Below are 116,188 nucleotides of genomic sequence, written 5' to 3' on the forward strand. Positions count from 1 at the left end.
ATCCCTATGATTTAATTTGACATTCCCTGAAAAAAAACGGAGGAAAGAATGATATTCTCTAACCATTGATGCCCTTGCCATGCGCTTAACTACGACGCAACCGGCGCTGTGCGAGGCGGCACTGTGGTAAATATCAGAGAGAAGCCCTCAGCCAGGCACACAGCAGGGTGTGGAGAAATCCACAGAGTGAGGACGGAGAGAGACACGGCTTCACAAACACCATTTTCACCTGCGACTTGGCTTTGTGTGTGTTTATCCCTATCCCTCTGTCTTTGACTTTCTCACCTCATCTCCTACTACCATGCGTGCAAAAAAAGGTTTCCCTCAATTTCCCCCACCTATTCCCAGCGTGACTTCCCAGAATCTGTCTTTGATCTCAGCACAATGCTCGGAGGTGTTCTAAAGTGTACACACAGCGGTAGGTCGGTATGGGAAGTCCAGCACACTGTGACATATGTGGAGCATTTATCACAATAGAACGAGAGAATATTTTCAAAGTACCATAATTAAACATATTATCAAATTTGGGCTGTCATTATGTATGTAAATATTTTATTAGATTTATTAAGTCTGTGGTAATCCATTTACATTTTTACAAAAAACAAGATGAAAATAAGAATGAACATAGCAATAACTATGTTATAAGAGTCTCTAAGTTGCAAACACAATGCATTATTAATTGAGCCAATATCCTTCAGCAGTGTGTTCATGCCTCCACCAGGGTGCCATTTTTGGACTCTGGACTATGATTCTCTTTGTGCACAGTGCAGTCGGAGCAAGTGGAGGTGGCAGTCTAATCCTATTCATCCTGAATGTGGGTAACTGATAGCAACAGTGCAGTCAAACTCTCCATCAGATCCACCGGATTCATATGTCATCGATACTGTCAGGGCCAGTGGTGACACATTGAGGCCAGCACCATTCACTTGTTTAACTCTTCACTGCATGGCTACACCGGATGCCCTTAAGCACAGCAGGAACAGATTAGAGCGGCCGTGTCAGCCTCCGAGCAGGATGATCTGTTCAACAGGCCTGATGTGATGACCAGGAGACAGACAGTTCGGGCTCTGAGGTCAGCCAGAAAGGCACGCACATATGCACGCTTTGAGTATTGAATCAAACCTAAAAGCTTTGGACGCAGCCCAAAGCCTGGACCTGGGTGAATGCATAGCAATATCACACATCAAGAAAATCAATGGCCTTGATGGTGCAAAACACATAACATTAATCAACTAACTGAAAACTTTAAAGTCCTGATAATGCTGTTCTGGCTGTGATTGACATGCTCCACAGACTTCTGAATCTATAGCCAATGTGATTGCCTGCCCTGAAAGAACTTCCAGTAATCTAAAGCGCTCTCTTATGGCCGGGAAACAAACCGTTTTGTTGTGGGAAACTGGCCACAGCAACTAGGTATCAACACTGTCCTCGACAAGAACCAGCTCCATATGGCCATTTTCTTTATCCTGTACTCTACGGGACAATGTGGGTTTATCTATATTGATGACAGTCTTCAATGGCCAACTCTCTCAGAACCATTGTTCCGCAAAGAGTTTTGTTGAAGTCACCAGATGGTGCCACCACAACACATGTCTGAAGAACACGGCATAAAGCAAACAAGGGAAAAATAGTCTGGCAATAGGTGCTGTTGATATTTCCCTGTTGTAAGTGCCTTTGTAAATAATGTAACAAGTGTATTTGAACTGTATTCAAGGACACAAAAAAAGACATCTAATCTTGTAGTAGCACAACTAATTAGATGACAAACAGGTTTGGAGGAGGAAGAGTAGCAGTCAGAATGGATACAGAGAACATTTTAGTGTTGATACTGTAGTAGTTCATTATAATACAATTGAAATGCTGTGATCCTTAAAATATGCTTATTAAAGATTTGCAGATGTATGAAACGATAACCATGTGGGTCAATCATTGTTATGAATAATGTATTGTGTAAGTTGGATGAGGGGATCAAATGATATTTTTGTGTTTCATATGATAATAACTCAGACTGCACTATTTTGTTAATGCTCTTGGAGCGTGTTTTCTCTGTAATGCTTTGAACTTTCAATGTGTAATGTATAATATATGACCATTTAAAAGGCATTGTTCTTTGGGATTGTTGATTGATGGATCCACCACTTTGGTCCAGACTTTAATCTCTCAACTGTTTGAATGGGTTGCCAAAAATTTGGTACAGACGTGCATGCTCTCAGGATGAATTTTAATAATTCACTGACTTTTCATCATTTATCTTTTCAGGTAATTCATAAAGAAAACCACTCTAATGGACCATTCAACCGCTTACCTTTTTAGAAAAGGGCTGCAAAGTGTGGACCAAAATCAATTTATACTCATTGACATTTGGAATGCTTCAGATTTGATCGACAGTTGTGAAATCCTTTTTAATAACTTCACAACATTTATAATAGCAACTAAGTGAGATGACTCCTTTGTAACTGCAGGGAAGATTAGATTAGGATTATTAGAATATTACTATACCCTTTATAAAAGAAGCATGATTAGAAAGTGGTACCATAATTTAGATTGAAACTACAGTAGTTGGTAGTGTGCTGTGGTTGGATCATGTGTTTGTCTGCTAGCTAAAAAAAAATGTTGGAGGGAAAGTAATACAAACTGCATGAAATTTGGTGGAAAATGGGCCCCAAGCCAATAACTGTTTAAAGAGATTATGATATGATCTGATTTAGAATATCTGCTATTAAATTATTATAATTTCTTTAGCCACAATGAGGAAACTGATAGATATAGAGACTTAGAGTTCAGAGGTAAAGATGGTAATCCCATGGGTACATCTGCAGTGTCAAATAATTTAAATTTATAATGTAGATGGCAATGATAGGAATAGTCTCCTGAGTTGTTTTTAGCACTAGTGGAGGTTTGTGCTATCCAGTTGCCTTCAAAGTGTGTTTGTCACACAGTCTCATTTCATTATGATTGTTCTTACATTAGACTCATCAGATGGACTGCACAGATTACTACCATAGGTATTTCATGCTTGCACAGTCCAAGAGGACCCCAATACAAATCTTACAGCTGAGGCAACGTCAGCAAATCTAGATGCTTATTCTGTTGGCGAGTATAAAACCCCCCTGATGATCAAAGCACAATATAGAGCAGACCTCCTTCTTACCAAAATCAGATCTCAGCACTCTCAAGCATGACAGCGTACCAATTCCTCAGAGCTGAAGCAGATAACAAGCTGAGCTCTCAGGCCCATGATGCAGCCACATTTTTCTACAGCGATTTGATCCCTCATTCTGTTTCACCTCTGTTTAAGGCAGCGTTTCTTTAAAAGATCAGAAAAAGCAAACAAACTCGGGAGCATTGTGATTGAGTCCAACAGCATTACACTGAAGGCCTCTGTTAAATCAGCATAACAGAAGACAAGGTTTATAGAGGTTAACATAAACATATCCCAGATAATGGGATTCAGCTTTTTTTTCTTTTTTTTTGGTGTGCTCTTTGTGTAGTTTGCAGAAAGTGGCCATAAAAAAAAGAAATCTTTTTTATCCATCTTTTACACCCGAAGAAATGCCCCCAAAAGTTTGAGACAATTACTGGCTTTTTAATGCCACACAAAAGTGATAACGTTCAATAACAGTTTAGTCGGGGGATAATCCAATGACATTTGTGCACTTTAATCACATAAGAAAATCCAATAAAAGACGTGAAGAGCAGTTAACTTCCCTGTCTCACACATAACAGTTTTGCAGGCATATGCCAGAGGATTGCCTTAGTAATAATCTGTTAAAACAGCAGGGGGAGGGGGATGATAGTGTAAGGCTGGTACACAGCTACTCAGTCACACACAGCTGAGGGCATTTTTCTGATGTGAATTCACATTGTCATACGTGTGGACGTGACCCCTTCCTGTTCACCCCCCCCCCCCCCCCCCCCCTTCACTTTGTTTCAGCAGTGTAGGCATATTGTTTCTGATTATGCTCATAAGATTAAAGTATTTGTGAATAATGCATGTGATGAAATAGCTTGAGACACTGAATGCATCCGTAACCATTACAGTCATGTGAGTGTTTACGCATGTGCATGTGTGTTTATGTTTAAGTTGCGTGCATGTGTCCGTGTCATTGGAGGCAGATGTTAGGCACATACAGTAGATTAGGTCTGGCTGTGTGTGTAATCCTGGTGTTACTGAGAACAGCGTGGATTTATAATCACCCACACAGCTACCCCTCAATAAGCAGGAACAGGGGAATGGTAATCTCTCTTACTTTTCCCACTTCTCTACTCATCTCTCGCCTTTCTTACATGATCTATCCTTCATTCCCCTCCTCCTTTATGTAACACCCTTTCATCCTTCTGTCCATCCCTTCCCTTCCCTGCTGCGTCCAGCCAGATCTAGAGGAACGTCATTGTGAAAAATGGAGCGTAGAGGAACAAGAAGGGAAAAAAGGGGGGGTTTGTGGGGGAAGAGAGAGGTTTTAAGTGGCTTAGCTGATTCTATGGTGTAAATGCCAGATGGTCCAATGAAAAGCCAGCAGAGCTAAAGGGACTGGCAGGTCCTCATCAGTTTTCTCTGATGCATGATGAATAAACACAAGTCACTTTGTCTTTTGCTCTCTCTCTCTCTCTCTCTCTCTCTCTCTCTCTCTCTCTCTCTCTCTCTCTCTCTCTCTGTCTCGTTTCCCTCGCGCACCCTCCTATTTGCCTTTGGTTTGACCCTGTGCCTGTCACTACGACAGCCAGCATGCTTAGACTGTGTTAAATAAAATAGACAGTCATCAAAAAAGTGTGCCAGAAAGAGTATGTAAATTATTGGGATATGTTGCATAATCCCTGTCAGAATAATTGAATAAACTGTGCATCTGGATGAGTAAATTGCTTGTAGTTTTCTCCTTCTTTCAGGGATCAGACACCAGGACTTTTTCTACTGGTGCTGTGTTGTTTACATTTCTGCTGTTTATTCTGTGTGCCACACAGGCAGAGGTGGTGTTATGTAATGTTTTGCCCGTAAGCATGCATGTCCTGTAGGTAATGACTCCTCTTTGGAAGGATCACCACAGGAGAAAAAAAACAAAAAAAAGACAGAAATCGCAAAATTCAGACAAAGCTCACACGCCACCTTCACCTTTTTGAGGCTCCTGGCTGTTATCACTTAAAATATTATGCTAATTGATCAAAATCTCATAGTCTATGCTGCCTTAATGTGACAGGAAGGGGTAATAAAGAAAATATAAATGCAGGTGTCGTGATCACATTGAGAAGCAAAACCAAGCTGATTATTTTTAGGCTGCAAAGTTGGTAATCGAAGTTCTGGAATGTCTCCTGCAGTGACAAGTTTCATAGTTTTTTATGTGCATTATACACTGATGCATTTTTTGTTCTTTTCTTTTCCTGGGCTGAGGAAAATAGAGATTCATCTCCCTCGAGTTCTGCCTTGTACCTGTTTGAGCCTTTTGTGGCTCATGGTTCTTGCAGGGAGAAAGAATAGAACGGGAACAAGACAGCCAGCATTTGACTATGAGCTATTTCCATCTATTTCACTGACACAAACTGGCATGCACTAAAAGATATATGAAGCATTTCACTAGGAAAAAAATGATATCCAGTTAAAAAAAAATGGACCACTTACTCTGACAAAATTACTGCTGTCATGAAAATACAGCAGCTGTTGGCTATCGTAAAATGTGCACTTACCAAACAGTAATTTTGGAGGATTCAGTGACAGATTTTGGTAATGTTTATAAATAATTTTAAGGTACCTTTTTTTCCCCTCCCAAAACCTTGCAGACGCTCAGGCATGCATGCTACCACTGAATCCTGACTCATCACAGGGCATGCATGCACAGTGCTCACTATTACATGTTTAGGAGTGGGTGAGTCCTCATTCTTATATAAAACAACTCTGCTGTACACCCATGTAGTACTGCGTCAAAGATACATGCAGCATTTTGGGAACGAGTATGCAGATACAAACATCATGCATGCAACACAAACACATGGATACACGTGTGTACAGTACACATTCATTCTTCTTCAACCCCTAATTGGCCAAATGTGTTGTATGCAACGGGGAAAATGAGACGCAAACATGATCAGAGGAATGTCTAGTTGCCATGGGAATTTTTTTTGGCAGAAGGTCATCCTGGTAGTGTTTATACAAGGAGGGCTGGATTATAACAAGGACAAAGTTTGTGTGTCAACTCCCGGGGGGAGGAATGAGGAAATATCCAAAACTCACAAAGGTTCCTTAGTGCATTTCCTTGTTAGTTCGAGTGCAGCGGGTAGGCGTGGCGCACACCCAACCATCGCCTGCTCACAACCTTTTGTCACCAATCAAAAATTAATGATTGCTCACCTTTTGAGGATGTAGATACAACGATTAAGAAATGCCAGCTTTCTTGCCGGTAGCAGACCTTGTAACATTCAGTAATTAAAGTTGCTTTAATTTTGATTATGTGCAGAGGTGTATGTTGTATTAATGAAAATGTACCGAGGCTGTGGAATGTGGTGTTCATTTTTCATGTGTGACTGATGGCTGGCGTACAAGACTCGTGACAAATTTCTGCACACACAGCAAAAGTATTAGCTAATCACAGATAATTTTAGAGATGCACCGTCTGCATAATTTGATCATGACATTGGGTCAGTATGGAAATAAACTCAAACTCACAGGAACAAAGGGTACCACACAATAAGCCAGATACATATTAAATATTCAAGTCAGCAAAGAAACCACCTTGTGATGTAAATAAAAAGGCATTATGGGATTAGAAATCTGCAGAACTCTTGACAGTGTGTACAGCAAAAGAAATTGGAATCATGATCGTAACACCCCCTTTTCAAATAATCTCAAATGCCCTCAAAATAGTATTTATTCTATGACTGATCATACACTTTATGCACTTAACATTCCAGGATACGTTCTTACGCCTTCATGTCTTCCCAGGACATCAGTGACCTTAAGCTCTGCTAAATGAATCTTCCAGATTCCAGTCAGAGGGGAAAGACAAACATATAAGAGGCGTGACAAGACCGACTTGATGGGATTAAATATTCTGGGGGAGTATTTAGCTCATGTTGTCTGCAAGATATAGCTCACCTGCTACAGCACACCAGGTGCATTTTTTCCCCCTTAAGACAAATGCCTTTTTTTCTCAAATTAATAAGTATGAGCATGTTCCTCAAGTCCTTGTAATGTGCAGCCACTCCCACAGCTGGTACATAAACATTGTGCTTCAGCATGTCAGCGACCTGAAATAACTTTAAATTCAGCAGACATGAAAGATATTTTGCAAGATGATTCAGCTGTAATGGATGGCAATAAAGTATTTATACATGACAGCAAAGGTGTCTCGCTTGTTTGCAGTGTTTATTCATAGTGCTGACTGACATTCTGGGTTTTAAGTTTCAGCCTTTGGAAGCTGCTGTTCTGTGTTGTTTGCCCATCCTCACAGTATTCCTTTGGGTGCCTCTGTTTCCCTCCACAGTCCATAGACATGCAGGCCAGGTGAACTGGAAACTGTAAAGTGCCCACAGGTGTGAATGTGTTTGTCCATGTGTTAGTCTGACCTGTCCGGGATGTTTCTCTGTCTGCTGCCCGATGCAAGTTGGGACAAGCTTCAGAAACCCACTTACACTGTAGACCAGAATAGGACTGGCTATTGAGGATGAATGGATGGGTGGACACCATACTGTGAGACATAGATACATTAGCTGACACTAAGCCTGATCATGACCTGTCTGTTGGTATGTGGTTATGGGTGATGGGATATAGGATATAGTAATTTCTCCCAAAAAACAAAACAAAAAACCCCAAAAAGACAAAAAATTTTTTTTTTCGAAAAAACATTCTTGCTTTATCTCGTGTTGAAGAAAGCAGAACAACTTCTTTCATTCGAATAACAAAAGCCATTCAAAAAATAAACTAGCTTTTAATGGCATTTTTGTTTTGTTTTTTGCTTTCATTTCTTAGGAATCCATTTGAATTATATAACAGCACACACTTGAATTTTCTGTGTGTTGAGTGCCATCTTTCATAAAATGCCTTCACAGTGTTACATCTTCACTATGTACAGTAGATGCTGTATTATCTGAGAAGGGTGTTTGCACTCACTCTGTCCTTCAAGAGTTCAGTACACAGAGTGCTATGTAAATTGTTTTCTGTTTGCATCCTTTAGTGAGATATGGAAGTCACCCCCCAACACTGAATGGAGAGTGTTTTCTCAAATGCATTGTCTCCTTTTCATATCAAATGCAAAGTCACATTTTTCAGCAGGAATACATGTGATAAAGTAAAGTTAGTGCAGCTGTTGCTATTACTAAATCTAAATTTGTCCGACCCAACTGACAGCAAATATCTGGTCTTGCTTGTTCCCAAATGTCCTGGAATGCCATTTTGAATGTGTTAATCCTTAAATACTCCTAGTTACCTACCACCTGTGTTTCAGAGTTGTTAAACATGGAATTTAATTCCATTACCATTCCCTGTTTTATGTGTGAGGCGGGAACAAAACAACATTCATCACTATCAGTGAGGCAAATCCGACCATGTGTACATGTTTTGGGTGACTTATTCTGTACTTCACGGCTGTATTTCCACATAAATCTCTAAGCCTTTCAGTACATAGTGTTTGAAAATTCATATTGTATGTTAATACCAGGCGTAAAGTGGTCTTAATTTTATCTGAAGTACTGTGTAAACATTGGGCTTTGTAACAAAGTATATTGGGAGAAATATCATTATCTATATTGATAAGTGAATCTTCATATTTCTTCTTACTGGCCTTCATAATTGCAGGACGGGTATTGTGATTTGAAATGAGAGGCCATAAGCACAACAACAAAAAAAAGTGTAGCATCACCTAAAGCGATGTATTTAATTATAGTTATATGAGCTGGACACCCTTGATGCTTGTGTTTATGAACAGACAATAAGCAACCAAACAAGTGAATGGTGTAATTATTAAAAAAAAATAATTCAAGAATAATTAAGTCATTTAATCCCCTAGTATCAATTTACGGTAATCTTAACAGCATCTCTGAGGCTATGTCTGTTATGTGGGTGAACAGTTTTTACTCTCCAAAACAACCCCGAGCATACTTCAACAATAATAAGAAATGCACAAATTATTACACAGTTGAGCAAACAAATGATTGTGTGTGTTTTGGTCTGTATGTGTGTGATCAAACAGAGCGATGTATGAAATACATGATAGCATACTGCATGTGCATACATCTGTATGATCTGAACCGGAAACTCACTGGATTCTTTCTTAATTTGATGTTAATAAATGCTGTGCCACAGTGATGCTATAAATAATAAATGTAATAGCATTGATTCATAGCCAAACTCTCATGCAGCACAGGTAGCATCAAGACAGTGCATATATTTCCTCTTATTCCTCTAGCCTTTAAATGAGCAGGGGGGGGGGGGATTGGTGGTAGATTTGTGTTTGCTTACAGCAGGATAATAATAATGCGGAATAATCAAAGTATATATGGTAATATTATCCTTTAATTAATTTTAGGTGGTGGACCAGCGGTGTAGTATTATAAATGTCAAGTTTAATCAGGGGGAGTTGCTTGCCTTAGTAAGGGAAACAGTCTCTTGTGCTTATTTAAATCCATCCCAGCCTGCCGTGGGTTCAGATCCAGTGGAGGCTCTGTTTGTTCTTGTGGCTCTCCTGGCTCTGAGCGACACCAGATTCAGTAGTCTCTCTAACTCGTCCCCGGAACCTGCCAGATTGCTGGAGCTGAGCCTTCCGCGATCCTCCTGTGAACCCCTCCACTCCCCTGTCTGTAAGTCCCAAGCTCGCAGGGGAGGCAGAAGTTGAGCCGGGTGCAGATTGAGGCCTGGGGGACTTGACGGGTATCCCTCGTAGGCCCGTCGAGTCGGGGGTAGAGTGTCATACAGGCTGTCTGTGTCTTGATTTAGCTCTGGGTCGAGGTTGGACTCTCTGTATTCCTCATATACAGGCGAGGAGCTGTCTTCGCAGCCGTCGTGACCGTGTGACTGCTGGCGGTCTCTATGGTCTTGGCATACTCCCATGTCTCTGCTCCTGTTGCCTGTGTTCTTTCCCTCCCCGTCGTGCCGTCCCTTTTCTTCTCTGTCCAGGATGCGTTTTCTCTCCCACTCACCCGACTGATTTCGCTCCCACTGGAAGGTCCTCCTGCAGGTCTCCTGTCCGTGCTCTTGGCTCCTGTCACCACTGTGGCCCATCACCCTGTAGTCCAGCTGGAGAGAGCGTGTGCTGCCGCCTCGTCTGATGTTCTGCTGGGTGTCACTGAGGTCGTAATGGGATCCAACCTCTGGCAGACACAGACGTGACGGTGACACCCAGCTTGAAGTCTGACTGGAAGACTCCCAGTGGTATGCTGAGAAGAAAAAAAAAGTTTTATTTTAAGAGAGGGGTTCACATTAACACAGTGTTTTAGGAACCTGATGCTTTATTCCCTGGACAACCTAGTGCTGCCAAATCACTCCAAAGGTGTAGTTTTAAATTCAAAGTGTGTGTGGGCTTTCTGCGCCACGTAGTGTGAGCGAGGAATCAGATCATCTATCTAACAGGATCAGCCAGTGACAGGTGTCACATCAATAAATCACTTCTAAAACAATAGTGTCATCACAATCTTATTTACAGGAGGTAAGTGATGTGACACTATTGGATATGCTTCTGGGCATCAGTTAGCGGTGGAAATAATCTGAAGATGTTCACAATTACTCGGATGGAATCTCTGACCTCTTAAAGCCTGAACACTTGACACAAGGTGTCAGGATGTAGAATTGACTGCCTCCTAATAAACAACCTCTTTTGCTTAAAAGAACAAATGGCATCCATTTTTCGTTACATTAATAATTGGCCAGTGTACATACTTTGGCTTGTTGTGGTTGTTTCTATTTTTTCTCCTTTTTAGTTTTCCGTCTCATTATTATTTATTCCCTTGATCTCTTTTTATTTTCGTAGAAATGTCTTGCTTGTTACTTGTGTGCATTAGAACGTCTCTGTGCATGCAAGTGTGTTTGTTTGTGCCTCTGATGCAGCGGGAGGCTTGCGAATGGTCTTTGTTTCTTACTGTGTCACTATGGGGTTCACTGTGGCTTCTGTGGGACTTCTCCTGCATGTTTATGTGGGTAATTGCTCCAATTCCCATTTAGTATTTATTAATGTGTAAATAAAACCAGTCAACAAAATCCCATTTCTTTTTCCATGTCTGAGTTCACGCTGACAAACGGACTGACACAAAACTTCACACTAATCCACTACTTCCTACAAACTACAGCATGCAGGTTGCATAATTCATGGTTAGGTTAATGAGCTGTGAGTGAAAAAAATATCATATTGATGAAGAGAGAGAAGCCAGAGAGGTCACACTCTATGTGGGATGGAGAGTACACTTCATTACCAGTGCCAGCTCTTGGTATATAATGCATGACATGTGTGGACAGAGGATTCTAATAGACTGCCATGCCAACATGCCACAAAATATGTGGGAGGTCTAACTGCATGCTATGCTGCGGGAATTTCTCTATTTCTGGATGAATTATGCTCAAATGAAAGGGTAAGGGGGGTGGGGGGGATACATTAATGTTCTTACAATCCACAATGTACTCTTTGATGAACTCTACACAAATCTCATCTTTGCTCTGCAGGTGGCGACTTGCTGTCAGTGAAGTGGAAAACAAAACAAATGTCTCATGGGATAGGAAGCCTTTGATGATGAAATGCTCCACTCATAGACACAACTGAACGCAGAAGGACATGGTGAATTATGACATGGAAGAAAACACACAACATAACAGGAGAGGGAGGCTTGCAGAGAGCCATTTAGCTCATCGCTGATACATGTAAACCGACAAAAAAACACTGTAATTGGACACACAACACCATAATGCAATCTCATGCAAGCTGCATTAATGATATGTCAAATGCAACCTGAAAAACAATTTTAGTTTTAGTTTACGAATGCCAAACATGAAACATTTTCACCTCATTATGTATCAGTTATTCCGTTTTTTCTTATTATATTGATATATTTTTATATTGTTGTTTCTGTAGCACGGTAGTTTCTTTTACCTCCCTTGACTTGAGAGCAAAAATATGAGAATATATACAAAATAATATGTTTGGTCATGTTTTATATTAATTCATTGGGTTAATAAGGGTTAATGGGAACAATCTACTGAGCGCAAAATGTCATACACCATTTAATTATCTGTCTCTGAAATAAAGGAAGCTTCTTGTACCTCAGAAGGCATGCAGTGACAGAGGCATAAACACAGTCTCGCTCTGGGTACGTAATGAAATACTTTGTAGACCTAGTGAATTACATGCAACTGAGAACAAACAGACTTGGTAACTATGATCCAATTAATATCATTTTTTTAAGACTGCAGCAGATTTTGACGAGAACAAAGGGATATTATGGGATATGTGCACCTGGATCATGACTGCTATGGTCTTTATATAAGCAAAACCATGCATTCAATAAGAGTGGAAAGTGTTCAGGCTGTACATGATGCCCCAATTTGGTGTGAAAAAGAAAGTGTTTGAAGCTGCCTCCTCCTCTGCCATTCTGTGTGGATGTGAGGCTTGGCTCAAAGTGCCCCTATAATCCACTGAGACACTCTACATGGTCGAGGTGAAAGCTCTTCTTTGCTTAAAGTGAAGACCGTTATACCCAAGATGACTGAGCTTTTCAATCTTAACATAATTCAAATGATCTCAATTAACTATTTACACTGTAGGCACTTGTATATGTTGTATAGAGAAATGAGTTACACCTTTATACATACATGTATAAATACATTTAACACCTGACCTAATGTTATAGGGTTGGGGTTTGAGAGTATTTTATAAAACCTGAATTCAGTATTGAATCTGCTTATCAGATCCAAAACCTTCTGCATCCCTTAATGAATTGATTTTGGATTAGTTTTCAACATTTGTAAGTAATTACAACTAGAGATAATTAGAACTGTGAGATTCAGCTGAGATCTATACCAGCTGTTGTTGGTGAAGAAAGTACAGACACTACAGTTTTAGCTAATTAGTATTTAACAGTATTCATATTGAAACACAACCTGTTACTACAATCTGAAAATGAGATGAGCAGCATAAGGTGAAATGTTGAATCATATATCTGGCATAAATAACAGGTGTAGCTGACTTACTTTGGCACAGAATTGTTGCTAAGCTACTTCCTCCAAATACTTGAGGTCCTGATTTTGAACGATTATGTTAATTAGCTCAAACTATTAATATGATGTTCATGAATGTTAAATTGGAGGTATTGAATACTAAAACTGATGAATTACTAGAGGGGACTTGCCAATCTTTTGGTCTTGTTATATTGCAAAAACACAGTTATAGAGAGGTGTTTAAAAGTGGGGTTTTTTATATCTTTTGACACCAGACAGTTTAAATGTGGCCTTTGATCAAAATACTTATGGAACAGCCCAACTGAGATTTTCAAGATTTTTCAGACCAGTTTCTAATCTTCTCAGCCAATATTCATTTTCTAACATTACACACTACATAAACATATATTATTGATAAGGATATATTACATTTTGTTGTGTGTAATTGCATATTGCAGGATATTTACATGTTACTTATAAAATACTTAAAACATTACTTATTAGCTGACATATACACAAAGACAATGAATCTGTAATAAGCAAGTTATTGTAATAAGCCAGGATTGATCATTCATACTCTAGAATTCATGTTAATTAGCTTCCAACAATATAATCTGCAGCTAGGAAAGTTTTATTTTAACTAGTGAAAAACAGTGATTAGAAATCTAAAACTGAATGTTTTGTTCTTTGCTTTTTGCTAGATCCAAAATGGAACCACCTATGAGAAACCAACCATAGTTGCAAGACAGTGAGCATAAAAAACTGGGACCCTACATTTGCATTCAGTGTCTGGGTTGCAAAGATTTGGCATAAACATAAATGGTAATCTGTGCTGTTGTATGGGGTGTGATAAAAGTATTCAGAGGAAATAATACAAAATAATACAAAAGGTTGGGTTTTGGGGTCACAGCTTGAGTAATAAAGCCAAAGGGGTGGCAAGTTAATACAATGTTTTTCAGTTGCTTTGCATCTCACTCACCAAGGCTGTTCCGCCGCTGTTCTTTATCCATATTTGACACTACAAAGGGAGAGAGAAAGCAAAAGTCAGAGACAGACTGAGACAAACAACACAGAAACCAAAGGAGGAAAATTGAAACACAGAAGGATCCAGTGTCATAGAGTAACAGAAATATCATAAATCTAAGCAGCAGATGTTTTATTCTTAATAAAAGGGGATTGATCAAGGGATTAAACAGCAAAGGCTTAGCTGCATTCACTACATTATATCTTAGTGCTACACCAACGAACAAACAGGTTGGCAGACTCAAAAGAGATAGAGGAGTCAACAGAATATATTATTTCATACCTTCACTTTCAATATTATCAACAGCATCATTGACTAGGCGTATGACTGTCACTATGGAGGCTGGGAAGAATACAGACAGAAATGAAGAAGAAGAGCAGAAACAATGTCAGCACATTTCTGAATAGGGTAAGGTTTCATGTGCTGGGTGTGACTGAAATGAGATAAATGTGTGAGCATGTATGTGCACACGTGTTGAGAACAGAGGGGACGTGTACATCTTGCCAACACGTTTGCATGCATGTGGACTATGTGTGTGTCTGTTCTATAAGGGAGTGGAAAACCCTCCTTCTTTCTCTGTAGCTCCTGTAATTAGACAGGAAACAAAGCATTGACATCGACCCTATACTCAGAAAACACACACCCACACACACACACGCACATTATCATTAGGGTTGTTTGTCTTCTACCTTCTCATTGGCAGCAAAGGGAAGATCAATGGTATTGAGTTATCTGGGAAAATAGGATACCCTATGGTTTTCACGAAAAAGGATAAGAAAGAGTTTTTTTCTCTCACCAGTGACCTGCAATAACCTCTGATGCATTTTATGTATGCATTCGATTACATTAAAGTACTCTGCATGAAACATTTCCATTATCTGCTTACTTTTCAATATGTTAATAAAGTTAATGCACCATATTAAAAATGCTAAGTGGACGGTTCCTATATTCAGTGAATTTCATCTACAGCAGTTTTTCCCAGTCTTTTTTTGTCAATTACTAACTGTGTACTTAGACCCCTCTTCATACAGTCTGTCTGTGAAGAGTGATATTCCCTACTCTTTCTTTTGAATAACTTTTAGAGCAGTGAGGTGGTAAAAATTATATAGTATTTCACAAGAAAAAAAAGAAAGATTAGGGAGTGCAAAGTGGGTTGTGTGATTTCAGTGTTGGAGTCTTACCGTTATCATCGAAGGACTCAGAAGTGTAGGAACTGAGGGAGTGCTCCTCAGAGGTAGAGTCTGAGAAACATGCCACCTCATCTTCCAGCTCTGACAAGTCTACTGTGCAAAACACACACAACAATGGAGACATTGGAGTCATTTCCAAACCATTTTTGTAGCTTATTAACCTTATTAGCATATTTCACACAAATGTAAAGGAAAAAAGAAGACTGTTGAAACTGAAGATTGTACAGGACATTATCAGATGTTTTATTAAGTACAATATATCTAATACACAGTTATTGAATGCTGTAATCATTCCTTCTGTCCATCCTGGCTATGAAAAAATCTCATTGTGGAATTAATTTAAGCTAATACGAAGCTTACAAACTCTTGAATTACCCTCTTAATGAATATGTTCTTTATTTGCAACTCAACCTGCCAAAGTCCCAAACTGCATAAGCTTTGGCTGGACTTTGGAATGCATTTCTTGACAGAACAAGGATTGTTGATTTCCCCATATGCAACAAAGGGATCCTCAGGATGAACTGGGGGGATGATTGCACCTCTCTCATTGTACATATGGGAATGTGAGTATTGAACCAATCCTTTCTCATCCATCAATTATCTTTGTGGCTAACTATATTAGGTGCGTCACCCGTCCATTACACATACATAACAAAACATTCACTCCTAAAGATAGCTCAAGTTGTAGCATACTCAAAGGCTGTCTGCTTTGGAGCACAGCATTTTCAAGAAATCCAAGAACACCCACTGCAACTCCTTTTTTGCTAATTGAATGCCACCAGCGCCAGCTGAAAAAGTCATAGAGGCTAAGGACCACAGAGTTACTCATTTTAGTGTAATTCAGTGTAGCAGATGTGAAAAACAAATTCCTCAAAACTACAGGTTACAATCCAACATAAAACCAATCACATGACAAAGTTGATAATGTTTATCAGGTGCTGGCCAGCCAGCTCACACTATAGCAGTCAGTCCTCTTATTTCCTGGCAAAAACCTGACATTTTGTCTGCAAGAACAAGTGGAATTAAATTCCATTTGGATGATGCTACCAGCCTCAGGGTCTCCAGTTAGCCCTAACCTACATGCCTTTAGAGGCAAAAGTAAGAAATCAGTATTCTCCCTGACACTCTTTTCCATTTGCTGAGCTGTTACTTAATGGGTTGTATTATTTCAAATCACAAAATACTGCATCTGAGTAATTGTGTGTAATAATAATATCGGCTTGAGAGGCAGAGCAGGTACTTATGTGTCACAAAATGTCTGATGGAGGCATGTAGGCTATAAGACTGTCTGCTAAGCCAAGAGACAAGTACTTTAGCCCTGCTAGGTGCTGTAATCTAAAAGCAATAAAACGCCTGATGTCACATTAGTTTTCAAATTGAGAAAGAGATACGCAAGACTGAAAAAGTGGAGATCACTGGCATGGGCTTTGAAAAATATTCAACTTGGAAAATAAAGCTGGTTGAACTGGCAGCTTTGTTGATATGATTAAAAGTAACTTTTGGCAAAACCAAATAGGCTGTATGTTTGTATGTGGAACACATAAGAGACCAGAAAGAACAAAAACTGGGTAATGACATTCTATTATGTGTGAAAACATTGTTGAAAGTTTGCAGTGAAGGCTTAATCAGAATTGTAACTTTGCTACAGACAATATGCGAGGGGGAAAATAATATTTTTCTGTTCCTTAAAGTTCTACAATGAAAAAAGTGTCAACACCAAAACTCAGTCATCAGATCTAAATTTCCAAAGCTATTATTTCCAGATCTTTCAACTCTTCCTTTAAACATAACGATTAGTATTATTTTTCCCTGTTTTGCAAAGTAACAAACAATGTGTTTATATTGTGTATCTTGGTAACATGGATTATTTTAAGAGCTTTTATGATTGGTGGCCTATTCCTCATAACTGGACACAGGATGTCCTTTTCTCTCGGGCCTTATCATATCTTCAAAAAATGTGTTGAGTGTTTCAAAATTGTGCTTAAACCTGGGCATTCAGCAAGCAAGTAGCCTTGCCTTGGCCCATCTTATAACCAAAACTGTACTCTGTCCACGAGGGCCAGCTTGTCTGGACATCAACTTTAGATTTTGGAACCCAAGCTAGGTGGTCACGGTCCAATGCGTATGGAACAAGAGCAACGCTCCTGTGGGAATGTGAGCAGTAAGGCAGTGCCATCAATCAAACTAAGTAAGAAAGGCAGCACAACAGTCACCAGTCTAATTCTGCATGCAGGCGAGGAGACACTTCATCATAATCAAGGGTAAAAAAAGTCAACTTTTTAAAAAATTCCTTCTTTCTTTCCCATTTATTTTCTCTCCTTGCACACTCATTCATTGTTGTGCCAGTGACTTCCCTGCCATGTGCCAACGTTGGCAGACATACCTGAGGTTATGTTCCCAACCCCTGCTCTAATCCTGCCACTAACAGTCAGCCAAACCATATTCTCATCCTGGTCCCCAAGTTTTTAAATCCCCTTCACTTTTCCAGGTGTGAAAGCCATCAAAGAAATCCTTCTATTTTATTCTGGCATTCACCATGCAATTCTGACTAAACCTGCCTGTCCTTGAAAAAGTGAAACTTCACATTTCAGGTAATTTATTAATATTTAATTAAGTTGAATTAAGTTAACTATAAATTCATTAATTAGCACAAGGTCTGGTTTTGCTCTTTGCATATTGCTCTCTGTAATTTCCCCCTTAATTGGCACAGTATTAGTTGGAGCATCATACAACTACTATATTTTTGAGATCATAATTGCCAAAAACTGAGCAAGTTTTTTCCAAGTATTTAATTATTCATTTAATTTTATTTATTCATGAGGCAGCAGGTAGTGACAGAAAAACAACCGATATGTTCCCTTGTTAGTTAGTATCTCACTTATTGACTTGTGTCCATGTATTGAAATATTCATTATCATACTTGTTTTTGGTTACTGAGCTGTTATTACATAAATACAAATTTCTGATTGTTTAATTGAACCTGCAGTTAACTCTGGAGTCATACATATATAATCAGGATATGAGTTAACTCTTGTCTCAATCAGGTGTTAATTAATGGGCTGTGGTGACCCCTAGGGGCACATGCTTTATCTCTTTTGTGCACATTCTCAACAGGGGAGCGAAAAAATAAAATAGATAAAATTTCCCATTCCCGCAGGAAGGAATTAATAATTAACATGCAGGAAGATCCCACTGCAGGCTTTATAATTCAAAACAACAGGTTAGACAGAGAATCGATGTATGTGACAGTGTACCTTAGCACTGAGATTCAACATACTTATTTCACTGTCAGGGAGCAAACTATTAAGTGTGTTCTTGCTGTTAACAGTGTTGGAAGCTAAATATCAGACAGAGGTTGAATTATCTGACAGCTACATCTTATCACTGTCCCTCAGGTCGTTGTCCTCTCAGTTGCAAACTTGGATGAAAGGTGGTGGAAAAGTTGGCAGAACAGTTGACTTTAAGTGGAAGTGTTCCAACTACTTGGATTTTGACTTAACTTTTTTGAGCAAAAGTAGGACAAGAACAGAGGACATCGGTTCTGGCTGATTACCCTGGCCATTCGAACAGAAGTGCATGGAAGATGTACAGTAAGAGTGTTAACCTGATACAAAAGGACATAATTGCCAATTTTAGCAGTGTAACAGAAAGTATGTTATATTATCAGTTATTGCACCCATAAAGTAAAAACTAAAATGGAATTAGAGCAAAATAAAACATATTACTTCTTAACCACTCTTGCTTACTCTGGGACATTTTCTTTGATGTGTGTGTTCAAAAGGCATAGATCACTGTGAAATAAGCTCTCTCAGTGGAGATGATGGTATGGGTGTAACACAATGAGTTCACGGCCCGTGTGCTCTGTGGTCTGTGCCTTTTTGATCAGTGTGTGTGTGGATGTGCATGCACATGGTAGCAGTCTTACCCTGTGGACTGTTATCTCTCTGTGTTCTCTCCAACTCAAAAGCTCTCTGCCCCCATTCCTCCTCTCTCTCATCTCTCGCTCTCTCCAGCCCTTCCTCCCTCATTTCCTCGCCTTCCCAGGACACTTTGTGGGCTGGACTGTGCTCTGAGCGACAGGCCGATGCCGAAGGGAGATTGGGTGCCACGCTGCACACTGCGATGCCCCTCCTATTGGCCACGCCTCGGATATTAGACATGTCTGAGAGGAAGCTGCTCATCTGTAGAGATGGAAGAAAACAGCATAGGATTCATTATAATGAAATGTCCTATCAACCCTCAATTCGACCCCTCTGCTCTACAAATTCAAATCGCCTCCTCCTCCCCAAGACTAGACTCAGCACCATGGGGGATCGAGCATTTTGTTCAGCTGCCCCTCGTCTGTGGAACGCCCTACCTGAACAGCTGAGGGCGCCACAGTCTATTGAGACTTTTAAAAAGGGACTTAAAACATTTCATTTTAATAGATCTTTTGTATTTTAATTATTTTCTGATGTTTTATGTTTTGTTTTAGTTTTGTTTGTCTTGTAGAAATTTGAGTTTTCCTTTGGAATTGTAAAGTGCTTTATAAATAAAATGTATTATTATTATTATTAGTAATATATTCTGGCGACCAAACATACAACCTGCTGCTATAAAATGTCTGCAGCTGAAAATATTTTCCAACAAATGTGCAATTTGCTGCTGTTTTAATAAAGTAGCTAAAAACTACAGTGACCAGCTGTTTGTGTTAGTGTGAGTATTTTAAATTGATAGTACAGTACACTATTTGTGACACATTTAAAAAGATATAAATCTAACGTATGTTGGCTTTGGTCTTTTCATGGGATTTGTTTCCAATAACAAAAACATAGAATGCCACCCACCTTATCCTTTAAGCGTTTCTTTGAAAGCCACACTACATTTTACGTGACTAAATCATCAATAGCTCTGTTGGCATCTTTTTATGTGGAAAATCCATGAAGATTGGTAAAGTGTATGTGTTTTTCTTTCAGCCCATTCATCTCAGTGTCTCCAGGTCAGATCGTTAAGGTGGGGGGATTTTTCAACAATACAGCAGGGGTGTGATAATCAGGCATTAAAAATAAATACAAATATATAAATACAAATAATAATAATAATTAAAGCTGCGAGCAGCGTTGGACGGGATCTCGTCCCCTTGCGCACTTTGGGCCGCGGCGAAGCGGAAAGGTTTCCGTCAGGTGCATTTAGACGCATTCAGACCCGGGCATTTATTGGACACTGCAATAAGTAGATACACGTTACACACACGATCTCTCTCTCTGTCTGTGTAGACATTTAGACTGAGCAACTGAAATGAACTGCCACTTTGATGAGTCAAACAGGAGAGGAACTTATGTTTTCCAGTAAAACCTGTAGATATGTTTGTAGTTCATGCTCATGTAATTTGTGTTTGATCTAGACTTTGACAGCAATGTCAGTGAAATAGTTGACAGACTGCACAGATATCTAAAATCATAATAATACAGTCAATAAACTTGAACAAGAATCAGAAAACTTCCTTATCAGGTATCATGACAAGTTTTCTCCACTGGTTGGCACACTAAGACCACAAATGAACCTGGCTCAGCCAACTGCATACACATACACAGTCGTTGCCATGGTAGTTAACGACTGCAGAGCATGACAACAGAGCATGCACAGACAGAATGGAGATTCAGGATTGAATGGGAGAGGAACAGCGTGCACATCTGGGGCCGCAGATCAAAAAGTATAAAACATAGCCAGACCAAATTACACACATCTATAGATGAGACTTGTGGCTACATTTTGACCTTATAGCTGAAAGTATGCAGGAATAATATATATATTTTGAAAAAGCCTGAAAAATCGTCCAAAATCATACATTTAAAGGCAAACTGTGCACTTCCTGTTGGATTTAGGTCAGTGGTGTCAGCGTGTGATTTGAAGGTCTTGATAAGACAAACAACTGAGTTTTGGTTTGATCTTTCTACGACATTCCTATCAGGCGTAGTGGCCGTTTTACTGTTTCTAGGTGGCGCTAGAGAGTTCGACGTTGTTTGTTTTTCCATTTTATTGAACTTATGGCCAGACCTGATGTGCATTCCACATTTGGTGAGTTTTGGAGCAGGTTTAGGGGGTCAAATTAAGGCGCAAAGAGGCGGTTGAAGAAACATAATAATAAATGGCACACTAAGACCACAAATGAACCTGGCTGAGCCAGCTGCATACACACACACACAGTCGTTGCCATGGTAGTTAACGACTGGAGCGCATGAGAACAGAGCATGCACAGACAGCAGGCAGAGTACAGATTGAATGGGAGAGGAACAGTGTGCACATGTGGGGCCGCAGATCAAAAAGTATAAAACATAGCCAGCACCAAATTACACACATCTATAGATGAGACTTGTGGCTACATTTTGACATTTGAACGGAGTCTTTAACTGAAAGTATGCAGGAATAATTTATATATTTTGAAAAGCCTGAAAAATCGTCGAAGATCCCACATGTAACGGCAAACTGTGCACTTCCTGTTGGATTTAGGTCAGGGGTGTCAGTGAGTGATTTGTAGGTCTTGATAAGACAAACTATTGAGTTTTGGTTCGATCTTTCTACGACATTCCTATCAGGCGTAGTGGCCGTTTTACTGTTTCTAGGTGGTGCTAGAGCCGTTTTACTGTTTCTAGGTGGCGCTAGAGAGCCCATTTTGGCACTTTTGGGGTTAACTTTTCCATTTTATCAAATTTATGGCCAGGCCTGATGTGCGTGTTGAATTTGGTCTGTCCTGGAGCATGTTTAGGTGGTCAAATTTAGGGTCAAAGTGGCATGAGACTCTCCTCCCATTCATTGTCTATGGGTGCGTTTTGGTGAGGGTTTTTGGGCACTTGACCTTTGAGGGCTTCTAAAATCCAAACCAAACGAGTAATGAAAAATTTGTTCAGAAATTTTGTGCAGCAGGGTGTGCTCAGTCAGCTATTTAAGTTTGAAGCCGCCACAATGAACGCCCTCGGACAAGATAACGTTTGTAGCAGGCCAAGAATCGTCAAAAATTCCATATGTAACAGCAAATTGTGCACTTCCTGTTGGATTTAGGTCAGGGGTGTCAGCGCGTGATTTGTAGATCTTGATAAGACAAAAAATTGAGTTTTGGTTTGATCTTTCTACGACATTCCTATCAGGCGTAGTGGCCGTTTTAGTGTTTCTAGGTGGCGCTAGAGAGTTCGACGTTGTTTGTTTTTCCATTTTATCAAATTTTTCGCCAGACCTGATGTGCGTTCCGAATTTGGTGAGTTTTGGAGCAGGTTTAGGGTGTCAAATTAAGGCGCAAAGAGGCGGTAGAAAAAAAAAAAAACGATACAAATTCAATCCGGCTGTTAAGTCACGACGTCACGCATGACGAAAATTCTATTTCCGGGTCCAATCCCCAGAGCGGCTCCGTTTGTGCAGTATGCCACAGTGTTGTGTCCCGTGTTGTCTCAACAGATCTGAATCAAAAAACGACATCAAGTTGTCGTTTTTGCGACTGCCTGATTCTCAACGCGTATCTGCACTTTAAAAAATCCATCCTCAAACTGCTGTCAATCTATCTATCTGTTCTTACTTTAGCTGAGTGGCTATCCGCTTATACTATTACGGCTGTGAGCAACCATATAATTCGCGAGTGGTCTTGAATGAATCAGGGCAATCTAAGCTTTCTAAACAATGCATTAATATATATGTTTAAGGGTTGGTGTTTAAAACATTCAGAAGAACTTTCGCTACCTCACAACTTCCGACCTGTCCCGTTGGCAGAACAGCGTGTTTTAAACGGTTAAAGTTAAACCTGAAGAGTATGGTCCTTTTATATACAGTCTATGGTATGGTCTAGACCTACTCTATATGTTAAGTGCCTTGAGATGACTTTGTTGTGATTTGGCGCTATATAAATAAAGATGGATTGATTGATTGATTGAACGTGCAAACTAACCGCTAACTCACCTCAACTTTGTACACTTTCTTTTTCATTGATGCCTGGACAGTGCCCTTAATTAAACCATCAGGAAGAACAGTTACACCCTGTACTCTATTGGAATTATACGAATTCAGTCCCTTTTTCACTCTCACAGACATGTCACTACAATAAGAGGTGATCGTAAAAAGGTTCACGGGTTCCGCCATTGTTGTTGATTACTAATCGATGCCTTTGCACCCGGAAATAGAATTTTCGTCATGCGTGACGTCAGACTTAACAGCCGGAAAGGGTCCTTGCCTCCAGGCAAGGGCAGGACTCCTCTGGAGTCCTCGCCCTCTTGCCTTTCGGCTCGGTCCCTAATAATAATTATTATTTTTTTTAATCATAGACACACTCTGAAAACTCTGTTCCTCAAGCACACTATGAATGTTTTTCGTATGGCTGTGTGTAAGAATATGCATAATACAGGTGCTAATCTTTCTACTTTCAAATAATAAAAAGGAATACAACTGAATTACAGAAGCACAGCCTCATCAAAATGAGCAGCTGGAGGATATACTGGGAGAACATAAATATTGATATCATGATAAAAAATTAATATTGCCTGGGATTTTGAGTAGCGTTGTATCATAATAAAACATAAATGTTGTCCTGATATTAAAAGGTTGCAGCATAGTTAAATGATACAACAAATCAACTTGCTTGGCAATCATACTGTTGACATGTTTATCTCAGAGATCATATCAACCTCACGTATTTGATAATATGTAGTATGAAAATATGAATTTGTAGTACAGAACAACACAGTCAAAAATAACATTTTATATTTTCAATATTGCTAAGCTCTATCAACTTATTTTGTTGTTATTTTTGCTGACATTGTCATGACAATTCTGTAATTCTGGTGTGGGTCAAAGAAAATGAACTGTCACCATTACTACATGCCCAAGCACACATTTGCATACCTGGCTACCATCACTGGAGGTGGCCTTGTCACCATCCCTGCTCCTCATGCCCTGGTTGCTGAGTCCTCCAGGTAAAGGGGAGTGGGCAGTCGGACGTACCATGACTTGGGGAGGACCCACAGTGCTGGCTCCCACCTCACCATAGGTGCTTGTGGTCCCTGGGGAACCTGACACACGCACCGCTTTAAACTCAATCCCTTCTGCCCCCATGCCAGTCTTACGCAGCATATAGCTGGTTTCTGTGGAAATAGCTGAGACTCCCATCACAGCCTGAGTCCCTGGGCCTGGGATTGAGTCTTTTCTGAATTTGATCTTTTTCCTAAAGGCAACGAAGAGTATGAGGAGGAGAATAATGACAAAGGCAAGGACCCCAATTCCAATGATCTCTCCAGGTCCGACGTAAGACAGGGGCTCCGCCTGTGGCACATATAGAGAGAGGTCACAAAACACAGTTTTTTTTTCAATTCCACAAGAAAAGAAAGCATACACTGTCACTGCCTGGTGGCAGCATAGCAATTTTCATGTTTAGTATTTATTTCCATTCAGTCAAAAACACTTCATAACACTCTGCACATGTTGCTGGATGTTAAAAATGTAGATTATCCCTAAAAAGAACAGATGTCAAGTGACAAATCTGGCTTTTTCTTGTAAGTACAGATCCCTTTAGATTATCCTTGGAGCCATATGAGAACTGTATAATTATGTGTGATGGTACAAACACAGTGTAGCTGATTGTCCATCACACATTGCAAAGTCCACCAGCATCACAAATGTTTTATGACATAAATCATCTTTTCTTCAGCTTTCTTGCAGTGTTAAATTAAGATTTGTGAGACTTCATCCCATCACGCTCTAAGCACTGCAAAGGATTAGAACAATTACATTTCTGGTCTTGCAGGAGAAGAAAATGATACTGATAATTCTACAGATTTATGTTTTAATACAATATGAAGCAAATCAGCTCCAGCTGTAACATAAGGAGCTTTGTTGAGCTTTATTTCTAGCAAGCCACCTTCAAACGTCCTTTAAAACATCAACAAAGCCACTAGTTGTAAAAGCAGCATGATTATGCTTACTTTTTTGCTAATTACAGTCTTCTAGGGAATAATAAAAGCATCTTCATTGGGCTTGCACTACTTATATAAGGTATAAAGTGTGAAAACAAACGTCAAGAGTGTGACAACTTCAAATGGAGGCTGTGATTTACCCATTACCACACTTTTATTCATCTGCTGCACAGACGAAGATACCAAGCTAGTGTGTAAACATTTTGGGAGTACAAGTCCAATTAGGAGCAGGCTGAATGCACAAAAAGCAATCCAAAAAAGCTCATTTGATTATACTTAATCATTTTTGCAAGATTTACATAATCTACATAAATTCAGTTTTACATGTTGTTCATACTATACCTGTGTGTCATCCCCTGGATCATCAGGCATCTGATCATCACAAAACTGCCCCTCATACCCTTCCGAGCAGTTACAGTAGTATGACCCAAACGTGTTGACACACACTCCTCCATTCCCGCACTCCTCCTGGTCACACTCATCTACATCCTCATCACATCTGCAGAGAGGCAAAGACAAATAAATTGCTATGCATGAGAGCGGTGAAAATGATTTGTATCAAAGTGAAAGAGAAGAATAAAAAATGAAAGCGTGACAGTTAAAAGGAGAGAAAGAAAAAAACTTCAGAGACATCGTCTTTTCAGAGGGCCTTTCTTTCGCTAAATCAAGGGATTATCTTCATGGATGCCCCATTATCCTCATTTATAGTTCTGGTTTAAAGAAACAGACACGCATACATTCATACATACTCTTAGATAAGGATGTTAAATTCTGAAAGAAAATCACAAACGTTGTTTTACTCCACGCACATGCACACTCGTCTTAGCTTGTCATTTCAAACATGGTGCCCTGCTGTGATGGAAATAGAAAATACATGTATTTCTCTTTTCAATTACTTTTTCTTGATGGGATTTTTAAAATACTGTTCAAGAGTTGGCTTTGGATGCAAGAAGAAAAATCACTTTGACTATTGCAGAAAGCTTTCTTGAACAACTGCAAAGTTTAAATGATAAAAGTATAGGAAGTCATATGCAGTTCATTTAACAAGGCCTAGATATATTAGCTGTTGATATCTGCTCATTAATATTTAAAAAAAAATGAATACTGCGCATTTAATTAATGTACTTTGTGAATTCAGCATGTTGTGTTATACTTTAATTGTATTCCTAAGGTTTAGCTTTTAAAAAATGATTTTATATTGAACAGTTGCACTTACTTGACAGCTTGTGGCTGTGTGCGTGTGGCAGAATGTAATATTTGCTGTAGCCATGGTATCAATCTGTGTTTATCTTGAAATGATAATGATTTGAACAACCTGCTGCCTGATTAAAAAAAAAAAAAAAAAGTTTGATTTTCTTCTTATGTATTATTAAGACAAATCTAATTTAATCCAAGTACATCAAATATATTTTTACATTTTTGTCGAAAGCATGAAAAACTCATCTTCTCCTTTGAGGGAGAACTGCTATCTAGTGGTGGCTCCACTGAACAACCAAAGCACAACATGAGCAGAGAGGTTATTTCAAAGGCAATTACCGAGCTGTAATTAAGAACGGAGCTAGAGAATGATCATAGGGTTTTCAACCGAAATTATGCTGAATTAAATTAGAAACACTAATTATCTCACACAGTAACGACTAAAACAACACAGTGGGTGCCGGGATACTAATGCGAGCTAATGAGTGTGTGTGTTTTTGCCGACACATGCTCTGTGTATGAGTGCCTATGAGAAGGGACATGTAGATTTTTAATGTGTCGCAAACACCACCACCCTGACTGTCATTAAGTGCATACTATGCATACCATTTTTCAACGCTGTGTGTGTGTGTGGCTGTGTGTGTGTGTGTGTGTGTGTGTGTCTGTGACTGCAGGCTATTATATATTACATAAGTCCCCCGAGTCCTCTAGGACAGCCACAGAGGAATGCGCTGCCTACAGGCTTGCAGTCTCCACCGTTCTGACATGGGTTTGGCATGCAGGATGTCAATTCAATTTCACAGCGCCCCCCAGTGAAGCCAGCACTGCAACTGCACATGAAGCCTGTTGGAGAGAGATTCAAAAATGGTTAAATAATGATGTGCATAATCATGAATATTAATAAATGATATTAATAATAAATCCTGTTGGTAGCATAATGTTTTCATTCATGAGTATTTAAGTGCAATTTAGACTAAACAAGTGGATAGTCACTACAGCACCTACAAGCCATCAAACTAAAATGCTGGAAAATAATGAAAATGCTCAAATGGACACTCAGGTGATGAAGACAGACATAATTAGTTTATTCTGGCAACATTTTTTATGCATGCAATGTTATGTGTTTATACAACAACACAACACCCACACACATTTTCATCTACACACACCTCCAGAGGGCAGGCTGCTGCAGATGGCCCCGTTGAGGCACGGCTGGCTGACGCATGGATCTGGATAGAGCACGCAGCCCAGTTTGACCTCGCTCAGCCCAGCTATCTCAGCGTAACGGCTTCTCTTATTCTGGAGTGGCAGCTCGTTACCATTCAGCATCAGTGAGCCCAGGCAGCCCTGGAAGCCGTCCTGTGCTCTCGGTGGGTCCCTCGCTCCACGGTCTCCAAGTCCTGGTCCTCCCTGGCTTCTCCCTGGGCCTGGGCTTGGTCTCTCACCTTGCCCAGCAGGTGGCCTAACCTGGGCCCCAAAAAAGAAGGAGGAATCTGGGGCCAGAGGCCAGAGGCGAATGGGGGCTCTGGCCGCTCGGCGGCGCTCTACATAGCTGTCATCTAATGACAGGAGGGTGTAGTTCCTAGTCAGCTCCAAGGATACAGCATGCCAGAGGCCGTCGTTTATTGGTCTGCCAGAGATACCCATAATACCAAGGGTGTTGTCACAGTCCAACTGGAACCACAGTCTACCCCCTTCAATCTGTGAAAAAAGAGAAAATAATTATACCTGTTAAAATATTGCAACCAGTGATGTTTTCTGAGTAATTTGGCATTGAGAAGTTTTACAGTAAAGTGCAGCAATTACATGTAAATCTGTTTACCTTGAGCATGGTACAGGGGTTAACACGAGTAAACATAATGACTCCTCTTCTCTGAAGTGTTCTAATCCTCAGGCCAAGCTTCATCTCTCCACTTTGGCCACTGTCTGTCACTCTGTACTTGATGTAACTGTTTCCGGAGAAACTCAGTGAGGTTTGACCTACACATTCACAAAATATAGAAACACGTGATTAAAATAAGAGGCCTCCAACTTATAGAAGGCCAGGTACATAATTAAATCATATACAGAAGTGGTCCAAATGTCAAGCATAAAGAAGGATCAAATCATACCTGCACACTCATCCAGCCTGTCAGGCTGACACTGGCAGACAGATGGTGCTGTAGGACCAGAGCGAACACACTGCATGTCTGCTGGACAGGACTGACCTTCACAAAGCTCTACTGGGGTGGGGCATGTCCCTCCTGTTTGGAAAGGGGTACATACAGGAAAATGAGAAAATAATACATGAATGGGGTCTGAATATGACTGAAAATTAACCCTTTAAATATATTGTATTATTTAATGTATGCTTGCATCTTTGTATCTATCTATCTATCTATAGGGTCTGTCTTTCTCTCTGTATGTTTTATCTATGAGATTTATCAAGAAATATTATGCTATTTCTAAAAGTCAGGCTGACATAATAAAAAAAAAGTGCATGTAGAAAAATACTCACAAATGCATTTACTCTACACTTTTTATGTCAAAACTACTGATTCATACTAGTAGTAAATCTGACAAGCAGGTATGACAGATATCGAGCACCAATTTATTTGCTAAGAATGTGCATTACATTTCAAGTACAAGAGTAGTGAGTGAGTTCAGTGCTTACCAGGGCAGGTGCAGGTCTCTGCACGGCTGAAGCTTGGTGACACCAAGCTGACCCTCTCTGTGCTGTAGGTTACCAGTGAGCCACCATCCATCACCAGTGTCTGTTCACATACCCTGTCCCCACACTCCAGCTCCCCAGAGCAAGCAGTGCTCACCACCACTGCCCCAGCTAGGACACCCCGAATCTGACCCCGCGCTGCTGCTTCTTCCAGCTTCCCAGCCATCTCTTGCTGAGAGTAGAAGCCACCCATCCTTCCACTGCTTGACGTCTCTGGCCTCTCCATAGCCAAAACTAAGTCGACATCAGATGTCCCCATCACTGGCTGTACAGTGAGTGTGTGGAGGGGATCTTGTTGTCCCGGCGACCATTTCCAACCAGCTAGTCCCCGTAACATCAGTTTGATCTGGCTGAGGTAGCGACTCAGCAGGTCTTCTGGGGACATGGAGCGGAAACGTAGGGTCAGGGCACTACGCAGCAGCACATCTGTCACCTGCTCGACCTGGACTGACACATCAGCTATCACAGCAAAACGTCCATCACTCACTGTAGCATTCATCTGGTATCTGATGACAGAGAAGACAAGCAGGTGTGAACTCTGTAATGAACCAAAATGTAATTTGAAACAAAAATGTTCCATATGGTCCACATCATATTTACAATCAGTTTTTAGTCTGTGTATTGAGTACCTGCCAGGTTCCAGGCCCGGCAGAGCCAAAATGCTGCCATCCTGTCGGCTGATCTTAAACATACTCTTGGGCTGAGACCTCTGGGTATATGACAACACATCGCTAGGGTCACGGTCGGTTGCGTAGATCTGACCTATTGGGCCTCCCTGGAAGGTGTCTGTTCCCATGACAATGAAGATTTCCAGGGGAGAGACAGTAGGTTTGTACTGAGTGTTCCCAATGACCCTCAGGAACACCCAGGAAGAAGAGGTAAGACGTGGCTTACCAGAGTCACTAGCCTAAGAGACCGAAACAAAGTTAAGGTTACATTTTCAATAATGAAAATCAAAGAAATGACAGGTCTGCTGAAATATTAAGAACCATTTAAGGTTACATATTTTAATTTTTACTGCTGGTTGCATATGAACAACATTTCTTACTTGGGAAGATGATGACAGACGGTTATAGAACATTAAAGAAGGTCATATGATAAGATTGCTATATGGTCTTTTGATATTCAGACTCTCATTCTCCTGGAAAAAATACAGGAACAAAAAATATAGATGTCCCTGTGGTTAGAACTTGAAAAAAGATATATTTATATCAATATTACAAATTGACTTAAAGCAGCCAGTATTTTAGGATACTACTTTTATGCCATCATTTTAGTGGTGTTAATAGCTTCTCCATTACAGAAATATATTTGCATAAGGCTGCTCTTTAAGCCCAAGACTCTAATAGCCTGATTTAGCAGCTAACAGTGAGAGAGTTTATAAGTAATGGGCAGCTCCCAGTGGTGACTGTGTGTAACTTAGTGTAATTTTCAGCCAACCCCTTCCTGATTAAATAGTGGTTTGAAAAAACACACCCGTCTCTTACCTGGATTTCAAGGGTGAACTCTCTGGGGACTTCAGGACCAAACACACGGTTAGACCTGAGAGTTCCAGTCTGGTCCAGTGAGAAGAAATTTCCCTCGTTTCCAGAAACAATGCGAAACTCAAAGGGAGGGCCATTTCTAGAGGAGTCTTTATCGCTGACTGACAGTTTCAGCAAGGTGGTGCCAGCAGCTTGGTTTAGCTGGAAGTATGGAGAATGGAGTATGGAGGGAATTTGAGATTATGCTGGCAAAGGGAAAAAAACACGCACATCAGCAAGCACTCACAGACTGTTACCTGTATGACGGCTGTGGAGTTGGGCGGGGTGAAGACAGGAGGGTTGTCATTGACGTCAGATATGTCGATGTTAACGTTGGTGGTGGATGACATGGCAGGAGAGCCACTGTCGAACGCTTGCACTGACAAAGAGTACCTGGATATCTAGACGAAGCAGGGGGGGAATGTGAGTGTCACGGCATCTGAATGTATTAGACAATATGGCAAGCACTTATACTTGCATAATATGACTTTATTAGGTGTTGACCTTGAGGGGACCTAGAATTTTCTGTCTAGGCTGTGCTCATGAACCAGAAAATTACTATCGATTGTTTATGAGATATTGTACTTAAATATGCATCCTTACTAGTTCTCTGTCAAGCCGCTTATTGACTTTGAATAGTCCTGTCACAGGGTCAATCCAGAAGTGGTTACTACGGTCACCTTTCAGGATAGAGTAGGTGATTCGCCCATTCACTTGGCTGTCCAGGTCCTCTGCCAATACCTAAAATGAAAAGAGAAAATTAAACTTAACAAAAACAGTGTTGAGAGGGAAACAAAAAGGATGGACAACAAATTAAGACCAAATGTTACCCTTGTAATTGTCTGTCCAACAGTTGCATCTTCACTGATTAGAACATTGTAGATGTCTTGACTGAAGGCTGGAGAGTTGTCGTTAACATCCATGAGTTCAATGGTTACCATGGTAGCAGTGCTGAGAGGTGGGTTGCCACTGTCCCAGGCCTCAATGGTCAGGTAGTAGTCCTTACACACCTCAAAATCCAAATCATCAGCCACAGAAATTGAACCTAAAACATACACATAGTGCATGGACAAACACTTAGGGATGATACAAGTTATTTATAATACATTACTCACAAACACAAATTTTTCACACTAATCTTTTCATTTTGTAGTGAAAGAAAATAAAGATGAGTTTCTGTTCAATATCTATAGGCCTCTACTTACCCAAGGTTCTGTCTATGGTGAACTTTCTTAACTCGTTCCCTGACCGGATGCTATAGGTGATCTCAGCATTTGGTCCGATGTCAACACTAGTCGCCAGCACTCGCAGCACCTCAGTTCCCATGGCCACATCCTCAGGCACAGTAACAGCATAGTCCCTCCTCTGGAAGACTGGAGCATTGTCATTCACATCCAGGACCAAAATGGTCAAATCAACCTGATTGGGACACAGGACTCCCTATCAATTAATGTCTCTGAACTACTCCCTACCTGGAAGCTCACTTTCAGCACCATGGACAGCAGGCCTACAAACATCAATTCGAACAAAGATATTAAAGGAAGGGATCAATCGCAATGACCACAAAAACCTGGGAGAGGATTTTTTGGCTGCTAGATAAAGTTTAAACTTTGAGGCATTACTTACTGAGAAATATGTATTTTTGCTTGATGGATTCTGAGTAAACAGTTCAATTTTTCAAAGTGTTTCCTGCTTTTGGAGGAGGTTATAAGCACAGGCTTTAAAATAAAGCTGTGGTGTTTCTGTAACTACACAGCTTTATATTGCCAACCTTATTATTTTGTCAGAACAAGTGCTTATTCTAAAAGCTGCTGGGGTGGATTCCTTGAATATTAATACATTTAGAATGCTTCTTAATGTTATTTCAATTTGGAAAGATGTATTGCAAACAGGAATAGAAATACCAAAAAACACTCTGAAAGAATAAAGATGTTTGTTGTCACTCCAAGTATGCACTTTGTGAACCTTCTGTACTGTATGCATCATGAATATGATTGTTTACATTGAGTAGTTTGTACATAATAATGCTATTAATGTGAATATGATAATTAGGACTTTGTATTTTTTATTTCTTGTTTAGGCCTGGTAATACAGGTTATACGTTTGTTGATGGATTTTGTGTCTTTGCCTGCATATTTTTTTTAGTTTTTTGTTGAGGATATGTCTCAGTCATTCTGCTTATGTTCAGTTCTTTTGATTTTTGTTTATATTGTATTCTGTCTCTTAAAAAAACAATATACTAATTCTAGCAGCTCAGTCAGATCACATTTCCTCATTAAATGCATTTGCAAAAACTGTCACATATCAAAAATGCTTTTTGAAGAGTGGCTATGTTTAGGCATTATGTTAAAGCTGTTTATGATCGGTTTAGCTGATTGGTTTAGAGATTAGGATTAAGTATACGGTTAAAAATGGTTAAATCTTGGTATTAGAAATATAAATATACTAGTATTGAGGATTGGTGGATGAACAAGTGAATAAATTGTTACATTTGGGACAAGTGTGGATTTAATTGTGTTGAGGATCTTCAACCAGCTGCTCATCAGCTACCTTCATCAGTCTCTTGACTTTCAACATACATATCCCACTTTGCTGGCAGGCTGCATAATGGTACTGGGTCACTGGCCAGCCACACATAATCCAAGTTCCACTAAATGTAAGTGGGATGCCAATAGTGCTACTAATACTGCTAGCTGTACTGCTGTTATATTACTGTGTTTATTACAAACACTGCTACAACTCTTGGAACCACTACTGCTACTGCTATTGCTATTGTTTCTGTTATAGCTTCAGCTACTTCTGCTTGTATTAGCAGTGATAATGACAGTTACTGCAACAAATAATACTGTAATACCCAAAGCAGCATCAGCACCATGTACAGTGAACTTCTGAAAATAAAACAAAGAGCTGTTCGCCCAAGAGTCCAAAGCAGCCACACATCCTACACTTTTCCACAGGGTTTATTTTCAGGTTGTATCTACGGCTTCTTCTTGCAGCCTAAAAATGATTAAGAGTGAGTGTGAGATTGCCAACACTGTTTCAGCCAGTTTTATGGTCTATTCCTCTTCTTTTTTTGCACTACCTCTGAAACTGTCACCTTCCCTATCTTTCCTATTCCACCGAATGCACAATTTGCTGAGTATTTATCTTAATTAAAATCAACTAGGGTCTTTATCTGATCTCTTCGGTAAACATCATGTTTTTATTCATTGGCTTTTCTTTTTTTTTATCCAGGACAAAAATACAGAGCAGATTACCAGATAGATGACTCCATGACTAATCTGCAATTTAATATATAGTGTATGAATTCTAATAATGTCATTGTGTTAAAATGGTATAATAAAAAACATTTTATTTTGAAAATTTAGAAATAATTAGTCATTGATGTTACATTGCAAGAAGCAGACTAAATTACTCTGTATCTGATTTAATAACTCAGCTGATTATAATACCTACTAAATGTCTTCCTAAGCTTTGTTTTTTTTTAAGACTGTTGTGACTTTTAATAATATTCATAAGGGCACTTTATATTTTTGACACGTTTATTTCTTTCTGTGTCAGCTTTAAGGGACCAGTGCACACTGTAGATATATTTACTGGATAGCATGGAAAAAACAAAAATTACATTGAACGACTTCACTTGGACTTCCCACAAACCTGTGAGGACAGCGCCCCTTGTTGTCCAGCTTGGTCAGTGGCCTGGACCCGAACCCGATATGAGTCTCGGCTCTCTCTGTCCAAAGGTTTCTCTAGTATTACCATCCCAGATATTGGATCGATGGAAAAGAACCCATTGACTGAATCCACCAAAGAATAGACCACGGTACGGTTTAGACCTGAAGGGACACATTCATGCATACTTAATATCATTACTGAAATATTCTTCTTCATGTTCATGGCAATCATCTTTTTGAACAAAGAGCAATGATAGGTTATGCACAGACTGTGTGTGATTTATACATACTATAATAATACTGAAGGTCTTTCTCATGGCTTTGCTTGATGTGTTACATCATACCAGCTTACCTTCATCAGGATCACTGGCTTGTAGCCGGGTAAGCAAAGCATTGGGGGTGGCATTCTCATATACGCTAGCCAGGTAATGAGTAGAGGAGAAAGAGGGGGCGTTGTCATTCACATCCAACACCTTGAGAGAAATGTCAGAGCGGCAGAACAGCCCTCCTCCATCAGTTGCCTGGGCAATGAGTTTGTAGGTGGCTGTCATTTCTCGGTCCATGATAGTGGATGTACGCAGCTCACCTTAGGCACAAACAAAGATGTAGCACAAGAGTTACAAAATATATGATGTTGTGTGTGTGTGTGTGTGTGTGTGTGTGTGTGTGTGTGTCTGTGTGTGTGTGTGTGTCTGTGTGTGTGTGTGTGTGTGTGTGTAATTTATGGTGTGTTGTACTGTTTTGATCAAACAAAACCTAATGACAAATAATAATTGAATGTACCCGTGTTTGCATCCATGTAGAAATCTTCGACCCCAATGCCAAATAGTGAATATTGGATCTCAGCGCTGGAGCCTGAGTCAGCATCTGTTGCACCCACTGTCAGAATGCCCTTGTTAGTGGAAATGTCCTCGGGAAAAGAAGCACTATACACCGCCTGGCACAACAAAGCAACACACAAGCGCTCAGTGAAAAAACAAAAAAAACAACTCCCATCTGTACAGCCCATCAAAAAACACATTAAACTGTTCTGCGCTGCATCCATTATCTCTGCTGATAGAACGAGCGCAGCAGAGTTAAGTGCCCCTTTTCTGCCCCTAGCTGCCTCCACTGCTGGTAGTGACTGCCTCACCAATACACTATACCAGTGCACCCTGGGTAAACTACTGTATGTCCAAGCACAATGCAGCATTTACCACCCTGGTCTTTTAGCTTTAAATATTTCTAAAGCAAATGTGTTTTAGACTGCTTGCCCGACAAACAAAGCAATTTTAATGTCAAAAATGTCACTTTGAGCTTTAGGAAAAAGTCGTTTTGAAAAATTGTGAATTTGAATGTATTTCTAAAATTTTATAGACAAAATAATGAAATGATTGATTGACAATAGTAATTTATCGCCTCTCTAAAAGTATTCAAATATTGATCAAACCATTAACACTGCAGTTGCCGATAATAACACTTAAAACTAGCATACCTAATATAGTATGATTACAAGAAGTATTGGTACAACTACAGTTTCTGTCAATACTACTCCTACACATAAAAGTACTTCCACCACTAGTCTAATACCACAGGTTTTACTAGCACTACTACTAGTACTCCTATTACCATGATTTAGTAGCCTAAATACAATTTGTTTGTGTTTGACTTATTGGTCTGCAATGGTTTGAGTTCATATGTAGAGCAGCAGATTTGGAAGAAGTAAAGGGAATATTTGTGAATTAATGTATTTGTAGTTCATTCTTTGAAAACCTACATGTGGTAATGATCAATAATGCTTAATGTACAGCTTCTACCATGACTAATACTATGTCTAGTAGCATAAGTGGCACCAGTACATGAACTGTTACTGCCATTACTGCCACATCTACAACTGACTGACTAATTAGCACAATAAGCTGAAGTTTCTAGTTTCCATCAGAGATTCATGTCATTTGTAAGCAAGTTGTGTCATTTGTGTAAGAGCCCATCACCTTTTGACTGTGAATATATAGTATATAAAATGCAATTATTAAAGCTAGCATATAAGTTACTGTATATCTCCTGAAGTAGACTGTAGTACAAAGACAATGTTCGAATTGATGAGAATCAATATTTGATCTGAATAAATCCTGTTTTACTACTGCAGCCCCAGATATTGATTTCCTTACAAAGTCATACATATGTTAATGTTAACATTATTCGATACAATAATTTTCTGAGCTAAGCCACCCTTAAAATTACCCAAGATTTAGTTCATCATTGTGGGAATCGGGACTTCCACTCATTCTTGAATCAATATTGTATGATACTGTATAATGTCTCCACAATGATAATCTTTGGAAGAACTTTAATGTATTAAAATAGATGTTTTGTGAAATGATATTAGATGTTTTCAATTTGTTTTAATAGTAAGTAATCACATATGGGACTAGTCATCATAATGGCAGACTATAGTTAATATTGTATTGACCAAATAATTAACAAATGAATGAATTATTGATTCATTCACGAAGCATGAGTTTAGTTTTGAAGAGTAATCTAAACAAAGATTGCAGTTTACTGGCTTTCACAATAAACACTGAAATGTTTTTTTAAACTTTCAATTCATTTGTCCTAAAATGTGATAAATGACTTCCTTTTTAAACATCTTGACAGTCTACTTTTTTCACTATCCCATTACTTATCCATCAATATATGATAAAAAAAAGAATGTATTATTGCTATACATATTTCTAGACAAAACACTAACTGGAATATAGTTAGCTTGGAGACAAAAAGCCATTTACTGATAAAGACAATTACTGTACAATTACTGAGACATAAAAAGGCAATCACAGTGCTTCCCTGTCCTTCTGTTAGCAATTTGAAAATGTGGTTATAAAAAAGTAAATTGACAGAGCAATTCATTTTGCTACATTCCCCAGTCTCCCCCATGTGTGTTTGCTTTGCAGGTTTTAATTTTGCCCATTTCCATTTGTCTTCATCCCTGACCTGGTTGCAGATGGGACTGTTGTCGTTGGCATCCATGATAGTAACTTCCACTGCAGTGCGAGCAACATACAGGCCATCGCTGGCTGTGATGTTGAGTAGATACCAGTCCTGCTGCTCACGATCCAGTAGACCACTTACATAAACTTTCCACTCCCCCTGCACGAGGGCCAAGCCAAACACGCCCCTCGGGTTTCCGCCTGGAGATTACAAAGGAGAGGTATTAGAATGCTGATGGAAAAGAGAGAAGCGAAGATGTATTGTAACAGACTTGTGAACAAACTGCAAGACCTGTTCATTCACAAGATGATTAAGCATAAGCTCTCCACCCATCCACAGCCACAGCCACACACACACACACACACACACACACACACACACACACACACACACACACACACACACACACTCACACACAATGCAGGTACACTTTGGCACAATAAATTAACATCTATCATCATAGTGTAAACCAGGGGAGTGCTGTATGGCCTTTCAAAGTTTGAACATCTGACCTTTTATTACAAGGCTTCCATTAGGCCAATCAGTATTTTTAAATGCCAGAACACAAGGCCAAGCTACATCATCCTTAGTCATTATCAGATAGAGTTATGTGAATAGCAAGCATCAAGCTCAGTGTCAAGGTGAGAGTTTTGCTGAAGAAGCCTCACAATGTTTTTTTATTACTCCCATAAAACAAAGGGCATGCAAAGTCATGCCTGGGTCTGTGAAAGACTATAACTACTACTACATTAATACTGTATACATGTTCCTGTTCAAAATTCTACATAGTTTTTTAAGAATCATTTGAAGTTCCTTGCAAGTGGAGTGTTCTGTTTATGGAGGCCTTCACTTTAGGTACAGCAGACTGTAAATATATATTCATGTGCTGCAAGTAGGATCGACCTCAGCCCTTAAAATTTAAAGCCCAAAACACCATGAATTAATGAAACCCTCATTGGTTGGTTGGTCAAACCAATATGAAAAAAACTTTAGTTTCTATCCATTTTTGTTTCATCTATTTTGTATGTTATTGGAGAAATAAAATGAAACGCTTTCTCGACCTTGCTTGAAATGTTTGGTTGTATAATGCATACAGTGTGATGTTAAAATTAAAAGGGAATATAAAAAAAATGAAAGGCTAGTCATGTCTGACATTTGAGTTAAAATTAATGTAAAACTTGACCTTTCATAATAGAAACCCTGTTAGGCCAATGAATAATTTTTATGCAATCCAACTTCAGCTCACTGCATGAGGATACACTGCAGCTGCACTATGTTGGTGTTCTCATCATTTTCTCACCAGTGATGTAAAAGCTGACAAGGCAGTTTTGGTCAGTGCCATCCCGATCTTTGGTTTTCAAAACCGCCACAACTTCACCAAGGGGATCGCTCTCCTTTACTGCACCCCGGTAGAGTTCTCTCTCGAACCGCGGTGGGTTGTCATTAACATCCGACACAGTGATGGTCACCACTGTGGTGGAGGAGAGAGACTGTAACTCCCCCAGATCAGAGGCCACTACTTCAAAGCTGTAGCTGGAACAGGCCTCGTGGTCCATCTGACTCACTGTGGTGATCCAGCCTGTTTTACTGTCAATGGCAAAGACAGAAGTTGTAGAAACGGGGGCACTGAAGGAGCGGGCGTTTTTCGTCAGGTCCAAATTATAGGCGAGCAGAGGCCCAAGGCTGTAGGTTACCTTCAATTAAAATAAGAAACAGAGATTTTAAAAGCTATTGCAACCCTTTTGTAGCAAAAACAACAAAGTGCTTTGGGTTCAGTGGAACATGACTGTTACCCACCTGTCCGTTAGAGCCCCAGTCTGGATCGAGTGCACGCACTTGGACCACTCTTGTCCCCACTGGCATCCCCTCCATAACTGTTGCTACGTAGGTATTAGTCTCAAATACAGGCATGTTGTCATTCACATCTAGGATCTGCAAAATGAATTTCTCAATGATTCAGCTCAACAAAGAATAAATTACACTGAAAAAATAATGTAACATGCAATTATAGCTCCCTTGTTAGCTACACTTCAAAAAACACAATTTAAACAATAATACACAAAAGGCTAAGAGGCTCTATGTTTAACTAAGTCACTAACCTTAACCTCCAGGTCCACAGTGGAAACAGACTCAATCAGGTCTCTTCTTGTTGTTGCTGCAACCTTGAAGCGGAAGATGCTGACCTGCTCATAGTCCAGAGGTTTTATCACACGAATCAGACCAGTTTCCCTCTCCACTAGGAAGGTCCCTCCTTGGTTGCTGTCAAGTGTCTCCCCCCCAACTGCAGAGAAGAACCCGCTCTGTCCAGGTCCCATGTACACAGACCCCAGGGCTGTTCCTACTGCTGTGTCCTCAGGAATGGTGAAGGAGTACTGAGGCTGGCTGAAGGAGGGAACAAAAGCATCTGGAGGGACAACATGGATGAAGGCTGACACCAGGGAGTGCTTGGCTGGCGAACCGCAGTCTGTGGCTTTGACAAAGAAGGACAGCACAGTCCCCTGGAGGTGGTCCACAGTGCTCTTAGTCATCATCCAACCACTGTCTGGCTCTACCTGGGTACCAGCAAAAATCACCATGTCATTTCAATTAACCTTAAACACAATCATTTTCTCTGTCCAAGCCAGATTTTATTTGCACCTTATTTCTACAAATTGAGCTTCAATTCGGTATCTATTTATATTTATATACCTTTGTTTTATTTAAAGCCATGGTTGTTCATTTGTTCTTCATTTAATCATGTTTCCCTTTTAAACAGTAAAAATTGACAGAGGCATCAATCTTAATGTAACATCATGTTGATTGGATAAGTAGAAATCTATAATCTACAATTAACAGATGGCTGTTAATCCACTGACACTGGGGGGAGACAGTTGATAATATATCTTAATTGCAAATCAGGGTTACAGCCTAATATTGAGTTATAATACTGTCTGCTCTCATTAAATAAATCTGTTGAAGGCCAGATTTAGTTAAAAGATAACTCATGCTGTTTCAGTAAAGTTATAGCAAAATGCACTGACCTCCAGCACATCAACCAGTGATAGGCGGGCCTCACTGTAAAGGGAATAGGTTATCCGTCCATTAGACCCAGCATCAGGGTCAGTGGCCTGGATTTGTGTGACCAGAGAACCTTTGGCAACATTTGCTTTGATGCTCATACGGTATTCCACTGCCCTAAATTGAGGGGCGTTGTCATTCTCATCTGCGAGAACCACACGTACTGTACAGAATGATGCACGTCCTGAAAAAATAAAAGAGTGTCAATGTATGAATTTATTAGATGTACTTTAATGGTGAAATTGTCAAAGATCCCATCCTGTCAAGCTGTATGGAGTCCTTACTGCACAGAATATACAGTTCATAGTATGAATACAGAGGAAATTAAGCGTATACTGCTGCTGCAGTCACTGTAAGAGATTCTACATAAATCCTTTAACTTAATGTAGTGCAAATGTGATGTGAATATTCTTAAATATTCATTCATTTCCAGGAGTGTGAGTTTTATTACATGGAAACTATCATCTTAAAGGCAGCACCTACAATAGAGTACAGTGCATTTACCTAAACAGAAATGTTAGCTGAATGTTTGGCTTGCCAGATTTTTTGTATTTTTAGTCTTACATTGGCTGAACTGCACATTGCGTTTGTCAGTAAATCAGTTTACAGTCAGCTTGGCTATTGTGGTCAGTGTTTAAAATAATACCTCCACCATCCAGAGCCATAACAGTCAGCACCATGTCTTTGTTAAGAGGATTCTCTCTGTCTAACTTCAGGGCGGTAGATATGACTCCATCTGCATCAATGGTGAACTGAGTTTTTCCCAGGTCATTGATGAAGGAGTAGGTGATCTGGCCAAACAACCCAGAGTCCTCATCTGTGGCTCGAACCTGAAGGTACATACAGAGATTCGGGAAATAATATCAGACTGGATTGGCCACTGCAAGATTCTACAAAATGAAATACATTTCTTGAGGTAAAAATAATGTAGTAAGTTTCCTGTGAGCAGTAAGAAGGTGAAATTACCTGAATGACCTTTGATCCCGGGGGGGCATTTTCTTGGACCTCAGCCAGATAAAACCTCTGGCTGAACACGGGGCTGTACAGGTTTGCTCCAAGGACTCGTACAATCACCTGTAAATCACCATCATTATCATTATAATCATCCAATCATCTTCATCTCCATTGTCTTCTGACATTTTGTTTATTCCATCACAATAACTGGCTGATTTGTGGAACATAGTCACATAATAACATCAATTCGGCATGCAAACCAGCAGTAAAAAATCAGGCTTGTTACCAAAAGGTGCGTGATATAAAACTAAAGCTGCTGTGGAGAGAGAGTGTGTTCACCTCCTGTCAGATAAAGTGACATGTTATTGCTACAAGATGCGAGCATTAAGGTTTAATGTGAAGTGATGTCTTATTTCAGAGCCAAAAACATTCCACTTATTATTACCTCGAAGAGACAGATGTGAACATTTTTTTCCAGTTGGCAGCTCATCTCATAGTAATTCCAATATGACATGAACACACATTAACCTCTAACTTCTCCGGCTGAGCTGCTTGGCAAAAAACTGCAGCCGTACTGGACATCTGTGAATATCTGTGATATATCTGGAGCGAGGGGTGCTACAGGAGATCACTCAGCTTGCTGAGTGTAAACACTGCAAAGGTTAAGAAAAGAGCAAATCAGTTGACAGAACTAAATTGGAAGTGCCGAGAAGTTGTTTTACCTGAGCAGTGCTGGTGAAGACTCCATCTGACACGGAGACATTGAGTTGATATGAGAGTTTCATGCCTTGTCTCCTCTTGTTAGACAGACTGAGCACCCCTGTATCTGGGTCCATCATAAAAGTCATTCTCTCATTTCCAGAGAGAATACTGTACCTTTAGACAAATAAAAGAAAGAATATAAGTGTATAACATGTTATTCTTCTCTACTGAAGCTGCTGGAAACACTAGTTTCCACATTTAAGTGTGCTGAATCAAAATTGCCAGTCCATCCATCCATCCATCTTCTTTCCGCTTATCCGGGGTCGGGTCGCGGGGGCAAAATTGCCAGTGAAAAAGACAAATAAAAGTTGGAATGAAAATTTTTCTCTGACCCTAACACAAAAGCAAAAGTGCCTTGTGAGCACTGTAGTCTTCTAAACTTCTAATCGTCACCTGTACAAAACATAACAAACACCTACTCAAGAACTTTTAAAACTTACCTCAGCCTCTGTGCATCACAGATGTCAGCATCTGATGCCTGAACACAAGTCACAAAGTGTCCTCGGGGAGCCAGCTCGCTGACAAAGGCCTCGTACAGCGCTTGGCTGAAATTAGGTGGGTTGTCGTTTGTGTCGGTAACAGTCACAGTGACACTAACATCACTACTTTGGGCAGGGTCTCCACTGTCCGTCGCTCTGACAATGAAGTTGTAGCGCTGGATGAGCTCATAGTCCAGCAAGCGTGCAGTGAATACCAGTCCGCTGATACTGTCAATGTGGAAGTAGTCGGTGCTGTTGTAGATATCAGATAGTATTTGGTAACTCACCATGGCATTCTTTTCAGAGTCTTGGTCCTGAGCAAATACCTACAGGGAGAGTAACATTAAACTTTGTATTAAGTCATACATTATTCATGATAAGGTCTGGTTTGCTTCCCCTGGCTTTCTCCATAGCTACAGTACCCACACTGAGTCCTGATGAAAAAATTAAATAAAGTTCCAGTTTATACTGAGATACCGTCAGAGCACAACTGCATCTAAAACCACAATCAAAACCTTGTTGAGCATCTGGAAGGATCCTTTTTGTTGAGGCACAATACTTTAAATACAAAAGAAGAGGAATATACTGTAAATGTATCAATAAAAGAAATATGAAAAAAACAACATTTTAATAGTGTAATTTTCATGTTGAGGCAGAGGAAGCAAAACTGTTTGGAATTGCAATATCAAAAATAACTGTTACTACTTTAATGTTAAGATTATCAATGATTTAAGGCATAGATAAAGTATAGTCTATGCCTATAGTCAATTCCTGAATGATAATGACCCAGTGGCCAACAATGTGCTATTCATGTATCCTGTATTCTCATATAGCTTCCCTGTTCTTGTCAAATTCAATATCACAGTCAAATAAGGTCAGTGACTTATTTTGATGACTGGTTCACTTTCTAGAATATTTATTAGAAATCAATGAATTCAATAACGTAGTATTTTAGAATTGTCTTGTGCAAATATGTTCTTCAGTGCAACACTACTCGTCTATAATTCGTTAAAGGTCAAGAGCTTCCACTGGGAAATTTCTAGGAAAATATCACACTATCTACTTATAAATAAATAATTTGGCATTTAATATTCATCCAAAGTACTGCTGGAGTGGGCCTTAAGTCTGAACAATCATTCAGTAAGTGTACACACTGGACCAACTCGGTTAATAAAGCCATACACATAAAAACTGTTGTTGTTTTTCTATGATCATTTTAACATATGTAAAGCTTCTTTGAGTACACTGAACAGTGCACTATAAATAAAATGTATTATTATTATTACCTGTAACACAGTTGTTCCAATCATAGAGTTCTCAGCCAGAACAGCAGAGTATGACGTGTTCTGAAACAATGGTGGATTATCGTTCACATCCAGTACAACAATGTCCACATCGACCTCAGACTTGGCCCCCGTCAGCGTATCTGTGGCTTTCACTGTTAACCGGTAATACTGCATGTTCTCATAGTCTAATGGGTAAATCACATTGATGACTCCTGTGTCGAAGCCAATGTCAAACTGGAAGGAAGGGTCTCCTTCTGCGATGGTAAAGATGACACTCTGGCCTTCAGGACTGGTGGCATTAATACAAAGGACAGTGCTGGAGATGGCCACATCCTCTCTGACAGTGACACCGTAGAAGGGCTTGTCAAACACTGGCATGGCTTTATTGACGACTGTAATAGGCAGCTCTACCTCACTGGACAAAGTGGGGAAGCCACCGTCAGTCGCTACAACGACAACCTTGTATTCTGCATTAGATAAGTCGACCTCGAAGGACCTCTTTAGGGTCAGCTCTCCTGTCAAAGGATTCACCTACATGACATATATAAAAACAATTTTGGAACATGAGGAGCATAAAAATGAAGAATTCCTAACTTTACTCAAGAGAAAGAAAAATATAGCTCCCACCTGAAAGTTCCTATGTTGCTCCTTCAGGCTATAAGTCACCTCTCCATTCAGACCAGAGTCTTGGTCAGTGGATGAAACCCTGAAAATAGATGATCCTGGTTCTGCTTCCACCTGCACTGCAGCGTAGTAGGGAAGATTCACAAACTCTGGGGCATTGTCGTTCACATCCTCAATCTAGAGAAAGGACAGTTATTTTTGGAAAATTAAACTGGGCCATATAAAGAAAGTAAAGAAAAAGACTTATGGCAGAAGAGTTTCAATGGGTGAATATGCGGTTTCATAAAGTAAACATTGTGTGTGACACGAAACTAAATTGAAAGACTGAACAGAAAGTAAGACCTCAATAAGGTGTACATGCAACTTGAGAATAAGATGAAATATACTACAAAGTAGAAAAATATTGATGCATACTCTTATGTAGATTTCAACACTCACCTGCACTTGTATGGTGACTCTGGCCACTCTCAGTATCTCATCTTCTCTGCTGACCTCCACCACCAGCTCATAGCTCTCGTTCTCCTCTCTGTCAAAAGGCACACCAGTGGTGAGCACCACTCCACAGGTTGGGCGAATTACAAAGCGTCCACCAGGGTTCAGCAGAGTGTACTTCAGTGGCTCATTGAGGAGGTGGCCAATTGTGTTGACAACAGTCACTACAGTGACATTGGGTATATTCTCTGGGATGGAGGCGGAGTAAACCGGGACAGTGAAGAAAAAGCCACTGTCTATAGCTTCTCGGACAAGCACTGTGACCAATGTCATGCTGGAGAAACGTCCATCCCATACCTTACAACAAAGAAAAACAGAAGGATCCTCAGTGCAAAATGAGAATATGCCATTTGTATATGTTTGACAGTTGACCCATAATCAGTTGATGCAGAGAATGTATTTAAAAAGACTTAGCATGCATGGCCTTCTCTGTCCTGAAAAAAACAAAACAAAACAACTCTGAGGTATAGAGACCTGACCCTGTGCTCTGATCTCCCTGTGGAAATCATTAGTAAGCCAGTCTAAGCAAACTGCATTCTGTTTATCATAGCTAGTGACAACACATATGTACATCCCATTCATGTCATGTCCACCAAACAAGTACAGCCAATTAACTTACCTTCACATTGAAGCGGTAGCGGTCTTTACTGAGATTCTGATTGATGACAGTCACAACCCCAGTGTAGCGCCCCACAGAAAAGTGCTCCAGGTTGCTTTCTACAAGAGAGTAGACTAGCAGAGGGGTATTGGACTTCTCAGGGTTCAGGCTGACGTTAGAAGTGATATCTGGGTCAAAAGCTTCGACTCTCAGGACTTCGACTCCAATGTAGGTTGGCAGAAGGAGGACTGCCTCGTACATGTCCTGAGAGAACCTTGGAGGTGAGTCATTGATGTTGATCACCTAATAAAAGGGAAAATCCCACATAGGGATGAAAGTGAGTCAAGAATGATTTGTAAAGCAGTGAAAGCTGATTTAAATGTCATTTACTTACCTTTATAAACACTTCTGCTGGGCTCTCAGCACTCCTAGGAGGTTGACCACTGTCTCTAACATGAACCCTGAAGAGGAACTCAGAGAAGGTCTCATAGTCCAGGCTGGCAATCGTTCTAAAATATAATAAAACACTCAATAGTTACTTGAATTGATGAGATAAATCAGTTTCTAAGTAGATGGATTGGATCTTCAATAATGATGCAATTGGTCTAATTTATATCTGTCACCTACCGAATCGACCCAGTCCCTGAGTCCACACTGAAAAACATGCGGGCAGTCTCATCTATGATCTGGAACACTAACAAGGCGTTATGATTGCGGTCACTATCGGTCGCCTGGATGACTAGAGGGTTACCATCTTCTCCCAGAACCACACTGTTGACTAGAGCAGCCTCACTGATTGCACCCACATACCTGTTGAGGTAAAAAGAGGACACTGCTACAAAAGAGGAATGTTACTCCAGAAAATCACATGCTGTCAGGAGTCATTATGGCTCAACAGTATAGGAGTGTGTCAATGCCAAAGCTGTACTCTTCAGGAAGTCGACCACTATTGATACCTGATTTGTTGAAAAACTGGTGGGCTATCATTGACATCCCCCACTTGGACGATGACAGTGGTGCTGGCCTCCACTCCAGCCATGCTTAAGGCACGCACAATCAGCAAGTAGGACGTTGTTTGCTGCCAAGCAAAGCATGCAATGAGTAAAGTACTATTTTAAACTATGTGCATATTAGTAACTCCTACAAGAATCATGTCAACACTGAGTGTTCACAGATCATGTAAATGTACACAACTACTACATTAAAACACAGGCATTAACAAACCTCAAAGTCGAGTAGTCTACGTGTGCTGACTACACCAGTATGATGATTAATAAAGAAGCAGTTGTCCTCGTTGCCCCCGGTGATATCATAAGTAAGTGTTGAGCGACTGAGTGCGCTAATGGTGGTCACGTATGTTCCAATCGTGCTGTTTTCCATTATCTGTATACACACAAAGAATTCAGCGATTTGAAACAATTGTTTGTTTGATCTGCACAATTTCTTTGATGAAATTACCTTCTGTATGCCTGTTTAGAGTTTTACCATCTGTCCCTGACTGCCATTTCCCCATATTTCTTTACAAAATCAATCTCTCCCTTCCCGTCCATGCACACATCAACCCAGTCAACCATCTATTTCTTTACCTCAGCCTGATACTCCTTCTGAGTGAATTTGGGTTTGGAGAAGTCAGAGAGTATCAAGGAGATGCGAACTGTAGCTGTGGCCATTAATGGAGGAAATCCACTGTCCGTGACACGCACAGTGAGGGTGTAAAAGCCCAGAGAGTTGAAGTCCAGGTCCCTGGCAATGGAGATAAGGCCAGTGGCATTATCTATGCCAAACACAACCCCGGTGTTACCTGAGAGTAGCAGAACGTTTTAAAACATCATTTATTTGTAAATACGAAAAACTGAACTTTGAATCCAATTCCAATTTCTTCTCCATCTCTACCATACAAACTTCAAAATACAGTTTAAAAATGAAGGCAAGAGAGGCATAAACACAAGATACAGATAGCACCACACCTGCTTCCATAGTATAGGTGAGTTGCCCATTAATCCCATTGTCTTTGTCGAGGGCGGTCACTTGCACTACAGAAGTGCCTATGGGAGAAGACTCATAGGCCACAGCATCATATACCGTGCTTGTGAAGTAGGGGATGTTATCATTGGAGTCTTCCACTGCCACCAGGATACGAGCCAGGTCACGGTTAAATGGAAACTCCTGATCCTTGACCTGGAGCAGCATCGGGCGACATGAGAGATGAATAGCTTTGTAGGAAGCCATAAATGAAAGAAATCAGCTAAAATTAAGTGAGGCAGGCCAAGTTGCCAAGAGGAGGATAATTTGGAACAGAACACAGGGACACAGGGACACACACACACACACACACACACAGGCTTTCAGTAACTGCCAACCAGGCACACAAACACATATTTCTTCCTCGTCCTCCCTCTCACCATAATAGTGAGGATGTGCTGTGTCCTAGCCTCGTAGTCCAGCCTGTCTGCAGTGTAGACGACCCCCGTTCCAGGATTGACCCTGAATAGTCTCATACTGGCTGGGTCTACACTGCCATAGATGGAGAAGCTCAAACGGGCACGCTCATCCATGTCGGATGCCCTAACCCGCAGCAGTTCCATGTCCACTGCTATGTCTTCGGAGACACTGACATCATAGGCGGGCTGTGAGAAGACAGGAGGGTTGTCATTGCTGTCTTGTACTCGGATGAAGACCTGAGTGACAAAGAGACAGAAGGGGAGTTTGAAAAGTCAGCACTGTAGATAGAAAGTAGAACTGTGCTCAGTATATTATCTGCAAAGATAAGAGCCCTTGAGTTTGCTTTGGAATCTGATAATACATTATACAGTTGTAGAGTCGTGTTCTGGCCTCAGTTTTTCATTTGTAAGGTGAAGATACCAATGAACACTACAAACACTTGACCTTTAGTTACACAGGCTAATCCTATTAATCCACTAATATCAAATATTTTCCTCACAAGGCAGACCTTGTAGGCTAGCCAAGAGAGCAGAAGCACATTAGATATCAAAGACAGAGCAACAAAAAGCACATTTCATAGTAAGCAAGAGATAATTTCCAAAAAAAAGGGAGTACAAGCATAGGAAGGAGAAAAGCTGGGAGTAAACAGCACCCCTGGACTAGGTAACAATAATTTAATTTGATGTGGATCTGAAGTGTGCAACAGACGGTGTCAGTGCATACACAAATCAAGTGTGTGTACCTGAGCAGTGGCAAAGTTGGTCCCATCTGTCACCTGAATAGTCATGTTGTACACAGACTGCACCTCTGCATCCAGCAGCTTGGCTACAACTAGAGTCCCCACCCCCACTTGAAGGTCGAACTGCATGTCAAAGCTCCCTGGAATTACACACACACACACATGGACACACACAGTTCACACAGTGTTTCAGTCATTAAGTATTCACTTTGCGTGCTAAACTCAGGTGCTCTAAGTTATTACTGTGTAATTGTTTTGGCCAGGTGCCTGCGTCTGAAGCCGAAGGGTCTGTGAAAGAAAAAAATGAACTGAAATGCAATGCAATGTAGCACCAAACCCACTTGCCAGTCTGAGAGTTGTTAACAGACACACAAACATCTTTCTTATCACTCCAAAACACAACCCATCTCAGAGATCAAAAACCTACAGCGGGGTCTTTTCCACGGGCGGTGAGTGTACAGTTTAAAGGCTTAATGTTTGATTAGAACGAGGGAGAGGATTGATATGTGTTAGGTATTCAGCACCATCCTTCGTCTCATTCCAGCTTCTCTCTCGACATATCTGGGAGCTTGAGCTCTTCTCAGCATATGAATACTGATTGGGCATTTTTCACAGACCCACTGATGCGTGTTGAGTTGGAGCAAACCACAAGGATTCGTCTTTTTTCTGTTTTTTTCTAGTGAAGAGGTTCATCAATATTACACTAAGTGGAAAAAATCTCACAAAATTAAGGAAAATAGTAATCACAGTCTGCAGTCTTAAAATCAAAAGAAGTATGCGGTTGCTTTCCTGTCTGCTAAAGGTGCTTCTAAAGGTCTCATCAGGTTTCGCAATTTGTTTAGCATTTTTGGAGCATGATGTGTAATCTGAACCAGTAAATATATGTACAGTCCATGTGTAGTAGTAGTCAATAAATTGTCACTTAGTTTGTGTACGTACAGTACATAAATGTTTTCATTAGTAACAGGTTAAAAAAACAATAATTTATGTATTATATTTGACATTTTTTAAATGAGTGACAGCTACAACCTACCTACCAACCTATAGTACAATTGGCACTGTAAAGCAATTTATGAGTGGATCCAGGTATTGTTTGTATAAAATATTCCAGAGCGCATACAAACAATATAATACACAATGACATTGTTCTCCAAAAAACAAATTAAGCATTGCTGTAACCTCAGTGAAACAGAACTGTGCCCCCCCATTTACTTTTCAAAGTAGCAGCAGAGTAGCTAAACTAATAATATGAACTTGTCCAACTGAAGCAGAGGTAACAAACCAGTGCTGTCTGTGTGGAGTTATGTGTAAATCCTTTTTCAAACTCAGATCACTCAATAATGCCTTTGGCTAAACATGGTCCTGGTACTGTATGCTGTATTTTCAGAATTTTTCTGCATTTCTCCAGACCTTAGGCACTGGAGGAAGAGTTGTGGCGAAATAAGTTTTGGCCAGACCTGTGTCAAGTGAGCAGTTTCTTCCACACTGATTCTGGGGAATGTAGAACATTTCTCTGGCGAGTCGTCCTCCTTAACGGTGAGAAAGAGAAGAGGAAGATAAAGAAATTATTAATATTTAGGAAGCAAATTATATTCTTCTGATTATAGATATGCATCATCTCTATGCAGCATTCTCCAAAGAAGACATCTTGACATTTTTAAATTTATCTGTGCTTTTAAGAAATGCAAGTGGATTTTTCATTAGAATACTTCAACGCAGTGTGAGAAATGAGATGCATTTATGAATAATATCTGAGTCCAGCTGAAGTTTGAGAGAAAAGATAGCCTAATCATCATAATGGTGAAAATATTAATGAGCACTTCCTGCACAATTTCTCCACTGATATTAACATTAAGGGCCTTATTTTCCTGCAGGCGCAACGCCAGTGCAGGCCCAGACACAGTCTTAATGCAATTTCCTCAGGCGCAAGTCTATTTTATTTTACATTTCTGACCGTTCGGTAATTTCCGGGCACCAAACTGGCACACTCATGAGGGAAGAGGCAGAACTGAGGTTGTGTTTATGCAAATTAGGCAGCGCAGTGCAATTTAGGTTCTCATTTTGGTGCATCTGCAATATAATCTGCTCAGACGACCTCTTACCGCTCATGTAGACACAAGGCAATATTCATTACTTCAATTGGCAGAGGCACATGCACGCAGACGTGTCCAAAATCACAGAACATCTTAAATTTATGTTGGGTTTTGCCCCTTTCAGTTGCTACACGTTTTTCATCTACTGCAAATTGACAACATTTTTAAGGAAGATTATTACCAATAATATTGACATGGACACAATGACCTGGAGTTCAGTAATACGTTCTGTTGGATGAGGGAGTTTCCCACAACAATGTGTAGAATGTATTTTCCCTGTTTATTAAACAGCTGTAGTTGTGACATCTCTGTTTTAAGAGAGAACAGATTAAAAGTTTAACAATAATCTTAAGATGTCAATCAAAATATTAAGATGTCAATCAAAATATTTTTTCTGTCCTGTCACGATGATTTTCACAGTGTGTTTTCAGTTTTGCGACTTGCAGAGCATGTCAGGTCACACTCAGTAATCATTGAGTAAAATACCCTCTGAAAAGGTCCTGTGCAATGCGCAATCCTTCCAAAAGAGAGTAGGTCTACTTCAATGAACTATATCCCATGAACAAATAGGACATATTCATAAAAACATCTTGTATATACTTAAAAGCATAAATGAGAACTTTCAAATATGCAGAGAAGGAGTAGAACTGCAGTGTCTAAATGCATTCATTATCCTATATTAATGGTTTGCACAAAATAAGCAGCAACAACAATATGTCAGCACCTGGAGCACATAACCCATCAGCTTTACTTTCATTCATTGTCAGCACATTTGAATTGATGTATATTAATATTTTGGGTGACCAGAATGTATATTTTGGAACTTCAGATGCTTCACAGAAGTGAACTCTTTTCTCTCTCTTACTCAGCCTCTCTCCTTCATTTCACCTGTTGTTGCATTTAAAAGGGATGAGAGTTTATGTGATTGGTCATTACTGCAGCTTGCACGACTTCACCTGCTGATTCTGTATTACTCCAGCTAATAAAGTATTCACTCTCCTCCAAGTTGTGCCTGGTTGCCCCTGGCTGAGCCCAGAGCGCACCAGTGCTGATGGTCAGGAAAATTGCAAAAAATGTGTTGGTCACACCCACACGCACCATGCGCCGGGAATAAAGACTTGAAACTGCACCTGCACCCTATTTCAGGAAAATAAGGCCATTAAAAAAGAACTGGAAAAAACAGCTGCGTGTGAATTTCCTATATCTTTGACAAGCGTGACTGAAAAGGAATAATAAACTAATCAAATTGTAACAAACAAATTTTCATATTAACTAATCTAAAAAAAGGGTCCTTTAGATGAAGAATAAGATTTTTTTTTTCTTGGGACTGTTGAGTAGCAATCCATAATAAGCTATTTGCTGATTAGGTTTCTAAAAACTTGAATCAGAGGACAAGATAGCGCTCCCAAGTGTTAAACAGGCAAACAGATATTGAGCCAGTGTGTGCCTGAGAAGATAAATTGTTTTTCACCAGAGCCAAAGCAGCAGTGGAAGCTATTCTTTTAATGTCCTTTGTTTGCCAGCTTGTTTTTGGCAAATTGAACCGTAAAAAATGCAGATTTTTATGGACAACTCGTTTTTGCCTGTGCACAATCAATCTTAGTTAATGTGTCATTGGCCTTCTGGTTCGAACATGCTAATTTTGAGTAGGAATCCACAACTGTTAACTTTCCAGAAACTGTCAGACGTAACTGTGGAGTAGAAAATCAACTGAAATGAAGTCCAAGCTACAGCAAAGTTGTTCTGGAGTATTGCGAGAAACCCTGCAACCAGATTTTAAAGTGCATGGTATGTACAATGTGAAACAATGCTTATAAAAAAACAAATAAAGACTCAATAGCAATAGAATAGGGAGATACTCTACAGTAAATGCGTCTTTTTAAGTATTATAACACTAAAAGATGTCCTAGTAAAGGATTAAGTCTAGTCAAAAACTATAGTTGTTTCTCCATGGATGATTTCACATAATCTTGTCTTTAGTCTAGGACTATTCTTAACCTCTGTCTGAGAAACTGGACCTAATTGATATACTAAACTGGTATATATATATATACAGAATATACACCAGTTTGCAGTACAATTGAACATTTGAGTGACATATGACAAAAAAACATTTAATTTATTTTTGTTGGTATAGCCACACTGTACTTCTTGTTAGTTTTGTATTAGATGTGAGTTTTCTTACCGATGATATTGAACCAAACAGGTGTGCTCGACTGGCTCACAGCAACCACTCCCACCGGCTGAGCTACAGCAGCTGTCTCAGATATTGAAAAATTGTAGTACTTCTGTGTCAACAATAGGGGCAGGAGCGATGGGACTGGTTTGCGAATCCACTCCACATGGAGTTTGACAGTAGACCATAATGGAGGATCACCACTGTCCTCCGCTTTTATCTAAGAAAAGGAAAAACACTGATAAATCTCAGGACTTTCTGCTGACACATCCAGGAGCCAACAAACATAATGTTTGGGAATTTAAGTAAAATATTGGAATAAGAATAAACCAGACTGTAAAATAATGAGCTGGTAAAATAAGTAGATTTCAGTAAGATTCATTTGTTACACCAAATCTGGTGTTAGTATCCCTTGATTTCAGGGCAATCACACTGAGAAAGTTTAAGAATTCTGGCCAACACAGATGAGATCTATATTCATTTCTTCTCTGACACTGCACGCACACCTCAGTGACAACATCCCATCATAAATAATATTTTTGCTGACCTTTAAATTGATCTCAGCAATTACTTTATAATGGGATGGCTGTCCCTGCTGGCTTAATATAACTTAAGCTTCCTTTCATACAGCAAATGGGAAAATCATTAACCAAAATAAATCAAATTAATTGGTGGGGGAACCTATGTGAGGGGCAACTGTAAAATATGGAGTTTTAAGTGGTGCTCACTGAAGACCAGAATCTGTGAGCCAAATACATTATCTGAGCCATCATTTGCTGAGAGAACGGTATTGCCCTAAAAATAAAGAAACATGATTGAGGGGGAGAAGATTGGTGTGCTTATTGTCAGTTTTACTGTAACAGGCTCCTTCCACAATGAAACTGTGAGCTTACTTCCACTCAAACTGGGCACAAGTGCAAAGCAAGTGTGTATGGTTGTGTCAAACTAATCACAGAATCAGGCGCATAAGAAAAATCTGATATCTGCAGCACAGTAATTTAAAAGGGGCCGAAGCAGGATAATTACATGGTTAGTATGAGGAATATGGTACACAAATAAAGCCACAAAATTGGTTGTGTCTGGGATATGATTGAGTCTGAGCAGATGGAAACTCAAGTACCATTTTATGTCAGAGTATCAAAAATGTTTAGTGCATAAGATACACAAAGTCAGATGTGCACACACAGGCTAAAACAATGGGCTTGTGCCAGATGAAAAATGGCGTTATGTGCACCTGCATGAAAATGGCCAATAAACTAATAAAACCCCAACCAGCTGTAAATACTGCAGGAATTGTACGAACAGCAGTAAGGAGGAGGTAATAGAGAAGCACTATGCATGAAAGATGTCAGGGGTCTAATCCCAAATGTGTAATTCAGATCTATATTTTTTAGATTTTACTTCATAAAGCCAAGTTTAGACCAGACAGCACCTTAAATCAAAAACAGAACCCTTTATAAAGACAAATAAACTTAGTATGTGAAACTCACAGTGAGGATATCATAGCTGCCCGCCGTCACCATCTTTTTTGATGACACCATAGCAGTCCTGGGGTCAATACTGAACTTCTCATCGTTGTTACCATCAATGAAGCTGTAGGTAATGTTTCCATTGGCTCCCAGATCACGGTCATAGGCGAAGACACGGTAGACTGGTTCACCCCGTTTGTTGCGGTCTCGTTCAGGCAAGCTGATGCGGTATGTGACCTCCGGGAAGGTGGGCGGGTTGTCGTTCTCGTCTTCAATGTGAACTATAACCCACACAGTTGACTGGCGGGTTGTCACTGGGCCATCTATGACTGTTACCTGAGAGAAACACACAATTTTACAACCACACATGCAGACAGACAACATGCGTCATTGTCTCTTGAACGTGTTTTATAATATTTGTGGTTATTTTTACTTGTGTATGCATACATTATGTGGCTGCTTCTGTAGTGAGCGGGTCCACGTGGAGCTGAGCTCACGGGAAATCTCTTTGTATTATTGATCCCCTGGAGGCAGAGGCAGAGGTCTGATCACTGATCAATTGGATCAGATCAGGGTGAACACCATTGCTGCCAGCCTGCCTGCTCACTAGACTATTAATTACAGACATGGAGCTTAGACTGACAGGCGGAGCAGTGGGTGGCATGCATGGAATGGCATTTCTATTGAAATCACAAGACAGGACAGGACAGGACGATGTAAGAACAGAAACCTCTCTGCCCCCAATTTTAAACTCATTCTATATGTGTATGATGCTGTTAGGTGCAAGCTTTTTTCTACAACTTTTCTGCTTTTAGTATTTTCATTTTGGAGTGTACTGTCAAAAGCTGGGTCCTTATTAAGTACTGGAGCAGAACAAAGCTGCACGCAAAGTTACTGAGTCTAGACAAGTCAATTGGCAATACAGAAACAAAACACCACGATGCATTGCTGCAGGTCAACTGTGGGTTACTTTCATTCTGTAGAAGGGCAAAGTGCTTGTACGTTCAACAGCATTTAATAACTTGTAAGAAAAGTCTGGAGGAAGTATAAAGTTTGCTCATGTCTCTGAAGTCAAGAATCTCTGATTATCAGGTTCATCTGCATGCAGAGAAGCAGGAGCAACAGAAATGGTAATCACTGAGCTATCTGTATGCCCAGTGCCTGCGCTTATCAAATGCTGGGCAGACCAACTCCTCTCCTCCCTGTTCCCGTCCTGAGTAGAGAAGATAACCAATGATGAATGATCACATTTAGAAAATTCTAAACCTGGGGCCCAAAACTACAGCCATTCATCACAGTTTATGGAGCCTTGAGGGCCTGCCAGGGTTGTCCTCAACCCTGTCTCTGTTAATAGCGGCCTGTGGCAGGTGGCAGGGCCGGATAAATAATAATACTGCAAACCCGGTAACACTGTTAAGGTTTTACTGTACCTCTAAAAAGTGCTCTGCCTGTTGTTCTCTGTCCAGTTTCCTTGCAGTTGTTGTGATCAGCCCTAAAATCAATCAGAGAACAACAACAGCATCAGATTACACAAACAGATTTGCAGTGAGTTGGCAAAGATGTTATGGTTGGTGTCTCTTTTTCATTTAGTGCGGCTAAAAAAACTCTCTTCACAAGTTTTCCAGCTAGTGAAGAGTCTTCCATTTAGAAAAGGAGTGGATGCATGTGTACGCTACACTCACATGCACACATATTCCATGTTCCAAAAGCTATAGCCTGCAGCCCTGGCGGGGACTATGGCGTTTGGCACATGTTCACTTGGCACTGTATAGCTGTGGGTCACTCAGTTTGCCAGCATGCCACCAGGACAGTAGGAAAGGAATGAGGTTATTGATAATAGCTTTGATCGATCCAAATTGTTCACATGATGGTTAAACAGTTTGACAAATGCTAGCAGGCTGCATTGGAGATCACAGACAGTGACAGCTCCATTGTCCCCTGACGTTTTCCTCTCTTTTTAATTCAGTGCTTCTTATCTTGTCATTTGCTTGCTAGTTCACTGTTACTGAGCAAATACGCACGCACAGACTCCCTACACACAAACAGATACAGAGTTCACGTTAATCAATAATTGCTAGTTTTTGTCAGTGTAAGCTTTGTATGTTTAACAAATTAAAAGATCCCCAGGCATTACTGCTGGAATAAAGGTATTATGGTAATAAAGAGGTAACCTCTAAGCCAGGTATTATGGTAAGTCTACTCCTAACATGTTAGACCTGATGACTTGAACATGAACAAAGTGTTAAATAGCTTTTACTTATAGGAAGTATTACGAACACCCAGTACTTAAAAAGAAAAATAAGCCTAGGGGACTAGAGCTCACTCTGCTGCAGTGCTGTCTATTTGTATGTTATTAGGCATTTTGGATATAAAAACTCAATTTTAATTGTGCATGAATTGTGTTTCTCTTTCAGACCTTATTAAAAAAGAAACACTGACTGGGTAGTTGGTTGATTTGTTCTCTGAGTGCAGAACATAAGATTCTGTATCAACAGGAGCCAGGAAGCTCATTTTGAGTCAAACCTTTTAGCCACTTTCTGCTATTTAAAAAAAAAAAAAAAAAAAAAGGGAAAAAAAAGCTACCATTTTGATCTCGAAGTATTATGATTGTAAAAAAAACGGTAGGCTTGGCAGAGATTGAAAGGAAGTTGACGTGAAAAAAGTTCACTAGCCTATTGTGTCATCCAAAGCTGGATGTCCCCCTGCTTCAAAACTCATTCCGGCACTGCTGCATTGCATGCATTAATCCACAGCAAATTCAGCCCATTATATGACAGTTTTACAATATTATAAGCCGACTTTTGTTTTCTGAGGGAATGAAGTTGTAGATCACAGTCCTTGCCTAATATTCATCATCTCATGAAAACATCCTAACACAGTGAAAAGGGCACATTTGTCTCGGCCTGGATGTTTTGTCTTAACACACAAATACAAATGCACTGACGTAAGAACTGAATCACTATTGTATAGTTTTTATTTAAAAGGAGAACACTTCTGTTGGTTGTAACATTATTATTTTCATTCACAGTTTGCTCACAAAGTACTCTACACAGGATCACAGACTTGCATGCAAACAAATGCACATGGGTACATGCACAAAAACATCTTCATACATATTTCACTGTGGATTTTTTTTCTAGAACGATTAAAGTGGATGGGTTAGACACATGGGTTAGACACATTATCATCATGCAAGCAGCATGATGATAATGTGTCTGTTTCAGTGTAATGAAGCGTTGCGGCAAAATAGGATTATTTTGGATGCTTAGAATATCTGTGCAGTCAACACTCAATGGATAGACCGAAACCAAGCACACACACACACACACACACACACACACACACACACACACACACACACACACACACACACACACACACACACACACACACACACACACACACACACACACACACACACACAAACACACACAAACACACACACACACATGCTTGCACATATCACAGTGTCACCTTGAACTTGCTATGCAGGCTAACTTCAATTAAGCAAATTAGGAGTAAATCTAGAGCAGCGGCCACAAGCTGCAAAAGAGAGACTAGAGGGGGGAGGTGGGAACACAGCGCGAGTAACAACTGATAAAAATCAATGATCTACAGCTCGCAGCACATGTGCAGTTGGACAATCCTCCATTTTAACTGGACATATTTAGATATCCCCTCCCACACCTTCAAATGCACACACAATTTATGTTATGGTCCAGTGGCCAGACTTCTCCTCCCTATAAACCACTGTCACTAATGCATAGCCTAGTTCTTCACCATGTAAGGGGAAAGGCTCTCCTGCATTTTGTAACAGGAGCAACATTAAAAATACAAATCAGAGATATCAAAATCAGGATTTGTGTTAATGTTGATCATGAATGACGATTCAAACATGTGCAAATCTATTTGTTAATATCCCGGTACAAACAAAACCCAATACAATCCAATGGAGGGTTGTAAAAAAGGTCACGCAGCCACCTCTGTAACACCATGACAGCGCTCTGCAAACATGCATGCTTTTACAAGAAGCACTACATCTAACACCCTGTGTCAACACTCATCTGCTCTGTTTTCACCCCCAAAGGAGGTAGGCTTCACTCACACACTGTAAGCTGTCACAGCACATTTACACACTTTGCACTCATTCAAAGTTCTGCTTCAATACATTTTGGAAATAGTTGCAGTATCTCAAACCCATCAACCTGACACTTTCAGTGTGAACTTGAAAAACATATTACTTTGAACCGCCCCAAACATAGTTCTGAAAAACAATTTGGAAACTTGAAGGCTTTTTAGCGGTTGGGGTCATAGTATAGTGTAGCTGGCAGCCGCCTCATGAAAGCAAATCAATCAACTGGGTTTTGTTTATTCATCTATTCAATGAAATCACTATGGGACATGGAAAGTTTTTGACTGGGTAAACAGTAGGGGATGATTCATATTGAAAACATCTTTCACTCATGCATGTCTCATTATCAAACTAATAGACTAGTGTCAGTCACATTATTGTGAAAATTATGCTAACGATGTATGCAAATTCACACCTTGTATTGCGAATGACTAAAACTGCAGAATAAAGTACAGCCACAATAAAAAATAGAAAAAGAAAAAAAAAACATTTCATTTCATCTATTGCGCTTCAATAAGCTTCACTTCAATAAGAAATGTGGCCTCTGAGAGAGAAAAAATGCTGGAAACATTAAAAACCAATTGCTCAGTGTTGCAGTTAAAGTTCATTTATCACAGTGTAAACAAGATAGTCATCGATAGGAGTTCTCTGCTTTAGTATTAATGAGTAACAGATAACAACATACTGTGGGTCTTTGACTGAGACCGACAGCAGGGCTCAGATGGCTCAAACTCTCCCACGGGATACAACACAGAGACACAACACAGACACACAACACACATGCAAATGCGATCTCATACATATAGAGGCAAATGATTTTTACACAGTTGTTAGATGTGTTTTGTGGCTCACACAGATATGTATGAACATGTGGATACACACATGTGAGCTTCAAACTGTATTAGATGCTTTCATCTTCAATGACTCATTGCAACTGAGCTGTCCTCTCTACCGCACTGTTAGATCCAATTAATCAATTGATTAAATTGACCCCCAGACTCTCTCTGTTTCTGTCACACACACATACACACACACACACACACACACACACACACACACATACACATCAAATAAATAATTTACACACAGCTGCTGGATGTGTGAACAGTATTTCTAATCTGCAGAAAAACAAATCAGCTTGATAAGATTTTGTAACTGTATTAATCACGTTCACATCTGATGGATGCGTCAACACAGGCATGCTCATTATTACACCTTTCAGATATATGACCCCCATCATATTTTACTCTCAAGGATTCTGAAGATTCAACAGTGTGAGATTGTGTGAGTGGTGGATACAATTTACATATTAATGAGTGTGTGAAGACCACTGTGTCTCTATGGAATCAATATTAGCCTTTTCATTCTGGTTCAGCTCATTCCGCTTCCCTACATATTGTCAATATTATATCCATGATGCTATAATGCACAATAGGGATGGGGAATAGAATAAGGGAAATGGAAATACCCCCTTTAATCTATTAACAGAGTGAACTTGCAACAGCACACCATAAGGGAATACTGTAACTTCTACTACACGATTGATGATTGACATGCTGCATACGTATGAGCTATTGGTTACTGATTACTATATTGATGTTTCATTGACGTTTCTTGAGTGGTTATAGATTCCTGTAACCACGGAAATGTGCATATTTGCCTTTTGTTGTTTACTGAAACACTAATAACTTAATCTAGGGCAGAGGCAGCAGAGACATCACAATGGCTTTTTCCTTGGGATTTGAATAAAACATTTCACCTCTTCAATAATTCTTTAATGGAGGCTTCAAGCTTGTACTGAGAATGCATGGGGATGTCCCTAAGCTTCAAACTTGACAACCCAAACTGAACCACATCTGAACTTATTTGCTTAAATATCGTTTGCATGCTGTAAAGATGTTATTATTCTTAAATTTGGATATTTTGTCAATAAATAAAAATTACAGAATTAAATTGTTTTGTTAGTACACATGTGAAAAGTATGGAATCAAGGCTTGACAAGGCTCTGACAGGGACTGTCTTTTCTAACATGATAAGCAGACATAATGTTGTGAGATGATATTCAGTTTGTGGTAAATCACCTTTTGTGAGACTGATAAAAAATCTGTTTGATAAATTTTTGTTTGTAAATGTTTTAAAAGATGATATTGCAAACACTTAAAATTCACAAATGCATAGACAAGATTTGTTCTGGAAACATTTTGAAAATGTAAATATGTGTACAGATGATCTCAAAAGTGATGTGAAAAGAAGTGAATTTAAGTTTCTCGCCTGAAAAAATATTTAAATTAAATAAAGTGACATATTAAGAGTCCTACAGTGAAAATTACAACAGCTTTTAGCCCTGCGTCCCCAGTACACCTTGTGATCAGATAAAGAGCATCCGTTGGGATGGGTCAGGTCGTCATGACGAAACTAATCATTGCCGGTTGATGTGAAACATATCACTAACAGAATACCAGCACGGACATGTCATACCAGACAGTGACAGGCTTAATCAGCATTGTCTGAATTTATTTGGCAAGGCTTGAATGTAATGGATGTTCATTTAAATTCATTTGTTTGCACAAATGTTTTTTTACACATTCATGGGCTTTAACTTCTCATTAGTTTTCTACAGGCTTAAAAAGGTAATTTACAACCTGACCATCAATTCACAAGCTCAAACTTTTCAAGACCCTGATTTATCCCATGCTTAGTAGAATGGTCTTATGTGGATCCCCCGTGGTGGTTAGCAGTATTTTCTGAATAAAAACACCATTCCAAATCCAAGCTGATACTCCTGACACCTTTTTCCAACTTCACCTTTTAGACTCTTTTGTCTCTGGGAAAGGCATGTTTTTCATGGTACTAAACATGCATAGTGACACTATATTCGCCCCCTTCAGGGAACAAAAGTAATGAAAAATAAATTTGCTTTCACTAATATAAACTCCCTCATGATTAAAAGATAGTCACCCACACACTGGCTTAATAAAGCACTAACTACATTCAAAGTACATTGCAAAGAGCTTACACCCCTTAAGAACGCTCAAAGCAACATTCAGTTAAGAGTGTAGCAAAGATTGTCGGGGAGGCTAATCAGTGTCCTAGATGTTTTGACTGTGTGGGCACAAAAGTCTATTTAATTTGTTGTGTGGGTACTAAAGCCTTTTACTGAATGAACGTGGAGTAGGCGGTGCATGATGAAAGAACATTTCAGTCATTTCAGAGACAGTATTTGATATTTAAAAGGATATATTACTGATTATGCCATTATCATATGTAAAAGCCTCCCACATTATAGTACCAATTAAGTAACAAAGATAATGTCATTATTTGTGGCTGTTTGTGAGTGTCACCTGTTTTGGGGTTGATAGAAAAGAAATTCTGTGGGTTGCCAGCAGTGATACGATAACTGAGACGACTAGGCGTAGCAGTGAGGTCAGGGTCCTGCGCTTGGATACGGATGACTGAAACATCCTTTGGAGAATTCTCCATGATGGCTGGGTGGTAGATAGGATCCGAGGTGAGGGGAGCATTGTCATTGACATCCTCAACCTAAGAAAGACAGAGGGAAGACAGACAGAAACAGAGGGTGGGCTCTCTTGAATTTTATGGTATGTCAGAGATGGATTTGAACTGGCAGTAGTGCTGATTAAACATGATTGAAAATCATGGGAAAATCTAAATGCAGATTTTAGTAGATTTTTTAACCAACAACTTATGAAAAGAATGCAGCATGGGCTAAGTCTGATTTGATCTGCTATCAATCACAAAATGGAAATTTATTTACCAGAAAATGTCATAGATGTCACACAAATTAATTTCCCTTCTGCAGTATAGATCCAGAATATTTATGGCAAACAGAGCGTTGATTGAGTGTTTGCTGGGAGGCACAGAGAGCCAAGATGGTTCAGCCAGTGAATGAGGAGCACCTGTGCCTGATTAATCTCCCTATTTTTGTCTGTGATGCAGAGGCTGGGAATAAAGCGCCTGATCACATCACCACACCTGAATATCCTAAAGCCAGTAAAGGGCTCTTTGTTTTTGTTTTTTTTATTTTTTTATACACTGCTGAACCCTAGCCCAAAGGGTGAACAGTGTTCTGGCAGTGATGTGCTTATCTGAGTGTTTATACAGTGGATTACTTAGTGCCAAATAAAATAGAAGCTGAAGCAGAGAATTCCCTCCAGTGCGTATCTCTTGCTTACAGACTGAGCATTGCTATAGTTATCCACGGCACTGAGCACCAGTGGCGTTTTAGAGCGAGTGACACACTGATTGCTTAGCTCTCTATTGTTACTTTGGATGTAACACTTGACAATAAGATACAGTGAATGTATTAAAAAATGCATAGCAGTAAAAACCATGTGACCAAGAAGACATAAAACTCAGTCCTTTGGTAGGAAAATGTGGTTAAATGTGGTGGAAATGAATGACACGAGGCAAGGAATACTCTATATCCCCTGTAGGCTTGAGAAGAGGCTTTATAAAGCTATGCTCTTTTGTGAAGTGCAATGGCTGAGAGGCGACTATCCATAGCATTTGGTCTGACTTGTTTTTTTAAAGGCCAATTCAATGAAGATGCTGGCTTTTTTTCTATCGAGCTGCAACTAATAATGTTTTAAATTGAGTTCTGGGCTCATTGCTGACTCATTTTGGTTACCTGCCTGTAATTTACCAAAAAGAAACACTACCAAATAAAGGAATAACACATTGTCTCACAGTATACAGTTGATGTAATGCATTGTAGCAATAAGTGGTTTTCTGACCAGCAAGGGGTATAAGGCTTATCTCCCTTGGAAAAATCTAAGGACATTTCCTCTGTATAAGGCCTCTTTGGCATGCATAGTATAATGTGAATATTGGCAGCAGTGTGTGGATACCTGAATGAAGACTTCAATAGAAGCTGACAGAGGTGTAACCCCTTTGTCTGTGGCATAGACTGTAAGCCAGTAGGAGTCTTTGGTCTCACAGTCCAGGATACCAGCAGTGTAAATCACCCCTATTGAAGCAGAGAAAAAGATTAATGCAGTTGTTACTTGTGCTTGAGAATACATATCTATTAGGTGTGCATGAATGTGTGTGTGGCTAGGGAACGTGTAGGTACCATCACTAGAATACATCCTTGAAAAAATCTCATGGGAAAAGTCTTTGAATACTAAGTTTCCTGAGGCAAAGACACAAATTTAGAGTAAACTTTGTGTCCTGGGTTCAGTGACATTCACAGGCATTAGTGGCGCCACTGTAGTCACCTTCAATGCTTCAGCTTCTCTACAGCTAATCACAGCTGACCAAACTGCTCCCGCTGCTATTCGCTCAGCGCTAAACGTACCCTGAACTGCCCTGAACCAATAAAGACTCCCACACCAAATCGCAGACACCCAGACACATGCACACTGACTGGCGTGTGCTTTGTGGCCTTAAGGAAGATGGGTAGCTGACAGCTTTGGTGACCTCTAGAGGGACAAAGAGAACACTCACAATGGGTGACACGGGTGTCTCTTCTTTTTTTTTTTGCAAATCGGTCAGCAAGCCTGCTGACACACTCATGCGTGACTTCACGCTTCAAGTTTAAGGATTCACTCATTCCAAGAGTACTGAAACACAATGGTGCAAGGTCGTCAGTGTCAAACAATTCTAACGTTAGGATCATAAACAACACACACATTTAACTGAAATATTTATATAAACAGAAAATAACAAAAGTCAGCTAGGAACAAATACACTTCAGCACATCTCCAGGTAAACTCATGGCACTCATGGCCCACCATTCCCAGGAACACATGAGTGAAACAACTGAAAGTAACTCAGTTAAAGCTAAGCTCTGTGTGTTTGTCTTTGCATGCATGCATCTATGCTTGAGTACACAAACAATTAGCCTCCACAAGATGAGACTGGACATGTGAGCAAGGGTTTACTGTGGCTATATGCCAATTCTCTACTGCTTACCTAAACACTACGATCACACTTTTTATAATTAAAGGCTGATTGATGTTCAAGGGTGAATTTATGATCTTCCACATGCAGTTTTTGACTACATAAAGACTTAGAGACAGTGTTAGTATTATCATTAGACCTAGAATTAGTATTATTAGTAGTAGTAATAGAATATGTACAGTACTTGCAGATGAGTGTATTCTCTTGCAATATTTATACTAACATTAATACATAAACATAAACATACATTTCATTTGCTTTTATTTGGGACTTAACCACATTGTTGTATTAAGACTGTGTTTAGTAAGACTCTGTATTTTACAAGTTGGAGCAAGACAACACGTAATGGAAAACTTTGAGAGAAACCAAAATTGTGTATCCTTTAATTGACCAGACCAAACCAAACCATGGTGATGGTCTGTGACTCCAGAGAGGCAGAACAAGCTAAGATGGTTCACCCCAGATGCCACACATCTGGTAAGAGGATAGAGACACTTCTGCTCAATTTCCTGACCAACTTTGACCTTCTTATTAAAACATTTTAGCAGGATATCTTCTAAACAATTATAGGAATGTGTTCTTTAGAAAGATTTTAAAAAAACAGAGAACCTGACCATAAGTACCACATCAGTAACCTTTCTGAATAGATCATTAAAAAGACATAAGTTGATCCTTTCTTACATTAATTTGTTAATTTGTTCGTGCTGTCAGAAAATGTATTTCTCTCATACAGTAGTTGTCTGATGTTCCCTCACTTAGCATTACACTAAGCCACAAACTGCACAGATGACAGCCATACAAGCCTACAATTCAGTGACTATAGAGGCTTACTTTGTGGCCTTTTTTGTCAGTCTGGTCATAGTGAAGGTGTTACCTTATCACCAAAAAGTGTTTATGTGTGTGTATGTCAGATTATGACTAAGCAGCTGCCCAGGGCACGCACAATGCATAGTAAAAGTGTTTGCTGAAACACATCCTTGCTCTGTCGTCCTTGGCCATGTCCTTTTCAAACCACATCTCATCTCTGTCAGATAGCTTGACAGAGAGAGACGAGGAAAACAGAGCTGGCTGTTTCAAAAGCTCTTTGAACTTTAAGACCGACAGGCACTATTCAGTCAATTCAATATAAATCTGACTTGACAGCATCCATTCTCACCATAAATAACACACTTCAAAGAGTGAACAAAAAATTGAAGGGTCAGGGCATATTTTCTAATCTAGAAGTTCTCAGTATGCTTGAGTTTACATCCATCTGTCATGTCTATTCAACATCCCCATTCTTGAGAAACAGATTTTGTGGTGCCACTACCTAATTAATGCCACCATATCAAATAATCAATCCCGTGATTGATGAGAGAACACTGTGTGTATTTCTCTGCATCGTGGGATACTACTGCTGTTTGTGGCAGAAAAGAGAACATAAAAATTACAGCCTATTAATTTTGAACAAATAAAGAATAGATTACTCTAAAAGTGTGTTTGCCTGTAACTTAAAGAATGCTTTATCCTGACTGTGACAAATCCAAGAGCTTGCAAACACTAATAGAGGAGCAGTGGCTTCTGACAGCAGCCCAATGAGAAATTGCAGGGCTTGCTTTCCCCCTAACCAATGACAAGAATACCAATTTTTGTTCAAAGTGCAGGAGTGCTAAGGGTTTAAGCCAGAGAAGATCCTACTTCTTTTCAGATAGATAGCCTGTGCTTTCCACCCACATAGGGAGTGAGTCATCTTAAACATCTAAATATCAAATGTGGGAAAAGACGGCATTCATAAACTGCAGATATGACAGACAATGAAGGTGTCACGGGTTACATACAAAGCATCATAGAGCCAATTTGCGAACTACCCAGGGGAAATTCCTCTCATTCTCGCTGTCCCTTTCACTCTCCCTCTCTGTCTGTCTCACTCTCTCCTCACATAGTTTAACTTTGGTACTAAGGGCCACAGATTGACAAGCAGTCGGAGCAGAGCCACTCAACATGGCAGCTAAATGCATGGTAAGAGGACAGAGCAATTCTACTCAGTCAATGATTGACAACACTGACTGCTACAGTGCAAGATAACACTTGGCATATACTTTCTGTATCTTTTCATCAGTTACCAAAAGGGCACTGGTCAGGGATTTGCTTTGGAAATTAGGGTGAAGAATAAAAACAAAAGCCACAACTTAAAAACAAACCTTCCCAATAAATATATTTATATATTTTTAAAAAGGCCCAGGAGGAAGAAAGCAGTATTTTCTTCTGACACTTTGTATGTACCCCAGACTCCTCTTCCTTCCTTTCTTCGCTTCACTTCCACTCCCTTCTCCCTTCACTTTCTGCTCTAACAAGCACTCTGATTTCCCCTGGAAAATCTGCACTCAATAAACCTTCTCAGTGGCTGTGATGCTCCTTACTGAGTTTTTAATACTAAAGCGAATAACTGCACCAAGCACTATTACAGAGGACTGTGGGGACCTGTCTGTCTATGTATTGATACAGTGTTTTGTCTGACTACAGAATATACAGCATACTGTACATTTGTAAATATGTATGTATAGTTATCTATATATGTAGAGAGAGACCGATAGAGCAGTGGCAAGAAATATTCTCTCTGTCCGTCCATTTATTACTTTCTCACTTTCTCTCTCAACTACAGTCGATACTAATTAGCCTAGTTGAAGGTCAATATAGGCTTCCAGTGCAAGTCATGTACAGTTGAGACCAGTTTGACAAGAGGTGAAGAGAGAGCCCAGATGAGATGATGGGTCTTTTTTTCTGAAAAAAGTATTAAAATTAACTCTGATGGCTTAAATTAACCACATCTGCTATTTTTAGCCACTGGTCATTACGGTGCAAATTACTGATTTTAGTGTTGTACTATAGATTATTGTGGCAGTTATATAAATACATTCGGTTTAATTTGTGCTGGTAACTTTGAAGTGTTAACTAATAAAATGTACACAGTTTTTGAATTGATTCTATGTGGCTGTAGATTTTAAGTAAAGCTTTAAATGACTGGTTACTAGAAAGTCCCTATTATCTGCCCATTGGTTATTATGCATTGATTAATAACGTATCATCACCAGTTCCTTCTTGTAACTATTCTGCTGTTTTTAGGTGGCTATTGGTAGAATTTAAGGTTTTGTTACAATTGAAGATTTTATTCATTCAACAAAATTAACTTTGTCAAATTTAAGTGACTAGAAATATTGACTATAGGAAACTAGGGTTAACTGGTCAAAATGAGAATGAAGATGGTATCAGATGCAATAAAAACAAGGGATTACTGGAAAAGCTATTCATTTAAAGCAGCAACTTCTAACATGAAAAATGATGAGTATAATCTTTAACAAATACTCTTGTAGTGAAAATGGATTAGAGATGTGGTAATTTAATGTAGTTTATCAGGGTAAATTCCAGTAAGGATTGTAAGCTGGCAGTAACTGCTACTTGACTACATTTCTGCACTATGTAGTGCCTCAAAAATCTTCACAATTCTCACCTCTGCTTGCTTATATGCAATACAAGGCCTGTCAGCGGTAAGTTATGATAAGTGGTATTTGTGAAGTACTACTACAGAACACACTATCATGCAGTGAGGAGAATTAATGAATTGGAGACTGATTTCAAAGCTTGGGGGTGAATGTTTGAGCCCATGGAGAGAGACACATAGAGAGATATATTAGGTTTAAAAGCTTCAGCAACATGGATAGAGACAGAAACTGCCACAAGCCTTGATGGGAAAGTAGGAATTCTCACACCTACTACTACTCCCCCATTCCCATGGACATTTCAAACATGGAGACTTTGCTTACTTAGTATTTTCAGGGATGTCAATGGGAGGGTCTCAGATTCAAGCTCATATCAATAAAGCCCACATGATTATTTTTTCTCTAATAAAATTATAGCACATGTCAAGATCCTATCCAGCTGTTGATGTTATCTAATTGTATGAACACTTTAAATTTAGTGAAACTTAATTTTGCTGAGGTTTCTTCCATTTTTTGTGCATTTGCTTGCAACAATAAGAACTTTCTTAGATTACCTTTATTAACTATACTGTAAGAGCTGCCCTTTTTAACTTATTATGTTCAGTGTCAGTTCTGCTGTTATTCTATTTTAGCTACAGTATGGTAATCTCCATGGTGCAGCATAGCATATATGGGCATGAGCCAATATGAACTAATATGAACTGTCCTATTTTCATACTGAGTATTTGATCCATTTTATTCCTGGGTGAGTGAGTCACGGCTTCTTGTTTGGATCACCATGTTTTTAGCTGCGGTTTGACAGTGCAGGACAGTTTGAGACAACTACATGCTTTCTTTTTTGGGTCAGGCGTCCTTAGATAAGTCACAGTCATTTCACTACACTTTGAAAGGACGGGGTGATGTGCAGGAATGCCTTGATCAATGTTATCCACACAGCACTGGATCAGTTGTACTGTGGGGCCTGAGGCCCCGTGAGTGTAGCTGCCATGCTGCCCTCATTACAGTAATGATCTCCCAGTACACAGCTCCCACGTGAGGCCCCACCAACACACTGACTCTGACTGTACCTCACATTTTCCTCACCTCTCTCCTTCTAATACATATATACACTCAACAAAAACCACAAGGGGACAGAGGTATGTTTAAAACAAGACTGAGAGTCAAGCAACATCTAGAAACAAATAGAAATAGTAAGATTTCTAATAATATGCAATGATTAGCAATAAGAATATGTTGATATTCCAAGTGTGGCACTGTAAGTTATTGAATTTTCACTTTGCATAAATTGGCTACAAAATTGATTTTGTGTCACACCTGTGTCTTCGTCAATGGCGAAAGTGCCCAGTCCGCTGCCTCCTCTGACAGAGTACCTCAACACGCCATCTCGTCCCTTGTCGTCATCCTTAGCACTGACTGTCAGGACGCTTGTGCCTGCACGAGAGTTCTCCTTCACTGAGCCTCTCACAGTAAAGTCAGAGAAGTAAGGTGCATACAAATTCTCATTGACATCCACCACCTGAAGAAATGCAATGACTTATTTTATTTTTGATTGAAAAATTCCAGTACAGTATAAAGGTTAGAAGAGAATAGCATAACACTATTATACAGGTATTGCTTTTATATTATATTATGGATATTGTCCACTGACAACATGATTAAGAATCTTTCGTGGCCAGTATTTTTTTTGGTATATTGATTATTTACTCTAATAATCTACCCTTAAGGTCCCTAAAACTGAACCAAATTGAACTGAATTGAATTGAATTTGTATGTGTATACGTGTGTGTGTTGTTGTGTTGCGCACCTCCACTTCCACAAAAGTTTGACTGGTGAGGCTGGGTTCTCCCCTGTCTTGAGCAAACAACGTCAGGTTGAAAAACTGTTGTTTCTCAAAGTCCAGCTCCTTCCTTATCCTCAACATCCCACTCACAGTATCGATCTGTACCAAGCATTACAATCCCATACATCATAGACTGTCAATAAAACAAGGATTAACATACGCAACAGCATGCACAGTAAAATAGCAACATCACTTACCTCAAAAGTTCGATTGAAGTCATTAGACAAAGAGTATCGGACCTGTCCGCCAGGGCCGATGTCTGGGTCCTTAGCCTGCACCCAAATAATGACAGCCCCTGCTGGGAGGTCCTCCAGTACTCGAACACTATAGCTGCTGGGAGTGAAAGCTGGTGCGCAATCATTGACATCCTCCACTATAATACTTAATGTAGTCACTGATGATCTTCGGGTGCCTCTTTCAGCTTTGTCTCTCACCTCAATCTTCAATGTGAACATTGGAAAGGTTTCCCTGTCCAATTGGCTAGCGACAAATACAGTTCCAGTTTCACTGTCAATACCAAACTGGGGGACACTGGTCTGTAAAATGTAGGACAACTGTCCATTTTGACCCATATCTTTGTCGAAAGCAGTGATGGTGATAACTTCCATACCAATGGCAGCGTTCTCTAAAACAAGAGCAGAGAAAATGTCCTGATAAAACTGGGGGTCATTGTCATTAGCATCCTCGATGATCACAGTCAGTAATCTCCAGTTGGACATCTGAGGGACACCCTGATCGTAGATGGTGATATTGAGGAAATAACGATCTGATCGCTCACGGTCAAGTGGCTGCAATACAGTTATCAGCCCAGTCTCCATATTGATATTAAAGCAATTTTCTTTATTACCATCAGATATGGAAAAGAGGACACGACCATTGAAGCCTGTATCACCATCTCGTGCTTTCACTTGAAATACACTGGCACCAGCAGCAAGGTCTTCCCTCACTAGAATGCTAGTAGGCAATGCCTCAAACTGTGGAGCCTCTTTGTTAATGGAGAAAAGGTCTGTGTATCTCTCATTTTGTCTTGGTCTCGCCATGGCAGACGCTTTTAGGAGCATTTTTTCTGCCAACAACTGAGCTACCCTGGTCTCCTTGCAGTTGAATCCCCTGGATGGCATCCTGCCCCTCACCACAGATACATTCACAAACATTGGATCAGAGAACATCTCTCCATCTGTTGCAACTACTTTCAAGCTGAATATCCCATTTTTTAAATTAGCCACTGCTAATGATCTTTTTAATGACAAAGCCCCAGAGTCTGGATTTAAGTTAAAATAGTCTAATTCATTCCCAGAGAGTATGTTGTATTTTACCATCCCAAGCTCATCCATGTCTATAGCCGACAAGGTGACAATAGTCTGACTGACAGGGAAATCCCGGCTTATCATGCCTCTGCAAGAAACCCTCTCAAAAAGTGGCTGGTTGTCATTAATATTTATTAAACGAATGGAGACATTAACCTCGTTCTCTCTTCTGTAAGGTGAACCCCAATCCGAGGCCCTCACTGCAAAAGTGTAGATATCATCTGATGACTCAAAGTCCAGGTCTATTGTGATCCTCACTTCCCCTGAGTCCTGATCTATGGTGAATGGTAGAGACTGCTCACCACTGATTGTGTGGGTTACGTACCCATTCTCTCCTTTATCATCATCTACAGCAGACACTATAAGAACAACAGTGCCTATAGGTAAGCTCTCATTGATTGCAATATCATAGAATGGCCTGCTGAATACTGGAATGTTGTCATTAGCATCCTCTATGGTGATTTGGACCCTTGCTCGCTGCTGGCTAATACTATCAACTACCTCCATCTCCATGAAATCCTGCGATATCCTTGTCAGCTGCCTTGTGGTCATAATAACTCCAGTCAAAGGGTTTATATCAAAGTACATTGGATCAGAGAGGCTGCTGAAACTGTAATTGACAGTCAGAGGAGCTGGGGAGATTTTCACCACCTCTACAATAGTGCCTGGGGGAGCTATTTCACTCAGATTGACTACATAAACATCTTTCTCAAAATTCTCCAGCACTGGGTCTGGCTTTGTAACCAACAACTGAACAACTTGGACATTGGAAAACTTAGGAGGTATGCCCCTGTCTTTAGCCTGGAGGGTTAAGTTGCAGCCATAAGGGAATTTATCCCACTCAATCAATTCTGAAGTTTTAACACTATACTCGTTCCCAACTGGTGATCGGTCAACTACAAACAGTTCAAGGGGGTCACCCTCAATGATGGAAACCCACTCTATATCCCCAGATACCCCCTCATCTTTGTCCTCCACAGTCACTTTGGCGTAGACTGGGTCACTGTCCGCCCATGATGGAACGACAGCAACTGCACTGAGAACAGGAGCAAATTCATTAACCCGCTCCACAGTTAGAACAAGCCTTGCAGTGCTGCTGATGCCATTGTTTCCATATAGTTTCATCCCTCTGTCAACCACCTGCACCTCCAGCTCAAATCGAGCTTGTTTATCCATCCTGGGGCGGCCTGTCAGGGTGATAACCCCGCCGGTTGGGTGGACAGCAAAGAGTTCGACTCTGTTCTTGAAGAAGTAGTAAAACTCTCCGTTGGAGCCAACGTCAGCATCTGTGGCTGTTACACGTCCTATGCTAGCACCCAAAGGGGCACTCTCAGAAACAACAAATGAGTAGGAGGTTGGGGAGAAGAGAGGTCGGAGATCATTGGTATCCAAGACCTTAATATAAACAGTGGCTAAGGCTTCTAAGCCTCCTTGGGCAGATGCCTTTACTGTCAATGTGTAATTGTCTTGTACTTCGCGATTCAATGTGGCACCACTTCCTCCATTAGTGCGTATACGTAGGAAACAAAAGTCTCCCATTACAAAGCTCTCGGCCTGGTAGATTCCCTCACTGTCTCCAGATTCAATGGAGTATTTAATGTCTAAAGACCGAGGTGGCCCCAGAATAATTCCCATTTTGACCTCACTTTTGGTATAAGTTCTTGCAGCAGAGTTCTCGAAGATGGAGGCATTATAAGCAGGCTGGGTGAAGAGCAGCAGACCTTGAACTGCCCTAGGTTCTGGCAGGAATTGGCCATGGATTGAGGGGAAACAGAGGATCAGGAATAAACACAAAATATGGAAAAGATGAGAGAAGCTGGGCAGAGGAAGCATAATTCCCCACTGATTAAGTTTCATCGCTTTTCCATCACCCAGTCACCCTATATTTGGAAAGAATAACAAAGAAAAACAGATCTGGATTCAGTTGGTGAATTGTTAAAAAATATGCAATCTGAATTCTAAAAAAACGATGAACAGTGAAACAAAAGTTACAAAGATATTTTAGGGGTACAACTTATCACTAGGATATGTTGGCATATCCAATACTGCACTTGAACAGTTTTGCATTCAAACATTGAATATTGCTCCTGAAAAGCTCTAAATCAAAGAATGACATGTCTTTAAACAAAATCAAGCACACCTGAATGGTCCCAGTGATATAATATATAACCATATCAATTAACAATGATCAGGAACAGTCGCTGTTCTTATGATAAAGAGTGTATTTAATATGAGCCAGACTAGAGTTGTAATTATTTTTCACAAGAGAAAATTGTAACTAGGACAAAAGATACCGTGGTCTGAGAAACATCACTAAGCACTCAAAAACATTGCACTCTTTTTTCTGTTTCTAGAAATGATTGCACAAACCCTATTAAAAAGTTGTTGCAGAGCAAAAGCTTGAGCCCATTAATAACTGACAGACAGGGGAGGAAAAGGAAAATGAGTTGGCCTATTTAAAAAAAAACATATTCTTTATCTTTTTCTTTTGATGACAAATGCTTTTTAATATTGTATGAACTGTTGTAAGTTAAAGGCTACTGAATATTGTATGTATCATCATATGCTGTATAGGCAATTGTATGATCATGATATAACTTCAACTAGAATTCAAATGAAAAAATAACTGATTGTAAGAAATCTGAGCCCATTTATATTTTAGGTATGCCGTAGCATACCTCTCAGCACCAAATAAGCTATCAGAATTAAACGACTTGCAAATCAAAATTCCCAATAGAGAGACTGTCCCGGGATGCATTTATCGTCTCCCATGTTCAGCAGAACCGACTGAGCTCGCCCAGTGCAAAACCCACATGACTTCAATAAGCTACAGTCTACAATCTATAGCTTAATTAACAATAATGTATACTGACTTCATTCACACAGCGCAGCATGTCCTACCTTTAGACGAAACAGCTGTAATCAGTAAAAGTAAATCCTTCCCCATCCTCTCTAAAAAGAAAGAAAAGCAAAACGTGCAAAACAGTTCCTCAGAGGTCGGTGATGGTTGGGGAAAAAATGGAAAATTCATGTGCTCATATCCCGACAGGCAGTTGTCTAGTGAGCTGCAGCCATCCTCGTAAAACTAAATAGCTATTGCCCCAGTTTTATGCACCTGACTACTGTCACACTGAGTGCAGCGGGCTATCTCGACTTTATCTACAATAGTTAACACAAAAAACAGACGTTAAAAGAGTTAGGTGTTCTTTTGCTGCGATGTTAAGGTCCAAGATAGATGTGGTGTATAAAGAAAATAACGCTTCGCGCAAGTTTGAAAGCGGTCAGCATCAGTTATCGCTTGTGAGGGACCACGGTGCGCTCGCAGGATGGAGCTGGCGGGCTGGGCAAGCTCCGATCTTTGCCGAGAGAAGCCGACAACATCCGGAAGTGACACCAGTGCAATGTGTGTATAGCAGTTTACGGCAGCGGCTCTGTTTCTCACACACACACACACTAGCTCTGTAGTAACAAACTCAGCCACAAATTGAACTTGTTTCACTCGCCGTCATGTCCACTTTGTGTTATAATAAGGGATGTGGACAGCGATTTGATCCAGAAAATAACCCAGACGGTGAGTATATGTCCTAGTTAGCTAACTATCGCTATGCTCTGTGCCCGTCTGTTAGCAAGCTAACCTCTGATCATCTGGAAATTTCTATAGCGTGCAGGCCTATCGTTAGTGGGCCCATGTAAGGTAGCTAACCTGATGTTAGATAACTGGACCACAGTTTCCACAGTTTGAAACAATGGTCATTTCCTCCAACTGATAACTCGGGGTGCTAAAAACTTCTGTGGGACCACTTGTTCGTTGACTTATCAGGACGTTGTAAGCATGTTGAGCTCCTGTGATTAACTTAGCAGGTTAAACGTTATCCTTAGACTGTATAGAGCTGCATAAAGAGCGATGTAAAGTTTCAAAAACACGCCAGTCTACCTTTTTGTTACATATATATACAGTTGCAAGAAAAAGTATGTGAACCCTTTGGGATTACTTGGATTTCTGCATAAATTGGGCATAACATGTGTTCTGATCTTCATCTAAGTCACAACAATAGACAAACACAGTCTGCTTAAACTAATACTGCACAGAAAATTATATGTTTTCATTTTTTTATTGAACACAACATGTAAACATTCACAGTGCAGGGTGGAAAAAGTATGTGATCCTTTGGATTTAATAACTGGTTGACCCTCCTTTGGCAGCAATAACCTCAACCAAACGTTTCCTGTAGTTGCAGATCAGACCTGCACCACGGTCAGGAGGAATTTTGGACCATTCCTCTTTACAAAACTGTTTCAGTTCAGCAATATTCTTGGGATGTCTGGTGTGAATTGCTCTCTTGAGGTCATGCCACAGCATCTCAATCGGGTTGAGGTGCTCTCTATGTTATCCCGTAATCATAACTACCTTATTTTGTCTAGGTTGGTTATTGTTACAACAGGAAATTAATATAAACCAGAGAACCTCAGTTTCCAGTTAACAGTGCGTTTCAACTTCTTAAGAGAAATATGTCTGTTCCTTCACTTCATCAAGTTATAGACGTCCACTGGGCTGTTTGAACTATCTATCCAAATGACTTTTGCTATCTGAGGTCGCTACTTCCATATGAGTTGTCACGCTAAATTGAACCTGGAATAATGTTAGATGCTTACAGGAAAAAGAGATGTATTCTCCAAAACTGTAACACTAATAAGAAGAGAGCAGAAGAATCAATGGGATAGATAAGCAGCTAAACCACAGTGTACTCATGAGGGGTTTATGAGCCTCGTATTTATGACAGGTCTGCCCTTCAGCATGCAAAGATGCCGCGCTGGTGTAAGGAGCACAAAATCTGAGAAACCAGTAAGAAGCTAGATGTATTCATGAGGTAATCCTTCTCCCAAAAACCAAAAGGGCTTATGCCTGAGGAAAGCCGAAGTATATTTTAATCCCACTACACCTGCAGTCAAACATCAATCTGAAAGTAAAAGCAGTCTCCCCAATAATGAGGAGGGTCATATACTGTATATTAATAGTGTCAAAAACAGTGGTCAAAGTGGTGATGTAATGAAACGTGAAACATCTCTTGAGACAAAGATAGTTTAAACAACACTCCTTGTTTAAACACCCTGATCCTTTAAGATCAAGTTTGTCCGTGAGAGTTTTGTTAATGAGAAGGCCCTGATCTAAATATAATTGAAGTTTCAAGGTGGACACATCCCCAGAGCTCAACACAAAACTTCATAGAGTCTCTATTTCCTTTCACTCAGAATGTCCGTCTCTATCTTCAAATCATATAACATTGAACATCATCAGATGCAGGAGTCAGGTCTAATTTCCATTTTAATAGGATGCCTTTTTTCATAACAATAGGGCACACTGAGGGTATCTAAGAGGTGTATCTAAGGCAATAGCACGGAGGGGCCATAGTTTAGGCTACGCTGAAAGGAAAATAATTGAATTTTTAATTCATTCTGCAATGTTTTATCTTCTAGGGCAGTTCCTAAAAGATGGCATTAAAATTCCTTTCATTTAAGGCAAATATCCGATGAAGATTTCAGATGGTATCATAAGTGGATTATAAATCCATAGTTTTATAAAATTTTGTTTAACTTTCAAATAGTCTTATAGTTTGGCTTGTATGTTGCTCACAATTAAGTTTTGCATCAGTTTGAAAATGTGTTCTTTAGATGAAGGGTTTAATAAATATTTCCAATTAATTTTCTAATGCCCAAATAAATAATAAAACCACAACAGAGACATTTTTGAACTCCACAAGGACAAATGCAAATCATTTGCTAGATGTATTTTATGTAGTTGTGACAAATGTAGTCTTTCTTTTAATCAAAATGAAATTGAATTCTTTTTAATTGCAAAAAACATGAAAAATGATTATGAACTGAAGCTTGAACTCTCTTAACTTTGTCGTTTTGAGTTTGCAGAATCTAAAGGCTAGTTTTCAGTTGTATCCATGAATTATTCTGTATTGGAATTGTGATAACTTTTTAATCTGAACACCAGGGATGGTCCTGCTCTATTACATAATATAACATGTTTCCAATTAACTATTGAATTGCCTTCAGAAGGATAAAATATAGACATTCTCAGTTTAAATTTTACTATACTCTCTACACAATTAATATTCATTCAAATAAGAATGTCAAGTTAAGTTATCTGCACTTGCCTGAGTACATTATGAATAAAACTGAGTGACAGATTTTGATCCTATACATAATGTTATGTTGAGCTTTTAACGCAACATCCATCTACTTTGTTAGAGGTCCCACTTTCTGTTCTGACTATAAGCACCTCGATCTGCAACAAGTCATTTTGACAGGGAACATGAGAAGGCAGCATCAGACAAAGCTGACCCAAGTCCTTTGAGAGATGTACTGCACATGAAAGGAAGAGCAACTGCAGGCAAGACATCATTGATGTTGTAATACCCCAAGAAAAGGCCTGTGCCCATCAAAGCAGTTGAAAGTCACTATAGATTTCTTAGTCTGTTGACTCTCAAAGTACCTTGCAGCAAAATGTTCACAAACAACTCTGCAATCACACTCAGCATTCTGTAAAAGCAATGGGCAATTTTCAGAGTGAGCTGTTTATTCTTTTTCTTGAAAGTTGGGAGTTTTGTTCTTTTTATGAGACTACAATTCATTACAAAAAGTTTGCAAGTTGTTGGATTCATTTGAGGGGAACAGTGTTTCCTGTAATACCACATATTTTTCCTCAAAGTTAATCATAGTTGTGTCTTGTTTCCACAGATGCCTGCACCTATCATCCAGGAGTCCCAGTATTCCACGATGCACTGAAGGTAAAATGCCTGAAAACGCTCAGTTGGCTCCATTCTTGATTTCTGGTCAAAGTTAATGTCTCTTTTAACTTTCTCCAGGGATGGTCCTGTTGCAAGAGAAGAACTACTGACTTCTCAGACTTCCTTAGCATTGTTGTAAGTTTTTGTTTCAGTTTGAATCCATACTTTTAATCCTCCATGGTCATGTCTCCATTGTCTATTGTTTTTTTTATAGACATTGACTGCCACCATTTCTCTAGCCATATTGGTTGTACCACACATTGTTTGTGAGTCCAATGCAGTGACTTTCTCTCCACAGGGCTGTACAAAAGGACCCCACAACAAAGAGAAGCCCCCTGAGCCAGTGAAACCAGATGTGACATCGTCAGGAGAAAGGAAAGACACAAATGAACAAAAACCAAAGTTTAACGAGTACATCATCTCTGCCCCAAAGCCTCAAGAGGCCATACACAGACCAAGGTTGTACAGTTGTCTCCAAACTTTATATTTGAATCAATACTCTAAGAATACAATATGCATTTTGCATATTGCTCTCCTTTTAAGTAAAGCGGAAATCATTTTGGTGATACAAAGGATAGGAAAAATAGACCAAGAGGAACAAATCGATTAAAGATGCCCTTTAGTCCTTCCCTTTGTTAATTTTTTCATGCCTAATTTTTTGGTTGCCTTTACAGTGCCGATGAGCCGATGGTGAGATTGCAGCATAAAGTCTCTACCTCTCTGAAACAGGCTCTGGAGAAACTGAAGCTGTCTGACAATGCGGAAGAGAAAAAGGGTAAGAACAGAACTTCATCTCCTCTTCTTTTTCCTCTTTGCTCTATCATATTCCTGTTATTTTTTCCTCTTTATCTTTGGCTATTTGGTCACCATCCACTTTTTTTATATAGTTTGTGGGAAGGTCAGGTTGACAGTTGAAGTTAATGGATGACCACTAGGGATTTTTCATCACTTCTGTCATTCGCATCGTGACTTTTGAGTGAAAGCTGACTGAGGCAGGTCGACAAATAATAACTGTCAGTGCAATTCTTAGATGGTATCAATTCATTGTCGCTCTATTTATGTCTCTTTAGAGGAAGATAGTGACGAGATCAAGATTGGAACATCCTGTAAAAATGGAGGATGCACTAAAGTAGGTGAATGTGTCACTGTCTCATGGTGCTCAAATGTGTAAAAATGTCTCTTTATCCGTATTTTCTACACAGCTTTGGCATCAGCAGCTTCAATCTTTTAAATGTTTAAATCCATGCTTAAATTGTGGTATTTGCCAATGTTAAAAAAAATTCCTAGATGTCGCTAATTAAACTAAAATAAATCATGATTATCTAAGCTGACCTCGATAAATAGAGATAACCTAGAAATTGTAACGTCTCAGAAGAGCTCACTGTCCTGGGTAAGTCGAAATAGATACAGTTCTTTACCACCTCCATGCTTGTTCTCCTCTAACAAAACAACATCTTTTGTTCAAGCTAATCTGCCCTGTCAGAGCAGAAACCCCTAGTTTCTACATTAAAATTTGAAGAAAATTTGTACTGATGTGTTTTGTAGAAGCTTGGAGTGGGACTTGAATGATTTGCATAATTGTTCTTTCACTGATTTGATTGATAACCGTGACATATTCTCTCAAGGGCTGCCTGCTTTTAGTTGATTAATCACATGGGGTCTTCATAGTCTAAATTTGTACTTCTTAATTTTGTATCAAGATCTTTATTAGGGAATGAGGTATTACTCTCTTTTTTTTCTGCACACCTCCATTCATCCACAGGGAAATGACAAAACTCTTTCATTCAGTTCTCTCTTTTGTTGTCATACATGTGCAGTATCGACATATCCACTTCTTTTGATTCTCACATTGGTTGTTGTCTTTAGAGTTTTAATGGACCTGCAAGCGATTCGGATGTGTGTTTATACCACTCTGGATTTCCTATCTTCCACGAAGGGTTAGTATTAGACTGATAAATCTATTTCCATATCATAAAGAATATTTTAAATTCATCTCCATCTCTGTGTTTCACTGTAGTGACATGAAATGGCATATATATTTTTCTGGAAGCTATAAAAGAAGGGTGAAGAACAACAGCAGTACTCTACTGTTAGTCTTCCTGTTAGTCTTGTTTACCGGTTCTCTTGAGTGACAAGTTATTGACGGCCAAAAAAAATCCAGTGGGTGTATGTTTTTTTCCTGCATCTCTAGGATGAAATACTGGAGCTGCTGTAAGAGGAAAACCTCAGACTTTAACACCTTCCTCTCTCAAGAGGGCTGTACCAAGGGAACACATGTATGGAGGAAAAAAGATGAGGTAGGTGTGCCTGTTTGACAGCAAGTGATCATTTAGATCAGTCTGTGTGAGAGCGCCTCCACTGTGACTCCATCTAGTGGTGTCTGGTAATCACTCATTCCACAGTGGAGAAAATGCTTTGTGGTGGAGAATGAATGGCTGAATTTGTGTATCTAACAATGATTGTAATGATTGTAATGTCTGAAATCTTTCAGGGTAAGAAAGTGGTTCCATGTCGGTTTGACTGGCATCAGACTGGCACACAAGTCATTGTCTCTATCTACTCTAAGAATGCTGTCCCGGAGCTGAGCTATGTGGACGCAAACAGCACCACAGTGAGTGATACTATAGTCTTAACTGTCAGGTATTTCTGGACATATGTTAACTGCTTAGTTTTTCTTTTAAACGTAATGCTTATTTATTCTTTCCTCTTCAGCTCAACATCCATGTTATATTTGAGGGAGAGAAGGAATTTGAGCAGAAAATCAGCTTGTGGGGAGTAAGTGCATCATCACTTTCTTTTCAACTTGATGTGAAATATCTTGTCCTTTTCCGAATGATGGCTTTGTATTATTTGTACAGCATTTAAGGTACAACTATATAATTTACTTTTATGTTGTATATGTCATTATACTTTATATGCCAGTCGTCATAACACAATAATAAACTGCTCAATGCTCGACAGATGTTTGTACCCCCTGGTTTTCATTCATAATTTGTTTCGGATGGAAAAGTGGTCATAAGTGACACTACAAATTGATTGGAGTAAACTGAGTTAATCTATGATGATATAAGAGGGTTGGGAAAATGCTTCTGTCCTTGTTGTAGTACCCAACATAGCTTTAATTGATTCTATTACCATGTTTTAAGACAATGATAGAAGGCCAGTTTGCTTTTAAATTAAGCTATTATAATAAAGCTGTTTTACCACCTTTTTGTTAAGCCTTTCTTTTAATCATATCCGTCTTTCTCTGTAGGTGATAGATGTGAGTAAGAGTATAGTGAACATGATGGCTGCCAAGATCGAAATAGCCATGAAGAAGTCTGAACCTATGTCGTGGGCTCGCCTGGACCTTCCTCCCCCTGTTGTTCCACCCAAGGAGAACGAGAAGAAGAAAGAGGATACTGAGAGTGAGGAGGACGATGAATGATGAACGAGTTAAAACAAAAACGTATAGTGTGTATTTTTAGCTAAATCAAAGGCCATGCAGTCCATTCTTTACCTCTTTAAAGAGTCACCTCTTTCGCTGTCATGGAACTTTGGCCTTTACTCCTCTACATTACAGTTTTTCCTTATCGTTCCTATTAGTCAAAGTACTTGATTTTGCCTGTCTTTTCATTTTTCTGTCCTTTATTGGTCAACATGTTGGTTGAAATGCTTAAGAGTCTTCAAGTATTTTTACAACGTTTTTTCACTGAAGTACTCAACGGTCATAGGAGCAACACTGACTTTAAGGAGACTTTCAATTGAGGTCAGATGATGCCACACTTGTTGAATTGCACTGAAATCCCCTGGAACATAACACCAGACAATAAGATATGAGTCTATTGTGTCCATGCTTAACTTCAGAACCATAAAGCCTGTTATGTTTCTTTTCAAGTCATCGTAATGGACCAGTTGTGACCATCTTGTATTTGAACAATTTTTAGTAAATGATGATTCCATCTGTACATTTCCATGTGTTCACTTTATATTTAGTCTTGCATTTGTGAATTGTTTTCATTCCATCCTTTGGTTTCATAAAGTGTATGAATTATTACATTGTTCTGTCCATGTCCATGAATATCACATCAGATTCAATGCTGTCTTCATAAACACACTTGTGTATTTGATGTGATGATGAAGCTGCTGCATGTAGTAGGAAATGTGGATCTTTAAAATGTCCACACTTGTACAACATGGATTTTATTCTGAATAAACGTTCTAAGAAATAAAATACATCCTTGGGACTCGTAAACTTACAAGTGCTCCAAACAACCCGCCTTTTTTCAGTTAAAGTTGCTAATCTGCTACAAATATGTTTTTTGTTTTCTTTTTACATGATTATAATGTATATTTTGTACAAGTTTTGCTTTCAAATGATCAGTACTGTATGTATCTCATTTCTTGTCACAACTGTTTAAATAATGAGAATGTACTGTAATATCTGAGATGCCAATTGAATACAAAGTATTTTGAGCGAATTACCATATTATAAAAATGCTTTGCTAGACAGCATGTGTCAGGGCTGAGAATGTATGAATTAAATCTGACTGAATGAGATCATGACTAAAGGGTAAAATAATTAGGGAAGCAATTTATCTTACCAAAAATAAACTTGTGTTGAACTTTTAAAACTTGGTTGTTGTGTGTGATAGATTTTATCCCATTATTAATATTTCTGATGCAGATATACAATACTTTATGTTCAGAGAAATATCAGAGAATAAACATTTTGTTAGCTAGGTATTAACAACAGAATCTTCCAACCACTGGGACCTCATAAGATGAACATTTCTTATGAACTAAAGTAGGTATGACTTTAAAAGTGAACATTTTGAACCCCATGCAACTTTTGAGATTGCAGTGACTTTTAAAAATGTCATCAAGTTTTAAATTTATTCCATAACTCCGAAGTTAGAATATTGAACTATGCCCTGATGCTGTGGAGATGTCTCAGACCTTGACATCCATGAGGACGTTATCACTACTTTCTCTTTCCACAAACACAACACATACCACAAACAAATCAATTTAAATGTTAATCAAAATGTGTTTTAGTGAACTCCCACATGAAGATAATAAAAGAAAGACCCTCAAGGCTTCTGTGAATATATTTCAAGGGGTTTGTTTTTCTTACTCTGAAAGGTTGTTATGCGTGTAAGTTATCATTTCTCTATAATAGATGTCTGGCTGATGCAACAAATACTGGAGCTGTCTGGATAGTGGTGTGTAATCAGCTTCTTAAAACCAGTCCAACAAAATGATTCATATCCGAAATCACCTAATGTGTACATGCTACATGTTGTGGATGAATAGTCCATTTCAAAATGTCTTGTGTTAATAAAATGTGAATACATTGGTATTAAATAATGATTATATAGACTGATTAGAATAAGTCAATATAATGTACAATTCACAGTATTTTGCCATTAAAATGTATAGATACACATGGGATTTGCCGTGCCTTCACATAGTTGTTTGGTAGTTACGGGACTTGGTTTCCTCTGTTTCACTGCTCAAGATAAGTGGCTGTCTTTCTGGAAGAGCAAATACGTTTTTCCACCTCCCCGCGTGCAGCCAAGGTGACCCGTGGTATTGCCGTTTTGCAGTAATGACAACAGCAGCTATGGCCATTGTTACGATTCCACCGCAGAGCCCTGCAAGCAGCAGCCAGGGCCACACGTTCGACAACTCCTCCAGGTAGGGATGCATGGATTCTGCTATCCTCTGGTCTGAAGGGGAAAACGGGTGATCACAAAGAGTGATTGGATTGATTGAATATATTACATTTCTTAAATGGCAAAAAAGAGAGGAACAGAGATAATGGAAAACAGTTACTGATTTAAAAGTTCAAATGAATAATCAGAATAGAAAAAAACTCCACTCAGATGGAAACTTACTTGCACCTAGCAGGTAGGAGTATTCATACCCCAGGTCTTTGCTGGAAATGAAGTATTCTCGGTTTCTGTAGAGGGGCATGAATGGAACCATGTGGTATTCACTGTTGTGCCCTATAGGAGCATTAGAGTCGGGGTACTGGGATGGAGATGGTCTATGCCTCCTGAGCCACTGCTCATAGATGCTTTCATGGAAAAAGAATATAAATATAGCTGTTAAATGCACCAAGATTCTTACAGGACGAGTTCACAGTTGTTCAAGTCTGTCTTAAAGCCACAGTCAGGTGCCAAAATTAATATTGAAATAGCTATAATGTTTCTAGCTATAATCACCCCTCCTTTTCTTATTGACCATTAGAAAATCCTTTCATAATGCACATACACTGTAAGTGATGTGGGCCAAAATCCACAAGCCTATTTCTGTGCAAAAATGGATTTTAAAGTTCATCTGAAGCTAATATGAACATTTAGTGTCCAAATTAGGCATGTCAAGAAGATATATTTCAACATTACAGTATTACACTTCCACTGCAGCTCAATAGGAAAACACTGTCTGGGGAAACACAAAGAGGGAGTTTTATCCTAAAAAAGACTGTAAATGTGGCAGATATCCAACTGATATGACTAACTCAGACTGCTGAAGCCCCTTATTAGCATCATATACAGTAAACGTTTAAATGCATTTTTGCACACAATGACTGTGTGGACACACTGTTGATTTTGTCCCATATCACTTACATTGAAAGCCCATTTGAAGGGTTCTTTTAATAGCCAGAATGAACAGGGGGGATGATTACAGCATAGAAAACCTATTTCAGTGTTCACATGAGCACCTGCCTATTGTTTTAAGTCATACTTGAAAAATTGTGAACCTTTGCTTTAAGTGTCACTGTGTGCCATATCTCACCTGTCAACAAAAGCATGATGGAGGAGGAATATAGGGTCATTTGCAGAGCCCTGCACTGAGGACATGGAGCCATTCATGAACACATGGAGAGCAGCATGCATGCCCATACGAGAACTATTTCCTAAACCCGTCTGAGGATCCCCAAATCCTGCAAGATGAGATGTATGTAATTAGTATTGACAGCAGCATGTAGATGTTAATATTGCTGAAGCACATAATCTAAAAAAAATGATGGCATTTTTAAAAGAAAAACCTGGGTACCCAAACATAAAAAGTGAGATAATGCATGCTTCAGAGACAAAATATTCAGTTTTTTTTTCCCTCAATGGGGATACAAAACATTGAGTATTTTGGACAATAACCTGTCATACAGATAAGTGTGGTATCTTGACACAAGATGGGTATGATAATGGCAATCTCTCTAAAGCTATCCTACAGTGGATTATCTTTATTTTTTATTAAATGTGAGATATGTGAATATGTTCAGATCTGATATAGATATCCTAGGAAACCATCATAACCCTCTGAAGTTGCGTTGCAGATGACACTTTGGATAGTCCTGTGTTGATACTCCTGCTATCAATAGGAAATCAATTATCAGCAGTGTGTTATTTAGTTTTCCTCTAGATGGATTTGTGCTGAACGTTCGATCTGGAGTCATTCCAACACTGAGATGAATGCATAACCAGTGGTAGAGGAAGTACCTTGATCCTTTACTTAAGTAAAATTATTAATACCACAATGTAATAAATACACCAATACAGGTCCTGTATTTAAAATCTTAAAGTTAAAGTACAACAGTGTTATCAGCTAAATGTACTTTCAGTATTAAAACAAAAATTACTTGTTTTGCAGAAGCTGGCCCCTATTATTTATATATTAAATACATGTAACCAATTGCATACAACACTCATGAATCAATATGTAAGCAACATTTTACTGTTGTACCTGTGAACATATAACTTCACATACAGTTAAATGAAACCATGTGAGATGTTTAGAGGGGAAATCTGTTTTTGGTAGAACTGCTGACAACTCATAGACCTTTGAAACATGACAAGAAGCTACAACAAGACATTGTTGTTTTTTAATGGTTTAGAAGCCAAAAAGGTTAGGAACTATATTATTTTATGAAATAATCGAATATGTAACTAGTACAGCTCCCAGATAATGTAGTAAAAAAGCAAAATATTTTGCTCTGAATTGTAGTGGAGTAGAAGTATAGAGTAGCCTAAAATGAAAATACTCAAGTGAAGTACCTCAAAATTGTACTTAAGTAGGCCTACAGTACTTAAAAAAAAAATAAAGTAAAATTTACCTACTAAAGATTTATTCCACCACTCTGCAGCACAAGACATCCATCATATAAAAGCACATTGTGCAACAGTCACCTGAGACTCAGAAGACACTAGTGACCCACAGTTTAGTAAGATAAATATCAACAGTGGACCATTGTGTAGCAGCATAGTTCATTTGGTTATTTTTAACCCTTGTTTTTGCTTAATTTCGCTATCACTGAAGGGGTTACAGTGTAAATTGTTATTTGCCTTGTTAATCATTTGCAAATAATTGATAAATGTCCCAGCAATTAGTAATAATGCACACATTATGCCGACAAAGGACATACAGTATACCAAAATCATTTACTTAAATATGGAATCATAACCTAACTTGTTGTTATTGCATTATCAGCTTCTGACAATGTCATGATTATTAAATCCATATGTCAGATTGTGAGCAATATAAATCTCCATTGTATGCTTTTTTGAAAGTGGTGAGCATCCCTTTGTCTGTTATATCAGTGCAAATCAACAAAAGTATTTCATGTGAGGCAATTTGAAAGCCACAAATTAAATAGAAAATCATTAAGATTAATTGTGCGTGTGTGTGTGTGCATGTGTGTGTGTGTGTGTGTGTGTGTGTGTGTGTGTGTGTGTGTGTGTGTGTGTGTGTGTGTGTGTGTGTGTGTGTGTGTGTGTGTGTGTGTGTGTGTGTGTGTGTGTGAGCATATGAGGTCCAGCTTATCTGACCTTCCAGAGTGTTTCTGAAGCTCATGTTGGCACCGCGGTCCATGGCTCCGGTGTCATAGTTGGTCAGGCTGACAGTGAACTCCACCTCTGCTGAAGTTGGTAATCGTTCGACCAGGCGGCGATTGTGGTTTCCAGGGTTACGTCGTAGAGGGCCTTCACCTCTGGCATCACATAGGACACCTCTGTCATTGTAGTCCTCTGCTTGAGAGCACAGCACCTGTTGATGCATGACACACAGACACATTATGCAATACAATGCAAGTTTGTTATTAGATTTTTGAACCATTACTGTCAATCTTCATTTCACTCTTTTTGGCATCAAAGCAGACTGAAACTAAGTGCAAAAAGCGTTTCTTCTTTTTTTTCAATCCTCTTGTTCAACAGAAATAAAGGTGCACAAATACTTGTCGTTTTTATTCATGTATTCATTCAAGTTAGGTTATATTGGATTGAGGATTGATATATAAATAAAGTAAATGTTTAAAGATCATAGACCATTTCTCATAACTTTATGTTCAATTACATTGTATGTGGTGAGACTAGTAAACAAAAACAAAACAAAGGAGGTGTTACTTGAGTGTGTTTACCGTCCAAGAAGAGAAAACTGAGCCTGGGCTGAGAAGACTGGAGTCTTGGGGGTTCCGGTCCCCCATCAGTTCGTCCGTGCACACGTCACAGCCCTGAGCATCTCTCCAGTCCCAGTACGGGATGGTGAAGCTCATGTCTCTGGTCAGCTTCCTAATCTCATGCTCCCAGTGCAGCAGGTATACTCGGTGCCACGGAAGAAATGCAGGGGCCCAGTGGGCAAAGTCCACATTGGTAAACACATTCCCTGGCCCGCCTAACAGCGCATTACGAGACACATAGTAATGCATCCACACAAAGACATCATACAAGGACACATCTGCGAACATCGGGTTGGAGCCGTTCCCCATCTCCTGGTAGGTCCCCGTGGCCACAACATAGTCCCTGCTGACTGTCTGCTTGGCCAAGTTCAGGTAGGACACAAGTCTGATCCTCTCAGCCCTGGACAGGTGAAATATGTTTCTCCTGAGAGACTCTCTTCTCTCATTGCAGTTCACCCCAAAGTAGCCAAACTTACAGTCCGCGCAGTTGAAACCCATGAAGTTCCCTATGCACTGGCAAGTCCGGTTGTAGAAGACTAAGGGCCACTTTTCCCTGTCGTCCAATCCGGAGAAGGGATACTGCGGCCCATCAGGCAGGTCCGACACCTCCACATCCTGGCAGAAGCCCCGGCCAGAGTTGGCTCCGCAGGGCGAGTCGTCACCCTCCCAAGGCGGGCAACATTCCTTGGCGAGCAAGGCTTCCCGGGTGGCACACAGACGGGGGAATTGCTGATAGCAGGGTACGAAACACAACATGAAACTGACGATTAAAAGTGGCCACATTACAGCCAGGTTTTACCTTGGACACAGCAAGCAATCGAGAAATGAAGGAAATACACAAGAAAATTCTGTCTCAGGCTTAGATTCTTCTGGGTTTTCTCCAGGCGCCCCCCCCCTTCTCTTTGTTGGGCAAGTCACATGCAGCTTAACCTCGGGGTGAAGCTTACTCCATGAGGGGGGCAATTAGACCAAAAGCACACATCCCAAGATTGCAGCCAATAAAGTACAACGTAAAAATATTTCTACAGACTTAATGGGATTTGCAGTAGGCCTATTTGTTGCGCCTAATGAAAGTGTAATATATCTTACAACTTATCATCTAATAAGGACCACACTGTAAGTCCATATTTAGTTGTTTTAGTGATTTTCTGAATGTTGTCTGCTTGATAGTGCGAGTCAGATGAGCGTAAAACAGGCGTGTAACTCATGATCTCCCCCTCCCCACACACACACAAAGTCATTGTTAGTCTTGGCATTATAGGAAGATAATTACTATGAGAGAATGGATAAGGAGAGAAGTGTAATACCCACATTTGCAAAGGTAGTTTTATTTGGTTACTCATTTGTGTCTTCTCTTGTGACCATCTTTTATTCAAATGTCAAAATGTGAAAGAGAAATCACCAGTGGTCATTAACAAATTAACTCCTTATCTCCAAACAGTCATTTATAAACTAATGAAAAATAAGCCCATATGTGTTAGTTTTCATTTAACTTTTAATTGATTTTATTGAAATATAGATATTATGACGTTTTAATTGCATGTGCATTATGTTTGATCAAACTAAAACAAACTATTTTGCAAAGTTTTATTAAACGTTTACTCAAATCTCATTTCTGGAATTTGTCATATGACCCCACAGGATATTGCATGTCGTCGTCATCATACAACGTTAGATCAGGCGGGGACTTGAAACAAAGGATTTACTGAGGAGAACCTGATGAACAAAGTGCATAGGAAAGCTACTGCCTGAGGCAAGAGTATGTGGCATTTGCATTTGTACAGCGCTTTCTCAGAAGAAAACTTTGATGTATTTTGAGCTTTCTCAGTACTTCTATCTCACATGACTCTTTTTATCTGAGACCACTGTATACCTTGACATTTAACCATTCACTTTGGAACATGTGGTATTAATGGGGCAATACATTTCATTCTATGACAGTAAATTTACCACCAGAGGGCGCCATGCGACTTTTGCAAATAGCATCCTGTCTCTGTAAGAGTTCACCAGAACTGGCTTCTCTTTATCTGTATGTCCTCAGGCATCTAAAAAAACATACAATGTCCCATTTCATTCACTTGGCTTCTATTTATGAATTCCCACGTAGAAGCACCCTCAATCACACATTTGAACTCATTGCATTTTCCATCCTCTGAAAAGATTTTGTAGTTGCCATTGCACATTTTAATCTCTAATTATACACATTACACATTCTCCATGAGCTGACTAACAGCGATGTGGAATGAAATAATTTTGGTGGGAGCCTGCTGAAAGCCTTGGTGATGCCTGCATCTCACCACTGGAAACCATGGGGTTCATTTCAATGATAAATTGTGGATGTGTTCACACCTCTGATGAAACTAAATTGTGAATTCCAACTAACCTATTGCATCCTGTGCTTGCTCTAGCGTTTAGTTGTGATCTAACCTTTAAGTTAACGCAGGATGATATTTATTTCCACAAGAGAAGTTAACTGCCTTATAGTGCCTTTTTAGTCTTATCAACCACTCAAAGTGCTTTACAGCGCATGCCAACATTCTCTCATTTACACATTCACACACACATCCATATACTGATGACAGAGGCTGCCATGCAAGGTGCCAACCTGCTCATTAGGGGCGATACAGCGCTTCCTATCCAAAGCACCCCACAATGTTTCTATACTTACCCATTCAAACACACACCCACACTGTGCAGCCATTAGGAGCAATTTGGGATTCAGTATCTTGCCCAAGGACTCTTCAGCATGGAAACTGGAGGAGCTGGGGATTGAACCACCGACGTTCCGATTGGTGGAATATCAGCTCTATCTCCTTAGCCACAGCCAGGAGATAAACCAAACATCACAAAACAACACGCTATGATTTAATTGGTAATGTTCTGTTTAAAACTGATCTCACATATTTGTAATTTACCCATCAGATCAGCATTCTCATCTGTGACAGAAAACAAACTTGTGGCTTGCCCCACAACACATTTTTATGTTTGACTGAGTTGTATTTAAAATGTGTTCTCATGACAACGTGGAAAGAAACACATTGAGGCAGGAGATAAGATGCACTTTATATTATTATTATTAAATTATGGAACGAGCTTCCTTTAAGTATTAGACAAGCCTTCTCACTGTCCATTTTTAATCCTTGGCTTTCAACCGTGCATGAGACTCTGCTTATTTTAGTGCTTTATGGTTTGTTTTTAGTTATTGTTTTATTGTTTTTAATTTGTTTTAAAAACAATAAACAATTATTTTAGTATTTATTTTTTGTTAATTGTTTTATGTTCCTATGTTGTTTTATCTCTTTATGTACAGCACTTGTTTCAGCTATGGTTGTTTTAAAGTGCTATATAAATAAAGTTGAGTTGAGTTGAGTTATATTATACAAAACAGACCTTTAATTACATTTGGAGTCATTCTGACCTCAGACAAAGAGCTGCAGTGAAAGAATAATTCTGTTTCTTCTCTGTACTTGACACTACCAGTTTTCATCCAGTATAAAACCCCAACCACAGATCTGTAATGACACATTTAATGAAAAGCCAAGAAGCATCAAGCCAAGTACTTTTTTTTTCTGATAGGGCCTATTTCACACTAAGAATGGGGTCGAATCGACCCTCAAGCACTGAAAGGTCAGCAACAAAACAAAAACCACAGAAATCACAAACGTAAGATTGTATATGGCCACTATTTCACCTTCATCAGCAGTGTTGGGGAGACTTCAACTACATGTAGTTGAACTACATAGCTTAACTACAATTTGCTGTAACTTACTGGTTGTTAAACTACATTCATATTTTGTGCTGCGTCAAGTAGTTCAACTACTTTTTCGGTTATTTTTTGTAGTTTAACTACTCTATTTACAAACTACAATTTTGGCCAATAACATGAAATATTTTTTATTAAAAAAAGACCTATATAATATAAATGTTTTTTTTTACCATTATTGTGTTCCAGAACTCTCTTTGAAAAAAGGCATGAATCATGTCATGACATGCCAACATTGTTGTTCAAAACACACCGATCTACAATATGTCTACCTCTTTGTATTTTTTATTACATTTTTTGTTGACTGATTTACATTTCTGATTTACAAGTGGGTATTGGGGTAGTATTTTCATTTTATCTTTATATTACCCAACATGTCTATAGATTACCCAACATGTCTATGGTGAACCTACAGTATGTTGACCAAAATGTCAGCTTTTTTTCTTTAAAAAAATAAAACAGTTGAGAGGCATATTTCTTTCTAAGCTATTATATTTTGTGTCATATACACCACATGTTGATTTATTTAACGCTGAGTTAAATGAGTATAATGAGTATAAGAAGATGCTAAAGCTACTTTTTTTAGCTGTAGTTTTACAAACTACATTTCTCCAGGGGTAGAAATGTAATTTGTTCAAACTGCTGCCAGGCTGCACTACATGTAGTTGTATAACCCCAACACTGTTCATCAGTGATATTTGAAAGTGAAAAGGCAGCTTTGTGTAACTGACCAATTGAAACTGAACATGTGTTATAGTTTATAACGTTCCAAAAAAAGGTATCTGATTACTAATTAATTGATCATTTGGACTCGGTTACGAGGGGCAGAGACCAGGAAATGGGGTCAATATCAACTTCAAAAGATCCTCCTGTTTTCAATTGAATGTTTGCCAATCCCCCACGGATCATTTTCCATAATAAATAGGCTACCACAATTAGTGCTTAAACTATTAGTCGTTGAGGATCCTGTATTTGTTTACGTCTTTCTTTTTTCACGTTAAACATGCGTCTGTGTGGCTTTCCAGAGTTATACCGATTTAGCCACTGTTGATGCTCTATGCTCCCCGCAGATTTGGAGTAGGAGGAAAAGGAGATGGAGAGGGATGAGGTTTGGGGGGGGGGGGGGGGGGGGTGCCGTGTGCGTCAGTAAGACAAACATGTTCCAATAACGGGCTATATTATCTGCTGCTATTTGCAGTTTGCTGTAGCCAGGCGTCAGACTGAGCTTGAGCAAAAAAACCTGCAGCGCTTTTTTATTGCTCCTCTGTGATGGAAACGGTCTCAAACGGAATGGCATCTGCAAGACAGCTGGAAGCAAAGAGGTAGGCTGAAGTTGTTAGTTTGGGTATGAAGAACGATTAATACAGAAGAGATTATTAAGTTTTACATATGTTGCTAAATACTTTATTTGATCACTAGACTATATGTTGTAAATTGACCCATCATTTCAGAACCATGGACAGCAACTTGCTGTCAATTTTTAGAAAGGGCACAGTAAAGATAGATATTTAAATAAACAGTGTTCATTAGCGTGTGTGAGGAGATTTATATTTTACTGTGTTTCACATTTACTTGACATTTACTTACTCAGAAAAGTCTTGTTAAACAGACAAATGCACTAGCTTACACACTGAACTTAATTACTTGTTCCCTATCATTTTTCCAGGATTGTAACCCTTACCTCTGGCACCACAAGCACCATGTCCAAGACAGCACATGTGTCTGAACCTCAGCTTTAAGAGGGGAGAGGATGGCAGGAAGCGTGAGGAAGAACAAAGTTATGGCAAATAGATTAGGTATATATGTGAGGCTATTCACAGTGAGTGTGCTATTAGGAGCTGATCTGAGCTGGTTGGGCCTGAAAGAACGGGTTGGGGTCAATGCCCAGAACAATGAAAGAAGGGTACTGGCACATATCCCTGGTGACATCATCATGGGAGCACTCTTCTCTGTCCACCACCAACCACCTGCAGACAAGGTACATGTTGCATTTGTGCATGTGCTCATTGTTTCCATCTATGTACCATGTGTGTGATATAAGCCTTTGTGTCTCACTGTGCTCAGGTCCATGAGCGAAAGTGTGGTGAGGTGCGTGAGCAGTATGGGATCCAAAGAGTGGAGGCAATGATGCATACTCTGGATCGAATTAACGCAGACCCCACTATCCTGCCAAATATCACCCTTGGCTGTGAGATCAGGTAACCATTAAAAATCTTGTTACTCGAATCATATCTGAAAATTGATTGTTATGTCAACTGTTGGATGGGCTGAAGGGGCCCATAATTTGATTCTTATTTATAATCAATTGGTGCTCATTGCTTTGTCTGGTTAGAGAATTGGGAAAGACAAGAAAGTACATCTTACACAGAAAATGAGCTCAATAATCAGTAGATTATTGTTGGTAGTTTTTGTAATACTAAAGTCTTCTCTATTAAACTCAAAATACAGTAATACCTATAGGTTTGCATAAAGCTGTTATTCCTTTAATATACAGTATGTAAGGACTTCAGAAAGTACCAAATCAGCTAGAATTCTATGGGGGGGGGGAAATCTTTTTGGAATCAGCTTTTTACAACATGTTTTGTTTAGACATAATAAGGGAAGGTCATGTATTCATCTGTGCACTTTTATTTAATAATTCAATAAAAATAGGGTTTTATGTTCTCCAAACATTATAAAGACAGTGATTAGTTATACTTCTGGACATTTAAAAGGAAGAAGAAAAAAAGTAACATAAATACAGCAAGCAAAGAAAGTTTGCACTTAAGATAACATTCCTAATTTGGGTCCAACATCCAAAAAGGACATGGAGGCACAACAAGGCAGAGCCAGATGGTAAGTTTATAGAGGATTTAATGGAGAGTCACTTTAAATGAGCACAGGGCTGTCTGGCAGCACAGGAGGACAATTTGGAGACTTGAAGGAGCAGACAAACATCCAGGGAGACAGTAGGTAACTGAAGTGTGGTGGGCACAGACAGGTGAACAGTTGCTAGAAGAATTAAGGCCACAGGAGAGGACTGACAGGTAACTGAAGAGTGTAGGCTGTGAATAGGGGACCTAAATCATGCTGACAAAGACATAGGATAAAAGTCAGAGGCGGGTAATTTTCGAAAAAATTATCAGTCGTTGCAATCATTCCACCTTTCCATAATGACTGTAAAGCAATCCCCTCCGCTTCTGACTACACTGTAAGAAATGAGGGACCAGTCTTTTGTGGGCTAACATTATTCTAAAGCTCCGCTTAAGATAATATGAGGCTGGTATATTGCTGGTGTTTTTCCCCCACCAACAAACCTGGAACTATCCCTGCAGCTCAGCAAGAAAAAAACAGGGAAACAAGGATATTTGAACTAAGAAGACTAACATAGACTGCTCATATTACCTTTAGCTGAACTTTAGATAGCAGACTTCTCACTGTTTTGAAAATTGCGTTAGTCACATTATATCAAAAGCATGAGGTACAAACTATGTAGAGTACTTAAAAAGCACTCATTTGGCCACTTGAGGCTACACTCACCTCATGACCAATGCTTGTTCCCATCCTGCTTGCCAAAAACACAGTTTGAACTCATTTTACACTAGGGACTCATGCTGGCACTCTGCAGTGGCACTGGAGCAGAGTATTGAGTTTATTCGGGATACTCTGGTATCCAGTGAAGAGGAGGAGAGCCAGGGCAGGTGCACTGCAGAGGGGGGGAGCATGCTGGTCCAGGCGAAGAAGCCCATTGTCGGACTGATTGGACCGGGATCCAGCTCTGTGGCCATCCAGGTGCAAAATCTCCTACAGCTCTTCAACATCCCACAAATAGCCTACTCAGCCACCAGCATGGATCTCAGTGACAAGGTAAAACCAATTAACAACAACAATAAAGAGACTTAATGTCATGTAATTGGGAATACTTATCTCAAGGACATCAAGCATAATTTATAGTAAATTGCCTAAAACCTGCTAAAACACCAATATCATCCTTTTCTAAAACGAAAAACAAAACAAACAAAAACAGGAAGTCAATGCACAGTGAGTTCACATGGAATTGGGTTTATAATAGAGGTTGTAATGGATGATGAATGTCTAACTGCTAGATAGGCTGTCAAATGAAAGCATGTCAAGTGTAGTCTACTACTGCAAGTGAACATGTAAATTCCTTCCAACAGAGCTTGTATAAATATTTCATGAGGGTGGTGCCGTCAGATATGCAACAGGCCAGAGCCATGGTGGATATTGTCAAGAGATACAACTGGAGCTACGTGTCTGCAATACACACAGAGGGTAAGCAGTACATGTCCTCTCTCCTCAGTAACCCGTTTATTAGGTGCATCTGGAAATTATGTTGTGAACTTACACATTAGTCCTACAGCAAATCCTATCTTTGTGAAACTCTTGTATCCGCATTATTGTGGGCATGGCCTGATTCATGTTTAGTTTCAGTTCTAGTACTGAAGAGAAGAGAAGAGAAGAGAAGCATTATACTATTACTGATATTCTGACCTGATCATCATTTTTTGCTGAACTACCTTTTGGTTTAAGGGGTAAAGTTTGCACACTGAAGCGAGAAAGCTCTTTACACAGATACATGCCCAGTTTTTAAACAAAATGTATATGACGCATACATAAAGTCACAGGGGAGCAAATTTGTTAAACCTCTGAATTTAGTTGTTGCAATACCATGGAAGACATTATATCTAGCACAAATATGAAATTGAGATGAAATTACCTCTGAATATGTAGTCTCTGTAATCCTGTTCATCATTGGCAAAGCTTCCCAGGGAACATCTGTTGATGGCTTTGAACTCTCTGTATATAAATGCTCTCTGTGCACAGATTGCAGTGATATTTTGGCCCCGATCACATTCTCATAGCAGTTACTCATTATCAGATGCGCATTTTATTGTTTTCTTTTTGCTGTCCTGATGTGTTACACAAGGACTTTAAGTTAGAACTGATTCAGTGAAAACCTTTCAAGGTGTGGGACTCAGGAAATAATTAACATATTTCCCCTTTCAAAACCATATGTTATAAAAAGAGGCAACACAAGAATGTACATTTTACATTTTATATCATTTCACAATACTCATGAAACAGACATAAGGCTGATCTCCAGCTCTTATCTTCAAGCAACTCCCACCCCCCTGACCTAAACATCTCAGCAATATCACATCTTTGATAGAACAGCCAGCGAATCACTAATCCCACATATTCAGAAACAAAATAAATGGCATTGGCATCATTCTCAATATCAGCCTAATCCAGTATTCCATGTCTTACTGCTTGTTCTTTAACCCTTTAGTAGCCTTAGGTCATATGTTAAAATCCTTCCCCATACAAGTGCTGAATCTGGACTGGATCATTCCAATCCAATCCATAAAAAAAAAACCCAATACTGTTGTAGAAGAGGATTTAAAAAATGCATCCGATTGCATGCCAAGTGTTCTTTTCCAGGATAAAACCCTTTGTCATGGGTAAGAAAAGCGCATGCATGTTGTTTTTTGTTTGTTCATGTTTGTTCTTTGCAGACAATCTTGTTAGTATTTTTAATCCCGTAGGTGGCGAGAGTTTGCTATAATGATTGTAAAATTGTTAATTTATGTATGTAATTTGTATACACATACACTTGATTTAGTAAATGTTAACAATCTGAGACTAGTCACACAGTCTTGTACAAGTGTGTTCTTACAAGACAACCAAACAGGGTAAACAAGTGACCCTACATTTAACAATCTTAAGATTTCATGTAAAGACCCATTTTAGGGTCTGTAATCTTTATGAATGGTAAGAAGCATATTTTACATCATTGGTCATCCAACGCCACAAATCTGTCAAATGCAGGCAGACCTTGCTTGATACTTTGCATAGCATTTGCATAAACGAGTGACAAGGTTTATGAGCCATTAAATGTTATCAACACTAATAGTAACAGCCACAAAACACACCAAAGTGTTTAAAAACAGTCAGTATTGACAGACCTGACATGGTGCTTTAAATACGGTGCACCAAAGCACAGACAAATATGTAAGTATGCAAATATTTCATATTTACTGTGAGCCCAGAAGTTATGTATGTGGCTATGAAACAGTGTACTGCTCTTGCAGACAGAGACAAACTAATTATTATGTACAGCCTGGGGCTCTTGAAGAGAGGGGGAAAAGTACTAAAGAGAAAAATAAAATAATAATGCAAAAAATAAATCGCAGCATTATCAGCAACAATTAACAGGGAGTTGAATTGAGGTTAATGTGCAGTGTCAAGAAATTAAAAAAACAATGTTAGCACACAAGTAGGCATGCCATATTTTGGGGTAAAATTCACACGTAGTAATGAAAAGGATGCCACAAAGTGTCATACCCAGAGTGAGATTACACTTTCAAAGCAACAGAAACTAGGTGACCTCATTTCCAGCAAAAACAGGGAAGTCTAGCCCATAATGGGGACAAAAGTAGAAGATTCTCAAGAGTTGTGCTGGCATATGTAATATTACACTGATATGTATCAGCACATGAGAGAATCTGTGACAGAGAACTGGCAGGCGATACACGACAATTCAGTCACACACTACAAGACTGAAAAACAGCTTATTCCCCTGTTTGCACAACATAGCAATGTGAACAAAGTATATGGAAAAAGCAAATATTGAATTTTAAAATATAACGCAAAAAAACATCGCCCTGGTATGTTAAGGAATTTTGTCACAGTGTAATCTGTTTGCTATGTTGGCTTTCATGATATAATAAAAGTCTTATGTACACAATATTGTGTGGACACTGTTACATTCATTTGGTTGCCTCCATAGGTAATTATGGCGAAAGTGGTATGGAGGCATTTAAAGACATGGCAGCAAAGGAAGGGCTCTGCATAGCCCACTCTGACAAGATATACAGCAATGCAGGGGAGCAGGGTTTTGACAAGCTGTTGCAGAAACTACGCGTCCATTTGCCCAAAGCGAGGGTGGTGGCCTGCTTCTGTGAGGGTATGACAGTCCGAGGAATACTGATGGCCATGCGACGTCAACGCCTGGTGGGAGAATTTCTGCTGGTTGGAAGGTAAGTGGTGGATTGTTATACATCTGCTGTCTACGTTTGAATGTGTGCTTGTATTACCTGTGGGCTTTTTGCTTTTTGTGTTGGTTGTTTAAAAATTAGAATAGAAGCTAAAATCATTTGTAAGAATATTTGTGGATCAGGTTTCTCAGGATAGTGCATTAATGTCCATCCAGACACTCTTAAAATGCCTGACAGCATCAGAGATTGTGTGTCTATTGTCATTGCAGCCAACTTTATACTATCATCATCATCTTCATCGCCATCTTCACCACACATCCATCAACTTCACGATGCTCTGATGGTCTTCATGATGGAAACTCGAGGTATTTTTTGATAAACTTTTTGTATATACATGGCAGTGACACAGTGCAAGAAATTTGAGATTATCAACTTGCAGATTTTTTAAATCTCAAATCAGATGTATTGTGTGTGTTTGTATCTTTATATTTTTATTTTCAAATGGGGACGCATACTCACCCTGCAAAAAGTCCTTGAACAAGAGACTTAATCCCTCCAAGATGTGTAGACAAACAGGAAAATCCAGTAAATAAATCCTAAAACAATAGTAAAGAGTGTCATATATTTTCATAACAGTGGATTAGAACTCAAATGTATAACTGGTAGCCATATAAAGTCAGCTATTTGTCATTAACAGAGGCCACCTACACTGACAAATGAATAAATACAGAAATTATGATTGATTGATGAATTAAATATGCAGAATTCTGATCCATAAAATATAATTGCTTCAGGAAAATGTTACTTTTTCAAACTATTCACTGCCCAATTCGTTGGTTAATTTAGAGAAAATATTAATGAGATCCAGGGTGCAGGAGAGAAAGCATGCAATTAAAACATCATGAACAAAAAAATAAGCGGGAAAGAGGGGTGATTTAGCAGGAGGATTCACTCTCTCCGAGAATAACATGTTTTATTTTAAGGTTTAGTTCTCTGGCTCACTGTCGTCCCTGGAGTTCTATAAATGCCTTTCCTCATTAGGAGCCACACATGTGGGCTGTCGCTCAATTCTGACAGCAGGAAGCATAAGATAACCTTGAACTACATATTGCAAAACACTATACTCCATAATCCATATTAACACAGAGAGCTATGCAGACGTGATTTGGTGTTGTCGTCTGCTCGTTATTGTTAATTTGTTAAGATGTTCCTCATTTCTGTTCTTTTTTTAGGGTAATTAAATTTGAGATGTACTGTTGAGGTGGAAAATTGATGCCATCATACATGAGCATGCACAAAAGCATGATGTTTTGTGAAGCCAATTACCACTTCTGTTCTTCTTCAATGTTTTGACCTTACTATGTCAGCTTCATCACCCTTCTTGTCACATGGTCTTCTGATATTAGCTTTGTAGAGACTTCTGCCTTATACTGTATCTTCCTTTCTAGTTAGTTAACAGTTTTAAGAGTGTGCAGTGCATTTTTATGTCACATTTATAGAAAGAGAGCGACTGAGGAGAAGTTGATGATTTTTGTTTGCTTGCTCAAGTCTATTTTGAGCTTTTGTATCCAATCTGACTGTCATCCACCAGCTTGTTTGTATAGAGATAAATGGTAAAATTCTGGCATACATCACAAGAGCATTATAGAATCAAGATGACCCAAAAGGTCTTTTCTTCTTTAGAAGGTGAAGAGTCACGTTAACACCACAGGCCCTCTCTGTTTTTATACATTTGATGTTTGTTACTACTGTACAAAACACTGTGCACAAATGTTTAAACAATGTTACAGTTTGGAACTTCTATCACAAATCAGAAAAGACAAGTTTAAATGCCCTGCGTTCATATACAGGCAGTGTATTATACTTAACTGTACCCCATTTTATCCACTTATCAGGTAATTAATCAGCTAATTCCAAATATTTTACACTAATCCCAAGGTCACAGTTAAGATTATCAGGTTAATATATCAACTATGCAATGGCCCGTTCTCTCACACTCCCCGTCACTTCTAAGTAGCCAAAGCTAGTAAATCAATGTGACCCTCCACCGGCTTCCCATCCATAAATACTGCCATTTTTGCACCTAACTAAGCCGAAAACATAACACCACAACAAGTTGCTTAGGTAGTGGGGAAGTTTTTTTCTCTGTTCATTCAGAAAGCTGTTTCCTTTTTTTTCTCCAGGTGTCCTGTTGAGTTTCATATTAGAATCGCACTTCAAATTTGTACCATAGCGTCAACTCAGAAAAGATCTGGTTGGAAAGTTGACCAGTATTGTGCTGTATGCGGTGAAATAAGAGCATGGTGTGTGTGTTTATGTACGCGTGTGTGTTTGTCTTCAGGCTTGTAGGTGGTGTAGCAACACGCTGCATCCAGCATACTACCCTCCCAGGTCAATGTGTGGGTTTCAGAGCTCTCGTTCAAGAGTGATTCAAACTATCCAGAGTCAAAGCCCTCAATGCTTTTCATATCCATCCCTGCCTTTTTAATACCAATGTTCCATTTCTGTGCTCACTTCTCTAAGGATGTGTTATGAAATGATCTCCTACCTCACCCAGAGAACCAGGCATCATGAAAAAAAAAACACCCACACTATGGTTGTGTAACTCCAGCTCTGTTGGCTAAGTTTTCTTTTGCTTTTTTTATCTGTTAGAAAGAGAAGAGTGCATATCTTTGTGCCAGTGAGGTGTGTTTACATGTATGCACGTGCGGAGGTGTAATCAACTTTCTGTCTGTGTTGATTGTAGACAAGTGTCCAGGGGGAGAGATAATAATAGAACTGATAAGTACAAGCACAGTGTTTTTAAATGTCAGAGCAGATGTGTCCGCAAATGCTACAGTCTGGTGTTGTTCTTCTTCTAGTGTTCGATCTCTATTGAGCCTCAACCTGTTTTTTGCACTCTTTTTTTCATTTTTTAGAATTAAAATATGTTTACAGATTACTTCACAAGCACAGCATGTTTCTGGGCTTGTATGAGATATTTGTTCCTCAAGTTGTTAAAGTAAAAAAAATCAATATACTGTAGCTCTTTATCACAAGTATATCTCAATGGACTTTATAAATAATGAGCCTACAGAGACATAATTAATCAACAGTCAGACACAGATTTTGCAAACAAGTAATTTGATCATAGAAACAGTACATACAAAACAAAGTACACAAAAAATTATGTGTTGGAACAAATCTGTCTATCCTAACTAGCCAAATCCTCCCCGCACCATTAATCCTTGAACCTTGGAGGTTTATTACAAATTATCTTTGCACGTGTACATAATTTTAAAAATAGACAACTAGTAAATGTTAGCAGATTCTTTTTATTTTTTATCTCCCAGTGAGTCTTGTGTTGGTAGATGTGAGTCATATCATAAGAGGTAATTTCTATTCTAAATGTACTCTCTGCAGAGCAATCATTAGGTTCATTTTTCCAGGCACCACCTGTTTCCTTCAATCTGTGTAACTGTGGTCCAAAATATATTCATACTAACTACATCTTATTAAAGCAGGCCAAAATAAGATTCACTGGCATCAAGATCTGGCTGTTATTTGTCCTTATAGAACTATTACCACATGGAAACTACTGGCATAGACGGGAAATTACGGGAGAGAGGGGGGGGTGTGACATGCAGAAAGGTCCGCCGGCCGGGACTTGAACCGGGGTCCGCTGCGTACATGGCATGCGCTCTTAACCACTCGAACACCTGTGCGCCCGTAACACATTGATTTATTCTGTATAGTTAAAACCCTAATTTATTAAATATTTTGCCCCAAAGTGTTACTTAATGTAAGCTTTGCATACTGTAACATTTGCTTCCTCGACTGCTTAACAAACTGTACTATTTCTAGTTTCCTTTTCTTGACAAAACCATTTCCATTGCGTGTAATTGGGCATCTGAATCAGTTTTAAGTGAGTGTGAGTGAGTGTAAATGCAGTGCATAAGCACAGAGTTGGTTAATGTCAACCTCTGTGCTGAATTAGGTCTATTTGAATGTTTTAATGGCAGGAAATGTTAGGCCAAAATGTATTTCAGACTGATGTTACAAAAAGGTTTCCCTTGTCAAAGCATGAGTAAGTTACATGTTGTACAGTATATGCCACCTTTCAAGCATTTATTTCCCTGCCATTGTGTCAGATTTACAGGTTGTTCCTCTCAAACAATTAAAGGACAGTGCTGTCATAAGAGTCAAATGCTGGTGTTGGTTGTAATTTTGAGAAACAGTTGCCAAGATGCTAAACTTGTATACGTGGAAAGGTGTCTGCTCTACCTCTTTTATTTGTGTGTATGTCTGTACTTTTTGCAGCACTTGAATTTTTAAATGCTGATTTCATCAATGCTAGCTTCAGAAAAAACAAACAAAACAAAAATAATCTCTTCGTCTGCCCCATTTTTTTCTTTTCCTGTCCAGTGATGGCTGGGCAGACAGGTATGATGTGACTGATGGCTACCAGAAGGAAGCAGCTGGTGGAATCACCATAAAACTAAAGTCAGCATATGTGACCTGGTTTGATGACTATTACTTGAACCTGAAGCCTGATGCCAACCTGAGGAACCCCTGGTTCCCTGAATTCTGGCAACACCGCTTCCAGTGCAGGTTGAGGGGACACCCACAGGAGAGCAGCAATTACAACCGCACATGCACCTGTTAGTACAACACAGGTTTTATGTTCGACACCTCTTTGTACACTTTCCACTGGTCATCTAGGCTGTATTATTCCGATTCTTATTTTTTCCATAGTGAGTTTTAGATTAAAGCAGTTACTGATTGGTTTCTCCTTATGAGTAGGTCTCTGTTCTCCACAGGGAGAGAGTCTCTGCGCCATCAATATGCCCAAGACACCAAGATGGGCTTTGTCATAAATGCCATCTATTCAATGGCTCACGGACTGCATTCAATGCAGCAAGCCCTCTGTCCAGGATACAAGGTATGGTTCTGCATGGTGTGCACATGTGTGCTTTCACATTGTGTAACAGTATTGATAGTTTGCTCTTTCCCCTGTGCCAGGGTTTGTGTGAGAACATGCGGCCCATTGATGGCCGCAAACTGCTTGAATTTTTGATGAAAACTAACTTCACCGGTGTGTCTGGGGAGACCATCCATTTTGACAAGAGTGGTGACTCACCTGGCAGGTAAGGATTATGATCAAAGGAAGGAAGGGGAGGGATGAGTTGAAATGGAAAAGAAGTAGAAAGCACAATTTAATTTTAAATGTGCGCATAAGTTGTTTTACGAACAAGGTATATGTGTGTCAGGTATGAAATCATGAACTTCAAGCACATAGGCGAGGATGATTATGCTTACATCCATGTGGGAAGCTGGGATCAAGGTGGCCTAAAGATGAACGATGAGGAAATCTGGAGTAACGACAGTGACATCATCCAGTCAGTCTGCTCTGAGCCCTGCCAGAAGGCACAGATCAAGGTAGGTGGAGACAAAGTTGCGCACTGTTCAGACAGATTTGAATAAAAAGCTATTTGAATTTCTTAATTATTTTTCTTATAATGTTTCTTAAAAAACACATTTTTATTATTTAAGTTATTATAACGGTAGAAACAGTACATTTTTGATACATAAATACTTCATTATAAACTTCAATATGACATGTTTATTCACAAAGATGTTATTTATAGCATCGATGTGGAAGTCACAAACTCTTGTTGTACTTGTACAATGACAATAAAAATATCCTTTTCTATTGTATTCTAATATAAAACTGTCAAGCAAGACCCACACAACAGCCATCACTTGATCTCACATGTTTGCAATCTACCAAATCTCTCTCATCAGATCCTTGAGTACCCCACAAGGGACATGGGAAAGCTCTTTGTTCATGTTTTAATCATCTCCCATCTGGGCTTCTGTAACTCCCCCAGCCCCTCCAAATCATGAAGAACACTAGAATCTGCCTCCTCTTTCTCATCCCCAAAGTCTCCAACATTAAATCCTTCCTACACACTCTAAAATGACAGCATGTAATGTGGTAGCTTGTGGGGAATTCAAATCTCAGTCTCATGCATACGATTTTGAGAAGATCAGCATGTCCGTACCTCCAGGCCTTGCAGCCCAGCCCACATCTTCTCCACCAGCTGTTTGGCTCTATTTGACCTGTGCTGACCTTGTTGATGCCTCAACCCTGTTTCTGCTTCTCAGGCAGAACAGATAGGAATCATTCCTTAAATCCCAACATGCAGTATGGTAATCATGCTCACACTCAAAACCAACATATTTTTTTCTAAATCCCCTAACCATGTCTTTGAATTGTGAGAGGAAACTGGAGCACCCATGGGAATCCCAGACAAACATGCTACACATAAATGATTGATCAAATGATTGATTGAATGATCAAGATTTGAACCCAAAATCGTCTTCATGTAAAGTGAAAGCACAAACCAACATTGTGATGTACCTCCACTTTCAGTGATATTCTGTAAAGCTTTTTTCTTCTTTTTTTGATCCCCTGATGCAGAAATCCTCATTTCCCTGCCACACAGGTTATTCAGAGTACAAGATTAACTACAGAAACGTGCCATTGGAGCTTTGAGACCTTTGCACCCTTTCACATACTGTTTGTATGGCATGTCTCCAGGTGATCCGTAAAGGAGAGGTGAGCTGCTGCTGGACCTGTACTCCCTGCAAGGACAACGAATTTGTATTTGATGAGTACACTTGTCGAGCCTGTGTCTTGGGCTCCTGGCCCACAGATGATCTGCGCGGTAAACACACTTTTTTATGTCTCTGTTACTTGCAAATACAAGACTTACAAACAAGCCAGAAAAGCATTGAATCTGGGTCACACACTCACAGAGCTCCCACAAATCCCCCTCACATCTTATGTACCACACATACCACAAACCACTGACAAACTTCTCCCTCACTACTGCACACAGAGACAAATCAACATAAATACTCATGTACTGTACACACTCCAAGAGACTTTAGATCCTTGCCAGAATAAAGGATTTGGCTAAAGCTTAGATTTCCTCACTCACTGGAAAAATGGTTTGAAACCCCCTTCCTGCCCTTTTGTATACACTTATTGTCTCCTACAAAACACATAAGGCCAGTTTTTCATATCTTTTGTAGGAGAACATGTATTTGTTCTCTTATCTAAGTTTTTATCTCTCTCTCTGATGCCCTTTTTTCTTCCTTACAGATCTCAAGTCTCATGACTCCACTGTGTCATAGAGTGACGATTTTACACAGAAAAACTAAATCTGTTATTCACAGTAATGACCGAGTATGAGTGAATTATCTTCTGCTGCGTCCACATCAAGCCATGAGGATATCACACTGAAACTCTTGAAGACAAATCAAAATATTGATGAATTTTCTGTACCCTGCAGGTTGTGAGCCAATCCCGGTGCAGTATGTTCGTTGGGGGGATCCAGAGCCAATCGCTGCAGTGGTCTTTTCCTGTCTGGGCCTCATGGCTACACTTTTTGTTACATCTGTCTTCATCAAGTAAATTTACCTTACAACTTTAGCAGACATGTACATATATATGTTGCTAATCATCATGATGTTTATATCATGTGAAGTTCCAGTTCATTATTCTTTTCTTGTGTGGTAAAAGTGTCGCTAGTGCAAATGTAGGGTAATTTTCACTCCATATATGTATGAAAATATAGAAATACAATATAATCATCATAATCACAAATAATCATTTTTCTACAGTAAACCAAAAATGACTTAGTACAATTATAGGTGATCCTGATTGAAATCAATAAGCTTGTGGCCACTTAAAGGATAAGGCTGGCGATTTTCTATAGTCTTATTGTCAACCAATCTTATGTGCAGAGCCAAACCAATGATGAATTGATCCTACTCACAAATATTATGTGTGTAACCAAAGCCTGATATCTGTTATTCCTCTGTGCCAAAGATTGTTGTCCAAAAAAGTGGTTCCATTTACGGAGCTTTGCTCGCTTGTTGTGCTACATATTACAACTTCTTACCTTTGTACCGAAGTTCTTTGAGAAATTTACTGTGAAGCACAAAGTCAAGAGGTTGTAATACAGTATGTAGCACAACAAGCTAGCAAATCTATGATGGCCGTGTTAAACACTTTTACAATGCTTGATACAAATTTATATTTTGGAAATGAAGAGTGAACATTTTAATTGATGTTATCAGTCTTTGGAGCTGTTTCTAACAAACTACAGCAGCCATTGCTTTTGGAGCAAAGTAATGTGTCACCAAGTGCATTGGTGTGGCTCACTGACATGTTTTTAATAGTCTTTGTACAACAACAGAGGTCTGCAGCACAGAAGAATACAATATATCAGGCTTTGGATCCAAGCACAATACTTGTATAAGTGCGATAATTAGATTTTTTAAATGTATGTTGACAATAGAAAATAGCTGGGCATATACTTTAAGTGCAGATTACTGACATGCTGAAATAAATGTGCTTCTTGATTTATCTGTAGATTTTGGGACACCCCTGTGGTCAAGTCATCCAGTCGTGAGCTATGCTACATCATCCTGGCTGGAATATGTCTGGGCTACCTGTGCACCTTCAGTCTTATCGCCAAGCCCCACATAGTCTACTGCTACCTCCAGCGGCTGGGAATAGGCCTGTCTCCTGCCATGAGCTACTCTGCTCTGGTCACCAAGGTACTTTCTTTTCTGCTTTGTTGCCAGGAGGTAGAGGAACAAGTATACACAGTTAAAGAAGTATTGGTTAGTGCCATGTTTCACTTCCTTTTAAACTTTGCATTAAAGCCCTTATGTCTTTATCATCAGCTTCTTTTGAAGTCTAATTTCGAAATCAATCTCTATAGTGCCACAATGGCACACAATATAAAGGTCATATTTACACCCTTTCATCAAAGGTCTAATGAAATGGCCTTGAGATTTAACATTTTCTATTTCCACATAAAGCAAGATGTGGGGCTTGAGATGCAACTTGAATAGAAGGTTCAGAAGTCAGCAGCACAAAAACTGCTAGATGTAGACTGGCAGTATCTGTTGGAAATCACTCACTTCTTTCATCAGATACACTTACAGCGATGGTGGAGGAATTAAAAGAGGAACATACAATATACAGTATCCTGTACTGTGTATGTTTGAGCTTTAAGCAGATGAGAGAGCTGTTGAACATGTCTGATAGTCATGCTGCATATGAAATTAAATTTCTTGTTAAGACGTGTGTTTTTGCAGTGTGAAAACATATCTAAATGCTGAAAAGATTTTAACATTTTGAAGCAGCAAAGACATTTTTTGTTTGCTGTCTTTAGTTAGTTTAATTGTACCTTTTTAATATACATTTTTACAGTATTTTAGTATCAACAGAAGGGCATCTGAGGACAAAGGCAGAAGTAAAAAGAATATCTACCTGCAGGGACTGGATGATGGCCAATTGTAAGGGAGGGTTAGAAGTTGAGGTTCCATATGTGGGCTGATGTTGATGTTTAAGATCTGGGAACTGAAAAGAGGATTATTGTTATGAATCAGTGCAAGCGGTATTATCCGCAATCGATGTAGGTGAAGCCTGCATAACCATTTGATCTATTTTTGATCCAGACCAATCGTATAGCACGGATTCTGGCAGGCAGCAAGAAGAAGATCTGCACCAAGAAACCACGCTTTATGTCCGCCTGCGCACAATTGGTCATCGCCTTCCTACTCATACTGCTTCAGCTGGGGATTATTGTGACACTTCTTATCATAGAGCCACCACAGGTATGTGTGTGTGCATGTGCATGCTTTACTATGTGGGGGATGTTCATTTACATGTATTTATTCAACCAGAGAGACCTCTCCCCTTCTCCCCCATTAGGTGATCTATGACTACCCCAGTATCCGCGAGGTACACTTGATCTGTAACTTGACCACCCTGGGGGTGGTGGCACCGCTGGGCTACAATGGTTTGCTTATTCTCAGCTGCACCTTTTATGCCTTCAAGGTACTTCAGCATAACAACTGTTAATATACAGACTGCTTCATTTTGCTGTCTCTATCAAGTTCAAATTTTTCTTTTTTTGCTGCAAGAGCTTTGTCATTTGTCTTCCACTCATTACTTTAAAATCTGCATCAATTAAAAAAATTATGTTCTTCCTTTTCTCCTCCAGACTCGAAATGTTCCCGCCAATTTTAATGAGGCCAAGTATATTGCCTTTACCATGTACACCACTTGTATCATCTGGTTGGCCTTTGTTCCTATTTACTTTGGATCCAATTACAAGATCATAACCATGTGCTTTAGTGTCAGCCTCAGTGCTACAGTGGCTCTTTGCTGCATGTTTGTCCCAAAGGTAAGAAATGTAAATGCAAACATTGCTACCATTTCTGTAGGGCATTTCTACACTTTTTTTTACTAAGTAACATTTTGTTGCCCATTCACATGATCAGGTATACATCATGCTCGCCAAGCCTGAGAAAAATGTCCGAAGCGCCTTCACAACATCCACAGTGGTGCGCATGCATGTAGGTGATGCCAAGAAAGCTACCACCACTGGCAAATCCTCTAGCAGCATGGCCAACTTGTTTCGACGCCGTGGCTCTGCGCAGGACACCATCAGGTACATGGGCAACCTAAGTGTGTAACAAATAAATTACCCTCTCAGTATCTAAACACATGTTAGCTGCTTAAGAAAACATTTCTTCTAGTATTTTTCCCAATAAGTTTTATAGCAAAAACACACATTTAATTCACTTAAAACAAGAGAATATATTTTCAAACAACTGCAAACTCTTAAAATTATGTTTTCTCCTGCACATTAGAAATAAGAATTACTTAAGTGGCCATAATTCCACCTTAAAGATGCCAAACATCAATTGTGTGTTTTGAGACAGTTAAAACTCAATAGAGATTTATCTCAGCAGTTCTTACCATATTCATTTCTTCAGATTGGACGATCCATTCAGATTATGTTTATGTTGTAACTTGTATGTTCTTTTTCGGTATATTCATTGAATTTTTGTTATCAGACCGCACACACCTGCTTTCCTTCCTTTCGCCATCATGGTTTGTGCTGCAATCATTTTGTATTTTATGTTTGGACCATATTAGAAATGGTGTAGGAGAAAAAAGGATAAAGGCCAAAAGTGACTGAGAGGGAAATAGCAGACATGGCATAGTCTAATAGCACAGCAACAACCTGCTGGAGCTATTATTAGGTAATTAAACAACTTTTCTATCAGGTTTATACTTTGGTTGTTTCTTTTCACAAGTCCATGCATAGAGATGAAAGCTGCTGAGATATATCCAGGAACACAACAACCCCTGTCCCTCCTTAAACTGTCTTTGGCAAATCAGAGATGAATCCACTGCAACAGGATGTGAAGCCAAGAAAAACTGCTCCCTGAGCTGAGAAAAGGCTACCTCATTTGGGTTAAGTACTCCCAGAGGAGACCCGCCGCCTTTAAGGGTTTCTCTTTCTAGGGAAGATAAAGGAAAATGGAGGGAGATGTCAAATTACACAGAAAGAAGAAGATATGAGGGGGGATGGTAGAAATTCTGACATGAAGAAATAGAACATGGACCTTTGGGTACATGGATGATTTTCTTATCTTGATGGTATTCTGATACATGCCATGTTCATGCAGTAATCTAATTTATATACAGTACATATATAAAAGCCAGTGGATTTGTCATTCATTATCATTTTTTACTTTTAATGTTCAAGTCAAGTGAGAACTACTTAATTAGTATTTGTCACTGTCTGTTTGGCAGCTCCAATGGGAAATCAGTTTCATGGGCACAGAATGAGCGTGGCTACAGACCAAATCTATGGAAGAGGATGTCATTCCATGTCAAGAAAAAGGAACCAGTAGAACTGAACCAGACAGCCATCATCAAGCCTTTTTCTAAAGTAGGAGACACACCTGTGGACACTGGTGACAAAGAGCAGTATGAAGAACCACAGGTGGCTCAGCCCTTTACTTGCTCCCCGTCTCAGTCACCCCTGCCCACCATCAGCCAGAATGCAGTGAAGGCAATGGGTTTCCAGGGAGGAGAGGATGGAGAGGAGGCACGTGCTTTACCCACCTACGTACCAGAGAACCCTGCTGGGGTCAGAAGGAGAGGTGGGGACAACAGTCAGGGTGACGGCTTTGTGGATGGTGGGGACATTAGTGTCATAAGTGTGGGTGACATTGGCATGGGGATGATTGGCGGCCAACCTCAGGGCACCACCATCATGGACCAAATCAGCTGTGTGGTTAACCGTTTCACTGCCAACATCAGTGAGCTTAATACCATGATGCTGCCAGGGGCGCCCCCAGTTAGCCCCACCTCCACTACTGCTCTGCCTGCAGCGGTAGATGCTGCTGCCGCCTGTCCATCACAGTACCTTACATCCAGGGGCAGACAGGCCCCCACCACTGTCACAACATACGCTGAGGTAGCGGCCATCTCCAACTTCTGTGAAAATCGACCGGCAGGTAAGATTTACGAGCACCTGGCAGGGACTTGCGTGAGTAGCAGAAGAGCCAAGGATACGGAAGAGCTGGCGGCTCTGACACCTCCCTCCCCGTTTAGAGACTCATCTCTGAGCTCCAACAGCAGTTCACCTCCCTCGCTGTCCCCGGCCTCTGAGGCTGATTACGACCAGCTGCTGCTGAGACACTACAGCCAGAGTTCCTCCTCTCTCTAAAAACTGTTCTTTCTATACATTTCTTACTTGTACAAAAGACTTCAGACTGCACCAAACTAACTGATGCCTTTCTATATGAGGATATTGTGAATGTTTAAGCTGTTTTTTAAATATACACCTACCCACATATACCTCCATTGAGAGGAGGGAAATACAAGCCAGAGGATTAACCTGCGGCTAGACTGCAAATACTAAATGCAGAAATTAAGCTGAGCTATATCAGTGCTTCATTTCTGTCACCAAGTGAGTATAACAAAACTGGAATGAAAATATGGGCATTTAAAAGAGTTTTTGATGCTACACTGACACAGGTTTCATACCAACTAACAAATTCCAAAGAGAATATCGATTTTAAAAATTGCTCATACATTTTTATTTCATTATTACATGGTTATGACTCATAAGTAGGGGTAACTGACCAAATATTTATGTTTCTTGTTTATTGTTTTCTCTCTCTCTTTTTGGTCTCATGTATCAACTCTCAAAATGGTATTGTATTATTTTAGGTAAGTGCAGGTATTAAAAAAACAACTAATACATGTTTTTTTCAATTATATATGTATATTTGCCTATATTATTACTATTGACATTCTGTACAAGTGATGCTTTTCTTACTGACAAACTGTCCTAATGTTTAATATTTTGAGACCTAGCTGGATGCCATACTTATCAGCATGAAGACATTTGTCCAAAAGAAAATGGCTCAAATAACTTAAATCAAAAGGTCAAACAGGTGATGACACGTTCTATCTGCTTTCTTTCTCATTTGTTGTCAATCAAGGAGGATGTCAAGCATGCACTGTTAGCATTTTGTGTTCTGATTCGAAAGGAGAAAGTTTAAAGATACTGCATTTTCGTAAATCAAGAAGCAGGATTTTTCTGTGTGGAACATTTTCATTGGCCTTCCCTTTTCTTGGAAACATTTGTAAAAACCCTCCAGTTGTGACAGGACAGGAGCTCTTGATGTCTCATGGGATTGTATGACACTGACTCCATGGACACTGCATCATCAAGTGTGTAGCCCTCAAGGAGCTTCTGAGGACTATTTATCTCCTTTATTTATTTTTTATCTTGGAGTGACTTCAATGAATGTAAATTAAGCAGTTATTATTTGAAGTGGACCAAAATGATCTTCCACCTCAGGATATGTCTGAACCAAAATATGCTCTGACTTCAACTCCTACCTGCTGAATGAGTGCTGTCATCTGTTGGCTCGAAATGTTTCCAGTTTGCATGATGTCAAGATTAGTTTTGTTTTTGCTCTTTTAGTTACATTTGTAATTAATTACTTTTATACTTACTTGATATTGTACAAACTGATTAAGATAAATAGCTACTGTAGCAAAGTTATGACACTATTAATAATATTGATGTGTTTTTAAGATTAGGTGCAGTTTAACAAATGTTACAAAGGAGAAAAGAGAAGCGAACCGAAAGTGTGCCAGATTCTTCAGACATCTATTGTGAAACAGTTTGTTTACAGCCTGGCTTTTTACCTTAGAGATGTGCCAATGTCTCCCTGCAGTGAATTACATAGTGTTTTGTAGATGGGCTCACACTGAGAATCTGACTGTGAGCCCATTAAGATTGTACTCTTTTTAGCCTTTCAGGCATTATAAGGATATTACTTTCTATAATGTTTAATAAGATGTTGACTGTGTTATTCCTTCTGCTTGCAGATTATTAGATTATTCATTCAATATATATTATTTTCATTTGTATCCGAGGACATTGATTGTATGGATTCACAAGCTAGCAGCTTCAGTCCTTCAGCCCTTATTTTTACTGAATGTTTACACAGACAAGAATGTGTTTTCATGTTTATTGAAACATTTGAACTTTTTCAGTGTAAAAAATCACAATATATTGTTGCCATATTTGCATGCAGGTTTGTGCCAATTGAAAGTTTGCAGGCGCATACTGTATTACACTTTATGCTAATAATTCATGGATATATTCTTTGAGAGACTTGTCTTGGTCTTATCTCTCACTCTGCCTTTCAGACAGCCTGAATTTATAATTGAGACATGTGCTGCATTAAAGGTTTCCTTCCAAAATCCTACATCCTTTACATTGGTAATTTATTGTAAATGCTCATTTCATTGTAATTATAGAAATAATTCATCACAATATCTAAAAAAACAAAATGCAGTTCAACCTATTCAAAATTAAAACAACATCTGGAAGCAAAGTTCTCCGAATGAATTGTATTAGTATACCATACTTACCTCACTTACCATTGTCAAGTGGAGTGAAGCAGGTGGTCCTAAACGCAGGAGACAGCAGGCAGTTGGAAATGAAGAATCAATTTACTCAATTTGGAAACAGAATGTAGGAGTGCAAGCAGAGTGAACCTGAACTGAACAATACTGAACAGCACGGAAAAACTTATCCAACAAGACTGAACTGAAAAGAAAAACAGACTTAAATACAAACTGAACTAATGAAACAATAAGAAACTGTTGGCAAGATTCAAGGGCAAGCTGGGAGCCGATTGACTGGGGAAGACATAGGAAGCAGAGCAGGGCTAATAAGACTGATGAGGGCAGGTGTAGAGTTAAAAGCAAACTGGGAACACAGGAGGAAAAACACAGGGAAATACCCAGTATACATTTGAACCTTACATACACTAATCACACTGGGCAAGAAACAGCAAACACACCTCAACATAACATTGATAACCTCAGGGCCTTCAAAGAACCCATATATTGCTGTTGATAAAACATGAAAGTTTGTCGAGTGGAGTGGCCTGCATGTACAGATGAAGCCACTAGAAATTTCCCCTGTTTCCGTGATGGCTCCTTGACCGCCCCTTGATAGGTCCTTGACTGGCCGATAATGGAAGCAGGGGGGAAATGCGATGACGTGTCAATGAGGCCCCGACTGGAAACGCCCCTAAACTGCCTGAGTGAAAACCAGTTGCAATGCTTCATTTTTCCACGGGGAGGCGCAGGTATTAGTGCTGGAGACCCGAGTTAGTTTTACACACTAATATAACTTGTATTTACTTCTATTCTTCTTCATAAAGTAGCCTTATACTATATGTTGTTGTTATTGTCACTGTATCGTCACTATGTGTCTGTGTAATGCTGCTGCTACACTATAATTTCCCAGCTTGGGATCAATAACGTATATCTATCTATCTATCTATCTATCTATCTATCTATCTATCTAATGAAGGGTGCAATATAGTTCAATCCATTAGAAGGATGCAATTGAAGCTGCTGTGCGCCGGTAAAACACAACACAGCCGATCAATTAACAAAACGCACTATGATTAAAAAGTGCAAGCTTGTTATTCTGAGTCATGCTTGTGTAGTATGCAGTACTAGATACTAGTGTAAAAAAGACTCTAGTAAAAGCAGACGTCCTGATTCAACTCTTTACTCCAGTAAAAGTAAGACTTAGTTTAATGACTTAGAAGTCGCCAAATGACTTACTTTAACGAATTTCGTTAGTTTATATAATGCAGATTTGTAAAATATTACTTTTATGAAGGTCACAGTCACTGACAATAAACTTAGCATTTCATAATTGTGGTAGCAGCGGTGCAGCAGATGTAATGAAGTCCACGCAGCACGCTGGATGCAAACTAATATTAAGCCTTTAGCCTTTTCATTATAATGTCCATGGACATAAACTGAGTTAATTCATTAGAAGGATGTAATTGAAGATACCGTACATTTTACAGGACCTCTGACAAATCATTGTCACTGTCAAACCAAGAAATAGCCCATGTGACATACCCCGTCTAGTGATTTAAAACAGGACGCGCTATTTACTGTAATACATAGTATTTCAATGGACGGTGTAAATAATGTAAATAATGTCACGACTATTTTACTACATATTTCTTACTATTATTGTTCTTATAGTTTTTTGTTTGTTCGTTTGTTTTTTTTGTATTTATTATTTATTGTTCTTTATTCTTTTCTTATTGCTGCTATTATATTCTGACACTGATACTGGGTTTCCGTTATCCGGTAATTACAAAGTCAAAAGTCAAAATGAAATGAATGACGTTGGCGCACAACGGGTTATGAATGGAGGGGGATCTCCCACTCGAGGCACCCCCCGACACGTCACTTTCTCGTAGCCAATCGTAAGCCCTGTTGAGACCGACTGGTTTACACAATCCTTCTCCTGTCGGATTACCTCCGAAATCATCATCCAGCGTGTCATTGTCAAAAGAAAGTAAAATAGATCAAACTTTGAACTCGCTTGAGAAAACACGTCTCTGTCCGTGCAGCTAACATTAACCTCAGCTCCAGTGAGTCTGTTCAATACTTTTATTTTATTGGCAATATGTTATAAAACATAATTGTTAAAATAATTTGATCATAATGAGAGCAGGCGTAATAGAGCCGTGGGAGGAAAAATTCAAAGGATTCACAGTTTGCCAGGAGACATGCACAGGTGTGGGGGGAGGGGGGCATTCGCTTTGAAAGACAATGGAACAGGCTCCCAACCATCCCCCCAAACCCATCATCACCCCGCCAAATCCGCACCCCTTCTCAGAAAGTACTGTAGTTGCAACGGCCATGAACACTCTTGCGTGATTTGTGTGGCAATGGAACCAAATAGCCCATTAAGCCCAAACAAAAAGTTAAGCAATGATAATGCTAATAAAGTGGATGGGCTTACCTGACTTACAGCATGCACTGAATAGACCGGGGTTGGCTTGCACATTTTTCAACAATTCTACAATTCACAAATTAGCAGACGCTGAACTACTCATTCTCAGCTTTAGCACTCTGGCATAATTTGTGTGAGAATATTCAAACCAGCATCAAATGAAAGGTTAATCATCCTGTAAATTCCTTGTTTTTACGTTTGTTTCTAATTTCTCACTGTCAAATGTTTATTTTCATATAAATAAAGCTGCGTTGCCTTGTCTTGCCTTGCCTAAAATCAAATACAGTCGTTTACGTTTTTCCATTTCGTATAATTGATCTGAGCCTAAAATTGAAATATGAAAAGCAATTTGTCTTTCTTTTTTGTGTTAGATTCAAAACAAATAACAAAATAATCAGTCAGTAGGCTATTTAATTTTTTGATTTGAAAATGTGTTCCGATTTTTTGCAGTATGAACTCTTGCCAAATCCTGTCACGCACACTTTGTTTCTCTTTCTAGCACAAACATCCCATTCATTTTCCTTTCTTCACTGCTAAACAATAAAAACACTCTTAAAATACTCTACAGGCAAACACACTTCCTGTTAACCAAGAGAACATCATTAAACACACATTAAACTCATGGCTCATAGCAGAGAACCATAGAATTATCGGTCAAGATTTGATTTCCATCATTTAACAACCTGAAGGTTGTAAAGTCAGTTATTTTCGGGTTGTATGCATTTACTTAACAAAGTTATGAAAATCCAGCAGAGTTTTTCCGCTGAAAACATTG

At 39.4% G+C, this 116,188-nt stretch overlaps 4 protein-coding genes across 4 annotated transcripts; 2 read left to right on the forward strand and 2 right to left on the reverse strand.

The window, feature by feature from the left end:
• Positions 1-8,997: 8,997 nt before the first annotated feature.
• On the reverse strand, positions 8,998-73,042 carry LOC133994539 (protocadherin Fat 3). The gene is made up of 52 exons (XM_062433825.1): positions 70,076-73,042; positions 69,843-69,977; positions 69,353-69,554; positions 63,509-63,627; positions 61,982-62,180; positions 55,939-56,000; positions 54,530-54,844; positions 53,049-53,259; positions 50,228-50,299; positions 48,774-48,910; positions 47,992-48,267; positions 47,557-47,767; positions 47,176-47,390; positions 46,814-46,972; positions 46,546-46,667; positions 46,217-46,399; positions 45,984-46,098; positions 45,611-45,892; positions 44,938-45,288; positions 44,503-44,676; positions 43,876-44,406; positions 42,551-42,915; positions 42,071-42,224; positions 41,361-41,468; positions 41,041-41,224; positions 40,358-40,578; positions 39,437-39,889; positions 39,135-39,269; positions 38,638-39,031; positions 37,341-37,537; positions 35,151-35,304; positions 34,720-34,953; positions 34,351-34,529; positions 31,899-32,112; positions 31,524-31,738; positions 31,297-31,434; positions 30,951-31,094; positions 30,658-30,855; positions 29,800-30,077; positions 29,114-29,676; positions 28,572-28,703; positions 28,283-28,440; positions 27,630-28,161; positions 27,150-27,303; positions 25,606-25,762; positions 24,197-24,613; positions 19,260-19,515; positions 15,326-15,415; positions 14,427-14,486; positions 14,100-14,138; positions 11,578-11,643; positions 8,998-10,356 (listed from the first exon to the last, which is right to left on the reverse strand). Exons 1-52 carry the CDS (start codon positions 73,040-73,042, stop codon positions 9,596-9,598), a joined length of 14,388 nt encoding a protein of 4,795 aa, XP_062289809.1. The 3' UTR covers positions 8,998-9,595.
• Positions 73,043-74,610: 1,568 nt separating this feature from the next.
• On the forward strand, positions 74,611-82,572 carry chordc1b (cysteine and histidine-rich domain (CHORD) containing 1b). The gene is made up of 11 exons (XM_062433827.1): positions 74,611-74,756; positions 77,933-77,982; positions 78,061-78,117; positions 78,281-78,441; positions 78,657-78,757; positions 79,053-79,111; positions 79,849-79,919; positions 80,174-80,279; positions 80,474-80,593; positions 80,695-80,757; positions 81,236-82,572. The coding sequence occupies exons 1-11, from the start codon at positions 74,693-74,695 to the stop codon at positions 81,407-81,409; spliced, it is 1,026 nt and encodes a 341-aa protein (XP_062289811.1). The 5' UTR covers positions 74,611-74,692; the 3' UTR covers positions 81,410-82,572.
• Positions 82,573-83,427: 855 nt separating this feature from the next.
• LOC133993880 (tyrosinase-like) lies at positions 83,428-88,204 on the reverse strand. The gene is made up of 5 exons (XM_062433000.1): positions 87,383-88,204; positions 86,796-87,012; positions 84,766-84,913; positions 83,862-84,043; positions 83,428-83,693 (listed from the first exon to the last, which is right to left on the reverse strand). Exons 1-5 carry the CDS (start codon positions 88,202-88,204, stop codon positions 83,428-83,430), a joined length of 1,635 nt encoding a protein of 544 aa, XP_062288984.1.
• A 4,730-nt stretch (positions 88,205-92,934) lies between these two features.
• On the forward strand, positions 92,935-110,778 carry grm5a (glutamate receptor, metabotropic 5a). The gene is made up of 17 exons (XM_062433682.1): positions 92,935-93,162; positions 93,249-93,382; positions 94,769-95,030; positions 95,342-95,456; positions 97,975-98,224; positions 102,587-102,822; positions 102,982-103,103; positions 103,184-103,308; positions 103,432-103,600; positions 104,766-104,892; positions 105,523-105,640; positions 106,609-106,795; positions 107,705-107,863; positions 107,961-108,086; positions 108,253-108,435; positions 108,533-108,702; positions 109,857-110,778. Exons 1-17 carry the CDS (start codon positions 92,935-92,937, stop codon positions 110,776-110,778), a joined length of 3,633 nt encoding a protein of 1,210 aa, XP_062289666.1.
• Positions 110,779-116,188: the final 5,410 nt, after the last annotated feature.

This window comes from Scomber scombrus, chromosome 14 (assembly GCF_963691925.1).
Source record: "Scomber scombrus chromosome 14, fScoSco1.1, whole genome shotgun sequence".
Taxonomy (NCBI): domain Eukaryota; kingdom Metazoa; phylum Chordata; class Actinopteri; order Scombriformes; family Scombridae; genus Scomber; species Scomber scombrus.

Coding starts and splice junctions, on each gene's coding strand:
- LOC133994539 (XM_062433825.1), bottom strand. CDS start 73,042: ATGAAACTTAATCAGTGGGGAATTATGCTTCCTCTGCCCAGCTTCTCT. Junction 39,032..39,134: donor ACTGGGGCTCTAACGGACAG/GTGGGTAACAGT, acceptor TTTTAATTGAAG/GTAACCTACAGCCTTGGGCC. Junction 31,095..31,296: donor AGCGGCTTGACAGAGAACTA/GTAAGGATGCAT, acceptor TGCTTCGTCTAG/ATATCCAGGTACTCTTTGTC.
- chordc1b (XM_062433827.1), top strand. CDS start 74,693: ATGTCCACTTTGTGTTATAATAAGGGATGTGGACAGCGATTTGATCCA. Junction 79,920..80,173: donor TTTCCTATCTTCCACGAAGG/GTTAGTATTAGA, acceptor CTGCATCTCTAG/GATGAAATACTGGAGCTGCT. Junction 80,758..81,235: donor AGAAAATCAGCTTGTGGGGA/GTAAGTGCATCA, acceptor CTTTCTCTGTAG/GTGATAGATGTGAGTAAGAG.
- LOC133993880 (XM_062433000.1), bottom strand. CDS start 88,204: ATGTGGCCACTTTTAATCGTCAGTTTCATGTTGTGTTTCGTACCCTGC. Junction 87,013..87,382: donor CAGTTTTCTCTTCTTGGACG/GTAAACACACTC, acceptor ATGCATCAACAG/GTGCTGTGCTCTCAAGCAGA. Junction 84,914..86,795: donor CTTCAGAAACACTCTGGAAG/GTCAGATAAGCT, acceptor CTCATCTTGCAG/GATTTGGGGATCCTCAGACG.
- grm5a (XM_062433682.1), top strand. CDS start 92,935: ATGGCAGGAAGCGTGAGGAAGAACAAAGTTATGGCAAATAGATTAGGT. Junction 93,163..93,248: donor ACCAACCACCTGCAGACAAG/GTACATGTTGCA, acceptor CACTGTGCTCAG/GTCCATGAGCGAAAGTGTGG. Junction 103,309..103,431: donor AGTGGTGACTCACCTGGCAG/GTAAGGATTATG, acceptor TATGTGTGTCAG/GTATGAAATCATGAACTTCA.